This window comes from Peromyscus eremicus, chromosome 15 (genome assembly GCF_949786415.1).
Source record: "Peromyscus eremicus chromosome 15, PerEre_H2_v1, whole genome shotgun sequence".
Classification (NCBI taxonomy): domain Eukaryota; kingdom Metazoa; phylum Chordata; class Mammalia; order Rodentia; family Cricetidae; genus Peromyscus; species Peromyscus eremicus.
In genome coordinates, this window is record NC_081431.1 from 62,146,199 (window position 1) to 62,290,377 (window position 144,179).

A 144,179-nucleotide genomic window follows, 5' to 3' on the forward strand; every position below is an offset into this window, starting at 1 on the left:
TGAGTTGAAAGGTTTAAGGAGGCAGGGGATGAGAATAAAGAAGATGGGGTGGGCTGTCCAAAATGAAGGGAACATGATAGAAACCTGATATCTTGTAATCAAAATTAAAACCATGATTTATGTTTTAAAAGTTGGAAGGACTACTGGTGGGAATGCAAGCTTGTACAACCACTTTGGAAATCAATATGGCGCTTTCTTAGAAAATTGGGAATCCATCTCCCCCAAGATCCAGCTATACCACTCTTGGGCATATACCCAAGGAATGCTCAACCACACCACAAGAGCACTTGTTCAGCTATGTTCATATCAGCATTGTTTGTAATAGCCAGAACATGGAAACAACCTAGATGCCCTTCAACTGAAGAATGGATAAACAAAATGTGGTACATATACACAATGGAATACTACTCAGCAGAGAAAAATAATGACATCATGAGGTTTGCAGACAAATGGATGGACCTAGAAAAAATCATCCTGAGTGAGGTATCCCAGACTCAGAAAGACAAACATGGTATGTACTCACTCATAACAGGATACTAGATGTGGAACAAGGATGACTGGACTGCTACTCACATCACCAGGTAGGCTACCTGGAAACCAGGACCCCAAGAAAGACACAGGGATCGCCCAATGACAGAGAAATGGAATGAGATCTACATGAACAGCCTGGACATGAGTGGGGGTAGTGAAGGGCGAGGGTGGAGGGAAAGAGAGCTTGGGTGAGTGGGAGATCCCAGCTGGATCAACAACAGAGAGGGAGAACAAGGAATAGAAGACCATGGTAAATGAAGACCACATGAGAATAGGAAGAAACAAAGTGCTAGAGAGGCCCACAGAAATCCACAAAGATACCCCCACAACAGACTGCTGGCAATGGTCGAGAGACAGTCCGAATTGACCTACTCTGGTGATGGGATGGCCAAACACCCTAATTGTCGTGCTAGAAACCTCATCCCACTACTGAGGGATCTGGATGCAGAGATCCATGACTAGGCCCCAAGTGAATCTCTGGGAGTCCAATTAGCGAGAATGAGGAGGGTTTATATGAGAGAGAATTGTTGAGACCAAGGTGGGATAAAGCACAGAGACAAATAGCCAAACAAATGGAAACACATGAAATATGAACCAACGGCTGAGGGGTCACCAACTGGATCAGGCCCTCTGAGTGGGTGAGACAGTTGATTGGCCTGATCTGTTTGGGAGGCATCCAGGCAGTGGCACTGGGTCCTGTGCTCATTGCATGAGTCAGCTGTTTGAAACCTGGGGCCTATGCAGGGTCGCTTGGCTCGGCCTGGGAGGAGGGGACTGGACCTACCTGGACTGAGTCCACCAGGTTGATCTCAGTCTGTGGGGAAGGCTTTGCCCTGGAGGAGATTGGAATGGGGGGCGGGCTGGGGGGAAGGTGAGGGGGGCGGGAGGGGGGAGAACAAGGGAATCTGTGCCTGTATGTAGAACTTAATTGTATTGCAAAATAAAAATTAAAAAAAAAAAGAAGTGTAAGCCAAATAAACCCTCTTCTCCTCAAAAAAAAAAAAAAAAAAAAAAAAAGAAGTGTAAGCCAAATAAACCCTCTTCTCAAAAAAAAAAAAAAAAAAAAAAAAAAAGTTGGAAGGGAGATACCTGGAAGAGATGGGAAAAGCTGCTCCCAGAAGACACAGGTTATTAACTAAAAACCCCAGTAGCAGGGATGGGATAGCTGTTTACTTAGTTGTTGATCATGAATGCTACAGAGGCATCTTCTGTGTTTTGTTTGATTGCTTGTCAGACTAGATGGTAAGACTCTATCGCTGAGGACACCACACATGTTGGGTGCACGATTTAGGGAAATCAGGCTGGAACTGAGGTTGAAATGTCATCTCTGACAGCTAGCTTTCAAGGTCTAGGGAGATCTATGCAGAATGATGGGTGAGAAAAGGCATCAATGGTCTTAGCCATCTATGAATCCCTCAATCTATGAAACTAATCTACCAAGCAAGATACACTTGCTTGTGCGATTGTGACATCTCTTCAAGACATTAATCAATTGCATTCTGATTGGATCTAGGACCTGCTTCATAGGAGGGAGTACATTCCTGGTCCAGTAAACGTTGTGAAAAAGAAACAGAAAAACACAGACAAAAAACAAAAAACCAAACCATAGTGGGGAAGATCGTAGGTTGTAGGGGAGCAACTGAATACTGTTATATAGCTAAATTGGCATAGCACCATGCCACCTTCTGTGGTGATATTTTATTTGTGCTTTAATAAATAAGCTTGCCTGGAGATCAGAGGAAAAAGCCAGCCACAACACAGAAGTCATGCAATGTTAGCACACACCTTTAATCCTTCACTTGGCAGGCAGGATCTCTGTGTGATCAAGTCCACACTGAAAACAGAGCCAGGTGTGGTGGCACACACCTTAAATTCCAAAACTAGTTAACCATGGAGGTCTGTACAGACAGACAGGAAGTAACAGAGCTGGGCAGAAAGAAGAAGTGATGTAGCTGAACGGAGAGAGCAAATCAGATGGCAGAACAGCAAGACATATAGGCGTGGGTAAACAGGAAGTTGTGGCATTTGGAAGCTGCAGAGTTGGTGAGGTAAGGTTGGCTGGTGGCTCTCCCTATTTCCCTGATCTCTCTATTTACCCCTATATTTGGCTCCATGATTTTTTATTTAATAAGACCATTTAGAAATTCATCTACAACCTTCTAAGTATTTATGTTTGTACTCTTAACTAAACGCTACTCTCAGACGTAATCAGAGAAACCCCTCTTTCCAGAGAATGCAGAGATTCAAGGCTACACAAGGTACTCAGACTAACAGATGGATAAGTACTCAGCCCTAAACAAGATATTTATATCATTTACTCTAAGGCCTGGGGAACACTAAAAAAAAATAGGGTGGACAGAATGTAAGGTCTAGATAATGAGAAGAGCTGTGAAATGTCATCTCTGGAGCAGGACACAGCCATTGCAGTCATGGACTCACAATCACTGTGGATGTCTGTACTAGGTCTGCACAAGGATGGGCCCATCAGCAGTCAGCTACGGATAGAACAGGACCTTGGGGGCCCTGCCCCTCACTGCTAAACTATTTGATATTAATAATTCAGCAAGCAGGGCAACCATTGCCTTCATCTGAATACTCTCTGATGACCCTACCATGCTCCATAAGAGAGTTTGTAATCCAGTAGTCACAAAAATGGTCCTGATTAAGGCAAATGGGTCACAAAACAAACCCAACAGCTGTGAATCTGAGAAAGGGAGTGGAAGGTATGAGAGTTTGACAGAAATGGAGGAGGGGAATATGAGAGGCAGGAGAATAATCAAAATACATTATAGGAAACTGTCAAATACAAAATGAATACAAATGAGAAAATTTCAGCATTTATTTATTTGTATGTATGTATGTATGTATGTATGTATGTATGGGGGATTATGTGAGTGCAATGAGTATGCATGTATGTATGTATATATGTATGTAGGTGGAGGGTATTCGAGTACAATCTGTATTATGTGGGGGGGTGATGGGGGGCAAGAAGGTAGTTCAGCTCAACATGACTAACTACCTGGAGTTTGTTCAAACTTAGGGAGTCTGACCCCGAGTAGTTTATTTTAGGTAAATTTAAGTATAGCACAATTTGGCGAAAGCTCTCCTGGTGATAATTAACTCAATTCTGTGTGCACAATAAAACACAAGTAAGCTAAATAAAGATCTGATGTGACTACATCGAAACTCTTTATAAAGTACATATGACTCTTTTCATAAAGATGGGTTCTGTAGGTTAACTGAGAAAAACGAAGCTTTTGATGAGGGAGCATCCTGTATGGTCTCAGCCACACAGTGCAAAGGTCACCAGGCTAGTAACTACATCTGCTCCCAGCCTTCTGGCTGGTTAACAGGTTATGCATCCTTTTCTTTGAAAGGATGATCCTGTGCATTTAACATTCTAGGTTCCCCTAGTGTTTCTCTGTGAGCACAAGGACCTCCATGCCTCCTACACAGATACTGCCTTTGTTATGTTGAAATACATTCATTTAATCCTTAGTCTTTTCAAGGATTTTATCAAGAAGAGATACTGGATTTTGTCAAAAGTCTTTTGTACATCTGTTAAGATGATCGCATGGTTTCTAACCTTGAATCTATCTATGCACTGAACTATATTTATTGAATTACATGTATTGCACCATACCTACAGCCCTGTAATAAAACCAACTTGATCAGAAAGAATGGTCTCTTTTGTAGCATGAATCTTAAAGGTTTTATTAATAAAATCAAACCTGACGCCAGGTATTAGGGTGAATGCTGGAAGATCAGAGAAGCAGAACAAACCACAGCTACCTCACCTCACCAGTTCCTCAGTTGATCCTGTTTCCTCAGACTGGAAGCCTCTGAGTCCTCATCCAAATGAATCTCAGCTGAACTGTTGCTCAAAAGCCTGAAAGCTTAACCAGCCAAATGCTTCTAGTTTCTGGTTCTCACACCTTATATACCTTTCTGCTTTCTACCATCACTCCCTGGATTAAAGGCGTGAGTCACCATGCCTGGCTGTATCCTTGAACACACAGAGATCCAGGTAGATATCTGCCTCTGGAATGCTAGGATTAAAGGTGTGTGCTACCACTGCCTAGCCTCTATGTTTAATATTGTGGCTGTTCTGTCTCTGACCCCAGATAAGTTTATTAGGGTACACAATATTTTGGGGAACACAATACCACCACACTCTTTGATGTGTTCTTGAACTCAGTTTACAATTGAGAATTTTCCCATCTATGTTCATCAGAGAGAGTGACTGATACATTTATTTTATTGTCGTATCTGTATCTGATTTTAGTGTCTTCTGAACTTTGAGATTCCTTTTTCAGTTTCTGCAAAAAATTGCATTGGAATTTCAATGGCGATTGTGTTGAATGACAGATTTTTTTTAATAGGATAGCCATTTTCTCAGTATTAATCTTACCAATCCACGAACATGGGAGGTCTATCTATCTTCTAAATGAATCTTCTTCAATTTCTGAGTGTCTTAAAGTTTTCATTGTACATGCCTTTCATTTTCTTGGTTAACTTATTCCAAGATTTTTTTTTTTTTGATTGTTGTGAATGACTGTTTCCTTGATTTCTTCCTCAGCACATTTAAAGTTGGTATGCAGGAAGGCTACCGCATCTTGTGTGTTAATCTTGTGTCCCGCCACATTGCTGAACTGAATGTGTTTATCATCTGAAAGACTGTCCTAGTAGGCTCTTCAGGGACATTTATGTTTAGTATCATCTCATCTGCAATAAGATTACTTTGGCTTCTTCCTTTCTTATGTGTCTACCCTCCATGTCCTTCTCTTGTCATATTGTTCCAGCTAAGACTTCAAGCACTATATTGAACAGGAATGGAGACAGTGGACATCTTTGCCTTGTTCCTGACTTGTGGAAATGCTTTGAGGGTTTTTTTTTGCCCCCCTCCCCCATTTTGCATGATACTTGCTGTGGGCTTGTTATGTATCACTTTTATTATGTTGAGATATGTGCCATTTTTCTAGATTCTACGCGGCTTTTATTACGAAGGGATGTTGGATTGTGCAAAAGGTGCTTTTTTGTCTATCTAATGAGATGATCATGTGGTTTCTGTCATTGAATCTATTTATCTGGCTATTACATGCACTAATTTATGTATATTGAACTACTTCTGCATCTCTGGAATGAAGCCAACTTGCTCACAGTGTATGATCTTTTGTATGTGTTCTTAAATTTACTTTGCAAGTATTTTAATGAAAATTTTTGTGTCTATGTTCATCTGGGGAGTTTGACCTATATATATCTTTTAGTTCTGTTTCCATCAATCCCTATTGGCATTTATCCTAAGGAAATAAATGTTGTTTTTCTCTACCAGAGTTTCTACAAAATACATAAATTAGTTTCCACTATAACTCCTCATATAAGGTGCTTAAGAAACAACCAGAGTTTAATAGAGATGGATAGTTAGTAGATAGTAAGTAGATTAATTTGATGCTGCAAGCTGCAGGAAAATGGAATTCAACTACTATTACAAAAGCTACTACTTGGAAAAGTCAAGCACTTTTCCAAAGGCCAAGCCATGGCTTAGGAAGTCTTGGTGATATTTTAGCTTTTGCATATATTAGTTGATACCTATAATGATTTTCTCGTATGCTACGTGTGCTTCCAAGAACTCCTAACAGTGTATTTATCTAAAATGCCTATCAAGCATCCAAAGCCAAACGATCTCCTGAGCTAAGGTAACATCCTTATGGAAACAATGCCTTTCTCCTAGGTCAGGCAGATAGCTTTATTTTGTTGTGCAATTTAAGCTGAGACCCTCCTTTCTTATACAGCCTTAGTGATATTTATACTAACAGTATAGACTCCTAACATTTAACCTAACCACTTCTAGGAATGTAGATTGAGCAATACATTCCCTTTTTTCTGATATATTAACCGACTTTTATTGGTGAAATTATTAAGGCCACTCCACGTAGTTAAAAGGGAGGTTTATTTAGTGGCATAACTTACAAATGAAGGGATAGGTAGGTTGCAGGGTCTGGGAAAGGCATAGCGCAGTCCAGCGGTGTTCTCTGGAGAACTCTACTCGGTCTACATCCAGCGTCCAGGGTCCAGGAACCAAGAGAGCCGGCACATCTGGATCTCGGGTCTTCAGGGTCCTCTCTTGGCCCTGCCTTGTAGGCATGACAGTTACCCAAGCCTCAATGGGGGTTGGAACTTCCAGATCAAAGCTGGAATGGCTACCCACTACAGACTTTAGCTCTCAATTGACCTCCTCCTTTCCACTCCCATTTGGGGTTGTAAAAGAAAGCCTGGCAGTCACTGCCTGAGGAAAACTCTTGTCTGTCTTTATGATCCTGTAAGAATTCAAGCCTGGTGACCTTGCTTTGGCTAGAGCACTGTTATTGCATGGATATATATATATATATATATATATATATATATATATATATATATATATATATATGACTGTAAACCTCAGAGACTTAAAGAGGATTTGGAGGCTTTTGACTGGAGAACTAGAGGGAGGACTAGAAAAATGAGATGGAAGATGAGGAAGAGCCAGATGGGGGAGAACGAGATGGGTAAGAATGAGATGAGAGAGACCAAGATGGGGCAGAACTAAGATGAGAGAATTAAGATAGAACTTAGAGGGGACAGCAGATAAAGGTAGAGAGAAATCAGACAAGAAAGGAGCTAGGCTTGAGAACAGAACTGTAGCTGTGTAGATAGACTCTTATTCCAGATGAATAAAGTAGATGGACTAAGTAAGAGCTCAGTGTAGATTCTTTTCCCCAAAATCATTCTCGCCATTTGTAGCTTCTTTTCTGGGTCCCTGGGAATATTACTAAGGCAGGTCCTTAATAATATTTAAGAATTCGGTAAAAATTATAGATATTTTTACCTATAATTATAGGTATAATTAAAGAAGTAATCCTTTGCATTTCAATGGTATAACACAAGAGAAGTTTCGTGTGTGTGTGTGTGTGTGTGTGTGTGTGTGTGTGTGTGTGTGTGTGTATTCTAAAATGGTTCTTACTGGTCATCTGTCCTTGAAGTTTGAAGACTTAAGGTCCTGTTTTTTGTTTTTCCATATTTTCAGCATGTGACTTTCAATGTCTCTATATTTGTCTGCACCAAAATGTTATGGGGTAGCCACCAAAGAAGACTGTTTGGACATGGGTTTCAGCCAATAGGAAGTCTTTATTAACCAGCTGGTGACTAGAATGAATGTTTGGGATCTCAGTGTAGCCCCAACGCTTTCTCAGGGTGAGCTCATAAGCACAAAAGCTTTGTTCTATGTTGACATACTTCAGTTTAGCAAGGACAATTAGCCAGAAGCGGAACTACAGAAGTTAAAAGCAAGGTTAGTACATTTAGAGACTTTCCTAGAATTATGGACTTTGATGGATTAGGCCTTTGTTTTAGTTTTGGCAGGTGGTGTTGTCTACATGTTGAACTTTACAGCCTGAATGGTACTTCCATCATGGAGTCAGTTGTGCTGAAGTCTCAAGGCCTGTTATAAACCAGAAGAGGAAGAGAGTTAGCCAGCTTTCCTTGGAGATGTACCCATCACTCATCTTCATGTTCTCTTGCATCTGAAGCTGCTGATATCTGTTCTAAATGCCTCCTTGGGATGAGGACAGCAGACATTTGGTGGCTGGCTAGCTGTCTCTATCACACACCAAGATGAGTTGGCTCTGTTTTCTTTTTTTTTTTTTTTCTTTTAAGTATTGAGTCCTAGGACTCATGAAGACCACATTAGGCTATGCAGGGCAGAGATGGCAGCTGATCAGCAGAACTGCTTGCTTCACATCTCCTCATAGGGAATATCAAAGGCACCCCAATTTAGCATATCCCCCGTTTTACCTCTTCTGTCTGCCATGCCCAGCCCTAAGCTGCCAACTCTCTCTTCTCCCTTCCTCCCACATTAGTCAAGAGCACCATCCATTAATCCTCGGACCTGCTCTTGACTTGTTTTCTCTTTTTTCCCCCTGAATTTAATGCATTTGCAAACATTAATTTTACTTCCAAAATATATTTATTTGGAGTGTTCCTACTTGTATCTTTTCTGTCACTCCTCCAGCCTAAGCTCCCATCAATTATGATATCAATTATGATCAATAATACTTAGTATAGCCCCCTGCTACCTTCACGTTGGCAGTAGTGGAGGAGACACAACCAGATCCTTACCAGATGTTGCCTGAGTAGTTGAGCCTCTCATCAGGTTATGAAGGGGAGCTCACCAGAGATGACCTCTCAGACAGGGTGTATAGCCAATTGGAAGTCTTTATTCTAGCTGTATTCGGGTATGGCCCTGAATGTCCAGAACACGGGGTTTTTAAGGACAGAGACCTCGTCCAGGCATCTTGCTCAGCAGCTGCAAGGGGGAGGGGGAGCTTTGCAGAGTGAGCAGTTTGAAGCAAGCAGTTTTAACAGAAGCTGAGATAAGAGGCGAGCTGGAGGAGGTTCCGCACAAACAGGCAGTTTTGACAAAGGCTAAGGTAAGTTAGCTGGGGCAGCCTGACCTTTGATCCCTAGATAGAGTTGGGAAGTTTTCCATGGGATTTTCCATCAAGGAGATCAGATTTTAGTTAAACCTAGGGACAGCCTCAGCAAGAATACAAACAAGATGGAGGAACCTCTGCCCTGTCCCCACTCCACCTCCCTCCAACCCACCCCCCCACCCCCCTCCCGCCCCCAGCCCATCACCAGGTAAAGACGAGATCTCGGCTTTAACACAGAATAGGATTTCGGGATGAGTCATTCTGAAACAGGCCTGGGATTATTAAATATTGATAAGGCAGAGCTTGTCATGCTTTAGATTTGCCAGGGGTGGAGAGTGGAAAGGGAAATGTCTTAGCAATAGCTATTAGTTATACACATGATTTTGTTGCTTTTGAAGTCATAATGCTCAAATATATTTTGCAGCCAAGTTCAAGTATTAAACAAAGTTTAAAAGTTAAGTAAAAATACACAAGGGGGTGACTTGGTTGATTTTCTTATCTTAAGGAACTTTGTTTTGTAAATGAAACTGCAAGGTACTTTATGAGGTGTGTGGTTCAGACGTGGTCATGAGAGGGTGCCCTGATAAGGTTAAGCTCAAAGGTCACATACCTTCTGGCCCTACACAAGCGTATTTGTTGTTTTAACCATGTTTGAAATACCTTCGAAAATAGACATCATCTCTGTGTAGACAAGCTTCACTGATTTTGACAGCTGTATTGAGGTCCTTGACTCTCAACCACCAGGAAGTGGAAACCCAATACAGAGGTGAAAAGCCCTTTTGTCTTTCTCTTGTCTACTTAATTTTCTCTGTCTTTCTATCCCACTACACAGAGCAAGAGAGTTTCCTAAAATTTTATCACATTAAATCTGTTGCTTAAAATTCCTAATGACGTTTTATTGAAACTAGAATGAATTCTGAACACCCCAACATGTGCTGTCAGGATCAGTAGGTTTACAGTCCTATCTAACCCTTGACCTTTATCCAGAGTCCTTATCCTGCCACCCTGAGTTTTCATGTCCTGGAGTACTTCTAGCACTTTCTTCTTATAGGCCCTACTCACACCCTTTTCTTCTCCTGTTCGGTAGTCATTTTCATTTTTATCAATTCCTGCCCATTCTCTCACACATTAGCTTAATGGCCACATGTCTAGAGAGTACTTTCATGACCCTCCCAGTCTAACTTGGGTCCCCCATGACTCTCTCTTAGCACCTTTCATAGGCCTTCTTCATTTGTAACAATGCATTTTATAATTTTATATTTATTTGTGTAGTACCTATTTATCATTTTCTTCATTAGACTGTAAATTTCACAGAGGCAGAAATCATGCTTTTTCCCTCAAGTCTCATACCAGCACTTAGTTTGAAAACTGGTACCTTGTGAGTGCTTAAAACATTACTATTCAAAGAATGAATGGATGCGCAGATTGCAAGAATCTACTGGAAAGCCTGGAGTTAGGCTTAAATTCTGAATTGTGTAACGATGAAAAAAAATTGAGTTTGAAAACTTCTAGTTTTCTCCAATAGAATGACACTGGGATGTCAGCCACTCCAGGACAGGCCTCGTGTTCAGCAGTAGTTGACCAGTGTTTAATTGGATTCTATAGTTTTTGTGTACTTTTATCTGATTGCAGTTTGGTAGGTTTGTGTGTGTGTGTGTGTGTGTGTGTGTGTGTGTGTGTGTGTGTGTGTGTGTTTGGAAGGGGTTATTTTTTCTTGGTTTTGTTATGGTATTGGGATTTTGTTTGCTTTTTTGACAAAGAACTTAAAGTTTGGTGGGTAGGAAGGGGGACACAATCTGGAAAGTCTTGGGTGAGGGGAAAAATATGAACGCAATATATTTAAATTTAAAAATTGTTTTAAATAATAGAAAATTAAAAAAAAAAAAAAAGAAATCTTGATTCCAGTATCAGTGATCCTGCAACTGTCACAAGTAGGTTCAGTGTTTGTGGGGAATGGTACATGTGTGGTGGAAGGCAGTGAAGGGATTTCACCAGATGAATATGGGAATGGCGTTTCGGGGTTTGGAGAGATTATGGTCACGTGGGCCTGCTGGCTGACAATGTGAAGCAGACAACTTCCAGCTAAACTGGGGTAAAAGACATCATTGGAGAGTTCAGTATAGTCAACTAAACTAGTCTGGACACATAGAAGCATTTTAAAGTGTGATTCCACGAAATGAAAGATGGTTTCAGGAAAGAAAAGATCACCCATAAAAGTCACAGGATCACGATTTATAGTCCCAAGAAAAACGAAAATGTAGGACCTAAGGTGGGAAGGACAAAGGAGTTTGGTTAAAAGAAATTCTACAAGTTTCTCTTCTACGCAAAATAGGCAGGGGTGGGTAGAGAGGTGGGGGTCTCTGCAGCTGTCCCACAGGGAAGTGGATTGGGAAGAGGTGAGAAACTTGGTTCAGATTGACTTTGTCAACTTGGTTCAAGACTTCTAGAGAGTCTTCATGCCAGGCGGTTTATTGTAGGCAATTTAAACACAGTAGAATTTGGAAAGGGTTTCTAGGCAACAATCATTCCAAATCCAGGTCCACAATAAAGCTTAATGTGTGACTACTTAGACACTCCTTTACGAAGTATATGTAACCATGAAGGTAGCTAAAAGGTCTAGACTCTACTGTGGTCTCTGACTGAGACAGCACATAGGTCAGCAGGCCATAAAATACATGTGACATCTCTCTAAGGGTTGGCTTCTATTAACTGGGGACTAAAGATAATAGTCTAGAGAGGGAAGAGTCTAAGATAATCATTCTGGGGAATTAGGGCTAGGTCTGTTCCTAAGATAGCAAAAAGGTCACCAGGTCGTTAACATCCTCCTCCCTCAGCTTTCTAGACGGAATGCAGGAATTTGATTTTATCTCCTCCATTGTGGAGGCAACCCTGTGTGTTTAACATTCCTGGTTTTCTTGGTGCTTCTCTGTGAGTACAATGATCTCATGCCCCCTACAAGAGAGGACTGTAAAAGGGAAGCCACCTAGACATGAAGCATCAAAATAGCTGGGCTTTTGTCTGTGTAGGCATAAAGGCTGTTGGAAGAAGTAAAGGCTGCTTTTTGACTAGGCTAGTGTGGGTTTAGACACACCAGCAAACCAAGGCAGCCATCCCCTTGTATTATTTTGAAGGGAAATCAGTTTTGGTTCATTGGACTTATTACTGGAGATTTTAGAGCCCCAGCCTGGCCCCTGACAGTCCTAACAAGATGATCGAGCCACTGATTCTGGATATGCCAATTAGATAGTGATAGCAAAATAGAGAAAATGTGGCCACCCTGGGAAGAGGAACAAATGGAGAGATCCAGTAACTCCCAAGTCCAACCTCAGGGTACTACCATGAGGCTTAGGTTTAAACAGAGGGAACATGCTATGCAAAAGCGGTTCTGGTCCAGGAGTCTTCTGTCCATCCTCCTCCTCCCAGCTTCAGTCTTTTCTGCAAGAAGGTCTGACAAGTGGTCCACACTGGTGAAACCTCCTCTTGGGAGACAAGTTTCTCCTCTGTCTGTCACCAAGCTCCAGCCTTTCTACTCCCTCAGCATGGAATTCTTGTGGTCCCTCATTTCAGTGGTTTGATAGGCGAAAGGAGAGACCAAGATTCTCTCTTCAGAATCTTTGTTGCTACCAGAGTTGTTACAGTTTCATTTGGGTCTTTTGTGTAGTAGGAGTAGACAGCAAAGATGGATGAAATTGAAGTCCCCAGTAGAACACTGGGGACAAAAGACAGAGAATGGACAGCGAGAACAGATCCTGGTAGTAAAGTGGGTCTCAGGTTGGTGGCAGGAGATTGATTTGTTCATAGATTGACTCATGCAGGCAAAGCCAATCCCAAATGAACACTCCTGCTATTGATGAGATTTGCAAAAGCTCAGCAAGATGTGTTTTAAATTTGTTTACTTTTGTTTTTGAGACACTGTAGCCCAGGTTGGCCCATGTTAAATATAACAAATATAAATAACAGCAGCTATCTGTCTACAAAGGAAAGCTGACACAATTCCCTTTAATGGAGTTTATTGAAATGAGAGGGCCTCAAGGCCATGATGGGGCCTCAAAAGGGAGAGAGAACATTAGACAGGAATAATTCAATAAAAGTATGATGAGGCCTTAAAGGGAAGGAGAGGCTTCCCTTTAAAGACTAGAAAGGAGCTTCCCAAGGATGTGACTGGGGAGAGAAAGTCATGGGGTGGGGGGTGGGGTAGGGAGGGGAGGGACAGTATGGGGAGGGGCCAGAAGAGCCTCTTTTGAGAGCATCCTTCATCTCTGGACCAAATTCCCTAGGAATCTTCCCAAGGAGTCACAAATCAGCCCCCAGAACAAAGGGAAGGTCTGATTTTTTTTTTAAAAATAAACTTTTAGGGGTGGTGTCTTCATTAGGGTTTCTATTGCTATGAAGAGATACCATGAACTCTTATACAGGAAAACATTTCATTGGGGTGACTTACAGTTCAGAGGTTTAGTCCATTATCATCACGGCAGAACATGGTGGCATTCAGATAGACATGGTACTGGAGAAGGAGTCGAGAGTCCTACATCTTGATCTGTAGGCAACAGGAAGTGAACTGAATTAGGCATAGCTTGAGCATAGGAAACCTCAAAGCCCACCCACACAGTGACACACTTCCTCCAACAAGGGCACACCTACTTCAACAAGGCCACATCTCCTAATAGTGCCACTCCCTGTGAGCTTATGAGGGTCCATTACATTCAAACTACCATAGGTGATACAAACTTTTAGGGGTGGTAGGAAGTTTCACATCACATGATTTAGATAAGTATAACATACATGACAGGGAGCTTGGAAAGCCGGGTACCATAAAAGGAGAGATGTCAAGTCACAGCACAGATTGCTTCTTCACTGTCTGTCCCAGAGAGAGCTGCAGGGAGGTGTGGCCTGGTTCAGGCTGTGGGATTAGGTCTGAAGGCTCATGTTTTAACAGCCTGTAATTTATTGTGTAGTCTACACTATCCTCAAACTTTCAGCAATCCTCTTGTCTTAGCTTCTCAGTGCTGAAATTTTAGGTGTAAGCTACCCAGCAAAGAGTGTTTTTGCTTGTTTGGCTGGTTGGTTGGTTGTTATTGTTACTATTTTTTGAGACAGAGTTTCACTAAATAGCCTTGGCTGGCCTGGAGCTTACTACATAGATCAGACTGACATTGAATTCACAGAGATCCCCTTGCTTTCGTCTCCCTGGTGCTGGGATTAGAGGCGTGGGCCACCATGCCCAGCCTAAGGACATTTTTTTTTTCTTTTTTTAAGAACTGTTTCTTCAATGAATAACAATCCTTTGTCTTGTTTGACTTTCCCAGGAGTTCATACACTCTGCACAGTCAGCACATCAGAAGACCACATCCTGCCTTTTCTCTAGGTCAACAGAGTGAGGACCATAGTGTGTTTTTTCTCAGGATTCAGAAGCCACAGTGGGAAGTACAGTCTTTCATCTAGCTCATTTAATGCAATTTTTTTCCCTTTTAAAAAAAATGTCTCTGAGTAATGGCAGAAGCGACATCCATAAATTCTCACCAACATGACTGCCTAAACAATACCTGAAAAAGGATGAAAAAGGATGATACCAAGTGACACACCAAAGTGGGGGCGGGAAAAACCTATGAGGCCTCGATCCTACGCCAAGAACTACAGACAACTAAGAAGAAATAGTCTTTTCCAGGGAAGAGCCCAACTGGTTATTCAATACCAAATGGTCAACCGTGAAAACATACATACAAGTAACATTGTACAGACTGAGAAGATTATATTTAGGAAATATATGTATGTATACATACAAATATGCACATAATAACAATTAATGAAAAAGAGGCCATGCTGTGGGATGTTCTGTATGCTGTGAATCTATGTTGCTCTGATTGGTTGATAAATAAAATGCTGATTGGCCAGTAGCCAGGCAGGAAGTACAGGTGGGATAAACAAACAAGGAGAATTCTGGGAAGAAGAAGCCTGAGTCAGGAGACGCCAGCCCACCGTCCAGAGGACAGCATGTAATGGCACACAGGTAAAGCCACGGAATACATGGCAACATATAGATTAACAGAAACGGGCTGAGTTTAAATGTAAGAGCTAGTCAGTGGTAGGCCTGAGCTAATGGCTGAGCAGTTTTAATTAATATAAGCCTCTGTGTGTTTACTTGGGTCTGAGCAGCTGAAAACTGGGTAGGACACAGGAAAACTTTAGCTATAAATGGTGCCCAACATGGGGTAAGAGTTTCCACCTAAAACCTGAGAAAGATTTAAAAAAAAAAAATTCTAAAATGGAGCTAAAAACAGCTTCCTAGTTGTCTCTCTCTCAGGCCAGCTGAAGCCTGTGGGCTTGAGGACACAGAAAAACTTCAGCTACAAGGCCATGGATCTGAAACAGAGCAAGGAGAGGTACACAGGAGAATTGGAGGAGAGAAAGGGAAAGGAGAAATGATGTAATCTCAAAAATTAAAGAAAAATGTTTCTAATTGAAATAGAATTATAGCTCTTCCTGGATACCCTCCCTTAAGTTCTTCCCATGCCCCACCCAAAGATGACAGTTTATTTGATTACATGTGTTACATAGACATACACATACATAGATGTGTGTATTTAAACAAAACCTGCTGTGTACATTTTTTGAGTTGTTTGTATGTAGATGGTTTGAAGGCTGACCACTCAGGGAACGTCAAGGAAGAGAAAGCAGAAAGACTGTAAGAATGAGATACGAGAATACCAGGAAGCCACAATACTTGTGTGAGACAGTCTCTTACCGAAATGGCTGCATAAACAAGACCAGAACAATGGCAATATCAATGAATACCTCAATGTAGAAAAGGGAAATTTTCTCAGGGTCCCACCCCTAGACAAAGAACTACAGGCAACTACTTCATGGGATTTGCAAAGAAGAGCAAGCTCTCTCACATAATTCAACATGGTCTTCTTCCTTCTAATTAGCTTCTTGACACTTGCTATGAATTAAAATACCAAAAATACCATTCAAGGTGCCCAAATTATCCAGTCCTTTATTTTGGTAACTTCAACTTAGCCTTTACAACGCCAGCTTCTCCTGACTGCTTACGTCCTTTTGTCAAGGCTCCTGCGACTCTATTAAGCAAATTCAAAGTTCTGTATAGATTTGAGTCGTGTGATTTCATGAGGCAGAGAAAAGGGGAAAGCTTGGAGATCATTTGCAAGGAAACCAGCAGGAATCATTGCACACCAAAAGTTATTCTACCCATCTTGGTTTCTGTCCTGTGGTTGTGGCAAGATACTTGGATAAAAGGTACTTGAGGGAGAAAAAGGGTTATTTTGACTCGCAGTCCATCATGATGGGGAAAGTCAAACATCCGGTCCCATCACAGCAACAACTAGGAGATGGGAATGAATGCAAGCTGCAATTCAGCATGCTGTCTCCACCTTACAGTCTAAGATCCTCTGTTCAAGGGATGGTCCCACTCACAGCTGAGGGTGGTCTTCTCCCATCAGTAATATAATGAAGACAATCACATACAGGTGTGCCCAGAGGCCTATTTCCCAGACAATTACAGATTCAGTCAAGTTGACAACACTAATCATCACAAGAGCATGTTTTATTAATTTAATCCCTCTTACGTTTTTAAAAATAATTTCCACCTGTATTTATTTATTGGTGAGGGATGCATATGTGCCACGGCATATGTGTAGAGGTCAGAGGACAAATCGATTTGTCACAGACACGCGGACCTTAGTAGACCCCCAGCCCTTAGCACAACTGACTCCATGATGAAAGTACTACTCAGGCTATAAGTCGGCGGATGGAGAGCACTGTAGGGGTGGTGGTCTGGGCTTTACCCTGAAGCACCGCCCCTGGTAGGCAGCAGGTAACTGCTAGGTCCCCCACAACCCTCCTCCCCCCACTCTGAGGGGGGCATGGCAGAGGGAGACCCCTTAAGACCTGGAATGCGTATGTGCTCGCTCTCTTGGCTACCTCGTGGTCTTGGATGCTGGTGTTGCAGAGGAAGGCAGAGTTCTCCAGAGAACCGCACTGGCCCGCGCCCCACCCCTCCCTCCTGGATCCTGTGATCAACTCCCTTATGCATGTTGTGAGTTAACCCAGAATAAATCCCTTTTGATTGATTATCAGACAGACTCAGTGGAACTGCCACTTTACAGCACCATCTGCCAAAAACGAAAACAAAGACCTAATCCATCAAAGTCCAGAGTTCTGGGAAAGTCTCTAAATGGATTAACCTCACCTCTGGCTAACTTCATGTTAACTGAAGCCTGTCAACAAAGGATGTGGTTTTTGTGCTTAAACGGTCACCTTGAGAAAGGCTTGGTGCTACACTGGGATCCCGGACACCCAGTGTAGTCACCGGACAGCTAATAAGACTTTCAGTTGGCTTACCCCATGTTGGAGCCGTCTTCTCTGGTGGAGACCCCACAACAGCTCTTGCTCTCAGTGTCTAGCTGCTGGGACATGGACAGGCTAAGGACTGCGAGCATTCCTGAGACTGTCTTTTCCTGCACTGTTTTTCATTTTTTTGATGCCTTGCTATCCAATCATGTTTCAATTTTTAATGAGCTTTTTCTTTCCCATTAGAAGAAAGTATGTGACAAAGGTAAATGTTGTAAACAGTGATCTGTATCCAGGTGTGTGTGTGTTTGTGTGCGTGCGTGTGTGTGTGTGTGTGTGTGTGTGTGTGTGTATGTGTGTATGTGTGTGTGTCTGTGTCTGTGTGTGTGAGCACAGGCGGGGATTTACAGCTGTGTTTTCCTGCAAATGTATGTTCTTAGGAAGAACACCCAGCTGTTTGTCTGTGCTCACACTGGAGAGTCTCTTGGGGGTGAGGTGGGTGGAGATGGATCATGAGTAATACTTATTTTCTGCTTAAAGCTTTTTAAAATGTTAATTCTTTAAGAATTTCATATAATGTATCTTGATCAAATTCACCCCCCCTTCCCAGATCTAATCTGATTCCCCATCCTCCTGATGGTATCTTTTCTTCTTTCTCCCCCTCACCACCCCTTTTTTTAGAAGAGTTTATCTTGCCTTGGTCCTCCCTCTCTTACAATCCTTTCCCCTTCTTCCATGATGTTCCCGGAGCCTTCAGCGTGGGGGTTGCATTTTTTCTGTTGCATTTTGTCGTGGCTGTTGTGTTTTCTATGCCCTGTATCTGCAGATTACAGGGATTTAACGTTATGTTGCGTGCGATCAGTTACAATGAGTGGATCCTAATCCAGGCAGCTGACTGACAGCTCTCTTTGGGGGGGGGGGCGGGATTAGTGGGAGAATTAACTCTGACTCCAGGTGCTTGCTTTCCATCTGGACTGAGGAACATGATACGGACTGGTGAGTTAGGAAGTTGAAGAAACGAGGCAGAGGGGATGTCTAAGGAGGGAACGGAGATGCTCCCCGACTCATACAATCACTAGGAAGTGGCTGACATCCCTGACATGGGAGACTCAGTATTTATTCCAGAGTGGGATCCATCACAGGCAGATCAAGACCAGCCAGTCAAAATGCAGGAAGAATCCGTCAAGGTCACCAGATATCCAAGTGACCTCAGTGGGAATGGTTATTCCAATAGGCTTCTCTTCCTCCTGGTACTCCTGAAGGAGGGCAGAAAAAATGGAGGACTCTAACAGGTTGCTCTCTCCTTGTCGTTGCTCACGAAGCTGGGAAAGAAAAAGGGAAATCTCCAGTGGGTGATTGAGTCTAGAGGGCAACCACTGACGTTTCCAGGTTCACGCTTTCACAATGACTTGCACAAAGGCACACGGATCATTACAAGAACAGAGATGGTTTATCTTTATTTTATTTTACAATATAATTTAATTCTACATATCAGCCATGGATTCCCTTGTTCTCCCCCCCCCCTTTCCCCCCAGCCTATCTCCCATTCCCATCTCCTCCAGGGCAAAGACTCCCCCGAGGATTGAGATCAACCTGGTAGACTCAGTCCAGGCAGGTCCAGTCCCCTCCTCCCAGGCTGAGCCAAGTGTCCCTGCATAGTTTATTGATGGCCACAGGAACCTGGAGGTGTTCTGTGCCTCCCCTGTGGCGTGACTCCACGAAGGGAAGAGGCAGAGAGAGAGAAGGGGGCTGAAGTGAGGTGGCCAGCGACCTTTTACGGGTCATTACAGTCTCCCCCCCCCAACCCCCCACCCCTGCTCTGACCTTTCATCTTTCATATCAAATTCCGGAATTTCCTGTTTTCCTGCCTCACCAAAGCTTTTTACTTTTTATTTCTTTTTAATTTACAGATGGATAGCTACTTATCTTCAACGAAGGCTTCCCTCCACTGTTTCCTTACTCATTGGGATCACTTTGATGCCCGGACCTTAAAAAAAAAAAAGCCTCATACTTTTCTGGTCTGAAATAACCTTCAGAGGGAGCCTCCACCTCCCCGCTGCCCCCACACACACTTCAGACAAGAATCCTGGGAAGAAGTTGAGTCTTCAAAGGCTGACTGACTGATTTAAATGTCAGGACTGTAGAGAGGTTGGAATGTTGCAGGTCCAGAGTCTACTTACACTTTTATCTCGGGCCATTTGCAGCCTCCTAAATAACCATCCCCTGCCTACCTCTGTGACTGACCTAACATCCTGTGACTAACAGATAAGAAACCTTTCGGAATGTATTATTAAGAAAACCATAGTTTCCACCTACCAAAAGGCTAAGAGGCGTCACATAGCTCCTGAGGCCTACAGCTAAGATTTCCTTGATTCGCTGTGACTACCTTCTTAATGTTTCCACCAATGTATTCTTAAAAACACCTTGATTTATGACTTCTTTTGTTCTGTTATTATAAAAACAATGAAATTGCTAGTTACGGGAACATGGAATTTGGGGTAACAGAATTTGAGTTCCCAGGCCATGGTCCCCTGCATTTAGCTCCAGAATAAATTATATCTTATTCCCTTTGGTGTGCGAGCCGTGTTTTTGCACCAAAAATTACAATTTTACAATGAGATTTGTTTCAGAAAAGAAAAGGGTAAATGCTCAAAGGTGCCTTATGCACAGGCCTTATTTGTTTTAGAGATAACCCAGACTTAAGCAAGGACTGCTTTACCCACCCAGAATTCACCACTTCCCTCACACCAGAGGTTCCCAGGTGGCTAAAGACCCAGAAAGCAGGCAAAGGAGTCTCTTCCTCACTCTGAGGGCCCAGGGCCCATCCAGAACCTGTCTTCCCTCCTGAATATCTCCTCCCCTCCTGCTCTTAATGAGAGACAGGAATTGACCAGACAAAGAAAGACACTTGGATGGACACCCCCTTTTCCTTATAAGATCAGAGACATATAAAAGCTGATCTTGGAGAAGTGTTCAGAAGCCGCTGTCAAACTCACTGAGGGCTTCGGGGACTCAGTCCTCTTCGCTGGCCTTAAGGGATGTAATGTGACCCCTAAACTAGATTCTGACTCCTGGTGGAAAGACTGTGGCTTTACAAGTTGCTGAAAGACCAAAGGACCAGACACATGTGAGCAAAACTGACCACCACAATGGGTGAGGTACAAACACAAGAGGAAAACCAACCCCCTGGGGAGAAAACGGGCTTCTTAGGTAGGCAACAGCAGGAAATAGTTTAGTGATAGTGACACAAAAACACAGCCCTCAACTCAAAAAGGAGAAGAGATCATTTATTCTGGAGCCAAATATGAGTGACCATGGTCCAGGGACATAGGATTAGGTTACCCCAAATCCCATGTTCCAATATGGAAGCTTTTTCATGAAGTTTTTATCGTAACAGCAAAGGAAGTCATCAATGAAGACACTTTTCAAATATGCACCTGATGGGAACATCAGGGAGGGGTGACAGGAAATAGAAATGTCTTCTATGGGTCTCCGTGTTTGTGGTGACTCAGCCTTTTGGTGGGTAGAAAGTGCAGTTTTGTTGATACATTCTACAAGATTTTATCTGCTAGTCACAGGGCATTAGGTCTGACACAGAGGTAGGCAAGGAACGGCTGCTTAGGGGGCTAAGGATGGCCCAAGATCATTGTAATTAGGCTCTGGGCTTTGTGAAATATAAAATAATACCCTTTAAGTCAAGAAGCCCTTATGGGAATCGAGCAAATCATCCAAGAATACCAAGAAAAGGGGTATATAATCCCTTGTACTAACCCTTAAAATATCCCAATGTTATTAGGAAGCCAAATGGAAGAAGATGGAGGCTTGTGCTAGACTACCAAGCCCCAGATACAATACCATCCCAGTGGTCCTGAATCCCCATACCCCGGGATCCGATACTTCATTAGGTCCAGCTCACTCTCTGGTCACAGAACTGCAGGTGCCTTTCTGAGCATCTCTGTTGGACCTAACAACCAGTGTTTATCTTCAGGGGAAGGCAATCTACATGAAATGTGATGGCACAGAAAAACACCGAAATTCCTACACGGTTTTCTCAAACTCTTCTGTCTCACGATATTTACAATTCTTTCAGGAGTCTGATCTAATTCAACATGTGGAGTGTGGTAAGGGTCCGCCTAGAACAAGGGAAAGACAAGAGGCCTAAGCAGCACTAGTGTGTGCATGCTCACCCTCACCACATTCGTGGGTCCTCAATGCCATAGCAACCTGAACCCATTCCTGTAGCTTCTTAATATCATAGACCTGTAGCCATAGACTACACATGGAAATATATGTTGCCATACGAGGGGGACCAAGGGGCTACAATATATATAAGCTGAAGCCCTACTGTGCTTGGGGCTCAGCCTTTGGATGTCAATCTGCTGAGCCAGTTCCAGCACAAATAAAGCTGCTCCTTGGCAGAAAGCCTGGGTATCCTGTTTCTCTGTTTAAGAGTCCTTTACAGATGACCTGCTCTCTTCTTTCTCACATGATGCTTGACTCAAAGGTCAACTTTTCTTATTATAGCAACTAGCTAAGACAGGCTATAAGGTATCAAAACACAAAATGCAGCTTTGCCCACCGAAGGTTAAATACCCACGTTACAGGGTGACTCCTCCAGGATTGCTCATATAGCTTGTGAGACCAAACAGGGGAAATATACCTTGCAGGTTGAAGGTTCAGTTAAGAATATGTTCCTGTTTGTCTTATGTTAAGCCCTTGCAAGTTAAAGTTTCTGTTTGTGATAAAGACGTTTCTGTTTGTCCTGTGCAGGAAAAGGTTTCTGTTTGTAGTTAAAGAATAAGCTCCTGTTTGTCCTGTGTTAAGCCCATGCAAGTTACTTTCTATTTGTAAATTAAGATTAAATTCCTGCTTCTTAGATCTGATGTAAACTGCAAACGTGTTTTTCAACCCACACTAAACTTGCGACCCCGTTCACATGATGCACATCCTGACCCCTGTTCCTTCCCTTTTGCTGTCTTTTTCCAACAGTGTAGAGCAGCCAACTCTCTGGCCCTGGGACACTTGATCTCTCCTACAAAAGGGACTTCAAGAGGCCAGCAGGGGCTGCTCTCTAAAATTTCGACATAGGGAGAGGCAGCCAGATCAGCCAGTCCCAGGTGCACCCCAGAATAAAGCTTGCTTTAACTGGACAATTGTGGATGTGGCTTTTCTTTCCGCAATTCTCAGGTGTAACAATCTGAATGGTATCTCTGTTATTAGTAAATGCTCTACACCCCAGACAAAAGAACGATTAAAGAGACCCTAGGACCAACTGGTTGTTACTGAAATTATACTCCAAACTATTCATTAATTGCACAGTCACTATATAAGAACTGTAAACAGGGCTGGTCTGATATTGTACAACTAGGCCTGGAGGAAGAGGTGGCAATTTAAGCCTTAAAGATATGTTTAAACCAGGCCCCTGCCCTGAGGCAGTCTATAATCTTCTCTTTTTTGCCTTTGTTCCTGAGAAGGAAGGGAATGGAAAGGGTATGCTGATTTGGAACCACAGGGGAGAGGGTGGCAGTGGGGGACGTGGAATGCAAGCCCCTGGGGTCCTCCAGTCCCCCTTAGCCAGTGGACAGCCTCCTTGGCCGAAACCCATCTCTGCCAGGGCTGTGCTACTGAACAGACCTCAAGAGGCCACTCCGGCCTCTCCTTCCACCACTTACGGCTGCTCCATAGAATCCTGCTACACCCACATCACATCAGCACTACTCAGGGAGGTCTAACTTCCCAGGAGACACTTCTGCTTCCTTCTCCCTGGAGCTCTGCAATTCTCTCAGTCCTCCTGCCTCACCATACCCTTTAGCAGATGGACTAGAAGAGGAGGACATAGCTGTGCTGAGTACTGGATAATACTTTTTGCTTCTGGGAGAGACGTTTGAAACAGCTCTGGAAAATGCAGAATGATTTCACTTACTGCTAGTTCTTATCTTTGAGATGAACATGGGCATTTTTCAGGCAGGACATGCAGTTACTTCCACTCTTGGTGGGTTATGGATTATGCTCTTTTGCTGATCAGTAAATCGGCTCAAGTGGATGAATCCATAGTCTTCACCGAAGTGCCCCTAGCGGAAAACAGAACAGCTATAATACACGCCCATTGAGCCACTACATATTTGGAGTGCTGCATGAGAAAGAATTTCTGAATTCCTCTGGCCAGCCCTTCAGAGGAGTCAGCAAATCTTAGAATTGCTGGATGCTAGCCATTTGCCCACTTAGCCATTATTAAAACCCTAGGACCTTCTAAAACAAATACAAAAGAAGCAAAGATAACAACATGGGTGATGAAAGAGCAAAAATGGCTGCATTGGATGGAACAGTGTGCCCTGAAAGACTCAGTCCTGCTCATTGTACTCACCTCTGACTTTCTTCATAGATGGCGCCCAAAGAAGACAAAGTCATTGGTTATAGAAGGGAAACAATTTCAATCTCCAAAGTAAGCTTTGGTTGGAAACTTAGTGGGAATCCCATAATACTCCTAAATGACCATTTTTCTCTTCTGGAATATATACATAGCTCAACATTCTGGGCATCAGGAAATACAATCTCTTGGGGTAAACAATATTTTTGGAAGCTTTCCTTAGCAATAGTTCCAAAGGAAACTCAGGGCGTTCTGTTTGTCCCAAACATAAGCCTGCTAAGCCACTTCATGGGACTCAAGAGCATTTCTGTTAGGTCTCAGGAAGTATGTCCAGAAATGACTTGGCTCAGCTCAGTCTGGACTATAGAAGGATTTCTGGTGGTTAGATAAAAACCACTATCCTCAGGAACTTGTAAAACATGCTCCTGTCTGTCAAAATAAGTCATTTCCCTTGCTTCTGGTGGAAGGGACATATGGCTCTCTATTGATATATGTGGCACTGACCAGCATATCAAAGTCCATGCTATCCTTCAGGATCCTACAGTCCCCATTCACAAGGACCTTTATACATTTCAAAGTCTGCACTAGGATCCTGGCCTCTTTTACCTCCCCCACAGGCTTCCCTCCTCCCAGATACCCATTTACTCTCTGTATAATGGCAACAGTATTATTCTCTATACAATGGGGGCAACACCTCCCCCACTGTTCTCACTATTCTCTTGCTTCTTACTCCTGCTTCCCTAGTCCCGGCCATGTCAAGTCTGTTGGCCACGTCCAGTCTACTTTTTCTCTCTGCTCTGGACTCTTCCAGCCCTCTGGATGTTCTCTCTGTTATCCACATAAAAAACTTTCTCTCAGTCATGGAGCAGTCATCTCAGTGGTTTATTTACTGTGCCCTTGGACACAATTTTTCTTTACTGAAAGGACCTTTTGAAACTTGGCAGTTAGACTTTGTCCAGATGTCTCTTTACACAAGTATATAAATATGTCTTAGTGTGAATTTATTTTCCTGTTGGATTGAAACTTTCTCTAGCTGTCTCAGTTGGGGGGAAATTGGGTTAGGAAGAATTACACTCACTTGGTACATTCCTGCTGAATTATATAGCAGTCATGGAACTCATGTTACCAGACACGTATTTTTTGTTAAATTTGTCCTATTACACAACAATTTCACTGCTTTTGTTACTCTCAATTCTCTGGATTGGATGAACAGATTAACGGCACTATAAAAGCTTTACGTTCATCTTCTGGGCATGGCCCAGCCATGGAGATTATGAAAGCACAGCAACTGTGAGCAACCAGGGCTATACAAGACAGGCTCTTCAACAGTCTGGAAAAGAGGTGAGATTCATGAGGGGCCAGCAACTGTGAGCAACCGGGGCTATACAAGACAGGCTCTTCAACAGTCTGGAAAAGAGGAGATGTTCATGAGGTCCTGGCCCTCCACTATGGGCTATAGATAGGCTGTGGGAGAAGCGGGGGTCATTGCCTTCGGTTGAGGACCTCCAGGTGAGCTCACTGGACTCCAGCGGACAGTTCCAACCCCATGGTCACTGGGTAAAACATAGTGTATCAGAAAAAACAAACAAAGAAAAAACATATATATATGCAACTGTGGAGAAGAAATGTAATCAATAAAAAAAAGAATTACGACTTAAAAACTCAAATTATAAACTAGCCAACATCAGGGGATTTTTATGGTGATAAAGTTCCTTAGATGGTAAACATAATGTGTGTCTTAAAGACTTTAATACTATTATACCCATTAATTAGCCATGTGTTTGTTATTTGCTCACCCAGACTTCTTACCTTATTCAAGCCAATTCTGTGAGTGTTTGCGTAGTGTGTGTGTGTGTGTGTGTGTGTGTGTGTGTGTTGCTTTTGTTGAGGGTATTTTCTCTTATTTATTTTATTTATTCTTCTCTTATATATTACATCCTGACCACAGTTTCCCCTCCTTTCTTCCTAGTCCCTCCCCACAACCTCCCCTCTCCCCCAGATCGATCTACTCCTTTTCCATTTCCCTTCAGAAAAGAGCAGGCCTCCCAAGGATATCAATGAAACATGGCATAGCAAGTTATAATAAGACTAGGCACACACCCTCATATCAAGGCTGGACGATGCAACCCAGTAGGAGAAAAAGGGCCCTAAAAGCAGGCAGAGGAGTCAGAGACAACCCCTGCTCTCACTGTTAGAAGTCCCACAAGAACATCAAACTACACCATCATAACATATATTCAGAGGACCTAGGTTAAACCTATACAAGCTCCCTAATTGTCACTTCAATTTCTGTGAGTCTCTATGAGCCCTGTTTAGTTGACTCTGTGGGCCATGTTTTTGTGATGTCCTTGACCGCCCTGGCTCCTACAATCCTTCCTACCCCTCTTCCACTGGGTTCCCTGAGTTCCACCTAAAGTTTGGATGTGGGTCTTTGCATCATCAAGCCAATTTTTTATGCTTGGAAACATTCAAATTTCCCATGACCACAAGGAAAAGATTACCTTATTATTTTAGAATAATTTGGGTAAAGAAAAATTCCAGGTGTTTTAACCAACAGAGCTTTAATTTGTCTGCCTAAAGGAATTTCTTTCGGGTGTTCTCTATTTTTGACCCACAACCCTTATATCTAGACAACAGACTACTAGTAGGTTCTCCTCTAGAGCCTAGGTGTTCCCCAGCCATGAGATCTTGGCCAGATTTGCAGTACCAGGTACTGTACTGTACAAAGGAGATACTTCCTCCTTTGGAGCACAACATAAATCCAATCAGAAATCAACTGGTTCTTCACATCACGTTTGTGTGCCCTTGGGCAGTCTTGTCAGGCCTATCATTATTGTAGCTCACAGGCTTCAGAGCTGGTAAGATTGTTGAGGACTTTTCTTTCTCAGGACCCTTTATGGCACCATCTGGTACTATGAAAGCTAGCCAGCAGGGAGGAAGCAGCCATGTTTGTACCAGCTCATTTTCTCCATGTCCTATGGCCAAAGTCTGTGGTTGTCTTCAGGCAATAGGGTCTTACCATCAAGTTCTGGTGGGCAACCAAGAGCAACATCAGGAGCCTGCATTGCTCTGGGAGTCTCTGGGACACCTCTGACCAACAACTCAAAGAAAGGAACCCCACACCTACTGTGGGATGTCTTTCTGTATGCTGTGATTCTGTGTTGCTCTGATTGGTTGATAAATAAAGCTGTTTGGTCTCACCTAATGGTGAGGCAGGATAAGGTTAGGCGGGACATTCCAACTGGAGAGGGAGGAAGAAGGAAGGAGAGGCAGGGAGATGCTGCGAATCGCTGCCAGGAGAAGCAAGATGTGAAAATACCGGTAAGCCATGGCCACATGGCAACTTATAGATGAATAAAAATGGGTCAAGATATAAGAGCTAGCTAGCGAGAAGTTTGAGCCATAGGCCATCCAGTTCATAATTGCTATAAGCCTCTATGTGTTTGCTTGGGTCTGAATGGCTGCAGGACCAGGCGGGACACAGGAAAACTTCTGGCTTCACACACCTGGCACAGGCAGGCATTGGGCTCTTTGACAACCTATGGCTTTTAAGAGAAGCATTAACTCCAGAGAACTACATTTAACCTCTCTCCTCTTTCTCTCTCTCTGTCTCTCTCTCTCCCCTTTCCTCTCTTCCCATATATATGTGTGTGTACACATACATATACATTTTATACACACACACACACACTTGTATTTTTAACCATGTTTGTAACCATCCTTTGAATTTTCTTCATTATTTTATTTTTTTTTGATACTGCCAGTACTCAGTAATTATAACCTTATGCTGTCTTCCCTTTGAATCTGTTCCACCACTGGATTCATTTTTGTTCTACCTTGCTACACTGTCCACATACAACCATCAGTATGGTGTCTGTTTGCTTGGTTTGTTTTCTTAAGCAATACAAGGAAACATATCCCTGGACTCTAACTACAGCAGACTGCTGTGCTGGATCAAGCATGGCTGCCACTCTCCTGGCTCTGGCCCTTTCTGGGGCCATCGATGACTATTGCTTAAACCCTGTAGTAAGATATATAACAATTTCAAACTAAACTCTCCATGATATGGAGGTCTCGTCCAACTCCTACTACAATAAAAGCCAAATCCTCCTCCTCAAGCAATAGATAAAATAGGGATGGAGTCTTACAGTCACTCTTAGGCAGGAACTATTCCCTTCATCAGCATGAATTACAGGAAAATGACTGAACATCCTCCTTCTGCTCATCAAAAAAAATTTTTTTTAGGAGCACAGTTCTCAAGGATGAGCAAGGAGTGTAAATAATGGAGAAAGTCCCATCAAGATTAACTTGTGAAAAAGCCAAGAGGTGCTGCGTACGGTGTGGCCCCACCCACCATGGTCATCTCCACTCCCATCTCCCTACAAGATGGTGTGGCAAATGGAAAATCTATTTTCAGGAGAAAAACTCACCACGGGGGTGGCACCAAAGGCCCAGCCTTTCCCTTCTTGCAGCAAGAGCTTCCTAGGGAAATACCATTTTCTTATGGTCCACTGTTTTCAAAAGTCTAATAGCCAAAGGGTGGGGCATAATTGTCTCTGGAATATCTTTATTCTTGCCAGGAAGGCCAGACTTTTCTACTCCCAGAAACTCCTTTTGGTTGATTTATTACAGAGCCCAACTGCTGAGTCTGCCCACACCCTTAGTTCTAATTCAGAAAACACATAGCTTCTCTTTTCTCCTTTTCTATCTTCATTTTTCAAACGCTGGCTCAAACTCTGAAGCTGCATGACTGTACTGTCCTTGGAGCATTCCTTTTCTTTCTCTGATGCCCTCCACCCTCCAGCTGCCTCCAGCTGCTTCCAGCGCTGAGTGCCCGCTTTCTCGAGCTCTAACTCAATACTTCTGACCTTTTCTTTCTTTTACCTATTTCCCCCTGGCAGCTGCTGAGCTCTCCAGCTGGCTTGATCTTTTCTTTATTTTATTCCCTCTCTAACACCTTCTGAGTTTCCTTCTGAGCCCATTTTTAAATAACTATTTTATCTAGAATAATGAGAAGCTACACACGAGGTCCTGGGTTCCTCAGAGACGAAGTCAGCAACCCAAAGAGTAATATTTAAAATCAAACACTGTATTACACTATATATGCTAATTTGATACCAATGCTGAAGAATCAGAGGAGGAAAGTAGAAAGTCTTTGTTTTCCATAATTACACCACTGTTTTATATATCTATATAAATCAAAACCATATGTATAGTGAGAGACCAAAGCTCCTAATGTATGACAGCCTTGAATCTGAGACAAACTGTTTCAGGCCCATTCACTGGTGCTGCGTGGTGAAACAGCACACGTGTTACAAAGTGCTGTTTAGAACCAAGTGAAGCTGCATGCCATGTGGATCAGCCGTGGTAGATCATTTCCCATTTGATTTTTCAATCAGTTTTGGTCAATGAGTATTCAGAAACCATCCACTTTTATGCTTGCCGTTTTTCTTTTCGTTCCTTCCTCTTTCCTTCCTTCCTTCCTTCTCTCATTTTTCTCACACATGTTGCGTGTCAAAACTGTTCTGGGGAGACTCAGCATGCACAAATCTACCCTCCCCTTGAGGGTAGGGATCTCATGACAGACCAAATACGGATGCCACCACGGCGTAGTGAACCGATGGGTTTTACTCGAGTTACTTAGAGGACTATGGGTGAGGGGTCACTTCCAGAAACGGCACAGAGGCAGGTGCATCACCCAAACATACCTAAGCACAGGTGGGTATCTGGAGCATACGGTCCAGCCTGCAGGCCTCTTAGCAGGTTGGAGAGTGTCCTTTCCAAGTGACTCTGGTCAACCTCTTCCAGGCAGCTTGCCGGTTTCTGCTTCTTCTCCAGGCAGTTGGTCTGGTGTGAGTCTTTGCAGTGAGGCTTGTCTAAGTCTTCTTTGCAGCTTTTACTGCTTATTCTGGCAGGGGTCCAGTGAATCTGGTCAGTTTCGGGGACTTCCTAAATTTATTTTGAATTGTTTACCTTCCTGCTTAAGGCACTTCTCAGCAGGATGGAACGCTTCAACCTCTGAGGACACTGTTAGACAACATCACCCACATTTGCTTGTATGATCCCATACCAGGTCAACACCTATAACTGAAGATACTGTTCTCTAAACTATGATGGCTACAAAGTTCCTTTGTAAAGCAGCCTCTTTATGCCACGCTGGCCTCGAACTCACAGAGATCCGCCTGGCTCTGCCTCCCCAGTGCTGGGAGTAAAGGCGTGCGCCACCACTGCCCGGTAAGTAAAGACATTCTTAAGTCACTTAGAACCGATAGTACAGAATGATGGCTGTCACTTGCGTTTGTAAATTACATTAGTGCCTTTGACAAAAAGTGGATTTGGGCAATAACAGATGGTCTCATCATTCTAGCATATCACCCACAGTCGTAGACAAGCAGATTACTTATGATTTCTTATAGAAAGATCCCTCTCCTTCTAAGAGAGAAAAAGTATTCACCCACTAGCTTTCTCTTTTTTCCAGGACTGTTTTGGAGGAAAATTCTAGAAACCAGAGAATAATCTATGGATTTGATATATCTGGAGTAGTGTGTGTGTGTGTGTGTGTGTGTGTGTGTGTGTGTGTGTGTATGTGTATGTGTAATATATGAATATGAGTATGCAGGTGTGCATGCCTATGCTCGTTTAAGTAGAAACCAGAGGTCAACATTTGGGTATCTTTCTCTATTGCTCCTAACTTTATTAAGTTAAATTTTTATAATAGTCCTGTATATGTGTGTATGGATGATGTGTGCATGAACTTGTAGAGTTCAGAAGCCAACTTTGTAAGGTCAGTTCTGTCCTTCCACCTTTAGGTGGGTTCCAGGAATTAAAGTCAGGTCTCAGGCTTGTGTGGCACGTGCCTTTGCCTGTTCTAGAACCTTGTCAGTGGCCCTCCCACTTTCTTTTTCAGACAAGGTCTCTCAGGGAGCCTGGAGCTCCCTGGCCCAGTGAGCCCTGCTTTCTGCTGCCTCTGTTCCCTCTACTCCCTGCCCACCCAGCTCCGAGGTTACAGGCACATGCTACCATGCCCAGCTTTTACACGGGTTCTTGGGATCTGAACTCAGGTCCCAGGCTTGTGAAGTAAACATTTTACCCTCTGAGCTATCGCCCAAGGCCCTGAAGACTTTTAAAGAAACCATTGTTAAATGGTGGTACGATAAATGGCCTTTATTAGAGGTCATCACAGTGGAGAGGATGAGGCCAGCGATTCCAGGAGCAGTCAAATCAGTGATGACTGCAGTTGTACTTCCAATGGATGCCCCAGCCCTTCCTGGACATCCATTCACAAATATGGTGCCTTAGAGTTCAGGGTAAGACTCTGAATTGGCTTTGGACTATCGATGACAAAAAAGCCATGCTTCTGTCTCCCTTCAATCCTCTGTTCAGGCTGCTGCTGAGCAACCTCCCAAGATCTCAAGGGCAGAGGCAGCCAAATGGAGCAGGTATGCCATTTAGCATAGGTACCACAGGGACTCTGCAGGAGCAGTGTAGCCTATAATTCCCAAAGTGAGCGTCCAAGAGGGAAGGGGAAATAAATAGATCTCACCTGAAGAATGTTCTAGCTAGCGCTTTTTGGAAGAGACCAACTTGAGGATGTCCCTAAGATTTACTGAAGTTACAAGCCCAGCAATTCCTGCTGGTACATCAAACATAGAGTTAAGGGGAAATGTGCCTGGAACGTTCATAATATAGTCAAGATCACTGCCCAGATACAGCTGTTTAGAGGAAACTTTGACAATGTAGTCTGTGTGTAAATGGGGGGTTGAAAGTTTAACCTTAAAAAAAAAATGTTCCCAGTGGTGACCAGCTCCATGAACTAGATTGAGGGTTGCCAAGCGACAAAAGGTAACAAAGGCTAATTCTAAGTTCATTTAAACCTACACCTATGAGGCATTATTTTACTATTCTCTACTCCCATGGAAAAGACACCCAGGCAGAAATGATTCCCCCTTTCTACCCCTCACCCTTCTTCCTAAGCACTCCTATGGCACTCTGCTTACACTCTTAATCTTTGTTATAAATACACTTTTAAATTATAGCATAGTTTTTTTATTACACGTTTTCCAATTAAATCACTTAGCCTTTTCAAAGCAGGGACTGTGGTTTGTTTGTTTGTAAGATTGTTTATTAGCTGTATTAATTACTCTTCCTCTTCTTATTGCTCTGACCAAATGCCTAATGAAAGCAGCTTACAGGAAGAAGGGCTTCCTTTTGGCCCATGGTTCAGGGGGATGAAGTCCATCAAGGTGAGGGGAGGTGTGATGTTGGGAGTGGCTTCATCCAACCAGGAAATAGAGGCAGGAGAACATCATTTCTCGGCTGGCTTTCTCCTTTTCCTCTTTACAGTCAGTCCAGGACCTCAGCTGATGGAATGGTGCCATCCACATTCAAGGATAGGGTTTCCTTCCTCAGTTAAAGATCTCAAAACCACTCTCACAGATATATCAAGAGGTGTGCCCCATGAATTTTCTATGTGTTTGTTAGAATTGACAAAATTGACAATGAAATTCAACTATCATTCTACCCAAGTATTTAAAACAATACCTTTCCATGCATACCAGATTAACCATAAATTGAATACCCCAGCCTTGCTTTAAGACCTACCTTCAATGCCCACTTTCTGGTGACCTGTTGTTTCCTTGTGAATTGCTACAGAATTTTTGTACCTCTTCCATGAACTCATTTTCCTTGGGTTAACACCATTATAGTTGGGTCTTAACCAAATGCCACTTCAGGGTTTTCCTTGGCACTAGATCCTACACAAAGGCTTACATTCAAGCTCACACTTCCATTTACCCCACAAATACATCTGAGTGTCAGCTATGTGGATTATCTTCTAGCAGAAGATGTAAAGCAAGTAAAATCGACATCAATTTTAGTCTTCACTTGGCTTAAATTCTCTGGGGGAATTTAGACAATAAATAGAGAAGTCAAGCTTATTGCTTTGATGAGGATATGTACAAATCATGAGGTACTAGACCCGATTTAAAAATAAATCACTACCATGTGGAAGCAAAAACCTTGACTTAACCAATTTAACAAACAAAAAACAAAAAAACAAAAAACAAACAAACAAACAAATAAAAAAAACCCAAACATAACAAAACAGAGACTGGAATATGTAAAGAGCTGAAAGAACTTCAGAAGTTCACACTGACTAAAAAGAATGCTTTGGATGTATACCATCCTTGTCTCTCTAGCAAACTGAAATCCACAGGGACAAGACACAAAAAGGAGAAACACCTACTGCTCTCTCACTGGATTTAAGACACATTCCAGGCAATCTGCCTGGTACTGTAAACTTGGCTAAAAACTTAGATCTAGGGAGATCATAGGCCCTAGGGGGAACTTAATGCTGTTGTTTATCTAACGGAACTTTAAGGTACCTTTTAAATAGTTGTGTTCACAACTCTACACAAGTGCACACTCTTAGCTTTAATCAGTCACAGAAGGCCCTGTCAGCTGAATGATGGTGAATTCAGAGGTTCCTGGTTGTACAAGGTACAGAGAACAAGGGCCAGATGAGTGCTCAGCTTGAACAAGGAACTTACACTGTCATCTCCAAAGCTCAGAGAACATTGGGAAAGACAGGGTGGGAAGAATGTTAAGAGCCAGAAGAAAGGAAGAAGGTCTGTGACTTACCATCTGGGCAAGACACAGGTATTAACATCATGAAGTCACAGCAGCTGTGGATGCCTGAATTGGTTCAGCACAAGAATGGGCCAAGCAACAGTCAGGCATGGATGGAATAGGGGCTCAGGGGGCCCTAACCCTTATCTCTGAGCTATTTGCTATTGATAAATTCTGGGAGAAAGGAAATAGTTGCTTTTATTTGTGTATCCACTGATGACTGCAGCAGGCTCCAGAGGAGGACAGCTTCCAATCCAACGATCACAGAGATGGCCCTGACTATATGTCACAAAATGAGAGAGAAAACATGAATCTTGTAAAAGGATTTGTGGGTACTAGGGGAGGTTGATTGGGATGAGAAGGCGATCCCAGAAGTCATAAGATGGGCAGAATCTGAATACATCATCCAAACAAAAGGAAAAAATGTAGCCATAAGTTTTCTTAGGTCCTGTCCAGCCCCGCAGTCCTTCAGCTGCTTATAAAATAATCATTCAGAGGCTTATATTAATTACCAATTGTATGGCTTATGGCAGGCTTCTTGCTAGCTAGCTCTTATAATTTAACCCATTTCTATTAATCTATAAGTTGCCACGTGGCCATGGTATTACTGGTCTGCTGGCATCTCTCCCTCCTCTCCTTTCTTCTCTCCATATATCTGCTTGGATTTCCCGCCTGCCTCTAAGCTGCCTTGCCATAGGCCAATGCAGCTTTATTTATCAACCTATCAGAGCAACACAAATTCACAGCACGCAAAAAGACATCTCACAGCAAGAAAATCATCATGGTCGCAAGAAAACACTTATGACATATAATTGTATATATCGAATAACCTTAATATAGTTATATATGGAAATCTTTAGAGTTTTCATAGTCTTTGTTTTTATTTTAGAACAATTTTGTTTGTTTAGGGACAGGAGTCCCACTATTATCCACTCCTCCTCTGCCTCCAAAGTGCTGAGGTTACAGGCATATACAACCACACCTAGATTGTAGACTGCTTTAAAAAACATAGAGTATATTCTAGAAACAGTCGATATTCAATGAATATTACAATTTATAACAGAAAATGGAAGAACCACTTCCCTTTACCTTATCTCTAAAAATTAAATATTACGTCTATAATTATAAAATTTATAGATTATGAACAGCTTCACACCCCATTTTCAAGAACTTGTGTAAGAAAACAACAGTGTTCATGAGCCATTTGGCTGCCCAACACTAGATAAATCCTGTCCACTAGACCTTCTTGCAATGATGGACACCCTGTCTATGCTCTTTGCTGTGTATTAACCATATGGACTACCCTGTAGCTGAAGCATGAGCGATACAAATGAGGAACCAAATTTTAAACTTGAATTCTCAATGATTTTAAAGTAAATTTATATCGCTAGATATTGCCAGCAGTTAACATTCAGTGTCTAGATTGTGACAAACAGATGTCACTGAGATAAAACCGGAACAGTCTTTCATTTTTGTTTGTTTGCCCTGTGAATAAACACAGCTTGCATCCTAGTCGGTTGAGGCCTTAGTGGCACCTTCTGTTCGGCTACACTGTAAGGATCAGTTTCATCTCCTTATGTTTTGGGAAAGGAGCGCGTAAGTATCAACAGTATTTGCGAAGCAGAACGCCGATGTTCATCTGTTTTAATTGAAACACCATGGAAAGTATTGGTTTCACAGAATGGTGACTAGAATCACGTGATGGCTTCCATTGCACACCTGCTTTCACCACCATTTCTAAAGGAAGCCCTACCTATGTCAAGTTCTCCTATAAGGGGATCTTGAGTCTCTAGAGTTTGAGGCTCTACTTGGGCATTTTATTTCTCTTAATGCAAGGTCAAGACTTAAAATAACCGATAGTAGATATCGCCATTAAATCAAATGTTTTCTTCTATGTGGTCCTCTTATTAACTACATCTCCTTTATTTATCTTACTAGTCTCTGCTCCATATTATTTATGCAATTAATAAAGAAGAGAAGGAAGTGTATGCCCCAGGAAACAAATGTACTATACCTCTTCTACTGGTGAGCAGGTATTTTGAAACAAGGGCTGTATTTTCTACAACACTGGGCATAGTTCTTTGTATAATATACTTTGTACACTGTGATGGCTCAGGAAACATTTGCTAGTTTGTTTAAAAATATCTTGTAGTGATTCCTCACATACTTTAAATGTTAAGTTTCTAATAAAAAATGGGGTGAGGCAAATTCTTACCCAATAAGCCATTGTCAGAATGTTATGGGGAACTTGAGAGTAAGTCCCATTTATATTAATCATAGATGAGTAAAACAGATATGATGGTTGGATATAAAATTGAGGATATGGTAAACTGACTTTCCATCAGGATTGAGAGCTTGTATAATTGTTTTGGAAAACAATAAGGGTATTTTATCAACATACTTGTTTTTAATATTATCTGCATTTGAGACTCACTCCCAATTAAAGCATTTAAATTATTAAGAGATTGACATACAGAAGTTACCCATAATTAACATGTGTGGCGTGATGGGTTTGGAGAGTGTGCACCTGTGAAATCATCACCACAGTCAGAATGACAAATGTTTCCATTGCTTCCAAGTGTCTGACCACTTTAAGTATGCGTGTATTAGAAGATCATGTGATGTCAAATCCAACTTCTCAGGAAGACTTTAGGCACACAACATAGCATTGTTACCTACAGGTATTATTTCCTAGAGCAGATCATCATCATCATCATCATCATCATCATCATCATATTACCTAGAATAGATTTCTAGGTCCCATTCATCTTGTATTGGTGTTCCCACTAACTCTGACACCTGAAACTTTGTATTTTTGACTAATACCTCCATGTCCCCTAGCCTGGGTATTTGGTTATCAACATTCTACTCCACATGCCCGAGAATTTTCATAGATTATTTGTATAAATGCAGTATTTGTGTCTATATTTCATAGCATATTCTTCCATAGTCATCCAGTAGTTGCAAATGGTAAGTTTTCCTTCTTTTTAAAAAGCATAATCCTCCACTGTATGTATCTACTACATTTTATTTATCCATTCGTCCCCCAATGGATATTCTGTGTACTTCCATTTCTTGGTTATTGTCAATGATGCTGCAATGACCATGAGAGTTATAGAGACCTCTTGGAGACACTGATTATAATTCCCTTAAAGAAACACCCCTAAGTGGGACTGTTGGACCACAAAGCAATTCTAGTTTCAATTTCTGAAGCATTTTTATCGCTTTCCTAACTAACTGTTATCAATTTATGTTTCCACAAACAATATTCCCGGGCCACTTTTTTTCTACATCCTTAGCAACATTTACCTTTTGTTTTTATTTTTTAAAAACAGTATTTTAATGGGATTGAAATTTTAATCTCATGATAGTTTTGATTTGTTTTTCCTTTGTGACTCATGTTCTCCAGCTCCTTTCTATATACCTGTGGCTATTTGCATATCTTCTCTGGGGGAAATCTCTATTCATTTCTGCGGTGTTTAAATAAGAATGACCCCCCATAGGCTCAGATACTTGAGTGCTTAGTCACCAGAGTGGCTATGTGGGAAGGATTAGGAGGTGTGTGTCAGGGGGGTGTCCCTACATGAAGGCCCAGACAGGTCACTTTGTGAAGCTGTGAAGGTGAAGCCTGGATTGTGTTAGAGACCCAAAAATGTTGGAGATGCCAGAGTTATGGGATTCCTGTTAAGGAAAGTTCCAGACTAGGTATGGAACCAGCCCAGAAGACAGAAAGAGAAAGAAAGAGAGAGAGAGAGAGAGAGAGAGAGAGAGAGAGAGAGAGAGAGAGAGAGGAAATTGTAGTCCACAAAGCTGAAAGGAGTTGGCGATCTGAAGAGTCAACATTTGACATCAGACGTGGAGATGCAGAATTTGGAGTTTTCCCTGCTGGTTTTTGATCTTGCTTTGGTCCAGTATTTCCTTACTACGCTCCCTTTCCTTCCTTTTGAAATAGTTATATTCTGTGCCACTGGATGTTAGAAGCATGTGATCTGATTTTTTGATTTTACAGTGGGTTATAGTTAAGAGATTGCCATGAGTCTCAGAAGAGACTTTGAACTTTGGACTTTTAAACAGTACTGATACTGTGAAAGACTATGGGGACTTTTGAAGGTGGACTAAATACATTTAGCATTATGATATGGCTACAAGTCTATGGGAGTCAGAGAGTAGAATGTGGCAATTTGAATATGAATGACCCCCACAGGCTCATCCATGTGAATGCTTATTTACCAGGGAGTGGCACTATTTGAGAAGGATTAGGAGGTGTTGCCTTGTTGGGGTAGGTGTGGTCTTGTTGAAGGAAGAGTGTCATGGGGGTGGGGGTGGGTGGGAGGTAGGGGTGAGCTTTAAGGTTTCAAAAGCTCATGTTAAGGCCCAATCCTACTTGACCCCCCCCCCCCTGCCTACAGATCAGGATGTAGCTCCAATGCTATATATGCCACCATGCTCCCACCATGATGATAATGAACTAAACCTCTGAAACTTTAAACAAGCTCCAACTAAATGCTTTCTTTTGTTAGTGTTGCTTCGGTCATGGTGACTCTTTACAGCAGTAGAACAGCGGCTAAGATAATTTCCTTTGCTAATTTTTAACTGGATAATTACTCATTACTCCAGGGTTTTGTTTTGGTACATGGATCTTGGGAGTTCCTACTAGACTTTGAATATGAACATGTCATTAAATGAATGTTTTGCAAATATTAGTTGTTTTTTCCCCCACCGTATAGGCTGTTTTTCACTCTTTCAACATGCAGATTTTAAGTGTTTGAGGTCTCACATGGCCATTTTCTTTTGCTTCTTGTGTTTTTGGAATCATGTGCAAGAAATCGTGGTGGAGACCAATGTTCTCTACCTTTCCTCTGTGCTTTCTTTCAGGAGCTTGACTGTTTCAATGCTTATGGTCAAGTCTGTAATCCTTTTTGTTGACTTTTTTCATATGTGAGGTAAGACAAGGACTGCACAATTAAATAATTCAGGTATTGGAGAAGCACACGTGATATTTGTCTCTTCCGTATGTACAGTGTTGACAAACTAGAACTGACCCGATTGTCCAGCAATAGAAGGATGAATATGATGTTGACCAGTAAGAAATAGACAAATTTATGACTAATTTAAGAGTTCTTATTTATGTTAGAATATCCACAGTATAATATTGAGTAAAAATAAAAGGGAAAAAAACATTGGGAGAAAAGACAGAAGAACACTGAGTATCAATTAGAAGTGTTTTTTTTCTTAATTCTTCTATCCTTTATATTTTTCAAATTTATTTAATATCAGTAGTATGATATCCAGATTATTATATAATATATAATTTTCAGTTTTCCCCTTCATTTAGATGTAATTCTCATGGAGACTTAGGACAAAATTCAAACTTCTGGAGTGCCAAGCAAGTGTAGATTACATTTGGTTTTATTTATTTATTTATCAAGCATCTTGGTTTTGATGAATTGGCTGAAACATCAGTATTTTTGGGACCACACAAGTAAAAACTAGTCAGGGGTGAATTCCAAATGGGAAAGTGCCAAAAAAGATTTCACAAAAATGTATTTTAGCTTTATTAAACATTAAAAAAATGGTTTGTAAGAGAATAATTGCTTTCACTCAGGGAATTATGGGTACTCAAATAATGGGAGTAGGCTATGAATCAGTTTATCTCATGACGGGAACAGCTGTAAGTCGTGTTTTCGTACTGATACAGATTGTTTCTCTGCCCAGAAGATGTCATTATTTATGTCAGAAAAAAGGCAACATTATACAGCAGAAAATGGGGTTTGGGAAGCCCAGATGCTGTGCTGTATGGGACGTGGTAGAGTCTGGGGAAGCCCAGAGGTAGTACTATATGTGATGTTGTAGAGTTTGGGGGTGTTCAGATGCAATGATGCACGTAAGGCCCCAGCACTCTGACAGTCCGTTTGGAACCTGAATGGGAATAATTGCAACTTCATAGCACAAAGCTTTGTACAGAGCAGACAATTAGCCTGCACTGAACAGCTTAAAGGCCTAGGGGCTCTCTTTCACCGACTCAGAATATCTGTTCTTTAGGATCTCATTTCTGGTTGACTTTGCCTTTGCTAACAAGCTGCAATGTAAAGAAGAGTGGCTCAAAAGGAGTTAAAAATTATAGAAAAATCTGAGAAAGGTATAAACAGTCTTTTCCTAGAGGATTTGACATTTAAAACTGCAACTGCTTTTAATGCCAGGTATCCTTGGTGGCCAGTGACTATGAACACTTAGAAGCTGCAGGGAGCTGGGTTCAGGTGCTCCCTAAGGGCATGGCTTGTAGCTTTCCATTCATTAAGGAGTTAAGCCTTGGGAACTGGTCCCCTGCCTGCATTGCCCACTAGAGAAAGAGAGAGAGAGAGAGAGAGAGAGAGAGAGAGAGAGAGAGAGAGAGAGAGAGAGAGAGAGAGAGAGAGAAGAGGGCAGAAGATGGGTTAAGAGGATTAGAAGATATTTGGACAGTTTATTGCATCTAAGGGACCTAACTTAAAAACAAAACAAAACAAACAACTTGCCTCTTTGGGTGAAACGCAGAGGGCACTCTTATGAATACCTTTCAAAATCACTTAGCACATTTCCATGGAAAAGCAAGAGTTTGGATTCCAGAGAAATCCAAACATGGTCTCTATATCATTTATTTGGTGTTTAGAAGGCTGCTTGACCTCTGGTCCTGTGTTTCCCTAGATGGACCAACTTGTCTGAGGACTGCCAAGTATAGGAGCTCAGCAGCTGGTATAGAGCAGCCACACAAAGCATTTAAGTTATCAGGCTTTTTATTTGCTGCTTAATATAGATCCTTATCTTCACAATCAAGATAGAGAGAGTGAATCAGGAAAATGTGGGCCATCCAAGAGCAAAGCAAAGATGAACAGAAATACTGATAAATAGCATTGTAATCTAGGAAGCAAAGCAGTTACAGAAGGAAGATGCTCCACATCATCCCATCCCCACCACAGTTCTGTGATGGTTTCTGGGGTGTTGTTATGCAATGATGGGATTAAGAAACTTCTGGTTAGCTGGGTGGTGGTGGTGGTGGTGGCGGCGGCGGCGGCGGCGGCGGCGGCGGCGGCGGCGGCGGCGCACGCCTTTAATCCCAGCACTCAGGAGGCAGAGGCAGGTGGATCTCTGTGAGTTCGAGGGCAGCCTGGTCTACAGAGTGAGTTCCAGGACAGCCTGGGCTACACAGAGAAACCCTGTCTTGAAAAATCAAAATGCATACATACATACATATGAAACTCCTGGATCTTCCAGGCTGCAATTCTATGTTCTTTGGCTCTCCTAAAGCCAGGGTATTGAAAAATATGAAACCAGATGCTACAACTCTGAGTCCTTGACTCTGCAAGGATTTTGTAGTGGGCTATTACTTGGAATGACAGAGAATCTCACTTCAGAGGGAAACGCACATTTCGGTTGTGCACACCCTCCCTGCTTTCCTGTAAAGTCTCAGTGCCCCAGCTTTGGCAGGACTTGATAAAGGTGCTCACATCTTACCAAATCCCGCTTTCACACCGCCGAGGGCTTCCACGCCGTTATTTGTGCACCCGGTTCCTACATCCTTGCTATTTTATTTTAGTTGTTTACTCTTAAAACAAAATGCACCTTTACTTAAGAGATAAGTATTTAAACTTGGCACTCCATCTTATATCAAAGGACAAATTAGACACCCTAGAAGAGCAAATTGACGTGTAGAGCAGGGAAAGTGGGTGACAAGTTTCTGTATTTGTGGGTGCAATCAGTGTGAGCTTTATGGTTGAATTCTTTAGGCTCTAGTTTGAGCTGAAGTCCAAAGTGGCCCAGCTCCCCAAAGACCTTAGGGCCTTATTTTGTTCCAGGAGACAATGCCATAGCAGTAACATGTTTGCTTGGTTACAAGGACTTCCACAGAAACCAGCAAGGTCTACGGGCACTGAATTTGAAATAACCTAGTGTCTCGTAATTTCACCTTCAGCATTTTTATTTTACAAATCAAATGCACGTAGTAAATCTCTATTATGCAGATAAGAAGAAATATCTATTTGACCTCCTTTTCAAAGTCCTGGATAAATTATATTTGGGCCAAAAGTAAAATCATTGCTTTCAGGGTACAAAGTCATATTATTATATTTTATTATAAACATGTGGTGTGTACAGCTTATTCATATTGCTCTCACTTGGTACCCAAAATAACATTTTATAAAGAAGGAATGCTACATGATGTATGATTCCTCTAGACGATAGGAACATTATAAACTATAATAGGTCCAGTAAAATGAAAAAAAAATCAGAAGCTTTGGAGATGTGTTTGGGAGCTAGTTCTTATAATTAAAAACCTTGACACTTGACCAGGGCAGCTGTAACGTCATATGTCAAGCATGGAAACCATGACACACTGAAAGCACACCTGTGAACGCTTCTTGGAAAGGTCAAGTATAATTGTACACTAAATACGTCATAAACAGGACTTGCCACGGGCTAGATGCTTGGTGTATTGAAGACTTACGTTAAAACTGACCTCACTGGATTCACAAAAGTAAAGGGAGGAATGAGCAGGTGAGATTTTTGGAGAACAAAAGGGTCAAAGAACAAGGAAAAGAAACCAGACAACACCATGTTCTGCAGTGGACAGAAAGGAAGCTACAAACAGCTCGTAGAGGTGAAGTGTGGAAGCGCAGGGTAGGCTTGGAGGGATGAAAAGTGGATCCCAAAGAGGTGCTTTAAGGCATCTGCAAGGCCCCAGGCTCGTTGGTACAAATGAATAAACTGGCATTTGTAAAAGGATGTAGGTACTTGTGTGATCCCGAATGGAAATCTCTCTTCATAGAGATTCCATGCCTGTCTCTTAAACAGAGATGGGCTTCAGTCATCCTCCCATCTAGCTGCTCTGTGCTGGTTTATTTCACAAAGGTTTTAGAAGGACACATTGGGAGTTTCTGATCTTAAAGTCAGACCAGGAAGTTGAAGATCAACAGCTCTGGGGACTACGATTATGTGTGATGCTACTGCCGACTCCTTTCCCTTCTCAGTAGACATGGAAGAGAATTGTCTCAACAATGATAAGCCTCTTTAATAGGGTGTGTGTGTGCTGGTAGCACACACACTATGAGGATGCCAACATCAGTTTGGTTCCTGTGATTAAAATTTCTATTAACTTAGTATTAAATGTGAGTTGGAGATAAACGTCAAAGAACATAGATAGCACTCTGGAGGAATGACAGGTACACGCCAGGGCCCATATTTATTTTGTAGTTATCAGTGGTCCAAGAACTTCAGGACCAAGAATAAATAGAGACTGTAGAAGTCTTTCCTGAACTCCATAAGGAATAGATAGGAAGCCAAATAGAAAAGAGATGAGGTCAAGAATTGTCTGCTTTTGTCAATGGGAAATACAAACACATTTGATACACAACACAGACAAAAGTATTCACATCGAGGCTGTCTCCATTTCATCTCTCTCTATTGTCTCCAGTAACTGAAATTTTATGATGTCTCAAATTTTGTACTAGATCTTGAGCTAGAGACAAGAGCAAGAGAAACAGATCTTCTTTTCTACTGAACCTCATCCCCATGTTCCTTCTCTCCCGTTTCCTGGCCTCCCTTCTCTATCACTGGCCACCATCCCTTCTTGTCATTTTCATGTACCTGTGAACTGGGCACAGTATCACACAGCCAGACCAACCCACAAAAGTGGATAGGGCTCTGTCAGATTGAAGTGAATATTTTTACCAAATAGGTTTGAAAAAGCAGAGGCTCTGATACATCAGGACGGATTTACATGACAGCATTCCCCATATGTACATATATACATGCCCTGTATTCACTCATCTGCTAACAGCTCCTTGAGAAGTGTCTTTGTGAGGAAGAGGGTCAGCAGAGGTGTGGCCTTGCTGGAGCTAAGGAATGTGATGAGAAAAAGGGGTGCGGGGTGGGGGTGGGGCAATTCCTCCTTCTCTTGAAATAGCAGGAATTGACCTTTCAGTACAATGTTAGTGTGTGTGTGTTAGGTGGGGGAGCTGATGCTTGCCTTATACCTGACAATTAGAACAGAAAATCCCACACAGAGAGTCAGGGAAGGTGTGCTTGGGAGGATGGTGAAGCATCTGACTATTTAACGCTCCTCTTTTCTCTGAAGACTTTAAAGTGGAATCCACGGGGCTTGGTGTTGTGTGTTGTCAGGAAAGTACAGTGGAAGAGCCAGACAGGGCAGGTAAGGGCATTAAGAATAAGGAAGGCGAAGCAGAGCCCTACAGATGTCAATCAGGGGCGGAAGAAATGAAGGCAGACAGGAAGAGAGGGCGATCTAAAGTAGGCAGCCTTGAACTGCAGGTCTTAGTGATGGCAACCAGTGACAAACTAGAGTAATTGGTTAGAGTCTGATGTCTAAAAAAAAAGTCTTCGTGTCTGAAACAACTTTGGACGGTAACAATTCCAGGGTGTGCCACAGGAGTTTGTAGAAGGAATGAGACATGAAACGGCATCCTGGTGGTGACTCAGACAAGGAAAAAAAGTCTAAAGTCATCAAACATGGATATGACGTCATTCTGAAAACGGAAATGGACAGTGGATAAAAATGAATGCTATGGGAGTGCCACATTCTTCAATGAATAGCAGTGGTACAGAGATCAGTCGCTGACAGCAATCAAAAGTTGTAGAACGTCATTGCTTACTATAACTCTTTCTAGGAGAGCAAGAAATGCTTTAATGAGAGGAGGAAGGATTTTAAATTTATATGGAACAAACATTAAGTTTTTATGTACTAATAGAAACCACAGAATTAGTGAAGCTCGATTGTTATTTGTACTCTTTAGATAAAATTTTAAATGGAAAATGAGTTTGCATCTTATAAAAATGGTAGGTACATTTTCCTCTCACTTCACATGTTTTCTTTAAGCCACACTTGCTGCCTGTGAGTTTCTATGAGTTTTAGGCTTTTAATTGTTCTATGTGTCTGCATAGCTATACATTATGTTTACTATTGTGATACATCATATACAACACCCAGATCTTGTGACTCATAGTTCCTAGGAATAATTGAGGGCCATTTAATCACTGATTTAAAGCTGTATGACTGATGGTCATGAACACAGATACCCACAGCTGGACAAAGTGCAGGGCGAGTGACCTTGGAGCACTCAGCCCTAACCGGCAGTCTTTATCACACTCTTCCCTCAAGGCTCAAGGATCTAAGCAGAAGAGGAAGCAGGAAGATTGTAAAATCCAGGGCGGTGGATGACTCCAAGGAAACAGCACTCTGTAGACACGGCAGGACTGACACACATATGAACTCCTGTGACAGCACATACAACTGACACAGGCTTAAACCAGACAAAATTCCAGCACTGAGAAGGGGAAGTGGGCACGAAGACCAAACCCTAACCAAGAAGCAAGCTATTTCCAATTAATAGCTGGTAGGAGAGGGAAAATCTTCAATGGAGTATATCAATCATACTCCAGGGAGGCCCCATGCCCAGGGAGGCCAGCCCAGAAGGGATTCCGTGTTTGTGGGTGCATAGAGTTGGGTGCATATGGATGGGGAAGGATCTGGGAGGAGTTAAGAGAGGGGAAAGAATATGATAAAAGGGGTGTGTGATTTTTTTTTATTTTATGATTTTATTATTATAGAGCCATGAGGGCATATTCCTGAGGTCAAGGCTGGTCATGAAAGAGCATCAGATTAAGCTAAATCTCTATCCATCCAGCTTTTTATCCATTCATTCTTGTGTTTATTGAGCGTATCTTGTTTGTCATACAATTGCATTAGCTGCAGAGATTTTAAAAAAGACTAATCTTGAATCTTTGTTCTTGAAAGGCTATGGTCTAATGGCAAAATCAAGTACATACCATTGTTGAATGCTGTAATAGAACACCACCCATTGTGTGAAAGTCGCTGAAGGCGTCATTGTTGGTTTTAGTCAATTTGGCATATACCTAGACATGTCTGGGAAGAGAAAATTTCAACTGAGAAATGGCCTCCGTCAGATTGATCTGTGGGGTATCTTATTAATTCTCATTGATGAAGGAGGTCCCAGTCCACTGTGGGTGGTACTAGCCCTGGGAAGGCAGGCTTGGGCTGTAGTAGAACCATACTTAACCGTGCTCTTGGAAGCAAGCCAGTAAGCTCTGTTCCTCTATGGTCTTTGCTTTAGTTCCTATCTCTAGGTTCCTTGAGCTCCTGCTGCGGCTTCTCAAATGATGGGATGTAACCTATAAGCTAAAATAAACCCTCTCTGCCCCCCAAGTGGCCTTTGTTCAGTGTCTTATTATAGCAACAGGACAGAAAAGTAGGACAGAAGACTTCACAGAGATGTCAAGGGCTAATTTACTTCCTGAAATGAGAGAAGTCAGGCAGGTATGTGCCAGAAAGCCACTGTAGGTAAAAGGCAAAGTACCTGAGGTATCGAGAGCACAGAATAAAGAAGAGAAGAAATGCCATAGGGCAGGGTATGTGGAAGGAAGAAGCAGGTAACACGGGAGAAAGCAGACAGGAAGTGTCTGAAGGGCTTTAGATGCAATGATAAGGGTTTAGATTCTAATGTAAGAGTTAAGCCTACATAAGATATAAAATAATCTTTTGAACTGTAATGTTAATAACATGGGTTGTAATGGACTTGGGTGAAGGCAGGGAGACTTTAAGACAAGCAGTTTACTTCGAAGACTATTACAGAGACTGAGAAAGAAAAACACTGGTGTTGAGAGAAAAAAAAAAGAGGAGTTTAGAAGATAAAACACAGGGCTGATGACTGAAAAATAGGCGGAAGAGGCCTCTGCCTACCTGCAGCATTCCCACACTCTCAGGCCTAGCTTGGATCATGTGACTTGTGTACCATCCTAGCCTGGTGAGAGCCCAGGTCCCTGCCTGCCTGCATTGTGCACACTAGCCCAGCTTGACTCAGCTAGGAGTCACTTTTGCATGCTTTCTCAGTAACCATTGAATTGGAATCACTTCCATTTCTTCAATAAAAACAAAAACATTGATTATCTGAAGAACTGACTTAGGTCATATGCCCAGGTCACATTCCCAAAACACAAACAATATCAACAGTCAAGGCAATATGTCCCCCTCCAAAAACCATGGAGATGTTCTCCAATGAGAATTACCTAGATGAATCCAGGACACAGAACTTAAATGAATAATCACTAAGATGACCAAAGAATTCAAGGGGTTTAAAGAGAACACAGGCAAACACCTTAAAGATGATAGGAATTAACTCCTGAGTGCAGTTCAAGAAAACACCAATATACGGCTGGATGAAGTGACAAAGATAATTCAGGATTTCCAAAGTAAATTCAATATAGAGGTAGAAATACTGAATAAATTCAAACAGAAATGAAGATGGAATTGAAAAACTCTAACCCAATTTAAAACCAGAAAGGACATCCTCACCAATGGAATGGGTCAAGGAGAAGATAGAAAATGAGAGAAAAAGTAGATAAATGGGACCATTCAAGTAATTAAAAGAAAAACATAAAAGGAAAATGCAGAACTTTGAGACACCATGAAAAGACCAAATCTATGAAGTATAGGCATAGAAGGAGGAGAATTCCAGGAATAGCATAGACTGTATCTTAAACACCATCAAAGAGGAAGTCTCCCCCAACTTAGAGAAAGACATACCAATATAAACTCAAAAGGTGCATAGCACCAAATAGATAAGAACAGAGAACCCCATAACGCATATTATAGTTAAAACATTAAATATACAGAATGAAGAGAGTTTAATGAAAGCTATAAGCAAAAAAAAAAAAATTACAAGTCTCATATAAAGAAAAGCCTGTAAGAATAACAATTTACCTCTCAAAGGAAATTTTATAAGCCAGAAGAGCTCAGAGCAGTAGTTCTCAACCTTCCCAATGCTGTGACCCTTTAATACAGTTCCTCATATTGTGGTGACCACCAATCATAAAATTATTTTTATTGCTACTTCATAACTATAATTTTGCTGTTATGGATAATAATGTAAATATCTGTGTTTTCTAATGGTCTCAGGTGACCCCTTGTGAAAGGGTTGTTCAACACCCAAAGGGATCATGACCCACAGGCTGGCTTAAAACAATGTTCTCTATATTCTAACAGACCATGCTACAGTCCATATGGATATAACAGTCCATACTACTCCCAGTAAAACTATATGTGACAGTTGAAGGGAAAAGGAGAACTCACTGTGATATAAACAGCAAAAGGAATTCATGTCTACTAAACCATCTCTACTAAGCATATTGGAAGCAATGCTTCAAACTGAAGGGAGGTATGAGCCTGGCCAAGAGATTATAGAAAGAAAACAAATGAAATTATTATTACTAAGGCACAAAAGAGAACCAAGAACACAAACAGAAAAGAAAAAGAAAATGACAGCAATTTATACCTATCTTTCAATAGCAACTTTAAATATTAACAGTCTCAATTCTCCAATCAAATGGCACAGGTTAATTGAATGGATTAAGAAACAAAATCCATCTTTTTGTTATCTATAAGAGGCTCATCTTCCCTTCAAAGATAAGTACTACTTTAAAGTGAAAGAATGGGAAAAGTTAGAAGCAGATGGGACCAGGAAGCAAGCAGGTATGACTATCCTTACATCTGACAAAATCATCTCAAACTAAAGTTAGTCAGAAGAGATAGAGAAGGAAATTTCATTCTAATAAAGGGAATGATTAACTAAGAAGACATTACAATCCTGAACATATAGGAACCAAACTCATGAACATTCAATTTCATAAAAATCATGCTATTGGACTTCAAGACCCATATTAACGCTAACAACTCAGTAATAGTAGGTGATTCCAATATTCTACTTTCTCCAATAGACAGGCCATCTAGACAAAAAAAAAAGGAATAGAGAACCACCACAATTAAATGATATCACACATCAAATGATCCCAACCAGTATCTACATAATATTCCACCCAAACATCAGAGAATAAATTCTTCTTAGACGCCCATGTAAATGCCCAGGCTGTTGCCAAGACAATAGGTCGCTCTCCCCAAACTGACAACAAGGCCTCATTGCTGCAGACAACACCCCCACAACTCGTTGAACATGGAACCTTCATAGAACCTTCACCCCTACGTTTTAGAGTCTTTGGTATGGGGAGGTACTCTGCAGGCCACCAAAAGAGAAACAAAAACACCAACCCAGGCACAAAACCTTTTACAATCTGTCCTGCTTGCAAAATGTGCTAGGGTAATGGTGGCACAAAGCTTGTGGGAGTAACCAGCCAATGTCTGATTTGATGGAACCCATATCTGATACTGCTTGGGTGACCAAGAACCAGAGACCAGATAGTCCAGAGACCTGGGGTAAAACCAAGCACTACTGGTCAAAAAAAATGGGGTGGGGGTGGTCAATGAAAGGACTCGTAATGATTTTCTGCTGTACTCATAGATCAGTGCCTTATTCAGTCATCATCAGAGAAGCTTCCTCTGGCAGCAGAAGGGAACAAATGCAGAGACCCACAGCCAGACATTATGTGGAGAGAGTCTAAATGGGTGTCTTCATCAAATCCCTCCCCTCAGAGCTCAGGGAACCCCTTGGAAGAGGAGGCAGAAAGAGTGTAAGAGCAGACAGGATGGAGCACACCAAGGAAACAAGGCCCTCTAAATTAACTAGGCAAAGCTCCCAGGGGCTCCCAGAGACTGAAGCAATAAGCACAGGGCCTGCATGGGTCTGCACCAGGTCCTCTGTGTGCATATTGAAACTTTCAGTTTAGTATCTGTGTGGGACTCCTGAGTGTGTGAACAAGTCTCTGACTCCTGTGACTTCTTTGGGGGCTTTTTTCCTTCTGTTGGTTTGCCTTGTCTGACTTTGATACTGTTTCATTTTCTATTTTATTTTGTCATGTTTGGTTGTTAGCTCTTAGAAGCCTGTTCTGTTCTACTCAGAGACAGAAAAGGGAGTGGATCGGGATGGGAGGAGAGGTGGGTAGGAACTGGGAGGAGTAGAGGGAGGGGAAATTGTAATCAGGTTATACTGTAGGAGAAAAGAATCTATTTTTAATAAAAGGGAAAAAGAAAATGCAGTCATGTTCGGTCAGTAAGGAAAATAAATCAAAGAACTAGATTTGATTGTTTCTCATATTATTTCACTAAACCCACACAAACTGTGGTTGACATATAGTTATGTAACTAACATGTAGTTAGACAACTCACCTTTTATTTATGCAAAGATGAGCATAATGGCTGCTTCCTAAGTCACTTTCTTCTTTTATAAATGAGATCAGTTAACTCTTACTAGGAGTGCTGGCTACCTGAATTTCACCTTTCCAATCAGAGATAATAAAGTACACCTTCAAAAAAAAAATAAAGAAAGAAGAGAAGCCCATGTAAGTTACTGTGAAACAGCATTTACTCAGACACAAAGCAAATCTCGAAGAATGAAAAATAATTGAAATAATTCTGTATATCTTATCTGACCACAATGCAATAAAGTCTGAAATAAACAGAAAAGAATCTCTAGGAATTACATGAACATGTGGAGATTAAACTGCAGATTACTACATGGTGAGTTAGTTCAAGAAGAAATCAAGATGGTTGTAAACATTCCCAGAAACAAAGGAAGATGAAAAGAGCACATACCCAGACCTCTGGGAGACACTAACAGCAGCCATAAGACAGACCTTTCTAGCTCTAAGTGCGCACATTAAAACATTAGGAAGAACACAAACAAGCCACTTGATGATGAGCTAAGGCACTTAGAAGAACAGACTGAATCAAAGTCCAGGAGATGGAGGAAATCCTAAAAGCCAGGGTAGGAATGAATGAAACAGAAGCAAACAAACAGTATAGAGAATCAACAAATCTGACAGCTGGTCCTTTGAAAAGATAGCCAAGTTCAACAGACCCTCAGCTGAGTCAACCCAAAGGAAGGAAGGAAGAAAGAGAGAGAGAGAGAGAGAGAAAGAAAGGAAGGAAGGGAGGGAGGGGGAGTGGGCCCCAAAGATCCCAGATAGCCAAAGCAACCCTGAGCAAAAAGAACACTGCTGGAGGGATTTCCATGGCAGAGTTAAAGCTTTATTACAGCAGTGTGGTAATAAAAACAGCACAGGCCTGGCACAAAAGCAGGCATCAAGTCATTGGAACAAAACAGAAGACCCAGATATTAGTGTACATAGTGACAGCATTTGGTAAAGATGCTTCCAATTACACCCTTACAGAAAGAAAGCACTCAAACCATATGGATGCCCATATATGGAAAAATGAAATCAGATGCATGTCTACCACCCTGCACAAAAATCAACTCCAACTGGATCAATGACTTCAACGTGAAGCCTGGGACTCCAAAACTGCTAGAAGAACATGAAAGAGCACCCTACAGCACGTAGGCAGAGGAAAGGACTTTCTGAATAGGATTGCATTTGCTCAGGGATCAAGGCCAACAACTGACAGACGGGACCTTATAAAACTTAAAATCTCATTATAGCAAAGGAAAGGAAGCCTCAGAGTGGGAATCTTTGCTAGCTACATCTCCAATAAGGAGTTAATATCTAGACCACAGAAATAACTAAAAAAAACCAAAAACAAAAACAAAAAAAAACAAAGAATTGGGGAAACAAATGGCCCAATTTAAAAATGGGCTATGGATTTGAAGAGAGCGTTCTCAAAAGAAGAAATAAAAGTGACTAAGAAATAGCGTTGAAAGGGTTCAGTATCCTTAGCAATCAGGGAAATGCCAATGCAAATTACTTTAGGAATTCATCTTACCCCAGTCAGGAAAGCAACTGACCCCAAGTGCTGGTGAGGATGCGGAAGGAGGGACCCTCACTCACTGCTGGTGGGATGACAAACTGGTGCCTCCACTCTGGAAGTCAGTGTGGCGACATCTCAAAAAGTTAACAATAGATCTGTCAAATGATTCAGCCATGTATCTCCTGGGCATACACCCAAAGGATTCAACGTCCTGCTATAGAGATGCTTGATTAGCCACAGTCACTGCTGTTCTACTCACAGTAGCTAGAACATGGAAACAACCTAGAGGTCCTTCAACTGATAGATAATCAAACATATGCATAGCAGAATTGAATTCAGCCGTAAAGAAAAGTGAAATTTGCAGGCAGATTGTTGGAACTGGAAAATATTATATGGAGTGAAGCAACCCATATTCAGGGAGTCAAATGCTTGTGTGCTTTGTCTCACTTGCATATCCAAGTCTGAACCTTTAGATCTGAGCATATAATCGAAAGTAACCACAGAAGCCAGGAAAGTAGAAAGGGACCATGGGGAGAGGGCCAGAAGGAGCCCTAGAGAGGAGAGTAGTAGAACATAGGTGCTAAAAAGGGGGGAAGGAGAAAAATGGAAGCTTTAATTAGGGAAAGGAAGGGTAATACAGACAGAGAGAGGGAGGAAAGAGAGATAAATAGCACTAAGGATATTTGAAAAAGCCACAGGGAAACACATTATTTCATAATCTCACTTAAAATACATAATATATTTATGTGTATACATAAAAATATATTTTTAAAATGTAAACATGGTTACATACATGGGGTAATAACACTCCTCCCTCCAAGAGCCATAGACAATCTAGCAAGAGTTCCAGCGCCAAGCATGGGAAATACTCCTTTGAATTGGTCAGGGGGACCCATGAGACTCCCAGAACAATATAGGCTATTGCACTGTCTTTGGTTGCCTCCCAGAACCTGAAGGTAATTTCCTATTGCTGAAGATACCGCATACTTTGGACACAGGACCTGGAGGAATTGAGCTGGAGACCGGAAATCCTCCTCCCTAAGGACTAGCTCTTATATAGTATAAGAAATAGTAGTCACACCTGGGTGGAAAGTCTAAGAATCACACAGCATGTTCCCAGGTGGAGTGACAGTGGCACTTTTAGCTCTGGGTAGCTAACATTATTGGATTTAACTCCTACTCAACAGGAGGGAGTTCAATGCTCGGTTCTGTAAATCTAGCCAACCACCCATGGTGGAAGGGGTCATAGACTCTAGAAGAAAGCCAACTACTGCTGTTTTCCTAAACCAATATAATTATAATTATATTCTACATATCTTTATACCCACAGATAAGTGAAGCTCTCACCCCTCATCAAAAAGAAGCTTCTTTTTGCAGTAGAGAGAGGCTATTACAAAAATTCACAACTGGTCAAAACATAGAGAATAGATGATCCTGGGGTGTCTGGATCCAGTTCATTATCTTTAATTCACTCTTACACTGAAAGTTCAGGAAACATTATGGAAGAAGGAGCAGAGGACAGGGACTCCAGCTGCTAAATAGTGTCTTCTAGATATGACATGCATGCTGCACTCATCTGTGGGTATAAGGTATATAGTTAGAAATTACAATTGTTTAGGAGAATGGCACTCATAGGCTTTCCACTAGAGTCAATGACTTCTCCAGTCATAAAATCTCAACAATATGCTTAGCTAAACATGACTTGTATAATGACAACCTCGGCTGATGTACCAATGTAGATGGGGAAAATTTCAAAAGTCCCCACCCTAAATGAAGAGTTATAAGCAATTAATATAGGAGAATCAGTTTTCTTCAGGGACGAGCTCCATGATAGGTTATCCAATCTCAAATGTTCATCCCTAAACACGTGCACATATAAACAATACTAATTTGACTCAGTAAGTTGTGTGTGTGTGTGTGTGTGTGTGTGTATGTGTCTATGTGTAACAATAATAAAGAAAAAAGGGTCATAAATTTTAGAGAGATTGGGGGCACAGGAGGAGTCAAAGAGGGGAGAAGTGAGGGATGGGAATGATGTAATTATAGTACTCATGAGTGAAATACTCAAATAAATAAATAAATGAAAAGAAGTATGTTGAGAATGAGGAAAAAGGAGATCCATTTCAAGATAAGTGTGGAGTTCCATCCCAAATTTACATGTTGTCTTGTGATATTACTAATTTCAAACACAGGAAAGAAAGCAGCAGATGAAGTTAGAGGTTAGAGTGGCCGTTTAGGAAGCAGGAAGAAAATGCCTCCTTTGCAGGATGGACTTGAGAGACCTGAGAACTCTCATTGGTGGCCTTTGGTTATTAGTTGGCCTCTGAGTTTGAAAGTCAACAGAGTTCAATTAAAGTACAATTTGGAATCAGCATTTAGAGGTCTACCAAGGCCACAGGAGTAGCATACCTAGAGGGGAAGGAAAATGGAGCACAAATGCTCAGCCTAGAAGGACCAAGGAAGACGAACTTCAGAGTATCCACAACGCGCACACAAAGGAATTTCATTCTTCAAAAACCTAAAGGTAGAACCGCCATATGACCCAGCTAGCCATTCTGGGGTCTGCATATACCCAGAGAACTCCAAATCCCACCACAGGGATATCTGCACATCCATGTTTACTGCTTCTCTGCTTAGTTAAAATGCTTTCAGATGATTGTGTACATAGTCAAGTTTCCGGCCCTAATAGCCCTGCACTTTGGCTCATCAGGAAGCCAGTCTTAACCACATAGCCAGGGCCTTCCACCAGCTTTCTGGATAGTCTCTCTTTCACAGAAAGCCAAGTCATGGGGTATAAGACTCCTGGGGAAGGTTCCAACTTGAAAAACAAAGGCCCAAGCTAACAAATGCAAACCAAAAGGAACTCAGAAAATAGATGATACAGAAAGAAAGAAAAAAAAAACCTCACTACCAAAACAAAACTTGATGTAATTAATCAGATGGAAAACAAGACATTTCATACATTCTAAGGACAAATGTAAAGGATTGTATCACTAACCAGGAGCCGGGCAGGGTCACACTTGTTTCTTTTATAGCAGTCATGTAAGAGAAGGGTAAGGAGTGAGGAGAAGAGGTAGCAGTTACAGAAGAGCTACAGCTCCTGGCCTAAGCCCGAAAGGTTCCGTAACATCTCCCGATACCATCTCCCTGGGAGCCAAGCCTAACACACGAAACTTGAGTCTCGGTAGTGCCATGCACACTACGTCCAAACCACAACAGAGGGTTAGCATTACCCAAGCTGAGGTGCTAAATTAGGAAGGGGGGGAAGTGGCTTGGGCTGTGCTATTCCTGACAGAATGACAAGGGTATGTAAAAACAGTTTACACAGATAGCAGCGCCGTGATGGCTAAGCAAGGCCAGGTCTCAGACTAGAAGAGTACACGGTGCACGCCCCTTACCAGTGTTTCTCTCTCATCTCTCCCCACCCCGTGTAAGTCTACTTGAATTAGAATGGAGATCTGCTTCTTGGGATGCAAGATCATAAATTGAGGCAAATACATTACAGTTGGGATGACTAGAACATCGAGAAAGAGTCCAGCGGCTCAACAATCTTGAATATTTACACAAATGACCTAAATAATCATCTTTGCCAGAGAATAAATTCTGCTGGGGTGGAGAAAGAATGAGGACAGCTGGGTGACTTCAGTGCCCTTTGCACCCCTTTTGAGAATCTGACATTTTTCACAGGTTTATTTAGTCTATGTCTTGACAGATCATGTGACCCTGGGCAGGTCCCCTTGATTCTCTCAAATGTTTGTTCATGTCTGACATTGTCGTTACTCACTGTCAATGATTGATTGAGTATTAACGTTAAGTTAAAGTACCAGATGTTTGACTCATTTCTTTTAGTCCTCAACATTACGAGGTCAGTATTATGATCATGTGTGGGAGGCCAGCTCCCACCTTTTAAAGGGTTCCTATGAGGAGGAGAGAGGAATAAGAAATTCGTCGATAGAAAGACAGCAGAGATGAGACAGACAGGAACACAGGATAGCTTTGGGAGGACCTGGATCAAAACCCACCGGCCCCTTCTGTCTCTTCAAAAGAGCTTTTTATAACAATGCTGAGGGGCGGCCAAAAGACCCCCCCCCCCTTGCCATCAAAGCACACCGCACAGCCAAATGCAGACCTTTCTAAACACCTGGGAAACACACACATGCTCAAATCATTCCCTTATGCAGCCCTGCTGGGTAAAGCAAGCTCAGATTCTCGGACCCTGAGTAAGGCCTTGCTAGGTCTCTACAATCATACAGGCCTATTTTATACCCCGAGGTTGTTTTACGGAGTGGCTGACAGTGGGCCACACAGAAGGCAAAGGAACAGCAGTGTCAGTGATAGGGCCTGTGTGCTGCATCTGAATCTCAGAACTGCCCACTCTGCCCCTGTGCTACACTGCCTTTTATCATGGGTGTGTGTGTGTGTGTGTGTGTGTGTGTGCCAGTGCACACTCACCTGCACACATGAGCACACACACACAGTTTCTCTCTCTCCCCCTCACACCCACACCCACACACTCATTCCCTCTCTCCCCCCACAGGCTCGAATTTTCTTGCCCTTTCTCTTTCTCTGTTTTGGCAGCAACAATTCACTGGAGTCTCATAAAACCAGGCCCTGTCAAGGAAACATTTGCTCACGAGGTCAACCTTACACTCCCACTTGGCTGGAGACTCTTCCCTCACGCACACCAGGAGCAGGCTGAACCGTTCTGCCGGGGGGACACATTACATTTTATTGGCTCCGCTAACCAATTAGTGCTGCACCTGAACTTAGTAAGAAATGAACAAATAAGCCCTGACTGCTGTAGCACACTGATACCTCAATTAGTGAATTCTTGGTAAATAAAACTCCTAATTGAAAACAGCCTAGATGTCTATTAGCTGATGAATGGATAATGAAATGGCATATTATTTAAACAAGGACATATTATTCAGCTGTTAAGTAAAACAGAATTATGAAATTTGCAGGAAAATGGATGGAGCTAGAAACAATCACCCTGAGCGAGGTAACCCAGACCCAGAAAGACAAACACTGCATTTCCTCTTAAATGCGGATGTTAGCTTTAGCGATGTGTGTTTCTTTCAGAATGTCCACAGGGGTTAGGTAGCTAATAAGGGACCAGGAAGGAAAAAGGGGTTTTCCAAGAAAGGGAAAATAGAGTGTTAAAAAGGGATAGACGGAAAATTAGGAGGATGAAATGGGGTGTGTGTGTGTGTGTGTGTGTGTGTGTGTGTGTGTGTAAGGGTAAGGAAAGGAGGGAGGAACAACTAACACTAATGGCCTTTTAAAAAGCCACATGGAAACCTACTACTGTAGAAGTTCCCTAAAATATATACATATATAAATGGAATTTAAATGACGTTACCATATAATGGAGGAGACGATGCCTCAACTAGATATCATATGCTACCAAATACAACCTGCACTACAGGAATGGGTTACATCTTTTGAGTTGTTGGGCAAAGTAGTCCTATAGAGTCCTCCAAATACCACAGGCCATTGCTGATGCTATTGGGTTGCCCTCCACAACCTGAGAGTAGGACCCTACTCCCGAGTACACACATTCACGGAGACATTGAGCATCACCCCTACTGACCAGCATTCATAGTGTTGAAAGGCATTACACACACTACTGTAGAAGAAAAGCAGTCATCGATCCCATCTAACTATGAACCCCCTTTGAGCGACAACAGCAACCTGCCTACAAGATACACCCACTGGGGCAACAGTGGCACAAATGTTATGGGAGAATGAGGCCAGGAACCAGAGGTTAGACAGGTCATGAGACAGAGGAGAAACCTACTACAATTATTCTGCTAAATCAGTGGTTCTCGACCTTCCTAATACTGCAACCCCTGAAATACAGTTCCTCATGTTATGGTGATCCCCCAATCGTAAAATTATTTTCATTACAACTTCATAACTGTAATTTTGCTATTGTTATGAATCATAATGTAAATGTCTGATGTGCAGGATGTCTGATATGGAACCCCTGTGAATGGGTTCTTTGACCTTGTGCATTCACACACACACACACACACACACACACACACACACACGTACACGTATGTTTGTTTTATTTTTATTTCTTCCTTTTTTAGAAAAGAGAAAGACTGAAATGAGAGCATGAGTTGTGGCGGCAGTCTGAGAGGAGTTGGGGAAACGGAAAGAATATGACTCAAGTATACTGTATGAAAATGTAAAAAGTAATTACAAAAATAAAAACTCCTCTATAAGAAATAGGGTGTGCTAGATGCTATCTGCAATTGGCATCCACTTGCAAAGGAAAAATTAGCTTTCACCCAGGAGTCTCACTGGATATATTAATCACAATTAAGAGCAGGCCTCATGCCCAGCAGTAGATTTCCAACACAAAATGAACTCTATGGTATTTTTGCAGACCTTTTGTCTCATATTGCTTTTGTTTGGGCTTTTTTTTCTTTTCTTTTCTTTTTCTTTTTTTTTTTTGTCTTATTGTTTTTTGCTTGTATATTATGGTTTCCAACTTTGTGGGTTTTTTTTTTGTGTGTGTGTGTGTCTGTGTCTTGTGCTTTTCCTTTCTTTTTATTTTGGTTGTTGCTGTTGTCTTTGTTTGCCTGTTTTCTAAAAAGAGAAAGGGTGTGGAGTTGGGTGGGCAGGGAGGATGGGGAGGAGTTGCAGAAGGGGAGTCCATGATCAGAATATGTATGAACATTTTTGTCTTGGGAGTTTTTTGTTTTTGTTTTTTTTGAAAAACACTAGCCATGCCAAGCATGCGTCCTAGTTTGCTTTCTTTTTTTATAATTAATTTTTTTTATTTTACATACCAGTTTCCCCTCCCTCCTCTCATCCTGTTCCCTCCCCCACCTCCTTTCTACCCACCCCTACCCCATTCTTCAGAAACAAGAAGTAGGGTGTGCTCATCTGTTTTCATTAATTTTTAGAAAACATGCCTCACTTAATTTACAGTGCAGAGCAGCCTAGATTTGCAGCTGTGTGACAAAAAAAGAAAAAAAGAAAAAGAAAAAAAGAAAACTCAGCTCAAAGGCTTGTTGTTGTTGGACATTTTAAGATACATGAGGAAATACTGTAGGCTGCTGGGAATGCATATAGAAGGTTCCTTGGAGGGAGGGACTGAAAGACCCCGTAGACCAAAACATACTCTCGTGTGACCTTGTGAGCTGGGAGACTTCCTGGAAGGGAGAGGAGAGGTGGAGCGGCCTGAGACCTTCAGACTCTAAGCTGTTTATGTGGTTTAAGTTTCTTAACTTCCCTGAATCCCAGTGGCCTCCCTCACCTACAAGAAGAAGGGCAGTATCTGGCTGATGGTTTGGGAGCCTTGCCTTTCAGGAAATTGTAATATCCTCTTCCACGTTTACACCTGCTCCTGGAACTGTTGATTCTAAGGCATGGCTTCGAGGCCTCCCTCTGAGTTTCTGTTTGCTCTCTCCTTGGTTACCCACCCCCCTTAAGACAGTATCTCTCCCGGCTCTAGCACCGTCTCCGACATTTCAATCTCATGCTGCGCATTTTCACTTAGACACCCAGCTAACGCATTTTATACTTAACCAGCAGAAAGCCAAATTAGTTATTTCTTCCCTCAATTGTCTCCAGGTTTTGGGATAACAGTCCTTTTAAAGCTATCCTTTCACCTTACACATGCTCACATTACTGAATCACCTTTAAGGTTGTTCAGCTTCTGTTCAGTTGTTAAACTCTGTGGACTCCTCCTTCAAAATGTCTTTGGTCTGAGCAAGGAAGGAAACCCAAGGGTTTAAAATAATTGTGTGGTTTTCTTTTTTAAGAGTCACCGGTCTATTTCCCTATTATAGATTCATTATTTAAAAAACTGAAATTAAGGCACTTGTGTTCCCCAGTGTTAACTTTCTGGTGTGCCTCTGGAGTCACTCCATTTCCAGAATCTGCGCACAACTTCCAAATTAGCTGGTGCTTTCCTGTGAAAACTCAACAGTCTGCTGATGACACACCTGTCATCACACACCTGTTTCTCAATCCTAGTGGCACCTGGCCCTTTCTTGACCACTTGCTCAACCATTCTTCCTTCTTTCTTATCCTTTGCCCCATCACACTGACACTCACTAGTCCGGTTTGGTAGGATCAGTGGGTCTTTAGTCTGCTCTATCCACGTGCCTTCCTGAACTCCAGACTACTTATTTTGCTGTTGCATACAGCAACATCAGAGCATTCATCATATGAACAGATTATGGATTCTCGGAAGGAAATATTAATGCTTCCGAGTTGGTCTTTTCTACCTGGGCAAGAGCTATGCGTTCTCATTCCTACAAAATCATAGACTTATTTTTACGTATCTTTATGTTCCCTGACCTCATTACATAAATGTGTCATTTGGGAATTGGAGATCTCTATAGGGATTATAAATTGTTCCCAGACATTTTGAAATGGATGTGGAATGAGATGTTGGAAGACACATGGCTACCTTTCAGAGTGCAGAATAAAGACAAGGAATTTGTGTTCACACAAAGCCCTAGGTTCCAAAACTTCTCTTCGAATACCTAAGTCACTGTACTCTATGCAGAACCAATCTTTGAGGGTTGTCCATTCCAGAGAATGGGCTGGCGGGATAGCTTAGTCCGTAGAATGCTTGCTTACAAGCAGGAGGACCCGAGTTCGATCTCCAGGACCCATGTAAACATGCCAGCTGTGCTAGTGCACATCTGTGATCCCAGCACCAGGGAGGCAGAGACAGGTGTGTCCCTGGGGCTCACTGGCCAGCCGGTCTACCCCAGTCAATAAGCCCCAGGTTCTAGTGAGAGCCCCTCTTTCAAAAGAGGTACACAAGAGTACCCGAGCATGACACCTGAGGCTGTTCTCTGTCCCCCACCCCCTCACGGGGACATAGGTACACACAACACAAATGTGCATGCACACACACACACACACACACAAGTTTTAGAATCAAGTTAGATTTGCATTCTAATCTGATCACTTCTTAACTGTACAGATTTTGGTAGAAATAACCTTTTTGTTCTCTTATCTGTGAAATATTGACAGCTTTCCCACTTCCTGAAGTTGTGCTGGTAAAATGATAATGGTACACGTATAAAGCACCTGGAATACAGCAAATCTGGGCCAGCAGTTAAAATAAAATACTCTAAGGTATACATTTGAGGGTTTTGTTCTTTTCGTAGTAATGCTTACTTTTTTTTTTTTTTTTTTTTTTTTCTCGAGACTGGGTTTCTGTGTAGCTTTGCGCCTTTTCCTGGAACTTACTTGGTAGCCCAGGCTGGCCTTGAACTCACAGAGATCCACCTGGCTCTGCCTCCCGAGTGCTGGGATTAAAGGCATGCGCCACCAACGCCCGGCAATGCTTACATTTTTATTCATGTCTTTTTTTTAAAAAAAATTAAGTAAGTAAATCATGTGATATTTATAATTCTTTCCCTCCAGAGTGTGGTAATTATTTTGGGTGGTGACAAGCATTACTTAAGGGTCCACCCATTATTCCTTCTACTCGTTTCTTTGGAAAGAACTTATTACCGAGACAAAGTACTTTAGCACGTGCATGCTCAAGAGTATTTGGTGTTGCTAAGCTGGGTGATGAAGATAGTTTTGGACCCTTTGCTGAGCCCACTGTTCTAGATATCAAGCTACGGTGCTCATTCAACACACATTTAGAGAATTCTTTCAAAGTTTTCTCACAGCTCCCTATCTGTTTTTGACTCAAACTAACTATGGCATGGCAGAGAAATGTGTCGAATGAAGTCACAGAAGGCTCTCATGGACTCAAAGAAGGTCCAACTGATAGATACCACTTCTCAGCCTCTGCTGGGCCCTTACATACTTGTCACATAAGGAACAGTACAGTTTTTAACATCGAGTATGAGAAACACACTTGATTTTAAAACACTCTACCTTTGTGGGACTTTTAAACTCTAGGATTTTTTGTTTTTGAGAAATGGTTCCATTATACAGGCCACGTTAAGTTGGAACTTTGAAGCCCAGGCTAGCCTTGAGCCCCAAACCTCTTGCCCAACCTTCCAAGTTTATAGGCATGAGTCACTAGGGTATGACGTAAACTCCAGAACGCTTTAAATACTGTTAGATATCAATGAGTGCCTATAGGAGACCCTTTCCTCTAATCCCTGCATTGGGCAACACAGTGTTTGGCTAACTAAGTAAGCATGAATCAGAGGAAACACTTGCTCGAAACAAGATTCCTCTTCAAAAGCTCACACTAACCTGTAAGGAACCACGAGTAAACTTTAGGAAAGATTATCAGCGTAGGGTGTAACAAACACTCTCACAGCTAGCTGGTCCACCATCAAAGACAGAATTTCAGGTGAAGGATTTTCACCAGGCAGGTAGAGCAGCTATGGGATTACACAATCCCGGCTAAGACTCCGCTGACCAGACCCACATACACAAAGGGAAACACTTTGGGGCTCTTTACATGAGGACCTGCAATCTCTCTCTCTCTCTCTCTCTCTCTCTCTCTCTCTCTCTCTCTCTCTCTCTCTCTCTCTCTCTCCTCTCTCTCTCCCTCCCTCCCTCTCTCCCTCTCTCTGTAGTTTTGTCAGAGACTCACTGAGGTACTGTGGCTGCTCCAATGGTAACCACATGCATCTGGGGCTTCACAAACCGGGTTGCACAGTGATACACCTTAAATAATCTTAATTCCCAGTGCTGTTCTCAAAGATGTGCAGCTTGTCCTGGGCACGGCTTCACCCTCTGGATTTTTTTTTTTTTTTCAGTGCTCCCATGTGACCCCAATGTGTGGATCGCTTTGTGTATCATTGGCTATTCTTCACAGCACGAAACAAATCTTTGTCTTAGGGTCTACTACTTACTTCTAAATATCATTTTATAGCAGGACTAAATCCTAAAGTAGAATTCAAGGAGGGTCCTTGGTACATAACCAGAACCAGGGCTAAGAAAGCAACTCCTTACCCAGACAAGATCTAAAAAAAACCGATCAGTCAAGCTCCCTAGACCTCTGTGTGTTGTTTGTTACAGGGTGCTGGCAGGCTAGCCTCCAGCTCCCTATTAGCCTACGGCTCGTTTTCTTGGATCACCTCCTATTTTCCGTGCTGACACCACGGAGAGACCTAGGAGACAACATAGTTGGTCACCGGTTCCCACCCTCCATTTGACATCTTCCAGCTGAAGCCACAAAGGTCCTGGGGTGTGCCCTGTTTCTCAGCTCCCACTGGCCCAGAAATTCCACCGCACCTACTCCTCGCTTTGCCAGCACTCAGCAGGCGGGAGTTGGAGTTGGGGGAGTTTGGGAGTCTGGGTGGCTTTTTAATATTCCTGAGTGCTGACTCAGGAGCGAAGCGCCCTCCTTCAGAAGGCATACATACATTTAGTTGCCCTGCAGACGTAACTCAACAGCAGGCCCACCCCGACCGCTGGGTCCCCAGGGTGACAAATGCTGGCCCGCCCACGCCACGGAGGGAACGCCCTGTGCACGCAGGCCGCCCCACCCAAAATGACGAGAGCCCCGCCCCGTCCGCCCCGCCCATCCCCGCCGCCGCCGCTCAATTAACCGGGGCGCGAAACCGCTGCAGCGGCAGCCGGACGCGCTCTCTCTCTCTCTCTTCTACCTGGGGCCATGGGCCGCGCACGCGCGCCCGGGACCCGGTCACCACCGCCGCCGCCGGTGCCGCCGCCGCGGCTGCTGCTGCTGCTGCTGCTGTCATCGCTGCTGCTGCTGCTGTCCCCGACCGTGCGGGGTGAGTGGCCCGGCGCTGGGCTCGAGCTGCTGCGAGGACGGAGCGGCGGCCGGCCAGGCGCGCGCATGCTCATCAGGCATTGTTACCCATACCCGGGGGGTGGGGGTGGGGGCCCGCGGCCAGGTGCCGGAGGCCTGCGGGACGGATGGCTGCGGAGTGCTGCTGGGCTGTCTGGGCTGGGCTGGATCCCGCGACCCGAGACCGAGGGAAAACCAAGAGGGAGGGTCGAGGGCGAATCTCCAACCCTGCTCCTGGTTCCTTTATTCTAAGGCGGAGGCCAGAGGGCTGTCCACCTGCGCCCCTGAGAGTCCAGTTGCCAGCAGCGCCCTGCGCCACGCACTTGGGTGTCGCCACGCACTTGGGTGTCGGAACTTGCGCCCAGCCGCGGTGTCGGCGTGGATGTCGAGTACCTTCTGAACCTCTTCTTCTAAACTTCTCTTTAGGGGGAGGGAACGCTTCCACACAACGTTAATTTTGTGTTGTGTCGATAAGAGCCTAGGCGTTTGCAAGTTCCTGTTGGAAAGGGAGGAAGTAAAGAGCCATTGCTGCTCTCCTTAGTCCAGGTCTGGGGAAAGAAAGTCACCCAGCTGCCGGGAGGTGTCTGCTTAACATCTGCTCTTCTCTTCCTAGGCGACTGCGGCCCACCTCCAGAAATACCTAATGCCACGCCAGAACTGGGTGGGCAAACCAGTTTTTTCGAGCAAAGCAGTGTGGTATATTCATGTAATAAAGGTTTTCAGAAAATCCCAGACAAGCAAGACACGGTGTTGTGTCTTGAAAATGGTCAATGGTCTACCATCGAAACATTCTGTAATAGTAAGTTCTTCATTTCTTTGTAGAAGTGTTAGGGGACTGTATGTCTTGTGGAGGTTATTTTTACACCTCTTTGGAGTGACTGGTAATTGATAGTTTTCTAGCATTATTAAACCCCAGAGTATACATGTTGGCAGTTCACACTCCAGCTAATTGAAGGCGGTACTTCCTATAGCAGGCCCTGCTTCTTCATTAAGAGTTTTCCTTTCTGTTGTACAGGCTAATAGAGAAAATAAATGATAGGTCCTGTTTAGGGAGTAAATTATATGTGAATATATTTGGCAAGTACCTTGAGACACAGGTGATCTGCCTTCAACTTCATTTTGTTAAGTAACAAATACAACTCTTGGGAGACATTTTAAGATTTTACTTAAAAAATCTGTTGTTCATATAGCCCTATGTTGGCTTTAAGATACAGGTTTTTAGGTTGATTCTGGCATATCTGAACACAATACAGAGATTCAGAACTAGATAGTGTGTCTACCCACCTGGGTTCTCTAGTGTAACCTATTGCTTGTTCTTTTACTATAAACCTGTACAGCATGTTACTCTAGTAAATACTATAGGCAGTTAAAGCACATTAGTCAGGGAGAAAGGGAGTGGCCCTCAGGCTTAAGGCATTCCTGTCTGCTACATAGGCTTTATATACACTGTACATGGAGGCTATGCTAATTTTCTTTAAAAAAATAATAAACTAGCATTAGTTTACTTTTTGTTTGCCTGTATATTGCTCAGGCTGGCCTCAACTCATGGACTTAGAAAATCCACCTGCCTCAGCCTCTCAAGTATCTGGAATTATAAGCTGGGATACCTGGCCTTTTTTTTTTTTTTTCTTAAATTTTTACACTCTAAAATAACAATAAAAATAGAAAGTATAATATGATAAACACATGGCCTGGCCACCTACACACTTAATTATCAAACATTATCTACTCTATGTGATTTCATGTGCTATACCCTCATGATTTTCATGGACTGTGGCTGCTATCCCCAGCACTAGTACAAACATGTTCATAAGAAATTGCATTAGTATGGCTGCAGTGTTGCTAGGCAGCGGGAATAGTTCCGCTCCATTACATACCTGCAGCAACCACATTTGTATATGTGGCCCATCATGGATCAGACATACGGTGCGTGACTGACTACAGAAAAGTACAGCTAAGACTTGATTGCTGCCTTTGAGTGACCTGAGTCGGGGGAAACTACAGTGAATCCAGAATCATTCAAAACTAACTCTTGAAACCACAGGTGAAATAGGCTTTACATTTGTATTTTCAACCCCCATTGAAGGCAGGACACCCATAAGCCCATACCACATGTTTTAGAGTTTGTAAATCTCCTGCAGTCTTGCTTCCTCTAACCCTTCAAGCAGCCCCATGAATATGTAAGTGGGGACTCTTCTCGGTTTCAAAGTTGAAGAAGTCTTCTACCAGAAGGTAAATAATACGCACAAGACTAGTACTTCTTATCCCAAAGAGCCAGGCTTCAAGCCCGGGCCGCCTGACTACCGAGTCACTGTTTCTCGCTGTATTCTTTGCCTCTCTGGAGTGTATTGTTGCAGCTGTTTACACTTGGTGCATACTTGATGTACACAATTCCTTTATCTGACTCTCGTTACCAGGGGCTGTTGTAAGAGTAAATGAGTAAGTGTGTGTAAAACATTTACAAATATTCAGTAAATACAAGGTATTATTCCTATTATTATTAACATTTATATGTGGAAACTTAACAGACACCTAGTAACTGAGAATTGCAGGTGAATACACCTGATATACTGCAAATACCACAGTAATACACATATATATGTGTATAATATATGTGTATATATTATACATACATATTATATATATATTTATATATATATAAATGAATATATAAAGATGGAAAGATCCCTCCCCAAAAAATAAGTAAATAGTTAAATGAAAAGGAGATGGTTTAACTACCAGATATTACCAGATGTCAACTTATTTTATAATCTGTTATTACTTTTTCTGTCTCTTTGTTAATTCTTTTAGAAAGCTGTGATGCTCCAACAAGGGTGTCTTTTGCATCCCTAAAAAAGGAATATAACAACTTGAATTATTTCCCGATTGGTTCCACTGTGGAATATGAATGTCGGCCAGGATTTCAAAGAAAACCTTCACTATCAGGCATATCAACTTGCCTTGAGAATTTAGAATGGTCCAAAGTTGATGAATTTTGTAAAAGTGAGTATAATTTGAATAAGTAATTCCAATCATCTGTATTTGTGGAAATCTCTCTTCCATTTGTGCTGGAAATATATGCATGTATATGTGTATAATATATGTATATATATTATACATACATATATGTTTGCTGGAAATATATATACATATATATCTATTATGTGTATATGTACATACACATACATATATACATATATATATATATGAAGAATGATTCTTCAAAGAATCTTGAGTGTTTTGTTTCTTTTTTTTTTTTTTTGAGGCAGGGTTTCTCCGTGTAGCTTTGTGTCTTTTCTGGAACTCACTCTGTAGACCAAGCTGGCCTCGAACTCAAGAGATGCACCTGCTTCTGCCTCCTAAGTGCTAGGGTTAAAGGTGTGCACCACCACGACCCAGCTGAGTGTTATTTTTTAATTAGACAAATGTTTGCACAATAGGAATACTTACAGATTTCGTGTTTACTTAATTTAAGGTTACCTAAACTGATGACGTACTCTAAGTGTGTTGCTTTTTTGAAGCAACAAAATATTAATGTAAAATTTTAAAAAAATGTAAGGGTTAGAAGTATCAATGGCTTAGAGAATGAATTTGTGTATATGTGCCTCATATTTAATTTTTTCTCACTTTCATAAGATATAATTAACAAGTAAAAATCATGTAAATTCAAGGTACACATTATTTCATAGCAAATATCTGTATTACTTGTGTGTGTATGTTTTTGATGCATGCATTTATGTGCTAATGAGTAGGTATGAGTGTACATGTACATGGTGTATGTGTGTGTAGGGGATCAGAGGATAGCCTTGGTTGTCCTTATGTGCCTTTGGCATGGAACTTCACTTCATAGACCATACTAACTATCTTCTTCCTATACCCCCTACTCTGCGCCCTCACCCCAACTTCCAGGGTTCTGTCTCCCATATTGCCATTACTGGGAATATAGGTGTGTGCCACTGTGTCCAGCAGTTTACATGGGTTCTGGTGACCCAAACTCTGGTTCTCACACCTATAATAAGCAAGTACTTTATTAACTGAGACACTTCCCCAGGCCCTTATTATTCCTGTGTGTTTGTGTTTCTGGGTGCACATGTTTCTGTGTGTGTGTGTGTGTGTGTGTGTGTGTGCGCGCGCGCGCGCGCCCATGTACTTGTAAACCTGTGCATGTGGAGGCCAAAGAACAACCTTGGGTGCCATTCTTCAGGTTCTGTTCACCTTATTATTAGACAGGATCTTCCACTGGCCTGGGGCTTCTCAAGGAGGCTAGACTGGCTGGCCAGTGACCCCTAGGGCTCTGCATGTCTCTGCCTGCCTACTTCTGGGATGACAATACCATGCCCAGCTTTTTATGTATGTCCGGGGGATCAAAGTCAGGTCCTCGCTCTTACATGGAAAACACGTGACCAGCCCAGCTTTCTCTCTACTTCCCTCCCCCATTTACATTTTACTTCTTAAGTTAAAATAAAACTAAGGTGTTTCAATGTGGTATTTCCACACATCATTTCATTTTGCTTTGCTCTTATTCACTCAGGGGAGTGCCCTACCCATCGCCTCCTTGCTGACCCCTGATCCCAGGTCATCTTCGCTTTTTGATGTCATGTTAATGTAGCCCATTAATTTTCCTCATTTCCTCTCCCTTAAAACCTCCTCTTCCCCATGCACTTTCAACATTGTGTGTGTGTGTGTGTGTGTGTGCGCGCGCGCGCGCGCGCGTGCGCACGCGCAGTTATATGCATATATGATTACCATTACCGTCTTGATCCATTAACATATGCAGTACAGTTAGAATTTTGTTCTGTTTATTTTTTTGATCGTGTCTGGTAATTGAATGAAAAAAATTGATATTCCTTTTTTTATTTTTTAGGAAAATCATGTCGTAATCCTGGAGAAATAAAAAATGGTCATATCAACATAGTAACGGACATATTATTTGGTTCAGAAATAAGCTTCTCATGCGACACAGGGTAAGTGTCATCACACTAAAAGCTCTATAGTTAATTAATGACAAAACAAATTAGGAGTTCAGTGGATACCGATAGATTTGTGACCTGCGTTCACTGGTTAGTACCAAAACAATCCCTCATAATGAGAGTGGGGGTGAACAATAGTGATGCACATGTATGTAAATGTCAGAATGAAAGCTATTTTTTATATGCTATTGAAAGAAGTTAAAAAAAAACATAATACCTCTTTCCTACAGAACCTTTGTCATGAGCTTAATGTAGTTAAACTTAGTAATGTGGGCCAGGAAAAAAAGATTTTAGTACTTCTAATGTCTCTAGATTATTTAGATTCCAATACATATATAATTCTAAATATGATTAGTGAAGAAACAATTGAAATATGTTGATGATGCAAAAGTAACAATCCTTAAAGTGTTAAAAATCAAACCACTTTTAAACTGACTTAAATATTAATTTGCATCTGAGTTTTTCTGTGTGCAGACAAACTGTTAGGTCATGGGCTAAAACATGCCTAGTGTGAAAGTGTTCTAATAGAAGGTCCTTAGGGCTTTTTTAGTTTTTCAGGTAGAACAAGGAAATTCTGTAATTAAGTGCCATCAGCATCTCAGACAGTGGGAAACTTCTGTCCATTTTCTTTCTACTTCCAAGTTAGGTCACCGCCCTCCCTCCGCACTTCATAACCGAGAACTAGACAGTACTAAGTGGATTTAGTGGGTTTACGACAAGAGCACATGGAACTGGGAAAGAAGCGGGGGGGGGGGGGGGGGGGGGGGAGGGAAGGGTTAGAGGAGGTGTTGGAAAAGGGAGGAAGTGGGGGTGGATTTGATCAAAACATCTTATAGGCATGCATAAAGTTCGCAAAAAGTTTTCATAGAAGCTAAATGAAACCAAATGCATTTCAAACTTTAAAACAGAAAAATAAATAGTAGCACTTTGCCTCTGCCTTTATTAAACAGAGATTGAGTTGGGTCAAGAGTTCACATTAGTGTAAACTCTTAGCCATGCTACACTGTGAACCCTTTAAATATAAATGCACTCTGTTGTTCATGAAGCCTGTTCTTTTAGAACCTAGAATAAAAGATTTCATCAAACATGATTTTAGAATGTTTTCTTCATTTATGTATTTTTCTATACAGTCAGCAAATGAAGCATTTTGCATGTCTGAAAGTCTTGCCCTTTCAGTATCATTTCTGTGAACTAAATGATTTTCTTTTAAATTTCAATAGATCTGTTTGTCAACTGTCATTTTTGTCTCCATCTTCTGGTAGAGTCAGCCTTTTAAAACGATGTTTTGGAGAATTGAAAAGACAAGACTTAAGTATCTGAATACAGTACCCTTCCCTTCTCCTTTAGGTACAGGCTGGTTGGTTCAGCCTCTAGCTTCTGCTCTCTTTCGGGAAATACTGTTGAGTGGAGTGACCCATTTCCCGTGTGCACAGGTATGTTTCCTTTTTAAAAATCGTAAGTCCTCACACTGTGGGGCCAAAGGATCAATGAACTCTATTATTTCTCATTTAAGAACTATCCACAGTCTATATTTGTGGTGCCCCAATTTTTCACTGTGTCTCTACTAATGACAGACTTCTTAATTTATCAGCTATGGGAGGACTCTTAAAGCTGGCTCTTAGCAGTAATGTCCTTAACTCTAGAATACTTTAATTGAGAATTAAAAACTGACTTTGGTTTACATTATACTTGGTCATTTGCTGTCTAGTCATTCCTTCTAATAATCAGAGAAGCAGGAGATCTCCCGGTTTTACGGAAGGCAGTATCCCTCAGAGTCTCCATGGTTGATTCCATTTCCTAAAATAAGTGTCGTTGGAAGGCATTTAATATAGGGGTCTTTTACTGCAAACATGTTCTTTCTCAAAGATCCAGTGTTGCCTACCTGCCTCTTTTTAGAGTAGGTTATCAGCTGAGAAATTACCCTGAAGGTTTTAAGGTAAGATGTTTTTATCATTTAAGGAATAAGGTTGTGTGATAAAGAAACCATTCTTATACTTGAGAATCTCAACTTCTGAAGGAGAAAACACAACATAGAAATAATATCATAAATGAATATATCCAGTCAAATTTAGGTCCGTTAGAGACATGGCTCCCTTTTAAAATGGAGAGAAGTAAAATGCATGCAGTTTATTTATTTGTTTGTGTGCTAGACACAGATTCTTTGTCCTAATGTATGCTAAGGCCACTACGTCTCACTAAATCCTAGTCATGTTAAAATGTAGACTTTATTCCATCTTTCATTCTTTTGATACTTAACTTCCAACTTCCTCAAGTGGCTTCTAAAAACCCTAATGTCAAAATTAATGCTAAGTTCATTTGTGTGTGTGTGTGTGTGTGTGTGTGTGTGTGTGTGTGTGTGTGCGCGTGTGTCTGTGTCTGTGTGTGTGTGTGTGTGTGTGTGTGTGTGTGTTACTAGGAGGAGGAAGGCTGAAAAGTCAGTCCTTTATGGACTGACACTCTGGTAGCCAATGAGTGGAATCACTTGATGTGAAAAAACTCATGGGAGACCTGCTGTCAAGGATCCCACACCTGTCACACGGGCTCACCCTGCTAAACCCACTGTTTCTGTTTTCTTCTTAGGCCTATTTAAACATTTTAATCATTTCTGCTCACGACCATGATTCTGTTCCCACTCATGGTAAAAAGGTCTTGTAATGACACCAAAAGATGAGGCTGAAGGAAGAGCTGGGATACAGTTTGTTGGCCCAGGCAACCTGGCCTAAAGCCTGGGTAGGCGGTTTTCCCAGTCCGAAGCTAGTATTTTTACCAGGAGATGTTGCCTTTAGGTTCACAGAAAAGTGCCCATCAGGAATGTATCCTAGTGCAGAAGTGTTTGCAAAAGACCCGCTTCCTGTTTGTGCTGCACTAAGCAACAGAATGTTTTCTTTTTCCTCTTTATGGTGAACACCCTTGTTTTCTTGGCTCTCAGCGCCTCTCCATCAGCAGCTGCTGATAGCCACATTCCCCATGAAAAATCCCTTGTACCTGAGCAATCCAGTGTTATGACCTCTTCCTGTAAACCCCAAGTGTGAGAATCTATTTTTGGTTTCCACATTAACTTCTTGTTGTTGTTGTTTTGACATCACCAAAACAAAAAGTGGAAAGCGAATTCTTTTTATCCCCAAACATAATATTTTTGTTAATTATTTGAGAATTTCATACAATGGAATTCCGATCACACTCACTTCCCATTCTTCTCAGGTCCACCCTCCCACCCCTGCAGTCTTCCCACCTCCCCCAAAAACCCGAACATCAAGTCCAGTTTGTATTGCCCGTAGACTTGCTGGAGCATGATCAAACTCCCAGTGGCCAGCCCTTTCAAGAATACCGAGTCCTCTGAAGTGTAGCTCTTCACAGTTGATGGAAGGCGAATTGTTCGCTGGTGAGCTGATTCTCTTCAAGTGTGCAGCCTTGCTTGGTACACAGATGAGCGAGGGTGCCCTGGTCTCCAGTGTGGCTCTGATCACAGAGGAACATGACTGAGGGATCATGGGCACATTCAAGGATCGACTTCAGTTACACACCAACACAGGGAGGTCTTGACTCTGAATTAAGCCTCACTCTCGGGAGATCCACTTTTTCCTATCTCCCTGTGGTTGCTTCATTTTCTTTAAATTAAATTCAGTTGACTGATGGTACCTGCTCACCTTTAATCAATGCTTCTCTCCTATGACTGTCTTCTCAGACCCCTGACATCTGCTCACCTTTAATCAATGCTTCTCTCCTATGACTGTCTTCTCAGACCCCTGACATCTGCTCACCTTTAATCAATGCTTCTCTCCTATGACTGTCTTCTCAGACCCCTGACATCTGCTCACCTTTAATCAATCCTTCTCTCCTATGACTGTCTCCTTAGACCCCTGACATCTGCTCACCTTTAATCAGGGCTTCTCTCCTATGACTGTCTCCTCAGACCTCTCTCTTTGGTTTAGCATCTCTGAGTTATTTTTCTTTACTACTTCCACATGCTTTACTCCTGTCTGTGTTACTTCTAATCTAGTTTATTTTTCTCCATCTTGACTCTTGCACTGAGGGCTACCCCTAACATTTCTAAGGCCAAGGTTGGACTATAAAAAAAAAGTTCCTTGGCCCCCAAACCACTGTCCCCTTTCCTACACCACGGTGAGGATCCTTTGGCACACGTAAGAATACAGCAAATGCTATGTATTCAAGCCATGTCTCCCATGACACTTAATGCCAACTTCATTGTCCTTGGGATTAGAAGTGAATATACTACCAGCAGAGACCTCCCTCAAGAACATGGGCTAGCAGAAAGAACCCATGTTTGGTTCTTGATGTTTGAGTATGTCCTATAATGGAGGGAGGGCTGGTAGGACAGGCTGTTACTGAACACACCCACTGGGCCTCATCGATACCTTCAGTTGATATTCAAAGGGCAGTGCATACCCTTTGAATACTGAGTGCTTACTGAGGTCTGTGTAGGAACCTCAGTAGGTGGAATTCCAGGGTGATAGAGAATGTTTTTTCCTTGTACTTGGTTACTATTTCACTCATAGTCTGCCCTGGTTGATGCTTCAGAAACACAGACGTGCCATGTCTTTTCCTTCTTGAAGCTTGTTAGTATGTCTGGACACGTACAGATCTAAGCTCCTAATGGGTGTTCAAGGCTAACACTGTCTCTCTGCTTTTCTGCACTCAGGTTTTACCTTCTTATTTTACTGTGCTACCCATGCAAATTGCCTGCATGTTGCTGTATTCCTTATCATGTGTTAGTATAAGGTTTTGGGTTCCTGTTGAGTCAGGATCTAACTGTAGCACAAGCCGGTCTCAGACTTGTGGCAGCAGTCATCTTGTTCCAGCCTCTTAGGTTCTGGGACTGCAGTCAGGAGCCACCAGGCCTAGCTATCTCATGATCACCTCCTCCTCCCTGATGCCTGTTTGTATGTATGTAGTTACAGATGCACATTTGTGATATTCACATGTGCGTGCACACATGTATGGTGCAGAGGACAACTTGAGGTGTTACTACTCATCAGGAGCTGTGAATCTTGGGTTTTTTGAGACCGTGTCTGACTGACCTGGGCTTGCTTGATTTGAGTAACCTAGCCATCAGTCAGTCCCAGGGACCTGCCTGTCTCTTCCCCCTCACAGCCTCCCCGAGCGCACACCGCTAAGCCCAACTTTTTGATTGTGTGTTTAGGAAATGCTTATACAGCAAGTACTTCTGACCGAGCTGTCACCCAGCCCCTACCTCACGATTTGTTGATAACTCTCCACTGTTGGTTCTACAGCTGGATTGGTCTAGAAGGTCCTTCAACCCCTCTGCTTGGCTGTGTCTTCCCCATCAAGAGTCGTTTCCCTTAGTCCTTTAGGAGGACTTCCTCGGCTGGCTAATGTCCCTGCCCTGTCTTTCCATATGTGTGTTCTGTGGCAGCCTTCACACGGTGTTGACCTAATGCCTCTGTGGTAGCCTTCACATGGTATTGATCTAACTCCTCCAGTTTCTTTCACCACTACAGTTTAAGACCTGGGAAGTGTTCTTCAGTCTTTTTTTTTTTGGCTTCTCATAGAACAGCGCTAATGTATTAGTTGCTCAGAGCATGTTTGGATTGGTCCAGTGGGTGGTTCTTGCTTAATTTAAAATGTGTCATGAATTTGCTTATGTTCTATGCCTGTTTCTATACCTCTAAGGCAGCTTACTTTGATGTGCTCACGGAATTCTGTTGTTTCCTTGATTGACTTAATGGTGCTGAGGAACGTGAAACCCATTGATCGTGCTGTTAGGGTAGCTGTCAGCTCTTTTTACAGCATGACATCACAACAGGGCTTGTACTTTATTTATTTATGTTTTTATTTTTAATTCAGCTGATAGTAATTTCTGTCCTGTATCAGGTCTCAGTGACTCAGTCTCCCCTAAAGCCCCTTACCCTAGAGGTGAAAATGTAGCTCTAGCACCTCTGCCCGCAGGTCGAGAACGATTGTAACAGGTGTCCGTCAGCACCCCTTGTTTAGTAAAGCCGGGCTCAGAAAAAAATGGTTGATTTTAATTGTTTCAAAAAATTTTTAACTTGTTTTAGTTTTATTTATAAAAATACAGTATCAGTTTTTCTTTATTTAAAAAGATACTTTGATTCTTTTTAAGAAATTTTTTGTCCAGATCCACCAGAAATCGAGAATGGACGTATTAAAGAGGAAAGTGATACTTATGCATATAGACATGCTGTCACCTATGTGTGTGACAAAGGCTTCGTCCTGCTTGGAAAGAGTTCCATTTATTGTAACGTGGAAGATGGCCAAGGGAAATGGAGTGACCTAGCACCCCAGTGCATAGGTAATCTGTTGTTTTTCTCCTTGTGTACACACACTCTCATTTAGTGTATAGTTATGCACACTTACTATTTGGATGGTTTTTAAGACAAGTAAAATCATGTGTTATTTAGCTCACTCATCAAATAAAAATATTTCCTGGTAAAGATAGCAATATAAGCTGGGCAGTGGTGTCACACACCTTTAATCCCAGTGTAGAGGCAGATGGATCGCTGAGTTTGAGGTCAGCCTGGTCTATAGAGTGAGTTCCAGGTCAACCAGGGCCACACAGAGAAATCCTGTCAAAAAAAAAAAAAAAAAAAAAGATAACAGTGTATCTTTCCTCAAAGTGGATATCAGAATCCAGTACCATCTACTCTCTGAGGCAGACTTGTGACTCACTCATATTTATCGGCTGCCCTGGGTGGCAGGCTCCTCAGTTGGGCCTTGTTCCATTTTCAGTGTTCTTACTGTCTCTGGTGGAGCTTTGGGGTAAAGGACCACCTGGAGTAGGGGGTCAGTCACTCACCTGGGTGCTGCCCTGCCCCCAACAGCCGAGACCAGGAGCTGAGATGCCTCTCCCACCAGGCCCAGGAAGACGAAGAATGCATGGAAAGCTCTAGCAGAGTAATAGGGTAGCTTCAGAGAGTCGGAGCGAGGCTCCAGGTTCCTGAGATGTTGCGGACAGTGGCCTGTTGTCTTAGGACCGTGCTTTGTTGTTCTGGTCACACCATCTAAAATGATGCTGCACAAGAACCTGAGTTCAGACACTGGTTGGTCCTCATTCAGAGCTTTGTGTATGGAGAACGGAGTTCTCTTCAATGTATCCAAGGCACTGTGCTTTGTTGCATAATCAACACCGAACCCTTAGACACGTTATCATAAAGGGTGTTTGCTTTGGATGACCACCTGCTTCTGGTCTCTTGTTTAGTAAATTAATATTAGTGCACCCCCCCCCCCCAAAAAAAAAGGACAGAAAGAAAAAACGGACCAATCTGTAGTCATTGTTGGAGAATTCCACATGCCTATTCCTATAGCTAAGAGAAAAAAAGAAAGGAAAAAGAAAGAAAGACAGGAAAAGATCACTAAGAACAAAGGAGAGTGAGCCACAGTGGGTAAGGTCAAGCAGATTTGACCTTGAACCCCATAATGACAGATGATCAGTGCTTTTGAAGCCACATTTACCCAAACTGACCATCTGCTGGCCTTCAGCTTCGGTGCTGCTATCCACAGCATTCTTTCTGACCACAGTGGAATTAAATTAGGCATCAATAACAAAAACGGTAATTAGGAAATTGTCAGGAAATTTAAACGCAGTGGGAGTATATAAATCCTTTGGAATTAAAATAAGAATTTAGGGTTGGGGATTTAGCTCAGTGGTAGAGCGCTTGCCTAGCAAGGGCAAGGCCCTGGGTTCGGTCTTCAGCTCTAAAGAAAAAAAAAAAAAAAAAAAAAAGAATTTAGTGAAATGAAGAATGATTTGTATGCATGAGGGCCTTGAAATGAATAGCCTCTATGGAAACGTCACTTATTCCAGTCATCCCATCATTGATGGACTGCCTGGAAGGTGCTGTGCTATGTGACAGGAATTTTGAGTTGTCTTTTATAAGCAGCCTGTGACATAGATTTTTTTTTTTTTTAAATAAAAGCAGGGAAAATACGTATACCATCTGAACACTTAGAACCTTGTGTCTGGTGGACAGGACAGGACATCATGGTGGATATAACCTGTTGCTTCAGGAACAGTCCATGTGTACAGTAACTTACCTAAATCTCTCTCCACGCTGATGGCATGCAAATCTGCATTGGGATTTTTTTTATTTATTTTACATTTTTTGTTGGTGTATTAAAATGGACACATATTTATACAGCTCTAGGGAGTATTCTGATGTTTCAGAGAGAACATATGAACTGTATTGATCCAATTAGCCTGCCCTGTTTGCATCCCCATTTTTTGGATGAGGAAACAAGTCTTAGTGGGGTCAGAGAGTTTGCTGACGTTCAGCCCTACTTAGTGCTGCCTGAAAGGGGGTTTGTAAAAACACTCCCCAGGAAACCAGCAAGGAACAAGTCTGCACATTCACTAACACTTTCTGAAGACAATGGACAGAGCAACTGCTTGTCACTGTTGTTATATAAAAACGTTCTTTGGTCTTGTGTGGAGAGGAAGATAATTTTGAAGAGAAAATTGAGAGATGTATCACATAATGAGATGTTACTCCAGCTTTTTTTTTTTTTAGCACACAAAAAAGCTTAAAAACTGCAATACCGTATTGGCGTGGGTCTCTAGTCATATATTGATATAATTAATATAGCTGCCGGGCGGTGGTGGCGCACGCCTTTAATCCCAGCACTCGGGAGGCAGAGCCAGGCGGATCTCTGTGAGTTCGAGGCCAGCCTGGACTTCCAAGTGAGTTCCAGTAAAGGCACAAAGCTACACAGAGAAACCCTGTCTCGAAAAACCAAAAAAAAAAAAAAAAAAAAAAAAAAAAATGATGTAGCTTCTGCTTTCCTCTCTTACATATATGATTTTTATGTAGTTTTATAAAATCTAGGATCCACTAATGAGAGAAAACATGCAATATTCATCTTTCAGAGGTGGACCTATTTTACCTAGTAGTGGTTACCTAGTACAATGGTTTTTCAGTTGTCTCATGAAAAGTAAGACTGTCTGTGGGAATGCATAGGAATGATGGGAGGATGAGAGGCAGGTGAGTATTGTCAAAACCCATGTCATATTTGTAGGACATATCTTTAGGAAACTCATTGTTATGTACAGTTAATATGCACTAATGAAAAGGATGCAGCATTGTGAGGGACACAATAAGGAAGGTTTCCTAAAAGTCCTGTCCAGGGGTTTGTGGGTAGAGAAAGAGAATAGTCGTAGAGCAAGACATGACTAGGAAAGCTTTACTTGGTCAGCAAGATTTAGCTACTTTTTAACCTTACATTGTTTTCTTTATAGAGAAATCCAAGATCCCATCAACATCTCCAAAACCAACAACAGTTAATGTTCCAGATACAAGAGTCTCACCAACATCTCAGAAACCCACCACAGTTAATGTTCCAGGTACAAGAGTCCCACCAACATCTCCAAAACTGACAACAGTTAATGTTCCAGGTACAAGAGTCTTACCAATGTCTCAGAAACCCACCACAGTTAATGTTCCACGTACAAGAATCCCACCAATGTCTCAGAAACCCACCACAGTTAATGTTCCAGGTACAAGAGTCCCACCAACATCTCAGAAACACACCACAGTTAATGTTCCAGGTACAAGAGTCCCACCAGCATCTCAGAAACACACCACAGTTAATGTTCCAGGTACAAGAATCCCACCAACATCTCAGAAACTCACCACAGTTAATGTTCCAGGTACCAGAGTCCCACCAACATCTCAGAAACCCACCACAGTTAATGTTCCAGGTACAAGAGTCCCACCTAAACCTCAAAAACCTACTACAGTTGATGTTCTAGGCCCAAGAGCCCCAACAAAACCTCAAAAACGTACCAAAGCAAATATCCCATCTACAGTAGCCCCACCAACACCTCAGAAACCCAACACAACAAATGTTCTAGCTACAGAAGACCCATCGACACCTCAGAAACCCAACACAACAAATGTTCTAGCTACAGAAGACCCATCGACACCTCAGAAACCCAACACAACAAATGTTCTAGCTACAGAAGACCCACTGACACCTCAGAAACCCAACACAACAAATGTTCTAGCTACAGAAGACCCACTGACACCTCAGAAACCCAACACAACAAATGTTCTAGCTACAGAAATCTCTTCAACCCAACAAAAACCCAATACAGCAAATGTCACAGCTACAGAAGACCCACTGACACCTCAGAAACCCAACACAACAAATGTTCTAGCTACAGAAGACCCATCAACACCTCAGAAACCCAACACAACAAATGTTCTAGCTACAGAAGACCCACTGATACCTCAGAAACCCAACACAACAAATGTTCTAGCTACAGAAATCTCTTCAACCCAACAAAAACCCAATACAACAAATGTCACAGCTACAGAAGACCCAATGACACCCCAGAAACCCAACACAACAAATGTTCTAGCTACAGAAGACCCACTGACTCCTCAGAAACCCAACACAACAAATGTTCTAGCTACAGAAGACCCACTAACTCCTCAGAAACCCAACACAACAAATGCTCTAGCTACAGAAATCTCTTCAACCCAACAAAAACCCAATACAGCAAATGTCACAGCTACAGAAGACCCACCACCTCAGAAAATGAACACAGCAAATGTCCCAGCTACAGAAATCCCAGCGACACCTCAGAAAACTGATACAGCAGATGTCCCAGTTACAGACATCTCACCAGCCTCACAGAAATCCACCACAGCAAAAAGTTCAACCACAAAACCAGTAACAGCTCATATATCCCACATATCAAATACTGCATCTGCAAAAAGCCCACTAACTCAGAATCCTACCACAGTTAACTCTTCTGTACAGACTGCACAAACAGCCCAGAGATTTGCCACAGCAAAGTCATCACTTACACAGAGTCTGCCAGCAACACAAAGGCCCACATTTCACACCAAGGGTCTCCAGAGCGTTACACAAAGACTCACTCCTGTTCATATTACAGTAACGCAGCGTGTACCTGCTACCAAGACAACCACACATCGTCCACCAGGAACATCTAAAGATAAAGAAAGGTCTACCTCAGGTTAGTTCACGTTTCCTGTGTGCGGGTCTGATGTTTTATGAGGGAAAGTGAGGACTGCGGGGTCCAACAGCCTTCAGCTAATTACGGTTACAGTGTTCCATAGTCTTGCTATGACTTCACTGCACAATATAACAAAGATGTTGATATGGTAATTTTGAGTTTTGTTAGAGTCCTTGGAAGGGGACTTCAGTTTCTGATAATTTTGTTATATAGTCTTGTTTTTGAGATACAGTCTCATTATGTAGCCCAGGATGATCTTGAACTCTCGATACCCAATGCCTGTGCTTCCCAAATGCTGGGATTACAGGCCTGTGCCTCCATACTTGGCTTGGTAGTTTTTGATCATAGATTATATCGTCATTTATTTTATATTTAAGCTTTTCAAACTTGTTTCCTATCATCAGTCATATAACAATATATGTAAATATTTGCTTTGGTGTTCTAGAATTGTCATGGCTTACAGCGACATTGGTAGCTGTCCAACAGATTCAAATATTAGTGTTGATGCTGCTGAAGTAAAGAATGTATAATTGTGTTCATGACATATATATATATATATATGATTAGTTTTTTAACTTAAAGTATGTATAGCTAATTAATATATATATTAAGTTGTTAGCAAATTAATGAAAAGTTAAAATGTTTAGTTTTATAATTGTGTTCCTCTCCCCTTTTATTTTTTAGATGGTAACCATCTTATATATGGTAAGTTTCACTCCCAGGGAGTTAAAAGAAATTGCCATCACTGTGGGAAACATAATCGGTGTTTCTGGAAGAGAATTTTATCTTTTAACTGTTTCAGGAAAACTGTAAAAATTCAGTGTTTATGGGAACCTGAGGGAAGATCGGTAAATGAATTTTGTCACGTTTTGTGGACACCCTTAGACACCCAATATGTTCCTTTATATTCCTACCAGTGCTCTTGTTCTAAGGTGGTTGTAGGACGGCTTCTGATCATTTGGCCAATCAGTGGGGTGGCATTGAGTGCCCGCTGTGTCAGTCTGTTCTCTAGGGACAGAAGAAAGAGCTGTTGGGACAGTGTCTGTCCGACACTTTATAATTAACCAACTCTTTAGCTTCTTTTAGATCTCTGTCATAGCCCAAATGTGACAGAGTCCCACTCTTGATTCTATCGTTCCTCCATCTCTAATAATAGTTTTAAGCAAAGTTCTCTTAAAATGTATTCTCTTCCTGGGTGGTGCACACCCTTAATCCCAGTGCTTAGGAAGCAGAGGCAGGTGGGATCTCTTAGTTCGAGGCCAGCCTGGTCTACAGAGGGAATTCCCAAACAGCCAGGGTTACACAGAGAAACCTTGTCTCGAAAAACCAAAAAAACCCCAAATATGTACTCTTAATGCTGATGTAGTCGATGAGTGTAGAAACATTGGTGTCAGGCTTTTTCTTTGTACAGTATTGTTTACTGTTGTTTATTAATAAGATCAACAAACCCTTGAACAAAATGGTAAGAGAAACTGTTAATTAGCAAAGTAGCATACTGAAATGATGTACAATTGAAATCACCTTTTTATGAAAAGTTGTTAATTTTAAAATGATGTACTTACAAGTGATATCCCCATTTCATACATGAATGTATTAGCTAAGGGATACGAACCTGAAAATGGAGATTTAGTTTCTATTGTTACTTTTAGTATTTGTTACTATTTTAGCTACTTTTTTTTATTTGTTTAGTATTGTTACTTTTTAAGTATTTGTTACACTTAGTTTATGTTTAAGCTAAGTATTTAGAAATATCTCAGCAGGTGGAATTACTTTATTTTCATTTTATATTTTAAATAGAAATAAATATATTCTAAGCTAACAAAAAAATCTTCTGATTTAATGATTTGTAGAAGTGATGAGTTTAACGCCTGAGTTTTCGTTACTTAGTGATATTTAGTGGAGATTTGAAATACTTACTATTTAATACTTTTTAAATAAATTTAATTTTTTTGTAGTGCAGTTCAGGCCTTGTACATATCATGAACAAGCTCTACTGATGAATTCTACCCCTCTTCTCTTGTTTACATTTAAAATTCTTCAAGTCTGTATACTTTTCCAGGAAACGTTTTTAGGGTATGTTGTAATTTACCTGTGTTCTGACAACTCATTCCTGTAGTCAGACATACGGGAAAAGGGTTATTTCTTAAGTTCATCCTGTGAATCAGGTTATTGTTTCACTTTAAAGATGAGACTCACAACTGGGAGTGTTTCCAACTTAATTTTTTTTTTTTTTGTTTTTTTTGTTTTTCGAGACAGGATTTCTCTGTGTAGCTTTGTGCGCCTTTCCTGGAACTCACTTGGTAGCCCAGGCCGGCCTCGAACTCACAGAGATCCGCCTGGCTCTGCCTCCCGAGTGCTGGGATTAAAGGCGTGCGCCACCACCGCCCAGCTCAACTTAATTTTTTATTGAATGTACAAAGAAGTGAGTGTCGCTGTGAAATTTTTATGTGTATATATTGTTACACATTGCTCCTAAGTCAGCCTCCCATTGTTCTCCCCTGGGAAAATACTTTCATTGGTTATATGGTAATGTCCTAGAAATTTACAGTTTTCCCCACATAATTCCTCAAAGTCAATCTAGAAATCACCAGATCTTCTTAATTTGCCTAATAAATGCCGCTGGTGTGACTTAGGGCTTCTGACCCTGGCTCTGTGTCAGGTTAGCCCCCCCCCCCCCCATCTTGTCTTCCTCTGCTAAGAGTCTGTTCAAGCAGTTTTTCCTGATTTACCCCCCCCCCCCCCATGAAGTATTCATTCCACCCATACACTGTCAATCACTTTATTCTCTTTCTATGTGCCTGCACTTTTTACATATATAAAAACAATCTTTTTTTTCCTTCCTGGGACTGCTCCCTATTGGCAATATGAGGCCTTTATTGTCCTTAAAGTTAGTATCATCTAGAAGAAAAAAACAAAAACAAAAGCAACTCATGCTTAGGAATTAGTCAAACTTGGTTTCAATCTGGCCTTTTTATTTAGTAAATATTCAACCGAACAATTAATTTAGGCCCTCTGAGTCTCAATTTTTTTTGTCTATGACACAGATTCTGTGGAAGCTTGTATTTGATAACGGATGTGTTCAATCCTAGTATAGTGATAAGAAATGAGTACACAGGATATCAGGAAGTCACAGTGTGGGATCACCATTCTTTTTCTGAGATAGATTTGTGCAAATTTTATCATTCCCTCTGGCGACATGAAAGATAAACAAGCACCATTTTTTTTTTTTTTAAATTCAGGTAATGTTTGTGTTTGCCGTGTGGCAAATGCTGCTGTATTTGAAGTTTTTACATGTATATATGTTTTTTAACTTTTCAACAATACTGGAATGTAGCATCCATACTTTTTTTTTTAAGCTGGGAGAAATGTTTTTACGGTGGATTTTGATTTCTCCCAATTTTTCCCCTTTAGTCCCCTCCCCTAGCATATTATCCCTTCCCAACTTGATGCCCTCTTCCTTTTTTTTTTTTTTTTTTATTTACTAACTTTCAGAGATCAATATGCACATGTGTGTAGGACCATCTGCTGGAGCATGGTTTACCTACGAGTGGCCACACCCACAAGAAAAAAGACTTCCCATTGACAAATATGGTTTACAGGATTTGTAACTTGTCCAGGGTTTCAAAGCTACGTAGGAAGGAAGTGGAGGCCAGTGACTAGGCATGGTAGAGTCTCATCTTACTGATAGGGCAAGAGACTGCACAACTCAACTCAGACAGAGTACACGGATTGTCTACAATCATTGCTTTATCTTTAGTCCACAGTGCTAAAATCATGTGTTGTAACACTCATACATCTTATGAAGGCTGATAGAGCAATTGGAGTCATATTAAAGTTAGAAAATAGTCAGTGAGACCCACATGTGTACTTATTTTCTTTATCCTGAATATGGAGTGCTCAGCAGTTTGGCCCAAACCTGAGTGTCCCTGCAGTAGTCTTGAGTCTCCTGTCAATATCGGAGTGAACGATGCTGGTCTGATGACTGTCGCTGTCTCTAGTCCTGACATGTTACCTGCTTCAGGTCCGTTATAGCGTGACTACAGCTGTCTACCTGTTATTCAGAGTTAAAAAGTCAGGCAGTCAGCTATGGTTGCTTACAGCCTGCATTTAGAATTTTGAAATTTTAGCTTTTTTCTATCACATTCTTTTTCTGGCCACATGTCTCTTTTTAGTGTAATTTCACATGACTCCCAGCTTTTTGTTCTGTTTTTGTTAAGTATGATTAAGAGCAAGAACCAAATCTAGCCTCTGCAATCTCAGTTTTTCATGATGGATTGCATTTCATGTTACTAGATACACAAGTGAGACATTGTGAAAAAATGGGGCAAGCCCACAGAGGATGTGACAAGCACCTTTTAAGGGACATCAGTTGGCAGAAACATGTCTGACTTGATTTTTTTAGCCATGGAAATGATAGTCTATATTTTAATCAGTACCTCATCTGATATACAGTTTTTTTGAATAATCACACATTTTAAATATTTTAAAAATCACACGTATGTGTATATTATGATGATGATGATGATGTGTGTGTGTGTGTGTGTGTGTGTGTGTGTGTGTGTGTGCACATGAATGCAGAAGTTTTGGATTTACTAGAGCTCTAGTGAACCACGTGTGGGTGCTGGGGACTGCACTTAGGTCCTCTCCAAGAGGAGGGCATGCTCTCAACTGCGGAGCCATCTCTCCAGCATATCGAATATTTTAATTCAAAATGCTTTGAACCATTTTACAGCCTGCATTTAGAATTTTGAAATTTTAGCATTTTACAGGCCAAAACTGTGGCCTGAACCTTGGGTTAAAAGTAAGATTTTTGTTGTTGTGGCAATGCACAACAATAATAAAAATGACAACAATGTTGGTTATTTTAGGGGTCTTGATTTTCTCACTTACGAAAAAGGTTTCATCCAATGAAGTTCGATAATGGTTTACCAGGTACTTCCTATTTGCCCAGCATTGTGCTTATTTATTGAAGGTGATCAAATGAGACAGAAAATCTTTGCAGTGATTTGAACATCACAGAGATGCAGTTCTAACAGGATCTCACTGAGATACTCCTTTTATTGAAGAACAGTATTTTCTAAAGTTACATGATTTTCCTTGGATCTCTTCAATTTTATGAGTAGGAACATTTGAATTATTATTATAATTTTATACATGATTATATACCTTCCTTTATCCTAAGTGGTGTAAGTCTTAAATCAGCAGTTATTTACCTGTGAGTTTGTTTTCTATAGATTACCCAGTGAATTTGAGATCATAAACTGTTGCATTTCTGTCTAGAGGTTTTATTTGTAGCTTGAGAGCTGTACTTTTGTTAGTTTACTGGGAGCATGTATAGGTTTTGTGTTTTATATTTTTGTGCTTTGCTCTGGTTTTCTGTTAAAACATCAACCTCCCCAAAACTTTCTCAAGAGCTAAATGCACGTGTTGATCTGTGCACTAGAAATAGCTTTTTATTTCTGTCCCTCTGACATTCAGCTTCATGTTTGTACTTTTTATCTTCATTTTTCCTTTAAATTCTAAATTAGACACTGAAGTGATGATTAATGAGAAATTATGAGAGGAAGGGAAACTCGAAACTTCTGAGTAATTCTGATTAATTGTCTTTCTGAGCTAACAGTGCAGTGCTGGGGGACCAGTTAAAGAAACCGTAGGTACAATTCTGTAAAAGTCCTCCTGTTGTGGGAACAACTGCTTCTCAAGTTGTGCACACGAGCACAGCTGTACAACATCTGTCTTTTAGTCATTAGATGTGGTAGCTTTGCTTGCTTTTCTGCCGTCTGCAGTTTCCTTTGTGGTGCAAACCAAAGGAGTGGGGTCTAGGGACAGGAGAGAGTGGGGGAAAGAAAGGGAGAATCGGGCTGGTGCACAGAGAGAGCAGGTGGACCATTTGCCCATCACGGGCAAGGCCCTGCGTTCTATCCTCAGCACCAAAGCCAAACCAACAGCAGCAGACCGAGCTGTGAAAGCAGAGGGATGCTCCTGAAATTCTCTGTTCGCTGCTGTTCACCTCCAAAGGGCCCTTGTAGTCTGAAAGTAAATCCCGCTCACCTAGATGAGACGGTAGGTGCAGTGGGCAGAACACTGCCAGGCGTACTCTGTAGGCCAAGTCAACGTCGTTTACTCTGCGCTTTCACAACGGCGTCTTTCCGTGAAGGGGAACGCCATGCGTGTATTATGAACGCCACAAACAGCCTCTTTTTTAAAACATACATAACTTACACTTAGACTCCAATTCTTTACCTACCGGATGTGAGTGAATTCCCAGGCACCTTCTCACTCTACATTTACATCTCTTGCCACCACCTTGGACTGACTGATGAGCAGAGCACTGAGGTTGGAGCAAGGCTGTGTTGAGACCCTGCACATTTCTCCCAGTGAGATCAGGCCTTCCTCCTGAAGCACCAAGATGGTTCAGAGAGTTTACTTGCTTTTCCTTCCAAGGAGACAAGTGAGTGACATGCAGCAGTATTTATGGCCGAGTCTCTGGCATTAGGAAACCACGTCCAAAATGCAATCCCCGTCTCCAGTTATTTCTTGAACTTGCCTTCTCCCTGTTCTGTACACCATGGTGAAACTACAGGGTATGAGTGGCTGGCGCTTCTGTGTTAGCAGATTTCCCCTCTGCTCTATCTGTTGGTGCTGATACAGTAATTCAGACCCCAATGCTAGTCATTTTTTTGGCACTATGAAAAATCAGGGTGAGCAGAAATTTTGATTATTTAAAACATTTATTCTTAGTTCTTTTTTTCCACTTACATTTGAACATTGTGTTAGTAAATCACTGTCTTAGCTTTAGTCCCCTTTTGGAACGCTGTCTCCTTCCCTCTGTAATTACTACCCCGAAGGGACAGACGCCCCCCTCTCCTCCCCAAGTATATTTAAGGATAGTAATGACATTTCAAAGAAAAATGATTGTAAGGTCAAAGTTCCTCTTCTCAGTGTATGAACGATTTACTCTTTTTTTTTTAAACTGAATTTAATTTATGGTAATATCTGTATTGTACAGAAGCAAAGAAATCCAGGAAAAGCGGGCTCATTACATCTTTCAATTGCTTGTGATTCAGCAGTTTTCCACATAGTATATAGGCATGAAGCGAAGCCAACCAGACCAGTTCTAAATTCTGGCTGCCTGCTTGAATCCCAAGTGTTGTGTGTATAGGGTGTGGCTTGGAGTAGTTTGACCTTTTTATCTTTAAGAGGTAAAAAAACCAAAGCTACCTGATGGAGCGAGGCTCAGATAGATCATCACCTGCAAAGAGAATAAAACTAGAATAAGCAAATACCCAAATGTTCAGCAGCAGCAGCAGAGGAAAAGCCAGTTTTCTTTGAAATATCTGATGTGCTTTGAATATACATTCCAAGTGTAAATGTCATGGTTGGCTCATATCCTGTGCACAAACAAGGTGATGTAAATTGATCCTCTTCTATTTTGGAGGTTTAGCTATTCAGAAATCAAATAGTTTGTGTACACTTGATTCCTTCTAAACTGACTTAATTCCTACCTTTTTAAACCAATTAATTAATTTGAGCAACTACTCTTTAGTGCTGTTACCAAATTGCCCATTTTAACTGAGTTAACATGGTTAACTCAGACTGTTTTTCTTTTTACCTCTGTAGCTCTTTTCTTGCTCATTAAACTAGCAACAGTGTTTAAGTATGCATGCTTTCTTTTTTCTGCTGTTCTATGTGTATGGGTGTTTTGCCTGCATGTATGTCTATACATACGATGTGCATTCAGTGCCCACAGAGACCAGAAGAGGGCATCAGGTTCTCAGAGACTAGAGTTACAAATGGTTGTGAACTACCTTGCTGGGAATTAAACCCAGGTCCTCTGGAAAAGCAGCTAGTGGTCTTACCTGCTTCATCCAGCCTGTGTGCATACTTTTATTGAAGGTGTACAGATTTTAATTTATCTGTAATTACTATACAGTTTCATAGAAAGAGCTTAGGAATCTGTGGATTTTAGAATCATCAGGGATTTAGAATCATAGAATTCCTCCAGCCAGTCTCCCATATTCCCTAGCAGATACCAAGAGATGGCTGCTTTTAAAGAAACAGTATTTTCTATTCTTCCAAAATAATGTATATAAGGTATATGAATATTATTTAAACAACTAAAAGAGTCCATCTTTTATTAAAAATACCTGATCATTAGGTCTTGGGACATGGTGGGGTGAGCTGATCAAGGAAAATAGTTTTCACAGGAATTTGTTTTATATCAATTAAATATTCTAGATTCTACAACAGCAAATACATTAGGACATACCCTTCACAGAATATTTGAGAACATGATTGAGAGCTTAGCAAAATGTAATTGCATGAAAAGTAAAGCTGGTACAGACACCTCAGCTAAAGTACTCTGAAAAGAATCATTCCACCCGCCTCACGGACTGTCTGTATTTGTCCAGGCTTTCCGTTTTTACTGTTGTTGAGTAATCTAATTATAAATTATCCGGCTGTGGACATGTGATGAATGGCCGGACACTCCCTCTTGGGTTCCTCCAGTTTTTGTGCACACTTTCATAGTCACTTGCTGTGATGTTTTCAAGAGGCTGAACGTGCTGGAATGTTTAGGGAGTGTTGTCCTGAATTATAGTGTCTGAAACAGAGAGAAATTCATGTAACCCCCTTAAAATGATGCATTTTTCATGCACACTTAAATAATAATACATATGGCCTGGCATGGTGGCATCCACTGGTAATTTTCATCCTAGCACTTGGGTGACTGGGTCAAGAGGGTCATGGTTTGGGGCCAGCCTTGGCTACACAGCAAGGGCCAATCACAACAAAACAAAACATAACAAAACAAAACAAAACAAAACAAGTACCTGAAGTTCCAAAGCAAACCAGATCTAACCCGTGAATCTACTCTCCTTATTTCAGAAGTATAAGCTGTCGAGGGTGAGCACTGACTGAGTGTCTGTTTATTCTCCCCATTTTACAGTTACTTAATTAAAAATGACAAGGGGTACAGTTAACAGATGTGAGGGAGGTGATTATGTACCTTCATCCAGCTATCCTGGGTCCATCAGAAGATTTATCTAGTTCCCTAGAAGTGTTGGTTTTATACAGTAGGTTTGTGTTTAGGGATGGCAGTAGAGGCAAATTCTTGGTTATGTTATTTGATTGAAATTTAAGTCATATCCTCCAGTTAGTGATGCCTTCTTTATCCTGCAGTGTTGAGAATACTTACGTGAGCACGTTAATCCACTGTCGTGTTTTCTAAGTGTGACAGGATACCTTTGAGATTCTGATTAATTATGAAAGGCATGGATGGTTTAATAATACCACATTTCCACATCTTACAAAATATCTATCAAGACAGTTGGCTTACAGTTTCTGCATACTTGGGTAATGATGTCTTAGGTTTCTGTTATTGCCAGGGTTGTATTCTTTGTGGGATGACTGGCTAACATACTGATTCTCTCATTACTGTGATACACATCGTCAGTTATTTTTAAAAATTTTCTTGTTTGAGAATTTTATACATGGATGTATTTTTTAAGGTTTGTTTATCTTTATTTTATGTGTATGTATGCCTTGCCTGCATGTATATATGGTCACCATCCACGTGCAATGCTTGTGTGGGCCAGAGGAGGGCATCAGCTTCCCTGGAACTGGAGTTACAGAAAGCTGTGAGGTGCTGTGTGGGTGGGTGCTGGGAATTGAACCTCAGTCATCGGGAAGAGCAGGCAGTGCTCTTAATCACTGAACCATCTCTAGCTCATGAGGTTATTTTGATCAGTGCCTCTGCTCCCTCCCCTCCAGCCCCTCTCGTGCCCACACTACCACTTTCCCTCCCAATTTCATGGATTCTTTAAAAACCCACTGAGTCCACTCAGTGCTGGTACTCTGTGCATGGGCACAGGGCTATCCGCTGGAGCATGGGCAGCCTCTTAGGGGCTGCGTCCGAAGAACAGGGACTTACCCTCTCACAGCATCCCTCAGTTGCCAGGAGCTCCTCAGCGAGGCCCTCCCCAGTCTATACTGAATTTTCACTGGCTTGATTTTGTGCAAGTCTTAGCAGGTGGCTACTGTGAGTCTCTGTGTGTCATAATTAGGAAAGACAGTTTCACAAACATCCTCCATTTCCCCCAAGCTCTTACAGTCTTATTACAGCATCTTTTAAGATGTTCTGTGGCCTTAGAGGAAGGATGATTTCTCTCTCATTATCTGTACTTTGACCATTGGTGAGTCACTGGTAATCACCATCTAGTGCAAACAGAAGCTTCTCTGAAGAGGGATGAGAGCTTCTGATCTGTGGGTATGAAGATAAGTATTTGTGTGTGGGGGGTAGTTTAATGCTGTGCTCAGTTAGCAGAATAGTAGAGGTTGGTTTCCCCCTAGGGCCTATGACTTACCCAACCATGGGTACTTGGACTACTTAACAGTACCAGGCATGGGTTCTATCTTGGGGAACAGGCCGTAAATCCAACAAGTAGTTGGTTGTTCCCACAACACTCAAGCCAGTGTTAGACCAATGGGCATATCTTGCCAGGCTCGTCCTTATTGCAACTCACGGGGGTTCATAACTAGATAAGATTGTTGATGACTTCTCCACTAATAGCATACATAGCGCCTTCAGTACTATGAAAGTTAGGCCATAAAGGGAAAGTATTCAGGTCAGTACTAGCTTGATTTCTTAGTGTCTTAGTTACTCAGCTATATGGTGTTTTCAGCAACAGGTTCTTACCACCAAGTTCTGGAAGGTAACCAAGAGTAATGACAACAGCTTATATTGTGCTGGGGAGTCTATAGGACCCAACTGACCAACCATTGAATCCATACCTGGCACTGGGCTTTTGTTTCATAGCCTGCAATGCCCCTGTACTTACAGGGTAAGTTAAATACCCTATCAGTAGTTAATAGGGTAAATCCATTTAAACTCATTTGATGTATGTGTATATTTTAGGAAGCCTCTACAATAGCAGCTTTCCATGTGGGTTGAAGCCCCTCCTCTACCTTGCCCTCCCACCCCTTGCCCTGCATCAATTCCTGACCTATCATCTCATCTTGTTTGTACTCATTTATTACAGTTATTAGGATGCCACAATGCCGCAAATATTTGGGACAGGGAATGATGATACTTGGGGCTTAGTAAAAATGGGTTTGTTACGCCGATTTTCACCATAAATGGGTTGACTTATCTTGTATGTGTTTTTCTATTTGTCTGGTGACGTTTAGACTTTCCATTGTTCCAGAAACGTTCATGTTAAGATACATTTTCACGACTATATTTATAGATTGTAAAAGACATTTTTTAGAATGTTTTAATTTGAAAACAGCTTAATGTAAATGTGTTTGTGAATGTTCTCAGGCGTCTTAATCTCTTGAAACGTTCCTCTACTTTACATGTAGTGTTCAGGGGACTTTCATTGACTCTTCATCTCAAAGTACCTTCTCGTCTCTAGTTTGACTGCTAAAAACCTAAAAGCTATGGTACTTTGTTTCCTGATTATTGAAGTCTACTGAAGTAAGCTGAAGGCTCTCCATGCTCTTTGACGTAGTAATGTTACGTTTCTTTAGGGTTCTTTTTTTTTTTTTTTTTTTTTTGGTTTTTCGAGACAAGGTTTCTCTGTGTAGCTTTGCGCCTTTCCTGGAACTCACTTGGTAGCCCAGGCTGGCCTCGAACTCACAGAGATCCGCCTGGCTCTGCCTCCCGAGTGCTGGGATTAAAGGCGTGCGCCACCACCGCCCGGCTTCTTTAGGGTTCTTAATTAGCCAGTTCTTTTAGTGTTTTATCACCTAGCACCCCGAAAATTAATGTTTATCATCTGTAAATAAAATCATTTTGATTTTAATTTTTTTCTTTAACTTTCAGGGCATACATGTTTAATAACCTTGACAGTTTTGCATGCGATGCTATTGCTCACTGGCCAGTTGACTTAGCCAAAGAAGAGTTACGAAGAAAATATATACAACCATACCGCATACTTCTAGTGTGTTAGAATGTCCAGGAAGAGTGGATGCAATAAATTGAATAGTGTTCTTGCTTTGGCATGCTATCAGTTGTCTTTAAACTGTGTTAGGAGTGTTAACAAAACAAGAAGAAAGGAGTTTGTCTGGAATGGTATTCTTGATCTACAGAAGTATCTCGAAAATATTTCAAAACTAAAAAATTCATAACACTGGTCACTTTTCTAAAAGTGTGGGAAAATGTAGAGATTTTTTTCTGTGCTTAGAATGGGAGTTTGGAGAAAGGGAAATTGTTACTTCTTTGGCTAGATCTATCATGTTATTTTAGCTTACAATGAAAATAGAAAGCTAAAAATACGAATTAAATTGTAAAAGAAGAACACAGACCCCAAACTAAATCCCCTTTCTTCTAAGCAGAATTGCCACAGAGATGGAACATCTTAATTTAGCCTTTGACCTGAAGGTGTTTTCATTTGGACTTTCCATGAAAATGAGTTGGCAAACTGTTCCAAAGGAAGAGCATACTAACAAACTGGCAGGGGGAATGGGGAAGGTAGCTCCCTTGGTAGAGAGCTTGCCTAACGTGTAAATGCCCGGGCTCCTTCCTCAGCACACATTTGTAATTCTAGTACTTGGGAGGTGAAGGCCAGAGGATCAAAAATTGAAGATCATTTTTGTTTACCTGTTGAGTTTCATGCCAGTCTGGGATACCTGAGACTCTGTCTTAACAAATAAACATCATCGATAGATAGGTGATAGATAGATAGATAGATAGATAGATAGATAGATAGATAGATAGATAGATGATGGATGGATAGATAGATAGATAGATAGGTAGGTAGATGATAGGTAGAAAAAAAAGAAGAACATTAAGCCTTTTGACTAGGTTGATAGCAAAGAAAGAGGAGGTGGGTACAAATTAATCTCCCTTCAAATGCACAGGTCTGAGTCAGAGATAGTTCACTGCTTTCAAGAAGGATAAGCTACAGTTTTGCTCTCAGGGAAATCCTTTCTTGTTTTGTTTTCTCCAGTGAAAAAGCCTTAGGAAGATGTCCTCACTGACTGGTCATTAATAGTGTCCAGAGCTATCATAACCTCTACATGAAAAGATTCTGTACTACTGCAGTGCTATGTTCATAGCCAAATTGTAAATCTTACTCTTTTGTAATATTAAGAGAAATCTATTTATATTTATTTATATCAATGAACATCTTGGTTTTAAATGTATTTCAAAAAGATATGTAATAATCATTTCCTTTAAATAGAAATAAATAAATAATCACACTTTTGTCTCATGTAATATTTGAAATTTCTTTTTTTTAAATGTGAATTTTTTATTTCTAGGTAAGAGATTCCTTTCGTCTCCTTAAGTAGTAAGGATGTTGTCTTTTGATTTTCCTCATGCGAGTTATTTTCAGTTCCTTGGAAATTGTACTTTCTCGGCATGCCATCTTCTAATATTTTTTCTGTTATTGATTCATCTAAAGATAACCACATTAATGTGTAGGCTTTGAATGTAGTCTTAACCATTTTCAGTTGTTTTTTAATTATAGACTGTTCTATAATATACAGGCGGCGAGGCTGACAATTATGAATCCATTGCTTCATCTATTTTCTTGGTCTTGGTGTTGAAATACTTTAAAGCAGATTCCACATGCAAAGACTTTTACATGCAATTGGAGCAAAAGGTGTATGTTTCTAGCAAGCTACCATCATCAGAATTAGTTTCTAGTGGTAGTGCATTCTTTAAGCTCTCCCAAAAGTAATGAGAATAAGCTTATGTTCACTTATACTTGCATGTGTTAAGTTTGCCTGATACTTCCTAGAATAGCAGAAAAAGCAGTGATTCGCTTATGCAGAAACTTCTCAGGGTGTCCACATGCACACACTACCTTACACTAGTGCTGAGGTTGTCAATATAATCACAATGTAATGTCTGTCCTCTTCTGAAACTCATTAACAATCTTATTTGAGCACTGTGATATTTAAAATATTTTACTGCTGTTTGTTAGTTTCTTCCTTCCTTCCTTCCTTCCTTCCTTCCTTCCTTCCTTCCTTCCTTCCTTCCTTCCTTCCTTTCTCTCTCTCTCTCTCTTTCTTTCTTTCTTTCTTTCTTTCTTTCTTTCTTTCTTTCTTTCTTTCTTTCTTTTTTTTCTGAGACAGGGTTTCTCTGTGTAGCTTTGGAGCCTTTCCTGGTCACTCTGTAGACCAGGCTGGCTTCGAACTCACAGGATCTGCCTGCCTCTACCTCCTCAGTGCTGGGATTGAAGGTGTGCACTACCACTGCCTGCCTCAACACTGCTGTTTCTTTAAAGTCTGGAAAACAACATGGTCTTGTTGAATTTAAGGTGCAAGGACACTATAAACAATGCAATCCATTCTCTATTTTTTTTTCTTTTACTTGCCTTAGAACTACTACATATCACCATTGTGAACAAACTATGTATAAAATTACTCATATTTCTATTAACTGTGTTACCTAATTTTTCTCCTCAAGGATTTGTTGCTGGTACTATAGTGATTAATAGCATACTTATACTCAAAGCTTCTTGGACCCTTTTCAAACCAGACAGAAGCTCTGACTACCAAGAACAGAAGAGGGATGTCTCAATGTAAGAAGAGAACAAGAATCCACTTTGTCCATCTGTTCCCCCTTTTAGGGGGGGTGCTCAATGGATTAGATGATGGCTGCCTACATTGTGAGGTTTATCTTCTTTATTTATACTACCGACTCAAATGTTTAGAAACATTCCAAGACTCACCCAGAAATAATGTTTTACTAGCTATCTGGGAAGCCCTTTTGTGAGTACAAGTTGGCATATGAAGTTAATAATTACAACACACACACACACACACACACACACACACACGCATACATGTCCCTGCCTTGAAAACACTAGAGAAATTGAGGACCTCAAGATTCTTCCTTCTTTTTTTTAAAAAATAATTTATTTTTATTTTATGTGCATTGGTATTTTGCCTACATGTATGAGGTTGCCAGATTCCCCTGGAACTGGAGTTATAGACAGTTGTGAGCTGCTATGTGGGTGCTGGGAATTGAACCCAGGTCCTTTGGAAGAGCAGCCAGTGCTCTTAACATCTGAGCCATTTCTCCAGACCCAAGATTCTTATTTCTAAATGCCTTTCTACAGTGAACGAAATTAGGATTCCTTGAAGAAATAGCTGATTTCAAAGGGGAAGCAGGAAAATTAGATGAGCATGAGAAATGTTCCCAAGTATCAGAAATTAAGGGTTTCAGAAAATAAGTACTTAAAAATGACAATGACGTGTTCAAAAGACTCAGAGCCCAGCATCGATAAGTCCTACCAATCAAACTTGACATACTTCAAGCCAATACATTAGTAATAAATTACGGAATTACAGTGTAGTTTGAGTCTGTGCTGTGTAAATCGAGGAAAGAGGTGAATTTTCCTTCCAGCAGATCTAGCTAAAACATGGAGGAGTTACAGATTTAGAAAAATAAGCATGGGGAGATTCACAGCAATAATATTTCAGGCAATAATCATTAATGGATGCTAGAGTTACTCGTGAAAATCTGATGAGACATCAGATCATTATGTAGTTTTTAGTTTTCTATCCCATAAGACACTTAACTCTCACACGACACTTATACTTCCAAGATGTTTCTAATATAAAACTTGATATTTACTGTTTTAACAAGGTGATCATTGTGCCACGAGCAGCGGGAAAGATAACAGTTCTTTTGAATATGGCAAATAAGAACTTAGCATCTTTTCTATGGTATTGTAAAAAATTCATAAGTGAAAAAAAATACACAAATAACAGATTCAAGTTATAAGGAAGCTTCAAAAAAAAATGGCTTGGGGCGGTCTACACAATATGGACCTGCATTTTTCCAATGTGATAGGCTCATATTCATTGAGTAGAAGAGCTAAAATAAGCTAATTATTAAAAAAGAAAGGGGGCTGGGGTGTGGCCCAGATGGTAGTGACCAAGCCCAGCCGTATCAGCCTGCTGGACAGGTCCCGAAGGGGAGGGCCGGGGATGGAAAAGAGATAAATAATGAAGGGAAGGAAAGAGTCAAAGGTGCTGGCAGGAGGGAGGGCTGCGGAAGCTGATGAGCCAGGCAAACAGCGTGGTTAATGGCGTGGCTTTTTATACCCCTCAAATGGGGAAGCAGAAAACAAATCCGTAAAGAGCATCAGATAACAGAAACGCAGGAAGTCAAGATATCTCAAGTTCCCTTTTAGTGAGGCACGTTCTGGGTTGGCAGACAAAGCATTTGACACATACATACGGGGACTATGGCACCCCACACTCCCCAGCCCCTGGTGCACTGGCACCAGTACCCAGCTGGCCTTGTGTGGTATGATCCTGACTAGGAGAGGAGCAAAATGCCCGCATCCCATCATCAGGGCCTCTGGACAGTCTCCAGTCTTACCCGGACAGGTAGAGTACTTGTCAAGCATGCAGGCAGCCTTGGTTTAAGCTTTGGCGCCATATGAATTGGGTGCAGTGGTACATACGCTCTGGAGGTGGAGGTAGGAGGATGAGAAGTTTGAGGTCCTCATTTACATAGAGAGTCTGAGGCAAGACTGGGTACATGAGAATGCTTTTCTTCTTTTTATGAAAGTAGTTTCTCAGTTGTCCTTCAGCTGGTAAGCAAATAATAAAAATATGGTACATCCACACAATAGAATTTTATTATCTGTAACGAAAAGTGAGCCAAGTTCACAGATAAATGGATGAACTAGATAAATTATACTGAGCAGGATAGCCCAGGCAGAGAAAGAGAAATTCCCCGTATTTTCTCTCATAGTGAATCCTAGCTCAAAGATTTGTATGTTTAACCTGGAGTACAGAAGCTACTCAAGGGCTGTTGGAGTTGGAGATGCCTCAAGGGAGCGGGTTAGCATAACATAGGTGAGATGAAAACAGAGAAGGAGGAACAGGGGAAGTGGAAAACTTAGGGATGGGTATGGGGGAAAGGAGAGATGTGGCATGGGGGTGGGGAGGACCAATCAAAACTAAAGATATATGAAAAACACAGAAGCTTGCTACTTTATAAACCAATTTAAAATACAAGTTAAATAAAAGAGATTTACAAGGGAGAGGTTCAGCATGACTGGGTAATTGTGTTCCTGAAAGCCAAAGGTTACCGAACAAATCCCAGGTGCAGATATGAGACACTTCCTTAAGAGTTGTAGGTCATACAGGCCCCGGAGCTCCTGCTAGTCTTCTTGGTTGCATGCCAGAACGAGCTGATAAGATCCTGTCACTGAAGAAATCACACACTTTGGTTGCAGCTGCAGAGATATCAATCTGGAACTGCGCTGGAAGCCTCCTCCATGCTGGGTAGCTTTCCCAGGGTGGAAGATGCCGTCCGGGCTGCTGTGAAATGCATTAATGGGCTTATTCTGATGTGAATCCTTGAAGCTACAATACCAACCTGCCAGGCAGGATGTACCCATTTGTGCAGTAGTAACACACCTGTGTGTGAATAAGCGATCTCTCCACGATTGGATTTGAGGTCACTTTGTATACTCTGAACTGGTGAAAGGCTCTTGTCTGTGGAGGTCATAAGCCTGGTGGGGAATTCACTACGCTTGTTCAGCTACATTGACATAGCATCAGATTGCTTTCTGATGTTTATATTTATACCATGGTCACATGATGCTCTCAGCCTTAACCAGAGAAGACTGCAGCGAGAGAAGGTGAATGCAGAGATTCAAGGCTGTTACAAGGTACCGGGAACACGATGGTTGAGTGCTCACCCCATGCCTATGTGGCAGTGTATGCACAACATGCACACTCAATGTGTGTACGTATGTGTGCCTTGGTAGACTGTGTACTTGTGTGGGCATATGTAAATAGATGGGTGCATGGGAACATATTTGTGTACTCTGTGCTCAATGCATAGGTATACTGTTGTGGAATATTTGTTTACACTGTGTGAAGATGTATTGCTGTGGTTGGTGTAATAAAGAGCTGAATGGCCAATAGCTAGGCAAGAAGAGGTTAGGTGGGACTTCCAGGGACTGAGAGGCCTCTTGGAAGAAGAAAAGAAGAGTTGCCAGCCAGATATGGAGAGGAAATAGGAAGTGCAAGATGGAAGAGAGGTACTCATTATTTTTGCGCTGGCTGCCCAAAGGAAACTGCAATTACAGGCATGTGACTGTGTGAACCAATGTGAACATTAATGTATAAATGTGTGTAAATACTCATGTATGTTTCTATGTAGATGTGTGTGAATGCATGTGTGTCTGTATGTGTCCCTATAGGTACAGATCTGTACACATATACATGTGTGCATTTGTGTGTGTCTCTCCCTATGTGTGTGTGTGCCTCTGTGAACATGTTTTTATGTGTGTGCATATATGCATGCATTTGCACACTTCCGCCGATGTGTAGTTAATTGCCCATGCACATGTGTGTGCACTTGCATGATTATGTAGCTATGTAGTCCTGTATGAACATATTTACATATGTGGGCCTGTGTACATACATGTACACATATGTGTCTAGGCTCTTTCCTCAATCCACAGCTTACTTCCATTCTTAGGAGTGCTTTTGCTTTCTTTCTGTTTTAAGATTTATTTTTTATTTTGTATGTATGGATGTTTTGTCTGCATGTATGTCTGCACCACCTGTGTGTCTGTCATACTGGTGGGAACAGGAAGAGGGTATTGGATCCCCAGGAACAGGAGTCACAGACAGTTGTGAACTGCCATGTGGGTGCTGGGAATTGAACCCGGGTCCTGTGGAAGATCAGCCAGTGCTCCTAACCACTGAGCGGTCTCTCCAGCCTACTTCTTACAGACTGTCCATTTCTACCCCGTTCGTGGCTTTTTCTTCATCTCTCCTCCTGCAGCTGTCAGGGTTTTCAACTCCTGTTTTCATCTCAAGTTCTAATAAAATCGTCCTCCAGCTTCTGAGTTTGTTGATAAATTCTTTCGTTATTGAGACTAAGAACCCCAAAGGGAACCTCGGTTTCCCGAGTAGCACCCGTGCTTATGCACCAAGGGCTATACCTATACCCAATGAGCTGTCTCTCCCGCCCCTGATGGAATTTAGAATCACCATGGAAACAAGTCTCCAGGCATGTCTCCAAGGGATTTTCTGGATTAGGTTCATTGAGGTGACAAGACCCACCCTAAATGTAAGCATGGCCTGACGCCATGGCTGGGGTCTGCAACCACATATAAAGTAGACAGCAAGCTGAGCATCAGCCCGATGTCCCTGCCGCCATGCCACCTCCTTCCTGATGGGCTGCATCCCTTTGAATTATAACCAGAAGTAAGCCCCTTCTCCCTAAAGCTGCCTCCTGCCTGGTCACAGCCACATGAATAGTAACTAAGATTGAAAATTGGTTCTGAGAAAAGGGGCTGCTGTCACGATAAGCCCGACCCCGTGGTTTATGGGCCTTTTGTCTGTGAGAGCAATGTGGAAGAATTTGGTCTAGAAAAGCCCTCAAAGTCTGCAAACAGCTTAACAGCTGGGCATTGGCCACTTGCACCCATAAGCTCAGTTGTGGGGAGTGGAGATGGACAGATCCCTGCGGCTCATTGTCCAGCTAGACCAGCTGAACCAGTGAACTCAGAACTAAGAGAAGAAGCAAGGAAGACATGGTGATGTCTGGCCTTCACATGTACCCACATAAGCAAGCACACCAGTGTCCACATGGCCATACAGCACACACACACACACACACACACACACACACACACACACACACACACTTGACTATTGAAGCTGAGCGTCACATAGAACTAGCTTTTCTGAGTACTTCAGTTCACGCTCCTATTTGTTAAAGACTACCGGGATAAACCACATCAGAAACACAGAATGTAAGTCGTTAACATTCTAAGAGTTAAACAGAGTTTTCAAGAATAACGAAGCCCTGACCTCCCTGCAGCACTGGCTTCATCAGGGTGGGAAAAGAGTTTTGGATCTTGGTGCCACTGTCTCCCATGTGACAGGATTGTCTCATGCATGTGAGGCACCACAGACCCCCTATCACCTGGAACTCTATGTAAGAGCCTGGGAGAGAGTTACCAGGGAAGAAAAGGAATCTGAACCAGGGATTTGGAGGTTCCTCAAGGCAGTTCTTGTTCTGTTGCTCAACTGTCTGCCTTGGGCTCTACACTTCCTAAAGAGAGTCAATGGTAAAGAATGCAGGGGTGGAGAAAAGGAATCTTACAGTTTCTCGGGGAAACACATAGCTCTGGTGGATCACCTGTATTCCTGCTCAAAGAGGTCAAAGGTGTTCCTGGGAGCTCACCAGAGATGACCTCTCAGACTCCAGCTGGTTGGAACCACACCCAAATGTTCAGGGACGAGGGCAGAGACCTCGTCCAGGCATGTTGCTCAGCAGCTGCAAGGGAGAGGGGGAGTTTTGCAGAGTGAGCAGTTTGAAGCAAGCAATTTTAACAGAAGCTGAGATAAGAGGCTAGCTGGAGGAGGTTCCGCACAACAGGCAGTTTTGACAAAGGCTAAGGTAAGTTAGCTGGGACAGCCTGACCTTTGGTCCCTAGATAGAGTTGGGTAGTTTTCCATGGGATTCTCCATCAAAGGAGACCAGATTCTAGTTAAACCTGGAATGGCCTCAGCAAGAATACAAACAAGATGGAGGAACCTCTGCCCTGTCTGGCTCCAAGGGCACAGATGTTAGACTTGAACCAATGTAATTGTTACAGGGTGACCTGGACTAGCAGTTTCTCTTTCTGTGACAGGATCCTGAGAGGAAGGGCCAGGGATCAGAAAATAAAGAAGATGGGAAAGTTTGGGACCAGGAGGTCTTGGACAAGCTATGTCTTATGCTGAGCAAGCTTATTAAGAAGTACAGCACCTTAGATGTAGTTTGCAGGGGAAATGGGACAGAGTCAGCAGAAAGCTATCCCACAATGGGAGAAAGTCAGCAAGAGGCAGATTAAGCAATGTTGCACAAAGGGAACATAGGATATCTCAAGTTCATCACAGATTGAACACACACAGACTGCTACACAGACTGATGACTCCAGTCTCTTTAGTGGAAATCTAATCCAAGTTCTCTCCCAGGACCCCAAACCTAAACTTTGAGATCCTGGCCCCCAGACTCAGGCTGGTCCTTGCCAAATTTGCCCCCCGGGCAGACAGGGAACTAGTGTTCTCTTTGTCCTTTCATCAGGGCCTCTGAGGAAGCCCTGGATCTGCCTGGCTCCCAACAACGCAGAGGAGGAGCATCAACAACACAGAAAACAATGTCCTCAGTGATTCTGAGGGAAAGCATGTGGTCAGCCACACCCTGACCCATCCCACCAGACAGCACAAGTGCTAAAGGAGCCACGGGGCTCCTCCTGAGTCGCCCAGGAGATCCCCTAAACAGCCTCCATGGACCTTAGCACGATCAAGAACTATGATCTTAAACGTCCCCAGGAAAGTATAGCCCCAAAGAAAACGATAAGCAAGAAAACAAAATGAAAAAGTGGACTAGGCTTTTCAAAGGGGTAATATGTCATTCAGGCTTGGGCATAGGTTGCTGACAAGCCAGGCAGGCGACTCACACTCATCAGCTACAACACAAAGAATGCAGAGATTTGCCCATGTCTTTAGTTTCCTCATTTTCCTTCTGACACTATTGGTACTTAATGGTTAAAATTCTTACTGTTTTGTTTTTCATTTTTTCCACCATTGGAGTCCTCCTTACAACTGTTTCTCTACATTATTAATATAATTAATATAATAATTAATAATAACTAATGTATAACCATCATTGTGTTTTATTTTGTTTTTGTTTTAACAATCCTAACGCACGTCCTTGAGAGCAATATACAACAACAGCTTTAGAGTCATTGGTTGGCATAATCATGTTACTCTTGCTTAAACCTTATATTCTAATCTGGTAAAAATTGTGTCTTCTGAGGTATATAATGTTTACAAACTAAACTCCTAGTGGGGAAGGCATTCCAGCCATCTTCTACTACAGCCAGTCTATCAAGAATAGAGTGAGTCTGGGGAGAACCTCTTAGGTGGCATTGTACCCATCATTAGCCTGGGAGAAGTTTCAGAAAATTAATTGCTCATCACATTTCTGCTCCCGAAAAACTTTCTGGGACCACAGCTGGAAGTGGAGGGTGTGGCAGGAGGAGAGGGATGTGAGGAGGAGGAAGAGGCATTAAGATGAACATGTGAAAGAAGCCAGCTGACAGGCTACCTGTAACACGTAGAGCATGCTCCTGGAAAGCCTGCGATTTGCAAGCACAAGAAAAGTGAGGTGCTGTGTAAAGGACAAGCTCACCAGCTCACCCCCTTTCTTAATAAACTGTCATTTGTGTCTCTGGTACAATTCTTTTTTTTCTTGGACACAGTGACCTGAAAACTTCAGTGGGTGCCCATCCATTCCTGACTCGGAACCCAACTAACTACCAGGTCACAAAGGGATCAGGAAATTGTCATTCCACCTAACGGCCGGTAGATGGTGATATGGGACCGCACAGATTCTTTTACTCAGGCGAGGGACCTGTGCGGTTATTCCAGCTGAACCCTTTCTGTTAAAGAAGAGATAAGGTTCCTGCGCCTTTCAGAGTTTTCTCTCTTTCTTCTTATACTATCTTTCCCTTTTAAAGGAGGAACAAATTGTAGCTTGGAAAAAATAAAAAGGAAAGGCCTTAAAGGGGCTGGAATCTCTCCAAGCAGCCCTGACCACTAACTACTGCAGCTCAAGCTGGGCCGTGTGGCTCTCCTCCTCCAGGGGCCGAGCATCTGCTTTCCCCATTTTATATTCACGTTTCCAACACAGACACACATGTATATCATAATTTAGCCTGCATTCTTATCTTTAGTACTGTTTTATGATTTTTGCTTTATTACAACATATATTATGTAAGGTAGTCTTATTATTGTATTTATAGCTTTGAAGACCTTTGAAATGCTTGTCAACTATTGTCTTGAGTGAATTATATTCAGAAAATATATTACAGCTACAAAAAGCTTAGTAATGCAGACTGTAGACTAAAGTACATCGAACAGAGTACTCATGAAGAGCCAGCCACTCGCAGGTGCCTGGAGGAGCCCCCTCGAACCCTGTATGGGACTCTACTTGCTGGATTTCTGCACCAAATCTGTAAACCTTGGGCACGTCCCTTCTTTTCCTTCATTCCTCTTTACCATGACATTCCCTAATAAAGGCCTCCTTCCCTTCAAATTCCTGACGTGTGTCCCCATCTTTTAGTGCTCCGACTTTCCTGTCCCAGGTGGATTTTTCCATGACTGTTGAGGCTTCTGGTGCCCGAGTCCTAGAATCATGCTATCCGGGGCTGGGAAAAACCCTGATGCAACACAGCCTTGCAGTGAGTGTTCTCAGAGGCTGGTTCCAACTCTGGTCCTGTTGCTCCAGTGGGGCATCCAAGTCCTGAGGTGTGGAACTCAGGCTGCCTCCAGGGATTTGTGCCATTCTCCTGGTAAGATGTGATTCTCTGAAACACTAACTACTGGGAAGTAGTGTGTCTTCAGGAACACTCCAGGATGGATTCGCTTCTGGTTATGCATTCATGTGTGCACCATAAAAATCATATCAAGGTCTACTTTTGGCAGCTGGGAAGGCGGTCTGGAGCCAAGAGGCAGGAAGAGCCCAAAGCCTGTGGAACACACTCCCTGAATGGGCTGCTGTCTCCTGCACTCTTCACGGTGGAACAGGGGTTTGTGTAGTGGGTAGCTGTTCCAGCTTTGACCTGGAAGTACTACCTCCATTGAGGCTTCGGTAACTGTCTCATCTACAAGGTGGGGCTGAGACAGGAACCCTTAAGACCGAGATCCGGATGTGCCTGCTCTCTTGGTTCCTGGATCCTGGACGCTGGAGGCAGACCGAGCAGAATTTTCCAGAGAACACTGCTGGACTGTGCTACACCTTTCCCGGACCCTGTAGCCTATCCCTTTAACTTGTTAGTTACCCCACAAAATAAACCTCCCTTTTAACTACGTGGAGTTGCCTTAATACTACAACCAATATCTGGCGCCCAATAAAACAGAAAAGGGGAAGTGCTGTGGGATGTCCTGCATGCTGCAAATATATGTTTCTATGATTGATTGATAAATAAAACGCTGATTGGCCAGTAGCCAGGCAGGAAGGATAGTGTAGGCGGGACAAGGAGAGAGGAGAATGCTGGGTAGAAGAAGGCTGGGTCAGATGATGCTGCCAGCCACAGCGATAGGTAGCAAGACATAAGTTACCCGTAAGCCACGAGCCACGTGGCAAGGTATAGATTAATAGAAATGGGCTGAGTTTAAGTGTAAGAGCTAGACAATGGTAGGCCTGAGCTAATGGCCGAGCAGTTTAATTAATATGAGCTTCTGAGTGATTATTTTATAAACGGTTGTGGGGTCTGTGGGGCTAGGCAGGACTGGAGAAAACTCCAGCTACAGATTTGCATCCAGTCACTTTTCTGTGTAGACCTATCCTCCCCCAAGCCTCCCTGAACATCATTAAAGGTAATGCTAATTCACATTAATGTGATGGGCTGGGATGCATGGTTAGTAGTAGAAATCCTAGGGACTTCCCAATTGATTGGTGTCCGTATTTATCAGCCAGATATGAAGCATTTGGTCTTTCAGAAGCATGGGGATGTATGGTAGTCAGCCCTTACACAGTCTGCTCTCTTAGCATTCTGTTTGAGTGTAAGTTGGACTTTGTCATACTATAAACAGGATCCCAACACTCTTGGCACTGTCTCTGTTCTCTGTCTCCTACCAGGTCCTCAGTTGAGTCGAGATCTCTGCTATACCACTTCTCCCTGGTGGCACCCTTGCCCGTGAGGCAGTTAGGTACTGTACAACTCCTTTTTACCTGTGAAGTGTAGATAGGGAGCAGTACCCACCAGCCTGCTAAGCACATTCAGGACAGCCTCAATGAAGGCTTCAGCATAACTCTGCCTGCTCTCTCTTGCTCCTTGGCTGCTGGTGAGTGAGCACCTGCTTCTCTTGTTCCTCACCTGTGTTTATGTTGTCTCTGATACCGCCAGGTTCACACACTAAACCTAGCATCTACCTAGAAAGTGCCTATCTAGACAGAGATATACTGTCACTGCTCAGCAGAGAAGCACCAGAGCATCACCAGCACAAACCTGCATGCTGTGTGCGGAACACTGGGCACTCAGGCACTGGGCCCTCCGTGATGATGAACACACAGCTAGTGAAGGTGCATCTCAAATGCTCATGAGTCTCTGGAGTCCCAGCTGTGCAGGGCTAGAGTTCCTAGCAGCTCCCCAAGAGACAAAATCAAATTAGAAAAATCAGGCGGCACGCACTTGCTGGCTTCCCACTTTCCGAGAAGGCGCTACCCACCCCTTCCACCTGGCTTTGCACTCTGACTCCTCCAGAGTCTGGGGAGGGCAGAGAAGGGGAGCTGGATAGATGGTTGGGACCGATTGCTTCTCAGGGTGCCTCATAATTTACATTAGCACTCAACTGCACAGTATTCTCTCTGGCATATAATTTCTAAATATTCTCTCCTTTTCAATTTTGCACCTGTAATTTGTGAACAGTTTGATTACTGTCTTTCAACAACATTAGAATTCCTTTTTTTTATTTTACTATGATTGTTATATTTTCCGTGAGTGCAGGCACATGCACATGAGCATGCCACAGACCATGTGTGGAGGTCAGAAGGCAACTTTTAGGAGCGGGTCCTGGGGATCAAAATCAGGTCATGGAATTCTGCATGGCCCTGAACAATCTCACCAGCTGTAGAATTTCTTAAAATTTACTCACATACTGTTATTCATTTGGCAGGCAAGCACTAATGCAAATTGTAAAAATATGCCTGTGGGTAGTTAATGCTGGATAATTAGTTTATTTCAACTTCTGTCCATAGCATAAGTACATGTACGAAAATGATTATGTCCGGTATGGCGGTATGGCTCAAAGCGTTTTTCAGCCCTTCTCCATCCTGGAGATTGCTACATTTCATCCTCTGTCCAGAATTCAGTAATTGCTCTGGGGGAGAAAAAAAAATCCATATGGGCAGTAACTTTGACAAATGCAAAACTTTTAAAACTTTGCAGGTAAAGTTTTTTTTTTTTTTTTTTTTTTTTTTTTTTTTTTTTTTTTTTTTTTTTTTTTTTTTTTTTGGTTTTTTGAGACAGCGTTTCTCTGTGTAGCTTTGCGCCTTTCCTGGGACTCACTTGGTAGTCCAGGCTGGCCTCGAACTCACAGAGATCCGCCTGGCTCTGCCTCCCGAGTGCTGGGATTAAAGGCGTGCGCCACCACCGCCCGGCGCAGGTAAAGTTTTTTGCAAAAACGTTTTTCGAAATGATTCCTGTCACTGCTTTAATTAAAATATAGCCAGAGATTTAATGCCCAATATGAACGTTACTCTCACCAAATCTTTCTCTCCATGGTTGACGCTCATGAACCTCACACTCTAATTGAGTTTTATTATCTGTGTTATAAAACATATTGGACGCATGTTGCTTTCTCTACTCCATCATCATATCTAGAATAGCCTGTTCTCAGCTGATGAATACAGAGGTATAGAGCTGGCCCACGCTCTCCCCATCTACCCCCCTCCCCATCAACATCAATCAGCACAAGGCAGCACTCTTCACATTCTTACTTTGTGTGATTCTCCCATCAGTGGGAACCAGCTGCTCACTTGCCCAGCTAGAGGGCAAGAAAACCAGTTAGAATCCAATCCCGTCTGACTTTGATGGTTCTGCCTGCCCTGTTTCAGTGGGATCACTAGTAATCAACTTTAGTCTTTTGTCTTTCTCACTTATACCCCCCACCTCTCCCACCTGCCCACACCTCCCACCCCTGCTCACGCAAGGTGGCATAGAATTCACTAGGTTGCTACAGTTGGCTGCAACCTCAAGGCCATTTCCATGTGCTGTGATTTCGTGGTGTGAGTCCATGCCCGACTTGCCACCCAGTCTTTATTGATAAATGTATGTGTTCATTTCTACCTCAAAACCCATGGAAGTAGAAGGCCAGCTTCTTTCTTATATAAAGATAGAAACTGAAATGCTAATTTGGAAGAAAATAGGAAACTTTTGTTATTAAAGGCAAAACCAGACTATCATAATGAGAAATTTGATTATAAAGAATCAAATGAGTTGCAGAAGGATCAGACTCCTGACAGTGTTCTGCCGAGGGAGGCAGGTAAGAATACATCTGTTCATTGGAGTGACTGGAAACAGAAGTGATAATTTATATTGATGTGGCATAGCAAAATGATTTATTCATAGGAGAATATAGACATAATATAGAATATAGAGATAAACTCCTTTTTCACCCTTCTGTATTAAACTTTATTTTATGTTGTTAGATCTGGAGCCTTAAGAATAATATGCTGTATGTACATGTAACAGACCCTGGGGTAGATTGCCCTGTATTTGGGAACTCATTCAAATGTAGAGCTTGCTTCCAGATTCCATTTCGTAGCCATTGGGATGGACTTTATTGCCTGCTCAAACTGCAATGCCCTTTTTTAATTTTTTAATTGAACTACAACTCTTTCTTCAAGTAAATATTATTTTTCAATTATTTCAAAACAAATTAAAGGTGCAAACACATTTTTTTTTATGGTCAGTAAAGAATGAGATGTGGTTTTGGAACTTAGCATTATGATGAAGTTGTCTCATCCATGTTGATGGACAGGATCCCAGTTGGTTGGAGGGTTGGTTTTCTTCTGTAAGAATGAGGGTGGCAGTGACTGACTGTCCCCATCCTCCACTTGGGTACATATCCACTCCACAGGGTCCTTCACTTTGAAGTAATTGAAAACTGGAAGTAAGCAGGGAGTGGTATTGCATGCTATGGGTGTCACTGCCCATCACAAGTGGCATTGAATGATACAGGTATTGCATGTTACAGGTGGCACTGTACATTACAGATTTCATGTTACAAGTTCTTTGTATGTTATAGGTGGCATTGTATGCTACAAATAGCATTGTATGTTACAGGTACATTGTACATTACAGGTAGCATTGTGCAAGCTACAGGTGGTATTTCATGTTACAGGTGGCATTACATGTTACAGGTGACATTTTACGTTAGATATACCATTGCATGTCACAGGCAGCTTTGCACATTACAGGGTGTGGAAGCAAGTCCCATCTCATCACTACTCCATGTCAAGCACTTTCATTTGGAATCTGGCAGCATTGTATTTCTGTACAAACTCATCACTTTGGTTTTATTTTTGGTCTCTTAATTCTGTTGTCCTCTCTGGTTCTTAGTTGGGTGTGGTGTCTGGGTTGCCTGGTAGGGAATACTTCTGAGATCCTGCCAGGTGTGGTCACTGGGGGTTCCAGGTAGAATGTATTTCTAGGTATTGGGAGCTGACAATTAGAGTGGAGATGGATTAGAAGGGGAGGTGTTGAGGAGGTCCTCAGGAAGGAGGAAAGTAAGCTGTTCCACCAGGATCTGCTTAGTCCCCTGAGAATTGGGGCAGAGAGAGGTGAGGCCACAAGAGGTGGTCTGCTATAGAACTGGGCCTGAGACTGGGGGATTGAATTTGAAGGAGAGGAGGGAGAATGATCTGCAGTTAGATATATAGATATCTTCAACAGATACGAGGAAATTGAAATAACACCCTGCATGTTATCTGACCACCATGGTTTGAAGCTCGGCTTCAACAACAACAACAGAAAACTTATAAACTAACAGAAACTGAATAACTCTCTATGGAATGAAAAACAGGCCAAGACAGAAGTTAAGAAAGGAACTATAAACTCTCTAGAAGTGAATGAAAATGAAAACACAATATATCCAAACTTATGGGACGCAAGGAAGGCGGGTCTAAGAGGCAAGTTCATAGCACTAAGTGCCGACATAAAAAATTGGAGAGATCTCATATGAGTCACTTAACAGCACACCTGAAAGTTCTAGAACAAAGAGAATAAATCACACCCAAAAGGAATAGACAGCAACAAATAACCAAGTGCAGGGCTGAAACCAATAAAGTGGAAACAAGCAAACAAACAAAAGAAAAACCAAAGAATCAATGAAACAATGTATTCATTCATTGAGAAAATTAGTAAGATTGACAAACCTTTATCCAATTAACTAAAAGGTAGAGAGAAAAGATCCAAATTAACAAAATTAGAAATGAAAAGGGGGGGGGCACAATAACAGACACTGAGAAAATCCAGAGAATCATAAGGACATACTTTAAAAACCTGTACTCCAGGTTTTTAGATTGGAAAATCAAAAAAAAAAGATAATTTTCTTGATACATACAATCTACCAAAGTTAAATCAAGATCAGATAAGTAATTTAAACAGACCTATCTTTCTGTGAAATAGAAGCAGTAGTTAAAAGACTGCTAACTAAAATAACACCAAGGCCACATGGTTTTAGTGCAGAATTCTACCAGATTTTCAAAGTAGAGTTGGTGCCAATACTCCTCAACTTATCCCACAAAATGGAAACAGAAGGAACACTGCCCTATTCATCTTCTGAAGCCACAGTTACCCTGATACTTAAATCACATAAAGACTCAACAAAAAGGAGAATTACAGACTAATTACTCTTAAAAACATAGATGCAAAAACTCTCAATAAAATACTTACAAACTGAATCCAAGAACACATGAACAAGATCACCACCATGATCAAGTAGGCTTTATCCTAGAGATGAAGGGATAGGTCAGCATACATAAATCGATGAATGTAATCCACCATATCAACAAACCGAAAAACAAAACCTACACGATCATCTCATTAGATGTAGAAAAGGCTTTTGACAAAATCCAACACCTCTTCATGATAAAAGTCCTGTAGAGATTAGAGATACAAGGAACACACCTCAACATAATAAAGACAATTACAGCAAACTCACAGCCAACATCAACTTAAATACAGATAAACTCAAAGATTTCCAACTAAAACCAGGAACAAGACACAGTTGTCCACTTTCTCCATACCTATTCAACATAGTAATTGAAGTCTTATCTAGAACGATAAGACAGCTGAAGGATATCAAGGGGATACAAATTGGAAGAGAAGTCAAAATATCTTTTTATGCAGATGATATGATAGTATACATGAATGACTCTTAAAATTCCACTGAGAAACTCCTACAGCTGATAAACACCTCCAGCAAAGTGTCAGGATACAAAATAAACACACATAAAAATCAGTAGCCTTCCTATATACAAATCACAAATGGACTGAGAAAGAAATCAAGGAAACAATGCCCTTTACCCTAGCCTTAAATCTATCTATCTATCTATCTATCTATCTGTCTGTCTGTCTGTCTGTCTGTCTGTCTATCTATCTATCTATCTATCTATCTATCTATCTATCTATCTATCTATCTATCTATCTTGGAGTAACTCTAACCAAGCAAGTGAAAAACTTGCATGATAAAAGCTTCAAGACATTGAAGAAGATATGGAAAGAGTCCTATGTTCGTGAATCAGGAGGATTAATGTATTAAAAATGGCCACCCAATCAAAAGCAATCTGCAGATTCAATGCAATATCCATCAAAATTCCAATTTTCACAGAAATCAGAAGTACAATTTTCAGCTTCAAATGGAAATACAAAAAATCCAGAATAGCTAAAATAACCCAGAATAATGATAATATAAAAAAGCTACTGGCAGCACCACCATCTCTGACCTCAAATTGTACTACAGAGTTTTTTTTTTTTTTTTTTTTTAAAGATTTATTTTTACTTATTATGTATACAGTGTTCTGTCTGCATATACACCTGCAGGCCAGAAGAGGGCACCAGATTTCATTACAGATGGTAGTGAGCCACCATGTGGTTGCTGGGAATTGAACTCAGGACCTCTGGAAGAACAGGCAGTGCTCTTAACCGCTGAGCCATCTCTCCAGCCCGTACTACAGAGTTTTTGTAATAAAAACAGTATAGTATTGGCACGAAAACAGATATGTTGATCAATGGAATATAATTGAAGATGCATATATAAATCCACATGCCTATGGACATCTGATTTTTGATAAAGAAGCCAGAAACACACAGAGGAATGAAGAGCATCTTTAACAAATGGTGCTGGGCAAGCTGCATGTAGAAGAATCCAAATAGATTAATAATAATGACCGCACACAAAACTCAACTCTAAATGTATCAAAGACCTCAACATAATACAAGATACTTCAACATAAAACCAGACACACTGAATGTAATAGAAGAGAAAGTGGGGAATAGCCTTGAATTTATTGGCACAGGAGACAACTTTCTGAACAGAGCACAGTTAGCACAGGCACAAAGATCAGCAATTAATAAACGGGACCTCATGAAACTGAGATGTTTCCACACAGCAAAGGACACTATTATTCACACAAAGCAGCAGCCTGCAGAATGTTATTATTATTATTATTATTATTTTTACCAATTTCCATTCTATAGAGGACTAATATCCATAATACATAAAGAACTCAATATTAGTATTGAAACCTAATAGAGTAGAAGCTTCCTAAAACATACATATATGAAGATGATATAAATGATATGGCCATTTAATGGGGGAGACAGAGCCCCAACTGGATATCTCTTGTCACCAAATGAAGCTTCTAGTACAGGGAATGGGTTATATCTTATTGAGCTGTTGACTAAAGGGGTCCCATGTCAAACCCCAAGCAACCCAGGCTATTGCCAAGGCTATGGGTTGCCCTCCACAAACTGACATAAAACCCCATTGCTGAAGACAATACCTACACAACTCATTGAATGCAGAGAAGTAGAGCTGGTGCCTTCCTAGTACCTTCACCCTCCAGGCTAGTGTTCTTGGTACTGGAAGGTACTCTACAGGCTACCAAACAGGAAGTGTAAACAGCAACCCAGACACAAACCCTCTGATCTACAATGCTGTCCTGCCTGCAAGATATGCTAATGCAAAGGGGGCACAAACCTTGTAGGAATATCCAATCAATATCTGATTTGACTTCAGACCAACTCCATGAGATGGAATCCATTTAGTGTCTGAACAGACACTTGGCTCTCACTGATCAAAAGACTAAGAATGTGACAGAGAGCAGCTGAGTCCTAGAACAGATTTCCCCCATGTTTTTGAAACTCACCTACCTGATATTTCTACCATTGTACTTGGAAAATGTCTTGGTTTATGGCTTTCTTTGTTCTGTTACTATAAAATCTCCATAAAATGCCATGAAACTGGTACCGTGTTGGGACATGGAATTTGGGGTAACCTAAGTCTGTGTTTCTAGGCCACTAATATTGAGCTACAGGGAGACCATCTTCGAGAGCTGTTTAAACAATCTTCCTCCTCTTCCTCTTCTATTTTTTCTGTGGCATGACCTTATCTAGCTCAGGCTAACCTCAAATTTATTATGTACCCAGTGATAGCCTTGAAATTCTGATCCTTCTGCTTCTACAATTTAACTGATGAGATTACAGGTATGCACCATGCCTACTTCATGTAGTGTTGTAGGTTGAACACAGAGCTTCATGCGTTCTACACAGTGCTCTGCTAGCTGAGCTATGTCCCTTGTCCTAAATGAACTTTTCATTAACATTTAATTGTATTTTCTTTGAGAAAGAGCTTTGAAACAGATTAGTGAAATTTAAAAAAAAAGTGTTTTAATAATGCCAGGGACATAGCATTATGTGATAGAGCTCTTGCTTAGCATGCACAAGGCCCTGGATTCCATCCTTGATTCCATGAAAACAATGTTTCTGTTAGGTTTAAGGGATGGAGATGAGATGCAGTAGGTTCAATAGAGAGATAGAAGGGAAGAGAGAGGGGAGAGAGAAGGGGTGCAAAGAGAGAGGAGAGAGAGAGAGAGAGAGAGAGAGGAGAGAGAGAGGGGAGAGAGAGAGAGAGAGAGAGAGAGAGAGAGAGAGAGAGAGAGAGAGAGAGAGAGAGAGAGAGAGAGAGGAGAGAGAGAGAGAGAGAGAGGGGGGGGTGTTTAGGAGTTTCTGAAGCAAGAGATACCTCTGTTCTGCCAGATGAAGTAGGAGGTGTATGCTTAAAAGTTTCTGATGGGGAAGGGATGTCCTATACCACCATGGAGCACACTTAGTTCATGTGACTTAGGCTTATATATGCTAAGAGTCATAGAGGTGCTGAGTAGGGGGTGAGGGTGGTTCATGTGCCAGTCCTATCGAAGATGCCTCAGACCTTGGTGGGAGCGTGGGAGGAGACTAGGAGTGACCTGTCAGCTCTCTGAAGCTGCTGACTTCTTTGAGAGTTACATGCTCAAAACTAATAACCATTATTCTTGTAGGTAAAGGATAGCTTGGAGTACACATAGAGTTTTCTCAATAAATCTTGACCTGCTTGGTGTGTATAAAAATATATAAATAATGGTTGGCCTTTTGATAATGATGAAATACAGAATTATGATTTATGTATAAATTTTATTTTGTTTATGCAAAATGTGTCATCAATATATCTTTAATCTGAGTTTCATAATCACCATGGTGAGAGCTTTAAAATTTGTATTTATTCTTCAAATAATTTATGTTGCTTATATTATCCTTTCCATGTTGTAGGCAGAAAGCAGGACTCAGAATACTAATTGGCTTGTTGAAAGTCCAACAGTGAACACTTACAGTTCTAACTCTCTTCTCCTAATTCTGTATCTAGAGTTTTGTATCATAGATACAAGGTCTTGAGGGTAGGAAAAGATCTTTGCAGATTAATTGTCCGTAGTTACTTCAAATGATCTCTGTGAGGATGTCCTTTCAGCCTCATTATGTGTGTGTGTATATGTGCGTGCATGCGTGCGCGTGTGCACACACATAGATAGACAGAGAGACAGACAGAGATAGAGGGAGACAGAGAAAGACAGAGACAGAGATAGAGAGAGGAGGGAGACAGAGAGAAAGGAGAGAGACAGGAGAGAGGGGGAAAGAGATAGAGAGGAAGAGAGGGGAGAAAGAAGGGGGAACAAGAGAGAGAGGAGAGAAAGAGAGAGGGAAGATAAAGAAAGACAGAGAGACAGAGAGAGAGAGAGACACAGAGAGAGACAGAGAGAGACAGAGAGAGAGACAGAGAGAGAGACAGAGAGAGAGAGAGAGAGACAGAGAGAGAGAGAGACAGAGAGAGAGACAGAGAGAGACAGAGAGATCTGCTGGAACCACAGACTCCACTACAGGGCTTCTGGGGGCAAGGCTTATAGAACTGTTTCTTTCAAATAAGGATACTACAATCCTCATTGGCAGGACTGTGAACCTTGTCAGGTATGCAATCTGAAATCAAGAAAACGCTCTAATTCTCACCCATTCCCTCCATGGCTGTGTCCCAGCCATAGTCAGTCAGTCAAAGCTGTTTTCTAGAGAGATACCGACAATTGATATCGTAACTTTCATGTGTAGTGTACCAGCTTCACACATTCACCTGAAGTGCCTTCTTTAGAACAAACACAACCAACAAAAGGAGATGGTAGAAACCATGGCTCCCAATGTCTATCGTGCTGATTCTGTAAATTCAGTGTCCCTAGGCTCCATCAGAGTAGTAGTGCACACTTCATTCCCTGTTACGTCACTTTCTGTTCCTTTAGCCATTACTTCCTCCTCCTCCATTCTTTGTATGAGTTCTGTGTTCCCAGTGTCGATTTTTTTTGAACCTTTGTAGCTTCACTTTGATGCTTTCATGTAGTAACAGGCAGGTGGATGTTAACGAAACTCCAGTTTACATGGAGAGAGACTGTTAGATGTCGGAAACCCAAGGAAGAGGTAGGGCTGCTAGTCCAGAGTCTCTGAGCATCTCCGCTCAGCACAGATGCTGCAGTGGTCAGTTCAGCCCATGCTGTGGTTGGAGACTGCTCTGTGTGCCTGTCTCAGGAGGAAAGTAGACAGATCAATAGATGGCATCAAGCCACCCCTGAGAATACCTCACCTTTGAGACTCGGTAACCCATTGTTGGAAAGCACTGGACCTGATGGATACAAGTATAAGTCACAGATGTGGATTTAAAGCAAGCTGATACTACTTGGTTGTTAAAGCACAGCTTATTTCCTACTGGAGCAAACGGGCCTCTGGTTTTCACTGTTTCTGTTAACGTCGGCCTTGCCTTCTTCGCAGTTCCTCTCCAAGTACATATCGGACCCTTGTCTCTCCTCTTGTATTTAGTAATTTGTATAGTAGCTTTCCTTCCTACTTTGGTGTCACCACTTGTCTGAGCTGTGATAAAGTCATTTTAATAAATTAATCATATTTGCCGTGGGTGGGTCTATATCTGAAAATGGGGTACAGAATTGGGAGCAAGGTTCAGATTCTGACTCTGTAACTTATTGTACACATTGGACAATTTACTACCATTTCCTCTTATACAGGGTGGGTTTTCTTTATATATATATTTCTAATATATGTATTGTATGTCTTTCATATATATATATATATATATATATATATATATATATATATATATATATAATCTTAGTTAGGGTTCCTATTGCTGTGAAGAGACACAATGACCATGGCAACTCTTATAAAGGCAAACATTTAATTGGAATGGCTTACAGTTTCACACTTCCTCCAACAAAGCCACCCCTACTAATGATGCCACTCCCTATGAACTTATGTGGGCCAATTACATTCAACCTACCACATTCCACTCCCTGGCCCCATAAGCTTGTAACAATATCATAATGCAAAATGCATTCAGTCTGACTTCAAAAGTTCCCATAGTCTGTCACAGTTTCAACAATGTTTAAAAGTTCAAAGTTCAAAATCTCTTCTGGGATTCATGCAATCTCTTAACTGTAATCCTCTATAAAATCAAATACTTCGATCACGTACTTTGAATATATAATGGCACAGGATACACATTACTGTTCCAAAATGTAGGGAAGGGAGCATAGTGAGGAAATACTGGACCAAAGCAAGACTGAAAATCAGCTGGACAAACTCCAAACTCTGCATCTCCATGTCTGATGTTAAAACACTCTTCAGATCTCCAACTCTGTTCAGCTTTGTTGACTGCAGCACACTTCTCCCTCTTGGGCTGTTTCCACTCCCTGTTAGCAGCTCTCCTTGGCAGGTGTCAACGACGGCTCTGGCATTTCCAACATTTCGGAGTTTCCAAGGCAACCCAGGCTTCACTTTCACAGCTTCACACAATGACCTCTCTAGGCCTTCATTCAGGGACACCCCTGACACTTGACTGCCTTCAATGACTTTCCTTAGTTGCGGATTAAGACTCCATTACCTTTTCTTCTATCCTTGAAGCCAGAACTATGTGGCCGACGTTGCCAAGTTCTGCTGTTTACTGGGGCTGGAACATGGCCCCCTCATTCGATTGCAACTTCACCAGCTTTCTGCCCTTCACTGCCTGAGTTTGGCTGTCCTGACACAGGATCTGTAGACTGTGCTGGCCTCAAACTCAGAGAACCACCTGCCTCTGCCTCTGGAGTGCTGGGATTAAAGGTGTGCGATTCCTTTGCAGAAGTTGGAAGCTTAACTAGGTAGGATCTTGCTCTGAGGTCATCATATCCTTTATTCCATTTCTTAATCTGTTTATTTCCTTGAACACAGGATTTAGCTCTATTCCACTTCCTGGTGCTCCTTTTCTCCTCAAAATTTATATTTTGTAATTTACCCTGCTGAGCTTGCTCCTTTTCATTATAAATCTTCATTAGAGTTTCCACTAATATCTACATGACAGAGTCTAACTAGGCTGTTTTGAGATTTCTTCTGCCAACAGAATTAATCCAAAACTCTTCACTTTAGCCTCAGGCAGACTTTTTGGACAAGGGCAAAAAGCAGCCACATTCTTTACCAAAATATCACAAGACTGGTCTCTAGGCCACATACTAACATTCTCCTTTGAAACTTCTTAAGCCAGGCCCCAACAGTTCATCAAATCCCTCAGCACCACTGTCTTCCATGCTCCTACTAGCAAGGTTCATCAAGCAACACTTAAAGCATTTCAACTGCTTTTCTAATCCACAGTCCCAAGGTCCATAATCCTTCAAACAAAAGCATGGTCAGGCCTATTACAGCAATACCTCAGTCCCTGGCACCAACTTTTGTCTTATGGTTTCTATTGCTGCGAAGAGACACAATAACCACAGCAACTCTTATAAAGGAAAACATTTAATTGGGCTGTCTTACCATTTCAGTGGTTTAGTCCATTATCATCACGGTGGGACATGGCAGCATACAGGCAGACATGGTGCTGGAGAAGGAGCTGAGAGTTCTACATCTTGATCCTCAGGCAACAGGAAGTGAACTGTCTTCCACACTGAGCATAGCTTGAGCGAAGGGGACTGCAAAGTCCGCCCCCATAGTGGTACACTTCCTCCAACAAGGCCACACCTACTAATAGTGTCACTACTTGTGAGTTTGGGAGGCCAATTACATTCATTCTACCACAATGTAGTAGAAAATTGAGTAACATAAAGATTGTAGGACTCTTCATGTAGTGGATGACACACAGAAAGTACCCTAGATATGTTACTGCTGTTTTCATTTTACTTCCTACAATTTTTACGATATTACGTTTAATTTGGCATTCCAAATTAAATAATATATACATGTAAGATGATACCTTTAGTTACTTCTTTCTGGTGTTTCTCTTTGTGTTTCATGTTGCATCTACATATCTTAAGATAAATCAAAGGCTTCTAAGATTTTTGTCACCTCTATTTTAATTAAAAAATTTTTTAATTGTCACATTGCAATAACACACATTTATAGGGTACAACGTGATGTTTTGATGTACAGATATAATCAGAGATGATTAAATTGAGTTAGTTAGCATATCCATCTCCTCTAATACTTACCAATTGTTGTAAAGAAAATGTTTAAAACTACTCCTCTCTTAATCATTGTGAACTATATAATACACTGTTTTTAACTAGAGTCAAAATGTTTTTCAGGGACTGCAGAGATAGCTCAATCCTTAAGAGCACTTTCTGCTCTTGCAGAGGATAGGAGTTCAATTCCCAGCATCCATATGGTGGCTAGTAACCATCTGTTACCCCAGTTCCAGGGCATCTAACAGTCACCTACTTGGTGCATATATATGCATAGAGGCAAATATTATACACATAAAATTGAAAATAAATAAATCTAATGAAATTTTTTTCTATAGGCAGCAAAATCTTGCTCTTCAATATAATTGAAATGTTGTTGTACCATTCTTTTAGATTGGTACCATTTTACCTTCATCAGATCTCCATATGACTGCCTACTCTTGGCTCTGGTCACCATCATTTTGCTGTTTCATATTTATTCATTTAGTTATATTTTGGTCTCATGTAACCCAGGCTGGCCTGAACAGCTGATCCTCTTGACTCTACTTCCTAGTACTGAGATTCCAGGCACGCTCCATACCTGGCTTGTATTGTGCTGTGGATAGAACCCAGGGCCTCGTGCATGGTAGGCAAACACTATACCATTTGAACTACACCCCAACCTTTTATCTCATTGTTTCTGAATCTGTTTTAATATTCCAGGTACAACTGAGATAGTGTAGTATGTTGCTTTGTCTTCTTCCATTAAGTATAATGTCCTAGTCCATCCATGTTGGGGTACATGGGCAGGATTTGTTTCTTTTGAAGACTTAATATTATTTTGTATGAGTACTCACATCTTTTCCACACAATCATTCATTGATGGACACAGTTGTTCCATGCTTTAGCTATAGTAATAATTCTGCAGTGAACAGGGGAGTGCTATATTAACTCCATTGCCTCTGACAGCTGTCCAGAAATGGGGTTGCTGGAATGTAGAGCAATTCTATTTTTAGTTGTTTATTTAAAAATTTATTTACTTTATATGTGTGGGTGTTTGCCTGCATGTATGTCTGTGTATCACTTGAGTGCCTAGTAGGCATCAGATCCTTTGTAACTGGAGTTATAGATGTTTATGGGATGCCATGTGGGTGCTGGGAATTGAATGTGTGTCTCATGGAAAAACAGTCAGTGCCCTAAACTGCTGAGCCATTTCTCCAGCCCCTAGATGTTTATATTTTAAGGAACTTCCATACAGTTTCCATAATGAATGTATTATCCTTCTTGCTAACATTGTAAAACAGATTTATTTGTTCACCATATTTGTTAACAACTTTTTAAAAATAATAGTTATTTTAACAGGAATGAGTTGATATCTCATTGTAGTTCCACTTTGCATTATCAAAATGATTAATGACCTCCTATATAGAAAACCCTAAAGACTTCATCAAAAACATGTTAGTACTGGTAAGCAAATCCAGTAAAGTTGCAAGATACAAAATCAATACAGCAATCAGTAGTGTTTGCACAATTTAACAATGAAATATTGGAAAAGGAAATCAATAAAACAACCACATTTACAAAAGCTACAAAAAGTACCTTGGACTAAATTTAATCAGTAGGTAAAAGATTATAATTGAAAATTATAAAAATTTCTGAAAGCAATTGAAGGTGCTGACGTAAATAAGTGGGAATAAATTAATGTTTGTAGATTAGAATTAAAATGTTAAATTTGCCTATATACACAAGCATATGTAGGTTTAGTGAAATTCTTGACACAGTTGTAATGCCACTTTCATAAAAATTGAAAAAATTCTAAAATTCATATAGAATAATAATAGACTTTGAAAAGCCAAAGGTCGTGAATCAAAAGAGCAACACTGGTGACATCCTACTATGTGATTTTAAAAGGTATGTACTATAAACTGTAGTTATCAAGACAACATAGTCCTAGAATAAAGACACATTGACCCATGGGATAGGATAAAATGCCCAGAAATAAACACATATTTGTGGATAGTTGGTTTTCAACAAAGGTGTTAAGAACAGACAGTGGGAACTGAACAATCCTGTCAGTACAGAGTTTGGGGGAAATAAATACCCACAGCAGAAGGCTAAGAACAGGCCCTGGGCTGTTGAGATGACTTGGTAGGTAAAGATGCTTATGGTGCAACCTGGTGACCTGAGTTCATTCCCTGAAACACAGGCAAAGGTGGCAGGAACAGACTCCACAGAGTTGTCCTGTGACCTCCGTACACACTGTGACATGCACACTCCCTCCTTTATCATGCACTCATTCACACAATAATAATTTTTCCTTTTAATTTTTAAATTAAAAAGTAGGCCCTCATTTCAGATGATTTCACTAATCAAATAGATTCAAAATGGATTAGAGTCTTAAATGTAAAGATTGAAAGTCTAAAACTAGAAGAAAACAAGATGAAAACTGCATGACAATTTGGATAGTGACTGTTTAGTTTGGAAGTTTAGGAAAGAAAAGAAAAAATAGACAAATAGGCAGTTTCTGTTTAGCAAAGGAAACAGCAAAATGATGAGCAGCTCAGAGGACAAAGAAAATTTCCCAAATTATATGTCAGCTAATATGAAAAGTATATGAAAAATTCAATAACTCAATAGCAAGAAAGCAAATATGTTGAATTTTACAAAACAAGCCAAGGATCAAAAGAAACATTTATCTGAAGAAGACATGTAAATGGCCAGCACAGATCTGAAAGAAATTGCTCTTGGTTGTTTATTCATTTTTTATTGTGTGTGTGCATGTGTGTGTGTATGTTATGTATGTACCCTTTGTAAAGGGTTTTATATAAAATTTGCACAATTGGATGTAGCTAATATACTTGGAAAAACTCAGATGAGTAATAATTCTGTAATGAAGAAACATTGCTATACATACAAATATTGATGGTTGTTTTCAATTGCAAAAAAAATTGAAAGGACCTAAATGTCCAATTATAATAGTGTGGCTAAAAGTATCACAGTGCATTCACTCAACCTCCACAATAAAATACACGTCACAATCAGTTTGAGAAACAGAGGAAATGCTTAACGTGGTGCATGCTACAGTCCACCGAGTTAAGGGATTGAACACACCCTTTTGTAAGTTCATTCTCCGTACATTACCTGATGAGGCTGGGATTCTATTCATCTGTTTACAGACTTGTGAGGTTAGTGAACACTATTGATGATAATCACCCCGGTTATCTACTGAAAATACATACAGAAGAACATAGGCACCTTCAAATCTGCCATCCATTTGTACTCTGATTTCTTTTCTAGAGATTCACATTCATTTAGGCTGTTCTAGTGAGATATAACTTAGAGCCCCCATGCCATTGACAGTGTAAAGGTGACTTGCTGTTGGTATCTTCTTACAGATTTGATTTTTCCCTCTGGGCTGTCAATATTTTGTAGAATTCAAAGTTACAAAACTAGTTGTATTAGTTTGCTTTCTATTGCTGTGATAGACCCCATGACCAAAACTGACTTCTACATCAGTCCATCATTGAAGGAAGCCAAGGTAGGAACTCAAAGCAGGAACCCAGAGGCAGGAACAGAAGCAGAGGCCGTGGAGAAGTGCTCTATACCTGCTTGCTCCTCCTGTTTGTTTTCTTATGTACTCCAGGACCACCATCTCAGGGGTGGCACCACTCATGTTGAGCTGGGCCCTTCCACATCCATTTTCAGTCAAGAAAGTGCCCTAAAGGCTTGCTCATAGGTCAATCTGATGGAGGCATTTTCTCAGTTGAGGCTCCCTCTTCTCAGATGACTCCAGATTGTGTCACGTCGACGAAACTATCAAACAAGCACACTAGCATGGCGTATATGCTGATCAATAAAAAGCAGTGCATAAAGCAGTGAGAACAGATGCCAGCACCAGCAGCTAGACCACTGCTGAGCATCACAAGAAATCCTCCCTCCTATGCCTGCCTTAGCGATTAAGGATAGGGTCTATCCTCTGACCCCCAGCCACACTTCACCAGCAAACCCAGGACCATTACACTCTTAGGAACTGATGTGTTCTTCCGTGGATGGAGAAGCAAAGTTTTAATGAGGCAGTCATTTTAACACATTGAAAGCTGTTTCTTCATAAAACTCTAATAACCAAGATAAGTAAGGTTTCCAACAAGTTACATTAGGAAATCTGCACAGAGTTCTTAATGAAGTGGCAAAGATAATTATAGACTTCTAATTAACTACTTAATTGCTATAAATTAGTAAATCTCCCAGCTTGGCTAGCTTTTACTGAGTTTTGTTACTGAAAAAAAAAAATTAAAAAACCCCACAACACTCTCTTCAACTTTCTTATTATACTGTCAGTATAATTAACCATTTCCTTACACTACTGACCTTTGAAAACAGACATTTCATTATTCTTATTTGTTATCTATTATTTTCAGTCATCAAAAATAGTAATGCCTTCTGCAAGCAACCAGCACCTTAGCTTACAACTTGGATCTATGTAAATTACGGAATATTGAGTCACAGGGCTTTGAGACTAATGCAGCCTATTTCTTAAATAGATGGGAAACCATCTCTAACTCTATTACCAGGGAAGGGAAATTATCAGCTAACACTTTATGATACATTCTGAGCCTTGTTATGCATTAATGCATTTTTTCTCATTATCATCTCCTCATTATAAAAGAGATAAGTGCAGTTGTAACAGGACAATTGCCACCTGCAATTAAGTCAATGAAGGGGAAAACGTTAAGAATCCAAAGCAACCTTTAGAGTACCGAGAAAGGTTAGTCAATGGGCACCAAGTCACAGCCAGGGAAAAGAGAAGTTCCTCAGTGCTCTCGGACAGCAAAGTCACTCTGGGAGCAATGGTGTGCTCTGGATGTCCAAAGTGGAGAGGAAGGAGCTGGAGAATTTCACAACAAAGAAAGGTCAAATGTTTGAGGAGAGAGAGATGTGTTTATTACACAATGTCTGCAGGTCTCAAACATAATGTGGTCCTCCATAAATACGCTGTCTTAGGGTTTCTATTGCTGCGATAAAAACCACTATGAACTATGAACTCACATATACTGAGGCAGCATGCACAGCACCTGCATGGGTCTGCACCAGGACCTCTGCATATATGTTATGTCTTCCAGTTCAGTGTTTGTGATGACTATTCTTGGCCATCAACTTGACTACACCTGGAATTAACTAAAATCCCAAACTGGAGAGGCACACCTGTGAGGAATCTTTGCTTAATTTGAAGTGGGAAGAACCACATCCAACCCGGATTGGTGGGGAGTCAGTTACACCTTTAATCTGGTTCTTTGAGGTGAGAAGACACACCTCTAATGTGGGCCACACCTCCTGGAAGCCTATATAAGGACATGAAAGAAGGAACTTTTTGGTCTTTGTCTCCTTGCTCCCACCTTGCTAGCAAGTTCATTTCTTCACTGGAGTTAGAGCCTTCTCCTTCAGGATCTTGGCATCTACGGAAGACCAGCTATAAGTTATGTTATTCTTTTTTGTTTGTTTGTTTGTTTTTCGAGACAGGGTTTCTCTGTGTAGCTTTGTGCCTTTCCTGGATCTCGCTCTGTAGACCAGGCTGGCCTCAAACTCTCAAAGATCCGCCTGGCTCTGCCTCCTGAATCCTGGGATTAAAGGTGTGCACCACCACTGCCTGGCCTGTTATCTTAATACAGTGTTTTTATGGGATTTCTGAGTGTGTGAACTAGTGGATCTCTGATTCTTGTGCCTCCTCTTGAGTTCTTTTCCTTCTGTTTATTTTGTCCAGCTCTGATGTGCTAGTTGTTTGTTTTATTTGATTATATTTTATTATTATTCCTTAAAAGCCTGTTTGTTTCTTTTTTTCTTTTTTTGGTTTTTCGAGACAGGGTTTCTCTGTGTAGCTTTGCGCCTTTCCTGGAACTCACTTGGTTGCCCAGGCTGGCCTCGAACTCACAGAGATCCACCTGGATCTGCCTCCCGAGTGCGCCACCACCGCCCGGCCAAAAGCCTGTTTGTTTCTAATGAGAGACAGAAAGGGATTCGGTCCAGATTGGAAGGGAGGTGGGAAGGAACTGAGAGGAGTAGGGGGAGCGGAACCATAATCAGAGTATATTACGTGAAGAAAAAAAAACTACTTTCAATAAAAGGAAAACAAAACAAATCACAATGAGCGAACACTCCTGGGGAGGAAAGGGTTTATTTCATCTTACAGTCTGCAGTCCATCATCCGGGGAAGCCAGAACAGGGACTCAGGGCAGTGTTTGGAGGGAGAGACTGAAGTAGATATATGGAGGGACACTGCTTACTGCCTCGCTTTTTATGGCTTTCTCAGCTTGCTGTTTTACACACCCCAGGACCATCTACCCAATGATGGCTCTACCCTCAGTCAGCTGGGCCCTCTCACATCAATCACTAACAAAATGCCCCCATAGACTTGTCCATAGGCCAATCAGGAAGGGGACATTTTCTCAGCTGATGTTCTCTCTCCCCAAATGACTCTAGCCTGGGTCACGTTGACATTAAAAACTAGCCAGCACATGTGCATTCTTCTGTGCCTGCTTAAAAATTAATTCAAATGAAACTACCTTTTTTTTTTTTTTTTTTTTTTTAACTTACTGGACTTATTCACGGAGGCTTGAAACAACAGTTCATTGATACCTTTTTTTGGCAACTATGGGAATAAAGAATTGTATGGTGCAAAGGTAATTTTAAATCTCAGTGCAGTGGCTTCATAGAAGGAATCAATACTTCTTTCACAAGAATTACACTATCGGTACTGGACACTGCTGTGTGGGTGTTGCTCCTTGGCTTCATAAATGTTGACTATTAACAAATACAGTTTCCATTTGCTCATATTTGAATTGATTATTTTATTTAACAACTCTGTTATTGCTTGAATGATGTAATCCAGAAAGAAAGACAAATGATATCCCAGGAGATCTGAATGCTGTGAGAATCTCTCCCATGTGCAATACAAATGTGACTGCTGTCAGCCGCCCTTTGTGTGTCCTAGCAGTATGAGTATGGAAGAGACCCAAGTCTGGATCGTTTGTCCTTCCAGGGGAGGGAAAGTGGTTGAATTACAAAAGAATGCAAAAGTTGGACCAACAATGTGGCTCATTGGACAGAAAGATTAGCATGCAGTACTCACAAGCTGAGTTCCGTTCCTAGACTTCCACAAAATGACAGGAGAGGGTTGACTCCTTATAGTTTTCTTCTGACTTCCACATGTGCTGTACACACATGCAAGGACACACACACACACACACACACACACACACTCACATATACACACATGCGCATACACACAGTAAATAAATAAATATTCTTTAAAAACGTAAAAGTTGATGAAATCTATTTTATATTTGTAAATGTAAATGTTTGTCTGTGGTGCTCATAAGAATGGAATCAAGATGTTTTTTAGCAGCACTATTCATAATAGCCTAGAAACAACCTAGATACCCTTCAACCAAAGAATGGATAAAGAAAATGTGGTACATTTACACAATGGAGTTTTACACAATGGTAAAAAACAATGTCATCATGAAATTTGTAGGCAGATGGATGGAACTAGAGAAAAATCTTCCTAAGTGAGATAATCCAGATCCAGAAAGACAAACATGGTATGTATTCACTCATAATCAAATATTAGATGCAAAGCAAAGGACAACCAGGTTACAATCCACAACCCCAGAGAAGCTAGGTAAAGAGGAAGTCCCTAAGAGGGACACACATGGATCACCCCAGGAAAGGAAAGGGTTAAGATCTCTTGGGTAAACTGGGAGGAGGGAGTAGAGGGGAGGGTTTGGGAGGGGGGAACATAAGGGCTCAAGATGGCTGAGTTGGAGGAGAGACAGGGAGGGAGAGCAATGAAAGAGATATCTTGACAGAGTGTACAATTAAGGGGATGGGGAGAAATCTGCAGCTAGGGAAAGGCCCAGGAACTCACAAGATTGTCCCCCACTAAAAACTCATAGCAATGGTGGAGAGGGTGCTTGAACTAGCTTTCCCCTGCACTCAGATTGGTGTCTACCCTAGTTGTCATCATAGAACCTACATCCAGTGACTGATGGAAGCAGATGCAGAGACCCACAGCCAAGCACTTGGTCAAGATTGTAAGGTGACTGAATTTTTTAGGTCTCAATTTTATTAGCTACTCATTTTACCCACTTATGGTGTGTTGAACAGTTTGCATAAATGCTGTGAATCTATCCCTGAGGAAGGGGTTTGTGATTTGATTAGGTTTTAAATGAACATTCCTAACTAGTGCAATATGCCTATCGATATCTGAGATGAGATAACATTTTCTTCTAAAAGTTAAGTAGAGACAACTTTTAAAAATGTTCCCAGTGAAAGAGAGAGATGGAGAAACAAGTTGATGGATCTGGGTACATCCTTTCCAGCATTGCAGTGGCAGGACTCCTTAGCTCCTAGGCTTTGCTGGAATTTGGTCTCAGCCACTGGACTCAATGACCGATAATGTCTCCACACCGAATCAGTGGTTGGCCTTGGCATTTACGTTGAGCCAAGGGTTGAAGATTTCTCCAATACCAAGCTCCCTGACTCTCTCTTGGCAAGGTGCCAGGCACATTCATTACTGCCTTGGATATTCTTTCCCAGTTATCACTGTCATCTGCACACTGGGCAGTGTTACCCAAGGCATTTCTCCAGCCTCAGCCTTGACCATGGGGACCCAGGATGGCTTGTCAATCTGCCCTGAGCATCCTCCCACTAAAGTTCCTGGTACATCAAGATCATTAAACTCATGTCAACGTGAGGGCTGAGTGAAGTTTCTAGATTTTTCAACCCCCACTCAGTTCTTCGTCTCCTGAGCCTCACAGAAAGCAGGAGCCAAGTGGAGGCCATGTCCAATGCAATGACCTTCCTTAGTGCTGCCACCTAAATGTGAGGCTTGGTGCAAACGTATGGAGGTTCCAGTGGGGTCTGGGAAGGAAGTTTTCTCATTTCCAGCCTGTTGGAAGAATCAGAGAACACATAGCTCTAAATTGAAACTGTGGGTTTAGGTGTCTTTCCTATATTTTTATGTGCAAAATAGTGCTTCCCCCCCCCTTTGATTTTTTATTTATTTTTAAGTGTGTGTGTGTGTGTGTGTGTGTGTGTGTGTGTGTGTGTACATCAGCACAGGTGCCCTTAGAGCTTAGAGGCAACATATCCCTTGGAGCTGGAGTTACAGGCAGTTGTGAATTGCCTGACATGGGTGTTGGAACCAAACTTCGGTCCTCTACAAGAACAACACATGCTTTTAACTGATGAGACATCTCTCCAATTCTTCATCGTTGTCATCATCAGCATCATCATTATTTACTTTTTGCACTGAAAGAACCCATGCCTTATATCTATGAAAGTCATGTAAATTCCTCAAGTAAAATATCCACTCAAAATATAGTAGGTGTTACAAATTCATAAAACTTTAGAATAGCTCCCCAAATTATCTTTAAAAATGAAGAAACCGAGCTTGGGAATGCTAAATAATGCTGAAGTCTCATGCCAGGAATAAACCTGCAATTTCCACTTAAAACTCTCTGACTCTGCACTTCTGTCTACCATTAAATGTGGCTTTGCATACAGTGAAGGTAGACTGCGTCCTTAGACTTATGAACCTCTCTGCAGCATGCAATGAAGGGAGGGAGCAGGTAAAGAAGACAGGCTTCAAAGGGAGGCTGACCCCAGTCTGGGTCATGTTCTCCTTTGTTTGGGTGTTGAGGAGGTAGAACAGTGTCCCACCCTCCCCACAGACAGAGACGCTCAGGCCTTAACCCTTTGATCTCAGGGTTATATTACCTCCTGCTTGGCAACAGGGAACAAAGGCAGCAGATGGAATTAAGGCTGATCATCAAACACCCTGAAGATAAGAATGTTCATATTTTCCTGGATCTTCTAAGTGGGCTGCATGTAGTCATAAGAGTCCTTCACGGTGAGGAAAAGAGGGAGAAGAGTGAACTAACAAGAGAGCAGTGTGGCGGGGGCTGGACTCATGTTGCTGGTTTTGAAGATGAAAGAGTTCAAGATGATGAGGGCTAGCAGCACCTCTAGAAACCAGAAAAATCAACAGGGCAGTCTGTGCCTGTGACTAGCTGAAGGAACTTGTGTGTGAGACATATTTATTTATTTACCTATCAATTTATTTATTTATTCATTTATTTAAAGATGATGAAAGGCAAATATATTTCTTTACTACATTTACTTTATTAATTTTAATAATTTCATACATTTAGATTATTTCTATTCCACCCTCCCCCTTCCAATTCCTCTTGTGTCTTCCCCTACTCCCTCTCAAATTCATGGCCTTTTCTTAATTATTATTACACACACACACACACACACACACACACACACACACACACACACACACATATACACATATACATGTGTGTATGAACACAAACTTCTAAGTCCATTCAGTGCTGCCCGTCTGTATATATGTTTAGGGCTGGCCACTTGGGGTTGGATAACCCATCGAGAGGCTCGTCCTTGAGGAAGAGTGATTCCTTCTCTTTAAGCAAACATTAATTGCCTATAGTTCTTCATTTAGCACTGAAGTCTTCTGAGATTTTTTCTAACGATATTGGAATGTTGGAATATCAATTGGTGGTGTTATTGTGCAGGTCTTGTTTAGGCTACTGTATTGTTAAGATTTCATGGGTGTATCTCCCTGTCATATAAAAGACAATCTCCCCCCATCCCGTTTGCTTCTATCCTAGGTCTCTGGGCCATCCAGCCTCTGGGTCCTGGCCCTTCAGGTAGTGTCAAGTGTGGGCTCCCTCTCATGGCATGGTTCTCAGGCTGGACCAGTCATTGATTGGCCACTTCCACAATCTCTGTGCCACCCTTACCTCAGCATATTCCATAGGCAGGACAGACTGTAGGTCGAAGGTTATATGGCTGGGTTGGTGTCCCAGTTCCTTCACCAGAAGTCTTGCCTGGTCACAGGCAATGACCAGTTCAGGCTACATATCTGCTGTTGCTAGGAGTCATAGCTGGAGTGCTGTGGGATATTTGTACACTGTATGAAAATGTATTGCTGTGATTGGTATAGTAAAAAGCTGAATGGCCAATAGCTAGGCTGGAGATTGTAGGTGGGACTTCCGGAGACATGGAGAACTCTGGGAAGAAGAAGATGGAGTCACCAGCCAGACTCGGAGGAGGAAGCATGAGCAGCACACAGAGATGAAGTAATGAGCCGTGTGACAGAAAATAGATCAAAATAAATGGGTTAATTTAAGTTATAAGAGCTAGTGGGACAAGTCTAAACTAAGGTGGAGCTTTCATAATAATAAGTCTCCATGTCACTATTTGGGAGCTGGCTGGTTGAAAAAGACTCAATCCACTGCAGTCGTCCTTGTAAATTCCTGTGTTTCCCCTGTGTTCCACCCTTCTGTGCTGTTCCCTGACCTTTAGGAGTAGGGGCTGTGTTGTAAATCTATCAGTTGTGAGTGGGCATCCCACAGTTAGTTATTCTCTATGTTTTGATCAGTTGTGGATTTTTGTGATGGTCTCCATGGGCTGTACAAATAAGCTTCTTGAGTGGTGGGAGCTATCTTTGTCTGTGAGTATAAGGGTACATATTTAGAATGCAGTTAGAAAAGTACACTGATTTACGGAAGTGCCAGTAGCAGATTCTCCTCTAAGGTCCGTGACTGTATCAGCCACAGGTAGGTGTCTGGGTTAACAGTACCAGGCATGAACTCTCTTTTACTGAGTGGAACTTAAGTACAATTAGCCACCTATTAGTTACCACCAAGATATAAGTGCCACTAATGCATTCATTAGGCTATCTTACCTTGGTGGTCATTGTGATTTACAGCTGGGTAGGACTATTAATTGTTGTTTTCCTCTACAGCTTGCCTAGAACCTTCAGATACTGTGAGAGCTTGTCCTCAGAGAGGAGGCTTCCAGGTCAACTCCATCTCTATTCCTCCTTGGCCAGTGTCTGAAGTATGTGGTGTTTTCAGCAATAAGGTCTTACCAATATTCTCGAAGGTAAACAAGACCACCAGCAACAGTATCTCTTGTTTTGGAGTCTCTTGGACTCCCATTACCAACAAAAGCTGGCACTTGGGTTTTCATTAGTCTTTGGCTTTTGGGGGAGTGATATAACATTATTTAAATTATTTATATATGTATACACACATATATGTAATCAAACACAAAATAATACATTTCTATAGCCTTTTCAAACATCCTTAGTATTACTGATTCCTTTTTCTATTCTCTCTCTCTCTCTCTCTCTCTCTCTCTCTCTCTCTCTCTCTCTCTCTCTCTCTGGTTTTTTGAGACAGGGTTTCTCTGTGTAGTTTTGCACCTTTCCTGGAACTCACTCTGTAGCCCAGATTGGCCTCAGACTCACAGAGATCTGCCTGCCTGTGCCTCCTGAGTGCTGGGATTAAAGGCGTGTGCCACCACTGCCCGACTTCTATTCTCTCTCTTATCTCTTTATTTCCGTCTCTTCATCCACCTCATTTTGCTTTTTCCATTTCCCCCTTCATTACTACCCCAGTCTCTAGCAGGCCTTCACCCAGCCCCTCCATGGACCCCTTTTACTTCCCTGGTTTCTGCAGTTGGTGAGACCCATTTAGAGGGACATCTGCATCCTAGAACAGTAAGACCCTAAGAGAGTACTGTTTCATCCATTAAGTTTGCAGTGATTTGATACAGTGGCAGGATGAGTCTAGGCTCAGAGTGTGTGTTTATGATGGGATGGTAGTCTTGGCCTTCCTGCTCCATGTTTACACCGAGGTCAGGAGAGAGCTGACTCGGTACTGATGGTGTCCAAGGAGTATGGGTTGAGTCTGCTACAGGACGAGGTCACCCACCAGCAGCTGAGTCAACTCATATTCCCTAAGTATGTACAATAGCTTTGATGAGCTATGAATTGTGTTCTCAGGTATGAAAAATATTTCAAAGCAGGTCTATTGGCCATTTTTTAAAAATCTAAGCTGGCTCCTGAAATTTTCTTCATATTAAGACAGAGACATCTTCATAAGGAGGTAATTTGGGGAGATTTTATGATTTTTATCTGTCTGATGTTGGCAATTATGCTCCTGTTGAAGGTGGTCATCAGGCAGAAGATGACCAGGTGGGGGTAAACATGTGTGACAGAGTGATACAGAGGAGAAGTGTTTATGGAGCCAACATAGGACATTAGTGGAGATATAAACAAAATCAGCTTTAAAAAAGCACAATTTACATACCAATAATTTTCCACTACTAAAACAACAAAAGGAGAAATGCTATCCCCACCCACTAGGTGGCAGTGCAGTGTAAGCAGAGAGAAATGTCTTTTCCCAGCTTCTGGCTCTCCTGCAGCTGGTGAAAAATGCTTCACAGCTGCTTCGAAGGCAGGGGAAAGAAATCAGTCCTGTTAGGGCAGCCAGTGCGGGGAGCAGGGCCAATCCAGACCCAGTTCAGGGCAGGCGAGTTCTAGGAAGGCTGAGCATCTGCACATCAATTCTTTGTAGTAGCGGTACGGTTCTGCCAAGATGCTTCAGGTCTCTAAGGTTTCCCCACATATATCGTGCATATGAATATTAACATCTTCCATGCGGTGGTGCTATGAAGATATGCAATTTTAAAACATGAGATGGAATGGGCAGGCAATTACTTCTCTCTCCTCCCCCCGACATCTTTGCCTGGGGGAAAAGAAATAGAATTTGTTTGGGACCTGAAGTTTAATCTCTAGAAATGCTTGTGATATAATCATAGGTCTTAGAATGTAAGGACAGGTGACATTTTTTTCTTTACTGTGCTTTGGCTTTGCTCAGATCTTCCCAAGAACTGCGGTCGGGTCGCCTTCCCTCCTGCTGGCTGCTGTTCTCTTCCTCATTTCCCCCTTACAATCGAAGCTCATTTCCCATGAGAGTAATGCTCGGTTTCCACAGAGGTTGGTGAGACCCATTTAGAGGGACATCTGCATCCTAGAACAGTAGGACCCTAAGAGAGTACTGTTTCATCCATTAAGTTTGCAGTGATTTGATACAGTGGCCAACATTTGTGATTTTTTACATAGGCTGGGGGTCACAATGGGCACAGAAAGGTTCACAATTATTTTCCTCTTCTGCTTGACAGCAAGCTGGCATTCAGTTGGTGGGTACACAAAAGTGTTACCCCAATAGCAGAATTAATTATTTCAGAGTCAAATAGTGACTGTAGAAGATGCAGCCACCCAGAATGTGCAAATGTGACCTCATTTTGGCAAATAAATCCTTTCAGCCATAATTAAGCTAGGACCCCGAGTTAAGGTTACTCTGAATTATCTAGGTGGACCCTCATACACAGACAGGCATCTGTACATGGTGACTGTAAATTCTAGAAGAATCGTCACTTGTCAGAACAAGGCTAGTTATAATTTAGTAGGATCCTGTTTAACTTTGGTCCGTTCCTTTCTGAATTTTCATGGATCTCATTGCAATAGGCTTAATCATCCAAAATTTACATTTCTGGAAACTATAGCTCAAAACCTTGACTCCCCTCAGGGACGGGGAGTACATATCTGTTGTCTGAACTTGGTGTAGTGTTCAACTTCCACGGTCAAGTCCTTCCCAAGTGTCTTCATTATGGATCTAGTGCTGTGCTCTGTGCCATGATCAGAAACATCAAGATGGGGAGAGAGTTTATTTTACCTACACTTCCTTCTTAAATATTCTGTTTTTATATTGGCTGCTACCAATATATAAATCAAGGCAACCAGGGCAGTTCTCTAAGTGAGGGCCCCAACTTAGGTGATCCTAATTTGTGGTAAGTTAATATTAAAACCAACTTCAGTACCAAGGGTCTTTCTCCCTGTGCTCATAAGAATGGGTTGGGGTCCCATTCTTATGTCCTCTTTTGATGGATGGCTGTTTGCTCAACACTCTCCCTTCACAGAAGTGTTCTAAAACTAGCACCTATCTGAGTCAGGGCTAAGTTTTCTGGGTCTATGGAAGCAGCGTATATGGAAGGCTTACATTCTATTTTCCCAAATATTTGACTTATGGACCAGGTTATTAAAGAATGCATGCTTTGAGAGCTGTGTCTTGGGAAAGAACCAAGAGACTGTATTTGGGGTGTACGGAAATGCTGCTAGAATAGGTACACCCTGGGATCCAGCTAGGCTCCTCCTTTCGTCTCCAGGCCTAGGCTGTGCTTCAGAGTGCTTTGTACATTCATCACCACCAAGAGGAGGAATGTGCACACTGAGAGAGTGCTGTCCACTCCACAGAGGGCACGGGTCTAGGGGAAAATTCTGCAGGAGCTTTTGGGAGCAGTCTAGGGACATTTGGATAAGGAACAATGAGGTCTGGACACCTGCATCATGGTCTGGGAGTGAATGGAGTTACCTCTGTGGCCATGTCCTTTGGCCCCATAGTAACCCCATTCCATTGCAAAGAGCGTGCTCTGAGATGAGTATGGGGTGAAACTTCATAGATGAGTCTGAAGGCAGCAGTGACCAGGATTTTCTTAGAGCCTGGATTCCCTATATAAGGAACTCTGTGACAAATGCCAGACAAGTGTCATTATCCTCAAGTCAAGTTGGTGTTGGAGGTGGTTCTGTTCAGCCTTTCAGGATTACTGTTACCTAGTGTTCAGTTCTTTTTTGTAAACCCAAGACCTCAAGACCTCCATTTCCAGAGCATATAATGTCAAACACCGATTCTCTAAAATACAACCCCTTTTCCAAAGGACTTTGCCATATTTTATTTGAAATCACTGTGCATTTGAGGCGAAGGAATGAATTTGTGAATGATGGACTTTCTAGAGACAGTGGAAACTTTCTTGTTACATTTTCAATTTCTTTGCCAGCATTATGATATCATATGTCCCCCAAACATAGTAGCTTAAGGAATTATTTACTGAAGACCTGTGGGGACAAGGTGTTAACATGTTAGCAGATACATGCATCATCTGTTAGATTTTGTTCTCTCTTTTCTATTATCTGGAGAAATCCTTGACCATTTGGGAATGCTGGTGGCAATGGATTTATTTTTCTTAGCTCAAAATTCCCTACTTTGTCCTTAGAACAGAACCTATTTATTTCCTCTGTGGATAGTTTCCTCCTAGGAGCACTTACGTGGTGGCTGGGGAGATTGCTTTCTGGTACCCTGATCTTTATTGTTGTTGTGGAATATTTTTACTTCCTAGCCGTAGTCACCAAAGCTTACTTTGTATGTAATAAAATATCAGGCATGTCTAAGCAAAGGCTTGTACTCTGATGAAGGCTATGAAAGGCCAACCTGCTTGCTGTGATACTAACCAGCAGAGCAAGCTTGGGTTTCTTTCTTGTGCCCATCTTCTGTCTGGACCTCCTGTGTTTACTGGTGTTCCATCAGTTAACACTTGTTCTTCTCAGGGCTGAGGCACTGGGGAGGCTTTCAAAAGGTGTGACTCCTCCCCCCACCCTGCTTTTGTCATGCAAGGAGAGACTTTCCAATTAGGTCATAGCTACATATTGATTCTCTATTAGATAGAAACATAAATGCCATTTTATTTCCCGTGTAACACTATTAAACATCTTCTCTGGCTACAGCAGTCCAAGTGCTTTGACTTCCACTGTTCCCCAAAGCTGAAGCATGTAATACATCATCTCAGGAGAAAAATGCAGACAGTAGACCACTGGACAGAACTACCGCACCTTGATGAGAACTGACAATTTTGAGTCCATTTTTCAGGCGCCAACCAGCGAGACATTTCTTGAGAGATTGTCAGTTGCTTGAGTAAAGATAGCAATGATGAATGTAGAACTCTGAACAGGCAGGTAACACACTAAATATCAGAGCCACAGAAGAAAACTATCCTTTCACTGGAATGATGTTGCTTGTGAACACTCAGCAGAGTTCAGAATAGGGTGGGGTACCTGGCATTCAGGTGAAGCGTGGGGGGCCGTGCCATCACTATGACATTTTGCTATCACTGTAACAAAATGACTGAAATAATCAAGTTACAAAGAGAAGAGGTTTTTGATGGCTCATAACCGATTGATCCTGTTGCTTTGGGCATGTGATAAGACAACACATGCTGGTGAGAAAACATACTGGAATGAAATCACTCACCTCAAAAAAAAAAAAAAAGAGGACAATAAAGAACCCAGGATCCCACATTCCCTTGGATGTACATCCTCAATGACATAGGACCTCTCACTAGGTCCTGTTTCTTAAAGGGTCTGTTTCCCAATAGCACCTCTCTGTTGACCTTCATGTAGAGACCTCTGGGGGCCTTCGACATCCAATCTACAGAAGAAGGTATGTTCCAGCAGCTGGACCTTCACCAGGGGTCTGTCTCACAGCAGAAGCAGAGCTGGTGTGGCCTCAGCTCTGAGCACCCCAGCCCTGAGCACCCCAGCCTCACGTTTTTGCCTTGCCTCTCATCTCCTGATCTTTCCAGTCATTCTGTTCCCTTCGCACAGAAAAACCAGGAGAAAATTTAGCTCAGTGCAAAGACTTTGTCTAATACTGTTGTCCAAAAATAGGACAAACTTTTCTCCAGGAGTAGTCTGCACCCTGCATCTCTTAGGGAGCCCCAGCTGAGGCTTAATAACCTGTTGTAAGGTAATTGGAAAGAGGATTAAAACCCTGCAATTAAGAAAATAAGCCCTGGAATATAAAAGATTTAAGTAAAACGTCTCTCTCTAAGTAGATATTTTATTTTGAGTGGTTGCTAGTTTCTGGGGCTGACTGGCCTAGTTTTAAAGGCTGTCCTGCCGCCCAGGACTGTGTCAAGCTTACCTGTCCTTTCTCATCTCCAGAACTCACTGATCTCACCTGTGAAATGTGGGCAGAAATTATGTGCCGGTCAGTGCTATTTCCAGCAATGTGTGAGTCCCAAGCCAGTCAGAATGCATGCCTTTCGTTACAGATCATGATCCAAAAATAGGAAGCACTTGATAAAAGCTAACAATTACTGTTATTATTTGGCCCCTACAGTCCATGTTTCCTTCACAATAAATACGTGTTGTGCTTTGGTGAGCAATGTCCTTCATAGGCTCAGGTATGTGAGCACTTGGACCCCAGTTGGTGGCCCTGTTTAGGAGGTTATGGAACCTTGAGGAGGAGCATTGCTGGAGGAAGTACATCCCTGAGAGCAGGTTTTAAGGGTTTACAGCCTCACCCCACTTCCTGTTCCCCCATCTCGGCTTCCTGTGTGTAGATAAAAAAATGTGATCTGCCAGCTTCCTGCTCCTGCCACCAAGCCACACATGTCATAGCGGACTTTATGCCTCTGCAACCATAAACCAAATAATCTTTCTTCTTTCTGTTGCTTTTGGTCATCACGCAGTAGGAATGTAACTAATACAGGTGGCACGAACTGCGTGAATTTTTGCTTGAAAAAGAAATAAAATACCTAGAGTATTTAGCATGGTACATGACATATGAAACAAATATATTTTTTAGTTTCAGGAAATATTTTGAAATGCTAATATTTAAATTTCATACAAAACAGATTCTGAAGTTTATTGAAGGCACTGTCTTCATCTGTTGAGATGATCATGTGATGTTTATCTGTCCATTTGCTTATGCTGAATCATCCTTGCAGCCCTGGTTGAAACCAAGTTGGTCACTTTTTTAAAATGTCTTACCGAATCCAGTTCGCAAGTATTTTATTGCTGATATTCATATCTACGTTCATCAAGAAAATTCTTCTAAACTTTGCTCCTCTTTATCTTTAGGTGGTGTTTTGTACCAGGGTAGTACTGGCTTGCTAGAATAACTTCAGAACATTACTTCCACAGTGAGAAGAGCTGTTTATAGGATACTTTAAGGAATGAATGGTTACACGTTCTGGTTTTCCGCTCTGCTAGCATTCAGTAGTGAAGCCATCATTCCATAAGCTTATCTTTGCAGATATTTCATGAGTGCTTTAATTTCATTGTTCTTTATAGATATATCAAGTGTTTATATAGTTTTTTTCTGTTTTGGTGGGTCATATGTGTTTATACACAAGTCTAGTTCTTCTAGACTTTCTAGTTTCTGAGAATATAGGTTTTCAAATTACTCCCTCATGATCTCTGTATTTCAGTGATGTCTTTTGTAAAATCTACCTTTTAATTTCAAATTATACTAATTTGCATAATCTCTTCCATCTTTAATTGGATAGTTGGGCTGAAGGTTTGTCTAGGGTGTGTTTATTCACAAAACCAATTCTTTGCTTCATTGATTGGTATTATTTTAGTCTCCATTTCATTTGTGCCCCAACCTTCATTATTTTCCATTATGCAATTTTGGCTCATCCTTGCTTTGTTGAGACATTGAGATATACCAGGGGGTTGGTTATTTGTTTGAAATCTTTGCCTTTTCTTTTCGAATGTATGCACTCATGGCTATGAGCTGCCCTCTTAGAACTGCCTTTGCTGTATCCCAAAGTCCCTGGAAAGTTGTGTTTTCATTTTCAGTTGATTCGAGGATCTGTAAAATTTCTCTATTGATGTCTCAATTGCTCACTCACTTTTCAAAGGTGTATTGTTCAGTCTCCATGCATTTGCCTTGTATTCCATTATGATTTGATCAAAGATAAATCACTTCAATTTTGATGTTCACTAAGACTTGCTTTATGGTCTAAAATATGTTCTGTTTTATAGAAAGGTCTACGGACTGCTGGAAACATTGTGTAGATGTCCATTATATGCATTTGACCTCTGTAAATCTGAAGTTTCTTTGTTTATTTTCTCGGGGTGTGGGTCATGAACTGAACAGATAGTTTTCAAAGAAGTACAAATGACCAATGAATACATGAAAAATTGTTCAATGTATTTAGGCACCAGCAAAATGTAAATCAAAACTACAATGAAATTTACTTTACCCCAGTCAGAATGGTTATCATGAAGTAAGCAAAAACAATGCTGGCCAGGATGCAGTAAGGCTGAACCATTATACACTGTGGATATGAATGTAAATTAGTGCAGGATTGTGTCAGTCAGTATAGACCAGAATTTCTTCAAACAGTTCCAATCAGAACTTGCATGTACTCCAGCCATTCCACTCCTGGGTATACATTAAAAGGAAGCAAAGCCAGCATGTAGATACCCATGTATCAACATCCAGCACAACACCATTTACATTACCTTAGACTAGGACACAGCCTACCTGCCTAGGTGTCCATCAACAGATGGATGGATGAGCAAACTGTGGTACATACAGGACAGGTGTTATTCAGCCATGAAGAAGAATGAAGTTATGTCATCTGCAAGAGAAACGAATGTCACTGGAGATCTACTAAGTGACATCAGCCAGGTTCAGAAGGACAAACATCCTATTTTCTTTCATATGAAGAATCTCCATTGTTTCTTTTTAAAAAAGAGAGATTCAAGTTGAAATAGAAGAGGACAACTTGAGAAGAAGAGGAAGTGATCAGTAAGGCGGGGAGGAGATAATGGAGAGTGAATATATTCCATAATGACCTCCCTTATTACATTCAATGCATATACTAGTAAGAAAAGAAAGCTATTTTGTATAATTTATATTTGTTAATACAATTTCCTTTCACAAGAGAGATTTAAAATATTGGTATGTTAAAAATAAAATTGAGATACTGTGATTGAATGGATGACCAATGGCCAAATACCAAAAGAATTTTTTCCAGTGTGCTGTCTGGGAATAGTTACCGATAAATTAGGTATGTACACATTCCATCTAGTTTAATCCACTAGATGGGTGGAGGAGGTAGAAAGGAAGGGGAGACACGAGAACATAATGAAAACCAAAGCATGCGAATCCTACTCATAGGAGAGATGAGAGGAAAATTGTATCATACCTCACCGTTCTTATATGGAGTATATTTATTAATCCCCACCATAATTGTCTTTAATATTCATTTTGAAAAAATATGGAGTTTCCATGTTGAAGGTCAGAAACTAATTTAAAAACCACTGCATGATTTTAGGCTGTATTCCAAAAGCTATAAATGCCTCTCAGTCTCATCAGCTACACAGTACTGTCAGAATCTAGACGTATGTGAATTGTTTTTCCCTGTGAATTATTTTAGATGGTATTTCTTGACATTGTCAATGCAAATGTTTCTAATATGCATTATTTAACATCTCCCTTTCATCTCAGTTTTGAAATGCTAAGAGAGAAGCCTGTGGTCTCTTAGTTTTCATTTCCTATGAGCTAGAAGTGTGGTCTACCTCTGAACAATTCATTTTTTTTTTGTTTTCTAGATGAGTAATTTTTTCATACTTGGACTTCACAAACATTGTCTGGAATAAGGTTTATAGAAGACACAGTGTAGGTCTAAGGTCTTGTTCCTAGTTTCCAGGCTCATATGCTCTAGTTGAGTTGGATGAAGCAAGGGAAAGCATGAAGTATGCCTACAAAGTAGTTAAGGAACAGAGTAACAGTTAGCTGCTTACCCTCGGCACGTGGGTTCAGAGATCACTCTGGAGTGAAGAGGAGAGCTTCATTCTTAGGGGCTGCTGCTATGAGGTGATGCATTGATCATAAATGCTAGCTCATGATGTCTGTTTTCACTTCCTCACTGACATTGTGACACACATCTCCTCTTTCATCTATACAATGGCCATGATGATGCATGCCTCCCTTTGTTTGTGACTGAAGGAACTGGAGACAAAGTATGGACAAGTCTGCCATGTTGCAGTTAATCACTAGCTGTGGCTTTGCTATGTCGATTCCTGACATACATTATGTAAGAACCCAAAAGGAGGCTGTGGAAATTTGAATAAGAATGGCTTCTCAGGCCCATGTATTTGAATGCTTAATCACAAGGGAATGGAACTCTTTGACAGGATTAGGAAGTCTAGGAAGTGTGGCCTTGTTGGAGGAAGTGTGTCACTGGGAAGGCGGGCTTTCAGGTTTCAAAAGCCCAAGCCAGGCCTAGCGTTACTTTCTCTCTCTTCCTGTGGGGCAGGATGTAGAACTCTCAGCTCCTTCTCCAGCACCATGTCTGCCTGTGTGCCTCCATGTTCCCCGCCATGATGATAATGGACTAAACTAATGAAACTGTAAGCCAGCCTCAATTAAATACTTTCTTTTCTAAGAGTTGCTTTAGTCATGGTGTCTCTTTACAAGAGAACAGTGACTAAGACAGATGGGTCTGATTTAGAGACATTCTCAAGGGTTTGAAATCTGAACATGTTTGTCATGTGGAGGGGAAAAGAAGCAAGTGATAGGAACAGAAGCTCCATACTGACAGTGTCAAAGGCTAGGGACATTTGTGAAAAAATATTATGCAATCATAAAGGAACAGTTGCTATGAATTGTTGTTGCTTAGGACTTGGAACATATAATGTTGTCACTTATGTAAACCTTTTCATAGACCATTAGGAACAAAAATGAATATTTGTTTTAAATGGAAAATACTCATAATAACTAGTCAAATTATTTTTGGTTATTATGGGTGATAGGAAAAAAAATCCCCTGGTCATGAGCAATGCAGCTGACATAGTAAATCAGATCAGGCCAAATTAATAAGTCCAGGTTTAATCTGAGCAGATCATTCCCCAGGTGGTCCCAGGAAGGAGGAGAACCCATGAGGGGAAACTGCAAGAGGAAGTCTTGGCCAGACCTTAAGTACACCCCCACCCCTCTGGGGTGGAGCTGCTGCTTGGCGGGCTTTCTTAGGGGTGGGGTCTGGAGAGGGCAGTTCTAGAGAAGATCTCCAACATGGGGTGCTCCCTGCAAATTCCCAACTAGGAACAGCAGTAATGTGAGATTTCTCCTGTCAATCCCTATTTTGCTAAGGTTCGAAGCCTTCTCCGTAAGTCTAAACTTCCATTCCCACCCTAACGGTGGTGAGGAAGTGGAAGCAGGCAGATGGTAAGTGACAGACGTTTGCCATAGTGTCTGCTGCCCAGGAGCCCCAGCACTTAGCTCACCTGGGTGACATGGATAGCGAGCATCCAAATTCACAGGTGACTGACTACACCCCAGGAAGATGACCACTTTGAACAAAGAAAAGAGAATCCAGAGAGAATCCAAATCCGTATTTTCTATCCTCTTTGGGTGGCAGGACCCAAACCACCATCTTCCTTGATATTGACAGCCTGGGGAATGATTTTAATTCCTAAACAGGAAATTTTCTCCTCAATTGATGCTTCTCTTCTCTAGTGACAAGCATTGTTTACACAGGTCACAATGAGCTGGTAGGATCCACGTTCAGCTACTTCATCTACAACTGTGTAAGCATAAGGATAGCTTCTCGAAGACAGTTGACTATGTTAGATCATGTGACCAGTGCCACTGCTATTTCACAGACAATGGGCACAGTGGGTGAAGCTGAGACCTGAGCCAAGGTACCAGGATTTTTTTTTTTCTTCACTCCTTCAAGATTTCAAACTGTTTCTTTTCTTTCCCACTCCAAGATTTCATGGTGTGGACACCCCTACCCCTGATTCCAGAGGTGGTCTCCTCAGTTCATTTTACCGCCTTGCTCTGCATTGACAGGGAGACCCACTCTGTCACAAAATCAGAAGATTACTCTGTCCAAAATGCCAGGAAAGGAGGAGGAGGAGGGAGAAGAGAAGAGGAAGAAGGGAGAGGAGGGAGAGGAGGGGGGAGGAGGGGAGGTGGGGAGGAGGGGAAAGGCATAGGGCATATTTGAAGGGCAGGTGGTAAGTTCCTTTGCAAAATGGAGGTTTGAGAGTCCCCTGGAGGAGGCACCTCCTGGGACTGGCCCTGGGATTTCAAATTTGGGTGTCAGCACAGGAGGTAATAGAACCAACCACGAGGTAATTCTGCTCCTGTATAATTGCATAATTAAAATAATGATACCTCAGCTTCACTTAGTGCTTTATCACTTCAAAACTCTTTACATACATTGGTACCTTTAATCACCTATAATATTTTTTAATTTAGGTGATATTGAACCTGCTCCATGTTATAAAAATATTTTAATGTGTTTTTATTCTGGAGATGGGAGAACATGATATGAGAACGAATCTCAGCCTCACTGCACAGATAAAGAGACTAAGATTCATAAGGCGTATGTAACTTGCCCAGCAAGTGTTCAAGCTGCATTCTCCCGGGCTATGTCTGCCTGCATAGCTCCTTCCCTTACATGTGTGAATGAGAATTCCTGGAAAGAAGCTGTGTCTGCCAAAGCTGATTGACTGATTAGAATTTCAGTGATACAGAGAAGTTGAGATGTTGTAGGTCCAGAGCTTGAGGACTGTTTATCTTGGGCCATCCTTAACCCTCTGAATAACCCTTCCTCCACCTCCATGTCAGGCCTAATATCCTGTGGCTAACAGCTAAAAATTTTTCGGAAAATATTAAGTTAGCCAGCTACAAGCTTCTGTCCCAAAGCTAAGAATGTCACCAGGCCTCTAGCTGAGGGGTCTCTGCTTCGCCGTAAACACCTCTCTGATGTTTCCACCAGTGTATTTAAGCGGTCTTGATCTATGACTTCCCTTGTTCTGTTACTTTAAAAACTTTGTGAAACGGCTTCCGTATTGGAACATGGGATTTGGAATAACCTAAATCTGTGTTCCAGGCCATGGCTCCTCATAGTTGGTTCCAGAATAAATGATCTCTTCTCCCGTTTGAGGTGAGGGCCGTGGTTTCTTCACCAACACAGGAGGGTTACCAGGTGCTGTTCTGCACTTTTGACCTGTGCCACGTCCTGCTGTGTTATGTGGTACACTATAGTGTCAGTGCATACTGAAATTCATTCAACTCTGTGTGTGTGTGTGTGTGTGTGTGTGTGTGTGTGTGTGTGTATGTGATTCATTTGTTTGTTTTTATTAACATAATTTTTTTAATTGATTCTTTGGAAATTTCACATCCTGCAACCCAATCCCACTCATTTCCCAGTCCTTCTGTGTGCATCCTCCAACAAATAAAATAAAAATAAAAAAGTAACTAAGAAACCAAACCAAACCAACAAACAAAAAAAACACTTCGAGCCTGGTCTTTCCCGCCTTTCCATCTCATATTCATTTGTTGTAGTGGCCTTGGGAGCTGTGGTGTATCATGCGGTACACCCTTTTGCCCACGCAGCTTTACTTGCAAATGTTCATTGCCATGAGTTGTTGGTCCAGTTCAAGGCCTCTGACTTCTGGTACACTGTCGATACTGGACCCTCACTGAGACTCCTCTCAGATATTCTGCTGTGGCCCCGAGTCATGGAGATCTTGTGGCTATGGTTCCGCAGGACTGGTGCCTTCATGTGCTCTAGCAGGTCATAGATGGGGTAGATGTTGAGGTGGGCCATCTCTAGTGCACCTGGGTGGCAGCTGAGTTGGTCAGCTGGGGCCTCCACTGGGACTGCTCTCTTCAGGAGAGGGTCAGGGGCCACTCCCCTGTACCCATGCCATTTGGGCCAGCTTTCTTACATACACAATGGAGGATAGGCTGGTGTGGGGTGGGGAGGGTACAATTCTCTCTAGGACATTGAGGATCAGGGATAGCTCTCTCACTCCTACACTACTAGGGCCAGTTCTGGGATGGGGGAATCTCCCACTGAGGCAGCCAGCAAGGGGCAAGACATGGCCCCCAATGGTAACACAGGCCACAGACATCAACACAGACCCTGACTGTGATAGGATCACAGATCCACACATGGCCTTTCGTCACAATTCAGGCCCAGACCTCACCATGCCCCTGGGTAGCAGTGAAGGCCACTCAGATTAGTATGACCCCAGTGACAGCATGGCCTTCGGATACTAACAGGGCCTCAGGTGGTGGCCCAGACCATGGGCATCTGAATGGAATTCAGTGGCAACATGGGCCACTGACATCAACACAGACTCCAGCTGTAGTAGAGTCAAGGACCCAGACCTGGCTGTCAGCAGCAGCAACCCAGGCTGGGACATCACATGGCCCCAGGTGGCAGTGTAGGCCGCCTATATCAGCCTGTTCCTCACTACTGCCCTGTCTTCAGTTCTGCCTCTCTCCATAGTGCACGAACCACTCTGCTTCCCCTTCTTTCCCATTTCCTCACCACATACTTGTTCATGGTAGTCAGTGGTGCCTGCCCAGAGGCTGTAGGGTGCCGGGTGCCGTGGCTGTTCATTCAGCTCTAATTGGCTCTGAACACAGATCCTTCCCACATTACCAGAAGACGGTCAAAAGAATCCATGGTGACAATGCCTTGGGGAGCTGTAAGAGAGGCTCCAGGAAAAGAGGCAGAAGGTCTTTTATTTCAGGTGCATTTAGTTCCCTGGATTATTCTTGGACGTGATTTCATGCCTCCTGTGACTAACATTTACATTCAATTTATAGGACATATTTATTCTTGTTGGATGTCAGAACATGGCTATAGAATCCAATCTGGTCAGTGTACCCAGAATCTGGATATGGCCTTCTGCCTTGTTTTCCTGCATGTAATCTGTAGTATGTGCCAGGCAATTATGCTTAAATTGGCCTGTCCTAAGAAAGTTCTGGGAAAGGGCTGCTTTGTTAATATTTATTATGTGCTTACTGATGTTTATTTACGTGTTTTTCTGATCATGTTTTTCTGAACTCAACCTTCCTCGGATCATTGATTTTTTTTTATTTATAAATATTTTAAAATATATTTATAAATATTGCCTGTATTTATTTATAAAGTACACTGAAACTGAAGTAAGGTTGTCCATAGCACTGGACTGTGGTCTGCCCCATCCTTTTAGGTCCTCAGGTCTCAGGTCCAGCAGACAGATCTGCACAGGTTGGCCGAAAAGTCAACACCACAGGAGACAGACTGAGTACAGTGAACCTTACAAGTCAACACATCTCCCTGGTCCATGAGACTTCTCTTGATTTGGGTTCAATTAATCAGGTAATAATTACATAGCCTCTAGAATCTAGCTGTCGTCATTAATTCCATGTCGTGTACACCCAAACTTGCTTAACTAGCCAGTGGTTTTCTCTCCCTTCTCCATCTTCCCTGGATTCTTCAGTCCTAGTCTTGAGGACTTCTGTTGAATTCCCAGAAAAACAGAGTTTATCAAATCTTGGATTCTAGATTCTAAATTCTAGATTCTTAGTCTAGATTCTAGATTCTTGGATTCTGAACGCTGACTCATGGATATTGTCTTAGCTCATGGATCTTGTCTGAGCTCAGTCCCCATCCATTGAAGCATGACTGTTAAGCACTGTGATAGGTGATAGCCATTTCTATTCAAATCATAGTGGAGGGATTGACCCAGACTCCACTGCCAGGTTTACCATGGGCTCCACCACTGGAAATCATGGTGGATGCCTCTTCAGTAAAATGGCCAAAAAAGAAGAATGTGGAATATTTAGGAGACAGTAGGTAGGGAGGTTGTGGTAGCTAAGATTTAAGCAAAATAAATGATCAACATTTCAGGGCTCTGAGACTCCAAGCTGGTAAGAACAGTTTTTTAAATCCTGGCAGTCTCCTCTTCAGAAACATAGACTTTCAAACCTTCTAGATAATTGTCCTCATTTGCTTTAGCTGAGGGAGAGTCTCAGGACACACAATTTTAACACACCAGGAAAAAGCTGAACTTTTCAATTAAATTTCACCAGCATTGCTCATCACAAAACATCCAGTCACTAACCAAGGTCATGGATGCCTGCCTATGAGGGTAATCTGTATGGGCTTGGAAGATTTGTGAGTGCTGTTTACAACTTTTACCTTGGTACTATCCTGTCTCCAGTTAGATATAATTAAAACTAGTAATCTGGTTACCATACTTGTGGTGATTTGAATAAGAATGACCCACATAGGCTCATATATTTGAATGCTTAGGGAATGATTTTAGGATGTGCGGCCTTGTTGGAGTAGGTGTGGCTTTGGAGGAAGTGTGTCACTGGGGGTGGGATTTGGAGTTTCAAGTGCTTAAGCTGGGTCCATTGTATCTCTCTCTTCCTGATGCCTGCCAATCTGGATATAGAACTCTTAGCTCCTTCTCCAGCACCATGTCTGCCTGCATGCCACCATGATGATAACGGACTAAACCTCTGAAACAGTACGCATGCCCCAATTAAATGCTTTCTTTCATAAGAGTTGTTGAGGTCATGGTGTCTCTTCACAGCAATATAAATCTTAACTAAGAATACCCAAAGCAAGTATTAAAGCCTTAGGCCAGAAAGAGGCTCTTGGATTGAACACTGGAACCTCCTTTGTTTAATGCTGTCTCATCCCTGTTCTTCTTA

At 41.7% G+C, this 144,179-nt stretch overlaps 1 protein-coding gene and 2 long non-coding RNA genes across 5 annotated transcripts; 1 reads left to right on the forward strand and 2 right to left on the reverse strand.

Annotated features, from left to right (window-relative positions):
- Positions 1–7,675: 7,675 nt before the first annotated feature.
- Positions 7,676–14,182, reverse strand: LOC131925510 (uncharacterized). The gene is made up of 2 exons (XR_009383270.1): positions 13,441–14,182; positions 7,676–8,008 (listed from the first exon to the last, which is right to left on the reverse strand). It is a non-coding gene; the product is annotated as an uncharacterized LOC131925510 (long non-coding RNA).
- Positions 14,183–21,718: 7,536 nt separating this feature from the next.
- LOC131925821 (uncharacterized) lies at positions 21,719–62,339 on the reverse strand. Its single transcript, XR_009383360.1, has 3 exons — positions 62,278–62,339; positions 45,118–45,214; positions 21,719–23,377 (listed from the first exon to the last, which is right to left on the reverse strand). It is a non-coding gene; the product is annotated as an uncharacterized LOC131925821 (long non-coding RNA).
- A 114-nt stretch (positions 62,340–62,453) lies between these two features.
- Positions 62,454–93,228, forward strand: Cd55 (CD55 molecule (Cromer blood group)). 3 transcript variants are annotated; one of them, XM_059281195.1, is made up of 11 exons: positions 62,454–62,649; positions 63,280–63,465; positions 65,478–65,669; positions 67,531–67,630; positions 68,984–69,069; positions 73,740–73,928; positions 76,869–76,906; positions 76,958–77,024; positions 78,534–78,614; positions 79,299–79,319; positions 93,031–93,228. In XM_059281195.1, the coding sequence occupies exons 1-11, from the start codon at positions 62,529–62,531 to the stop codon at positions 93,147–93,149; spliced, it is 1,200 nt and encodes a 399-aa protein (XP_059137178.1). In that variant the 5' UTR covers positions 62,454–62,528; the 3' UTR covers positions 93,150–93,228. The 3 variants fall into 3 exon arrangements, with proteins under 3 accessions (XP_059137178.1, XP_059137176.1, XP_059137177.1); XM_059281193.1 differs by having other exon boundaries at positions 76,869–77,024; XM_059281194.1 differs by lacking the exon at positions 93,031–93,228 and adding an exon at positions 90,439–90,622 and having other exon boundaries at positions 76,869–77,024.
- Positions 93,229–144,179: the final 50,951 nt, after the last annotated feature.

Bases quoted from the DNA above. Each gene is read 5' to 3' on its own strand.
- Cd55 (XM_059281193.1), top strand. From the start codon at position 62,529: ATGGGCCGCGCACGCGCGCCCGGGACCCGGTCACCACCGCCGCCGCCG. The intron at 73,929-76,868 runs GTAATCTGTTGT...TTTTCTTTATAG, and splicing joins CCTAGCACCCCAGTGCATAG to AGAAATCCAAGATCCCATCA. The intron at 78,615-79,298 runs GTTAGTTCACGT...TTTATTTTTTAG, and splicing joins TAAAGAAAGGTCTACCTCAG to ATGGTAACCATCTTATATAT.